Source organism: Zingiber officinale, chromosome 10A (genome assembly GCF_018446385.1).
Source record: "Zingiber officinale cultivar Zhangliang chromosome 10A, Zo_v1.1, whole genome shotgun sequence".
In the NCBI taxonomy this organism is placed as follows: domain Eukaryota; kingdom Viridiplantae; phylum Streptophyta; class Magnoliopsida; order Zingiberales; family Zingiberaceae; genus Zingiber; species Zingiber officinale.
The window spans coordinates 57063935-57208113 of NC_056004.1; the positions used below are offsets into that span (position 1 = coordinate 57063935).

A 144179-nucleotide genomic window follows, 5' to 3' on the forward strand; every position below is an offset into this window, starting at 1 on the left:
TGCAAAAAATTAAAACTAAAAGTTAACAAAAAAAAAAGTCTCCAAACGCTCGGGAAGGGTCCAGGCGTCCAGACCAAGTCTAGGTGTGCAGAGATCTAGGAGCCCAGATTGACCCGAACCTAAGGAGGAACCCAACTGAGGTGGCGGACACTGATTAGTCAACACACGTCAGAGCCCAAGCGCCCAGACAGGATCTAAGCACCAAGAGAAGGATAAACTTTGGCGTATAAAATTTTTATAAAGGTCATGGCATATCAACTTGATGGGGGCACCCGGGATCGGTACAAACACCCGAACAAAACTATAAAGGAGAGTTTAACCAGCATCTCAAAAATAACAACTCGAACGATTTACTTTTACGCACTACTCCAAAGACGACTCAATAATAAAATTAATAAACAAGTCAATCTAGATATTAATCAAAATAATTAAAACATTAATAATATCATTCATATAAATTTAATTTGAATAATTCAAACCTAATTAATTTAATTATTTTAAAATTAATTAATAATTCATCCCACTAAAATAAAATTAATTTAATTAATAATAAAAATAATTATTCAGATAAATCAAATTTTAACAATTCAAATTAAATTAAATTAAATAATTTAGAATTAAATAATTTAGATAATTCTAAAAATCACTTGATAAATTCTAATATAAAAAATTTAAATACTAAAAAGTCAAAATTAAATACTAAAAATTTGAAATTATATTTTAAAAATTCAAAAAATAAAACTTCAAATTATAATAAATTTTCATCTTAAAAACTCAAATCATAAAAATTCAAACAATAATTTTAAAAATTCAAACATTAATTATTCAAATGTTAACAGGACATTTAAATTTTAAAAATTCATAGTTAAACTTTAAAAATCCGAAGAAATTTTTTTTCAAATCTCAAAAATACAAATTCAAATTTAATTGCCAAAATTCCAACTTTAAATCATATAATTTATAAAACTAATCATAATAAAATACTCTTTAATTAAATTTGAAATTTTCAAAATTAAATACCAAAATAAAAAAAACTAAAATTTTTAACAAAATGAAATCTAAGTTTAAAAAAATCTAAAATTAAATTTTAAAACTAATTATCATCAAATTCCCTTTAACTATGGAATAAAGACAAACTCAAATTCAAAAAAAAACAAAATCATAAAAACAAATTAATATTTTGAAAAGTAAAATAACAAATATTAAAAACAAAGACTTAGATTACAAGTCTAAGTCAAACACAAATCAATCAATTAAGATAAATCAAGATCCCGATTGACAAAAAGATCGATGAACTAGAAGAGAATCTGATCGACCAGAATTGTGCAGAAAACAATATGGCCAGAAAATCACACTATGAAAGATTACAATATGGCCAGAAAAAAATCCTTAATGTTCTTAATAACGGCCAACAAGATTAACACTAACCCCCTTACTGACAATATAATATCCTCAACAAAAGCTTGCAACACAATTTCAATTCACAGCAACAAATTGATTTGAGAAACACCTTGATAACCATTTACATTGTAACACTGCTTATAATTAGTTACAAACAGTCCCGTATCGTTAATTACACACGAGAAAAAGAAAATAAACTTGTGGCCCTGCTATGATCATGTCCAATTAATTTACATGCCACATTCAGCGAGGAAACTAAATATGTAAATTATAACTTAATTTTTTGCCAGTCATGAAACTACATTTTGTTGGTACTAAAAATGTAAAACCAAAGTTCTCTTTCAATGAAGATCTGTTTTAATTCTAGTATTCTCCACAGCCAATTGGTGGATCAGCAGTAAAGTATATATGTTCCAGCATTCTGGAAGCCAAGTAACTGGCAAATAATGACTCAGCCTTCTGTGATTGGTGAATGCTGAATGAATTCCTACAAAGTGTTGTTTATCCAAAGAGATTAACAGAAGTCATTCTCCAGCATAAATACAAGGTCCGCTCAGTTCAGCAAATGCCAGAATTTTCCAAATTGGCAGTGGGAAAAAGATATTACGAAGTAGTAGACATTGTTCAAAATCAAGCTACTGAAAAGAAAAAGAAGAAAATCTACAAGTTAAGCTCATATAGCACCTGCATAATTCTCTTACCTTTAAATGCATACAGGGTGAAAAAAAATTGTTGAGAAATTAATCAGTCAACTTGGTTAACATGTTTGTCTAGTGACGCTTTCTTTGGTACAAGGAATAACCAACAATAGCAGACATCAGAATAGTCCAAAACACCTGTAGAAATCCAGAGCTTTGAGGCCAATTGGCCCATACATCTAGAAGAAATGTAGTCGACATAAATGGAACTTACCATGTTGATCGTATTCCATCTTTCCAGCTTCCTGATCCTACAATTTAAGTCTTCGAATATGGCATCTCTTGGCAAAATTTCTTTTGTTGATACGTCATAGTTTAGATTTCCTGCCTGCACCATGTGACTAATATGCATGACAAGAAAATAACAAAGCTTGGAATACATGAAAATGGAACCTCCATTCAAGCCTTTCATCTTTCAGTATCTATGTCCTTTGACACATGCAAATATATAACTTTGCAAGGGCAATGCCATTTCTAACAATCATATATGGACAAGGAGAATTATCAACAGGGAGCAAGAGTCTCAAGGTTTACGGTGGCTCATTACGGCTGCAACGTCATTGGTGCCCATAGTCAAAGCACTCATCATAGGTGCATGCTGTATGAAGTATGTGATGCCTCCCATGATGAAAGATCTCCTTTAGGACATTGTACTTTTGTTAATGGAGATCTAGTGTAATGTATCAGAATTTTATTAAACCTAATAGAAGATTTGAGAGTTATTTGTTGGTAATTATAAGTATTTGAATCTGAAACAAGTTTTAATGCTGACTTTTAGGTCTTGGGATTCAATTTGGAGTTAGGCTGGATGATGATGAATTTTGATTTGGGTGTGCTTTTGGGATCAATTTGTTTTAGCTGAACCAGAATTGAACTAGTTTGCCCGCTTAGCTTGAGTGGGTTTAAGTGGATAACTCTATAGACATAATCATTGTCATTTCCCCAATGTGCACTCAAGTGCCTCCTACTCTCAATCCCTCTCTTGCTCATTTGTGTGCTTGCAATTCTCATCAACGCTGCTGGTTGTACTACCATCATTGTTAACCTCTGCCACTACAGTCCATCATCTGATGTTGCAGTGCACACCTCCGTCGCTAACATCCTACATTGCATCAATGCTTGTGACCATTAGCAACTGTCATCACTGCACCTTCACCTTCCACCTACAGAAGTGCTGCCAGTGATTGATGCTTGCCACTTCTTTGTTCAGTCAAATTCATCTGCAGCCATCATTTTCATCGCCCAAAAACCATCACAGCAGTGGCAGATGAACCCCCTTCCCCTCTTTTTCCCCCTTCCTCCTGTATGTGTAGCAACGCTTCTCGGCTTCCTTGTGTGAGAAATATCATAAGTTTCTATAGCTTGCTGCAATCTTTAAGCTCTGTGCATGCTCATATTGTAGAGACATGGATCTTTGTTGTTGGAAATGAGTCATTCATTTCCAATGATTTGATTGCAGCAAATCACAGGTGAACATGGACCTTCCATGGCTGTAGGAAGGAGCACTTTTTCCACCCATAGCAACATATTTATCTTTTGATTGATGAATCACAGGTATGTTCCTTTCCTCTTTCCTTTGAATCGAGTGGAATCATAAGAGGTCACTGAGGAGTTAAGTGGGTTTTGGTTCATAAGATGTACTTGGGTCGTGGTGGTGGATTAAACTAGTAAACCATCATGGTGTCTTTATTTAGCCGAGTTATAGGGTTTCTTGACAAAGGAGGCTGGTTAGAGGGATGATGGTGTAATGAGGGTATGATGTTTGCTTGTGAGGTTGTGGGATTTGATAATCGGGTGGTTGTATCTCGGGTGTGAAGATGTCAAATCAATTGGGTTGAAAACAACTTAAGTACGGATGTAGTGAGTTTACTGAGCCAATTCTTATTGGGAACTTCTATAATATCTTATTGATTCTCTACTTTTTTCAGATTTTTTATTCATACAATATGATTCTTTACTAAAGTAAAAGGACATGATTACAGTGCAGTTAGATTGCAGCATATATGCTAATAGAGTAGTTAACTTCAGATTAGGAAGAATATAGGTTATTTTGGAAAGATGATCATAACTTACTTGTGTCTGAATAAATTCCACCAAGTCCTGCAGTCTAGCAGCTTGATGATTGTGAATTCCATCAGATTCATTTCCAAAATCGGGCAAGCTTTCGAGAATAATTTGGAGGTAACTCTGACAAATAAGATATTTGATTTTGAGACTCAACCACAGCCAATATTTGACAAAGCTAGAAAGAGAGAAGTCAACATAAAAATCTACATGAACCTTTGTTGTGTATGAACCATGCAGACTGAGAATGGAAGCTGCAGTTGAAACTACTTCTTTATTTGTTCCTTTAATTTGAAGAAAGGGACAGGAAGCAGCTTGTAGATGGTCCACCTCAATAAGTATCTAATGGAGATGAAAAGAAAACAGAAACAAGCAATGCGAAAGTGTAAAAACTTCAAAGGCTCTCATTAACCACCATCAAAGTGCAGAAATACAATATATAGGAAAACTTTGAATATGATTGACAAAACACCAACTAAGAACTAAGTGCAAGGTTTACAATTTCAAACTATTGGAATTTCAATTTTTTATCAGAATGATACATTTCAGTACCATATCGTGTAGTACCGGTATCGTTTTATTTAATCATTAATAATTATATAATTAATTTTACTTAGTAAAAGTTATATCTCTTAATAAACTTTTTTATTAAAATTAGAATAATTAACTACATTGTTAATATATGTTTTCTTTTGCCTATATATAAAAATGCTTGAGACCAATTAAGTTTTAATTTATTTTTTTAATTCTAGTCACTTGAAAAAGATATATTTCTTCATTTTATAATGATTATGCTTATAATGTAAATCATTTGAACAATCAATGAGTATAAATTAGAATACATTCTGCTTTAAGTTTTGTAATTGTATCAATTTCAAATTCAAAGCTTTCAATGTTAAGGATACAATTTTACTTTTGAAAGCATTGAAATAATTCAAAACTATCCTTTGGTTTGAATAACAATTTCAAATTTTGGGAGGTAAAATATTATATTTTATGCTTAAATTAGATTTTGAATTTTGTAATTAAATTTATTACTTATATAAATAAGAAATTTCTAAAAATATAAAATATAAAATTTGAGAAATTCAACTCAATTAAATTTGAAAATTTTAGTTTTAATTTTTTTAATAAAACTAAATTCAAATTTAAAAATATTTTATATTTTCGTATTGAATTTTGTAGATTTAAAAAAATATGTTAAATGCACACATATTATAATTATCATGTATTCCAATAAAATAAACTAAAAAAGTGAAATAAATAAATTATTTTTAATTTAATTAAACAAAATTTTATATAAGCAAAGTGTCATGTCAACTCTAATTGTTTCTTGAGTTGGAATCAAAGCTAGGAGAACATACAAATGAGTACAACATTGATCACACTAAATTCTAGTTTTCTTATTGTGTGCTCACATAATATAAACATGAAAAAAATATTTGCCAATTGTTAAGAAAAAAAAAGACACTCCAATGCACGGAGCTCAAGCCAATGAGGGATCCTGACGAAGGGTCGGAACAATATCAAATTTTATATTATTAAATTTATAAATTTTAAATTAGTTTTAGAAAAAAAGATACTAAAGGTAAATTTAACTAATGTTTTGAATTTTAAAGGACAAATGAAAGTCAAATTAGGGTTAGTTAGAGTCTATTAAATAGACATGTGATTATCATCAAGTGAGTTCAAACAAAACTCAATTTGAATTTATTTTGGCTAGTCAAAACCTAAATCAAATTTATACATGGAATGAGTGGGTTCAATTGTACCTGGCCTCAACTAAGACTTTCACTTTGCCTAAGATCACTTAGAATTTTCCTGCACACTCAGTTAGACTTGTTAGATCAACAATAATACTTGACTTAGAACTCTTTGCTATTATCAAAACGCAGGTTCGATCATCTAGTGTTCCCTGCACCAATAATGTGTACTGTATCATCTATTCTATGAAGGTGTGTGTGCATCTCTCCATACAGGTGCACCTATGCCTTTTAGCCCCCAGTTGCACCTAGTGCCTCGACAAAAATGTTTCAAAACATATGGGTTGGTATGTACAAATTTGACTAATACCTGGTGGCATTGAAAAGACATTCTTGCCAATTATAACTGAGTAATAAATTATATGTGAAGAGATAGAAGCCAAACCAAGTCTGGCAAAGTGACAGATGAAGCAACAAACCATTTTTTTCTTAACTGCAAGGTATTTTTATTGGACAAGATATTTATTCTGATTAGGGACCTTATATTTATTCTGATTAGCGGCCTTCAGACATGGTGACAACAAAAAATAAAAACAAACATCTGATGCATTAAATATTCTTGATGATTACACATCATAAAGTTAAAGTGCAATAGGAAGATGAGTCGCTGACCTTTCCATCTTGATAGATGACTGCAGAAGCTTCAATATATGCAACAGCTTGATAACTGTCACAAAATGTACGAGGATTTAGAGAAAAGTAAATAAACCGTGAATGATATAACAAACCCATTAAAAATTTGAAAAAAAAATGAAAATTAAATAATCTTTAGGAAAAAAATACATCATAAACTAAAGCATCCATAAATTCATACAATAAAAAAAAAAACATAAAAGAAACAAAGAGGAGCATTTCCATTAAAAATAAAATAAAATAAAATAAAAACAAAAAATGTGAGAATATTGGATAAGCATGTGGGCAAAACATTACAATGATCAAAAACTAGTTCCTGGAAATATTTGGTTGTCGTACAACAGAAAAAAATTAAGCCAAAATATAGAAAGAAGAAAGCCAAAAACTCATTTTTGCCGTGACTAATGATGTATTCAAAAAATTTGAGTTACTTGATTTAGAGTTTTTATTTTCGAAAACCTCCTAAAAGTTAATGCTTCCTTTTTCATAGTGAAAAATAATATTCTCTTTGTACCATAGTAGCAAGAAAATAACACCTTAGAATGCTAACCATGTTGCAAATAAGAATCAGTTGAATTATAAATTTTGAATTCGCAATTGGTTTTGATAATTATTCTATTCTAGGTTTCAAAAGTTTTCTATTTTTTAATAGGTATAGGTTTATTTAGTAGATTTTGATTTTGGTAGGAGAATCTTTTACTTTGTTAAGAGTTTTATGATATATTTGTATTACTGATATTTCTTTCCTGCTTTAGTTTGTATTGGGCTTATAATGTGTTTTATGTAATAATCAGCTTTCAAAAAATATTTAATTAATCTATGTGATATTCTTTTTCTCTATATGATATAGAGATGGTTAACCTTTCATTTCAACAGTTTCACCCCAATGTTTGACTGATTTTTCCATTCAATTTGGTGTTGCATTAATTTATAAAAGACAAATTTCAAATTTTGTGCCCGTCTACATATTGAGCTTTTCTTTATTTTCTTTTATGTATCAAATTGAGAGTTTTATCGTGCAGATAAAAATATTTGTCAATATTAGGGATGGAATTGCATTAAGTAATGCATTTAACCCTGGAGATATGGTGAATTATCATATTGTATTAATGAATTCAAATTTCTTCAGAAATTCTATTTGGGATTAATATCCTTCATCTTCATTTTGTATTTAGAACTATTATGAGAAAATTGGATTATTATGTATGTTTATTTAACTTGCTACCTTACTTCAACACTAATTCAATTTTTCAATTTAAATGAAATTTAATTTGAGTCTCCATTTTTTGAATGTCAATTTTGTTACAAATTATGCTCTTACAGATTCATCCTCTTCATTACAACTTCCATGTCCTGTGTCAATGACAAAAACATAAACATCAATCTTCATTGTGACAAAGTGAGATAATTTTTTATTCATTGGAAAAGGCAACCTTCAAGAAAACAAAAATAAAGTGAAAACATAGAAGGGACAAAGTGCATGAGTTTCTTACTGATTGGAAGGGGCATATAAAGAACAAGAAGATGAATACTCTATGGTAATTGAAAAAAAAAACTCACATGATGCTCTTGTTCTTTAGTACCCATATTTTTAGAAAAATGACCAAATTAAAGATGCTCACAACTTGTTAGCTAAGTGGAGGAGAATGACGGAAATAAAAAATCAATTCGATTTTATAATTGATTTTGCTATTTTTTTTATTCTAGGTACCAAAATTTTAGTACATTTTTGTTTGACATAAGTTTATTAGTTTGATTTGGTTATGGTAAGAGTTTATTGGGATTATTATCTTTCCCAATTATTGACATTTCTTTTCTAGTTTAGGTGATATTACATTTAAAATTTATATAATAATCAGCTTTTGATTAATAAAATCTCATTAATTATCTTTGAGTAGGTTATTTTTATCTGTGTAAAATAGTTGTCTTTGCTTTATCAATTCATCTCAATCTTTTGCATGATTAGAAGGTTCAATTTGTTATTGCATCAAATGATCTCTTAAAAATTCTTTTACATAGAATGAGCACATAAGAATCACTAATGTTGGTCCTATGCAAGGTTTAAAATCTCGACCCGTGCGGAGGTTTCGGTCTCAGACCGGAACGATACAGTTTCGATATCGTATCGTGCCGATAAGGTTTCGATATTTTTTATTTATATATAGTAATTATTAGATAAATATATTTATTGTGTATAATTTAAACATAAGTTATATATTGATTTCATATAAGTTCTCCATTATTAAACAACTTAATATTGTTAGAAAAAATAATTAAATATATTTTTTTTTTAAAAAATTGATCTATTAATAACTCAAATTAAAATTGATACATCATAATATCATAATATGTTGCTTAAAAGGAGTGACATGAATCAAATTGAAGGGTTCTTGTAATATTTTGCTTAGATAATCTTTATAGTTTTTCAATGTACAGATTAAATAATTATAATTATATAAATTAACACAAAATACTATTTTATATATAATAATCATATAAATTAAATATTTATTTATTTAATTAATAATTTAAATAATATATATTTAAAATAGTAAAAAAAATATAAAATAATTAAAATATATAAGAATATAAATTTGATTTATTAGAATATTTTTAAATATTTAGAATTTTTTAGAATTTTTAAATAAAATTTAAAACACTAAAAATAATTTCAGAATATTATTTAATAAAATTTATTAATTTTTTAAAAATTTTAAATATAGTTTTTATATTTTATTAGGATAATTTAATTAGAGTTTATGAAAGCCTCTTTAAGATATCACTGTTAAGTGAGAATTGTTTAATTTATTTATGGTTAATTTTGTATAGTAACCCCGGGCGCACGCGTTGCGCCCGCAACGCACTCGCGACTGCATCGGAGGCGTCCGGCGACACCTCTAGGGGCACCAGAGGTGTCCGACGATGCTTCCGGCGCCGGAAGCGTCCCGTGACACTTGCGGCGCCGCCAAACGTCGCGTCCCGACGCCTCCGGAGCCCTCGACCTTTTTGGGGCGTCTGGCGGCACCTCCGACGGCACCGGAGGCGTCCGACGACGCTACCCATGTTGTCTCGTTCGTGCGCGATTCTTCCTGGCGCACGTGATGACGCGACTAAACCTCCGCTAGCCTGGTGCCAGTTTCGGTGCGCGGGAGGAACGATAAGTTTCACCCGTTCCGCCCGCATGGAATAAAATTTTGAATGCTGGTCATATGACTAGATGAAAAAAGTTGAAAACTATGTTGATAATTAATGCTCAAAGTGTCTAAACCCTATGAAGATGGATCTTCACTATATAGTTAAATGAAAGGATAAGAATGTAAATAGTTGATAAAATAAAGTTATATACAGTGTTATAACCCTAATAAAATTTAATAATAGTAAATTATTAGAATAAATTGAGGGTGATTAAGAGAAATAGTTAAATTCTAATATTATATTATTCAATTTATTTTAGGTGAATTGATGGAGATTAGAGTTAATTATAAATTAGGTTTATGTTTGGCGAGATGATTTGATTTTGTTAGAGACAAACCAATTTAGCGTTGATGGCAACTAGGGTTCAATTAGAGTCCAAATTTGCCTTTAACAAGTTCATCCAGTGGGCATTGCAATAAGAGTGAGTTCAAATTGGGCTCGATTTGGATTTATCGCTAATTTAGGGTTGAACCAAAAAAACATTAGGAATCAACAATCAACTGGTTCAATCCAGTTATGGTTTATTCAAGTTATGCTTAATTTGTAGAGTTTTGGGTTACTTAAAATTATTTAAATCTTTTTTCTTCTCTTTACCACATAATTCCTCATTTTTTATTCTTCTTTCCTCCTTTCACGATGTTGCCCCAATCACGACCTTGAGTTAACCGATTAGAGTAGTAGTCGACATCTTCTCCTCCCCCTAGTAATCCAAGGCCTCTCTCCCTTTCCTCTATGACAAGGGGTGATGGTCGTGATCCCATTTGGCAGCACAAGTAACCACTAGTGGTGGCACTCCCCTTTGTCAATGGGTCACTTCCACATGCTCTTCTTCATCTCCCTCAGTAACAACTCTTCTTTGTGCTATGGATATCATATATCATCCTCTAGAAGATCCCACCAATTAGCTGCAATTAATTTGTGGCTTTTCCATCGAGTGATTTAGTAGGTGACCAATTTAATTCCCAATGTCCCAACATCCCTCTAGTAAAAGTTGCATTATGAATTTGTCTTGTTTCGGATGTTTTCATTAAGAGGTTTTAAGTTGATTCTATTGTTTGTTTAATTCTTGTATCTTTTTCTCTTTAAATCATACCATAATACCTATTTAAAAGTTGTTGATTGGATTTACTTAGTTTGGAGTCAAGCAATGTTCATGGAGGTTGGAATTTCTTGAATGAGCTACACCAATGTAGAGGCAATTAGTTAATGTTCCTACTCTTCTAATCTTGTTAGATTTTCTTGCATGTTGCTAAATGGACTGATCAGGTTTTGATAGGTTGAATTCAAGCTATTAACTCGAGATGCTAGTTGATCTATTTAATAGGATGTTAATGAATTGTTTACCATTTATGCTAGTATTGGTTACCTTGGGTTGTTAGGATAATTAAGTTATTAAGTGATGTTTTACTATCATGAGCATGTCCTTTATTCTTGGCATACGCGTATGGCATATGATCTTATCATTAGTAAAAAATAATAACAATAAAAAAATAAACTTAGATGGTTATAAATAAATAATTAGCAAAAAATTTATATAACTGTGTGTCTATATATATACTAACTAACAAGAAGTTAATTAATAATTTTTCTTGTTAATAGGAAAAATTGATAACAGAAAAAATAGATAGTAGGTTAATGATGTGAGAATATATATAACAAAAAACTAATTCATTAAATAGTTTAAAAGAGATGTTCAACTATTAATTAAATTGAATTATTTATTAATAATTAATAAGAAAATAACTACTTAAATATCACTAATTAATGAATTATATATAGTAAGAAAGATGTTAATTAATAGTAGGATTACTTATACGATTAAACTGGCATACATTAAAAGCTAACTTAGCTTAGTACTCAAAATAACAATTACTTGAGAACACAGTTAGTAATGTGAATTGAGATGAAATAATTGTTGTATAAAGACTGGCAGTGAACAATAATGAACATAAATTGTGAAAATAAATACTAAAAAACTAACTTTCTGTAGGAGCACCAAACCTCCCACTAAAACGTAGTAGCATAAGTTGCCCACAGTTAATGTTTATTTTGTGTGACAACGGTGCATCATTGTTTATCACCAATGAGGGCCTTGGCTTAGTGTTAGATGGTGCTATTTCTACTCTGAGAATTTCACTCAAGTGATTCACTTCTTATTGCATTTATTTGGTGATAAATAAGAGGTGATAATTAAAAGTAAATTTATTTGCGTTAAGACAATAAAATCACAATTAAGTTGATTTACTTGTGAAAATAAATGGTGATATCAAGTGGATTTGGTAGTTAATGGTAATAATTAAGTAGATTTACTTAAATGGAGACAAGGGTGAAATTACTTGTAATATAAAAATGGTGTCAATTAAAAGTGAATATATAAAAAAAAACATGTATGAGGGGCAGAAAGATTTGGAGTTAACCATGATGTTTGAAATTTCATACTATGCCGGGCGAAACAGTTGAAATATATCATTTTGATGAATCACTAAAACTCGATATCACTACACCAATCTCGAGTTGTGTCATAGTTTCAATCTTTCATCGGTAAGATACTATTCCAATGCTCTGATGCATGATGCGGGTGTCATATTGAAGGTTGAAGGAGGAAGAAGATGAAGCAAAGGATGTAAACATTATCTGTACTAAGTGGTATCAAGTTTCAGTAATTTATCGGAATAATATATTTTGATCGTTTTGCCTAACATGATACAAGATTCAAAACCATTTGATACAGTGAATATGAAATGCTTTCACGAATGCAACGAAGATCAATCAAATACTGAGCTGGGTTAAAGTCAAGGGCGTCAATAGGACCATCTCTATTTGACTAAGCCAACCCACCAATCTTCTCGACCGAGCCAAGCCAAGCCGATCCGCTGGTCTTCCAAGCTGAGTCGATTCGCTAGTCTTCCAAGCTGAGCCAACCCTCCAGTCTTCCTGGCTGAGCCAACCCGCCAGTCTTCCTAACCGAGCTGAGCTGACCCATTTGAACTGAGCAGACTCACTAATCTTCCTGACCAAGCCAAGCCGACTCGCCAGTCTGGGGTTAGTCCTATACCAACCCTAGGGGCTCAACTCGCCAATCAAATATCCAGCTCATGTCCAACCAGCTCTAACGCCTGGACGCTCTGACTCGATGCCTCTCCCAGACCCAAATATCCATAACAACACGTGGGCCAACACGTGGAGTAGATTGTGTGACATAGCGTGATCCCCACAAGATCTCCATAGTGCAAGATATGGATGATATGACCCCTTGATACAACAATGGAACACTCTCCTTACCAAGACATGACATCTTATCAGAAACACACCATCTCCTCTGATAGCCACGGATGTGACACATTACGCCTTCGTGCTATAAAAATCTCTACCCCCACGAGCTAAGGTAAGCTAGATACTCATTACTACATACACTCATATTTTATTACTTTACTGCACTGTTTATCTTCTTCATTCCTATCGCAGGAGACTGACTTAAGCGTCAGAGTGGAAGGTCGGGGCAACCTGGACTCGCTCTAATGCTCCATCTACCTTTTTTCTGTCTTCTAGCAGCCTTACAGAGACTTTTCCCCGATCGAATATCCAGCTCATGTCGGACCGGCTCTACGGCTCAAATGCTCTGGCTCACCTCCACTCCAACCGATGCCTCCTAGGCCCAAATATCCATAACAACAATTTGTCTTATCAGAAACGCACCATCTCCTCTGATAGCCACGGATGTGACACATTACTCCTTCGTTCTATAAAAATCTCTGCCCCCACGAGCCAAGGTAAGCTAGATACTCATTACTACATACACTAATATTTGATTACTTTACTGCATCATTTATCTTCTTCATTCCTATCGCAGGAGACTGACTTATGCGTCATAGTGGAAGGTCGGGGCAACCTGGACTCGCTCTAATGGTCCATCTACCTTTTTTCTGTCTTCTAGCAACCTTACAGAGACTTTCTACCACCTTCGGCTCCCTATTCTTGGATTTTTTAGAAGTTTAACAATTCAGTCAACCTAGAAGACAGCTAACTCCCCTCTTCCTCCTAGTCATGGCAACTTGGTCCACACACCAACAACACATCACCGGTGGTCCACAGCTCACCGCTTCCAGACAGGATCAAATTTTGGGCCATTCGTGGAGAATACTATGCCTGATCTGGAATATGAAGATGGACGATGTCAAAAAACTCATTGTCATCACAATGACTCTAGACAATTTCGATAAACACAGCGCATAGTAAAGGAGCTTAGTTTCTTATTTATATTCTCTCCCCAACTCTACGGATTTTTGAGAGTCAAAAGATTGAGTTATTCACTTTGTCGGTAGTCACGACAAGCAAATCATTCGGTAATCAGACTCGTTTCCCTTTTGACTAGACATGAATGGGAGGCTTGTGATACGGTGCGTATGAAAAATTGCCACGGATGCAACGAAAGTCAATCAGATGCTGAGTGAGATCAAGGGAGGTCAACGATACTATCTTTATCCAGCTAAGTCAACCCACTAGTCTTCCTGGCCAAGCCGAGTAAACCCGCTAGTCTTCCGAGCCGACCCGCCAGCCTTCGTATCCGAGCCGACCCGCCAGTCTTCCCGATAAAGCCGACCCGCCAATCTTCCTAGCCGAGCCGACCCGAGACGACCCGCCAGTCTTCCTACATAACCAACTTGCTAGTCTGCAATTTGTCTTATACCAACCTAAGGGCTCAGCTCCCCGATCGAATATCCAGCTCATGTCGGACCGGCTCTACGGCTCAGATGCTCTGGCTCACCTCCACTCCAACTGATGCCTCCTAGGCCCAAATATCCATAACAGCACGTGGACCCCCGCCCCGTAGGTTGTCAGAATACCTGAGTTGTTAGAACACGTGGATGTCCAAACGCATGTGATATGTGACATATCGTGATCCCCATAAGATGTCCACGGTGCAAGATATGGGTGATATGACCTCTTGATACAACAATGGAACACCCTCCTTACCAAGACATGACATCTTGTCAGAAGTCCACCATTCCTTTGACATCCACGGATGTGACACATCACTCCTTTGTGCTATAAAAAGCACTGCCCCTGTAGGCCAAGGCAAGCTGGATACTCATTACTATACACACATATTTTATGACTTTACTACATTGTTTATCTTCTTCGTTCCTATCACCAAAGACTGACTTGAGCAACGAAGTCGAAAGCCTGGGAAACTCGGACTCCCTCTAACGCTCTGTCTACCTTTTCTTGTCTTCAAGCAGCCTTGCAAGCACTATTAACGGAATACTTTGTGCTTGGTTATTTATTGGAGGTCCAGCGATTCAGCCAACCCAAAAGACAGCTCACCCCCTCTTCCTCCTGGTCATGACGACTTGGTCCAGACACCAACAACACGTCACCAATAGTCCACAGCTCACCGCTTCTAGACGGGGTCACCATTCTCGACCCAGACTCCTTCCTACAGTTCATCTTCTTCCTTCTTATCCATTATCGACACCATGCATTGAAACATCGGCTGGAATGATATATTTCAATCGTTTCACCCAGCATGGTACAATAATTAAAATCATTTTATCTCTTTCCTTTTTCAACATCAATCCATTACTAGCACTATGTATCGAAACATCGATACATTACAAAAACAATATCTTTCTAGTCAAAGTTCGAAACTTCAATAAGAGTCGAGATTTTGAACCTTGGAGTTAACCTTATATTGAATAAAAATTTTAACCTGGAACTCTAATATTAAAATGTGAGTTATAACTCATTTGGATATAATAATAGTTGTAATCATTACAAGTGACTATAACTAAGTATGCGTATAGGTAATATTCTAATGTGTTACGTATAGGTAATATTCTAATGTGTTAATTGGATATGTAAGTAGAGTGAAATTAGTTTAATACAACAACTACCACCCAACCTTATCCTATTAAGTGAGGTCGGCTATATAGATTCTTCTACGTCACTAGGCTCTATCCCCTACTATATCATCATTTATATTTTAATAAATTTTATTTTATTTTATTGTTGTTAATCAAGTTTTTCTTTTGACTTTTCTCTTCCTCATTTGATATGAAAATTTGTTATAGTTTCACATCGTCTAACTAAAATATTTACATATCTATACTATCTTGTGCCTTCTAGAGTTTTCCTTCAATAGGTGCAACCCCGACTTTCCTTCTAATATTTTTCATTTCTTATCTTCTCCATCTTGTATATCCGCACATCTACCTTAACATCATCACTGTAACTTTCATCTTTTGCTCATGTGCTTGCGTTATAGCCCAACATTCAATTCCATAGAACATAGCAGGTTTCACCATTATTTAATAAAATTTTCTTTTAAGTTTTTAGAGGTACTTCACGATCAAAAAAACACCTAGCACTTCATTTCAAATCATCCCACTTATATTCTATATAAGACATCTTTCTCAATCCCTCCATCCTTTAAAAAAAAACTCTAAATACTTACAAACGAGGCCAAAGAGACGCCCCACCGTTGCTCCTCGTCATCACCTGCGCCAACACCAAGCCTCGAAGCAAGGCACCTCTTAAACCCTTTTCTTTCTACACCTTGAATATGAAATATAGTAGGTTTTCTTTCTATACCTTTAAATTTGTAAATGCATTAGGTTTTCGACTTTTCTTTCTCTGTCTTTGAACATGTATATGCAGCAGGTTTTCGAGAGGTACTGGAGGGGGGTACGTAGCATATTTCTGGAAGGATGTTCGAGGTCGTGTGTAAAGCCTTCGAGGTCGTGTGCAGCAGATTTCGAGGGGTGCTTAAGGGAGGTATGTAGCAAATTTCTAGAAGGTTGTTCGAGGTCATGTGCAGCAGATTTCGAGGGGTGCTTGAGGGAGGTATGTAGCAAATTTCTAGAAGGTTGTTCGAGGTCGTGTGCAGCAGATTTCGAGAGGTGCTCGAGGGAGGTATATAGCAGATTTCTAGAAAGTTGTTTGAGGTTGTGTGTAGCAGATTTTGACGGGTGCTTGAGGGTGGTATGTAGCAGATTTTTGGATGGTTGTTTGAGATCATGGGCAGCATATTTCGAGGGATGTTCGAGGGTAGTATGTAGCATATTTTCGGATGATTGTTGGGAAGAGTGAACAACATGTTTTGACGAATAGTTGGCCACCATTTTATCCGAGGAAGATAGGAGTCGTGGCATTGCCATGAGTAATCGCAACATAATAAAATAAACGAGTACTATAAATGATTGTTTAGCTTTATGTAGTTTAATGATATGCATGTTTATTGAGCTTTATGTAAATTAATGAAATGCATGTTTATTGGACTTCTTTGTAGATTAATGATATGCATGTTTATTGGGCTTTATGTAGATTAATGTTATATATGTTTATTAGACTTTTTGTAGATTAATGATGTGCATATTTATTGAGCGTTGCGAAGTTTAATGATATGCATGTTTATTAGACTTTACGTAGTCTAATAGGATATGCTAGAATTATGATGCATGATTACCTTAATGGAAAGGATATATATATATATATAAAATAATGAGGAGGATTAAAGGAGATTCTACGAGGGTTAAGGCCCCAGAAAGACCCCGTTTACGGGACAAGGCCCCAGGGGATCCCAACATCAAATTTTCATATTTGGCCACGGCCCAATGACGAGAGTTGCTGATGCCCCGCCACCTGGTACCATGGTTAAACAAAGGATAAAGGATGACTAATGCATCTCCACCTAAGAATGATATACGATAAATGCTAAAGGAAAAGGCTCCATAATGTAATGATTGAAGGATACTCAAAATAATGTTGTGTGATACTCATAGTTTAATGTTTTATGGAAAAATGCCTATATGCATGCTTACTTGTATGTTTGACAATAAATTCCAAGTAAAGGTAGATTTAATGATGCATGCGACTGGTTAAGGAATTTTGCTGCTACGATTTGGAGGTGCTCAGTTAAACTGACTAGGTTTGGTTTGTAGCAGGTGAAGAAACAGACGACGTTAGAGGCTTGGACCCTTGACCAAACTGGGCTGGACAGTACACTCCCGAGGGCCTTCCGATTCCGCATAAAGAATAAATAAACAACATTTATGATTTAGAGAGAATAAAGTATTACTCAATTTAGATCCCCAGGATGTTTGACTAGTTTATTAATTACAAATAGTTTCTTATTTATTGGAATGTTATATGGTGCATGGAATGTAAACAAAAAAAAACTTAAGGTCGTTTCAGTTGGTATCAAAACCAGGATCTTGTAAGGGATGTGTACTGCCAGTTCGGGGAAGTTCAAGAGCTGAGCTCCAAGTCTGTGAGTTATTACCGCTTTGAAGTGTATATGTTTAATTTAAATGCTTATATGTTATAAAAGTTAGGCGGTTAAATGTTTCGAATGAGTGTAAGATGGTTACGAGTGGGATCAGATGATATGTGCAGGTATTCCTCCAAGACGGGTCTATCAAAGGCGTAGGGAAGAGGGCCATGATGGAGGAGAACGTGAGGAGGAGAGACATGCCGTGCCTGATCCCCCATCTCCGCTACCAGATGCTGCTACCCGTATACTGGAAGGAATGGCTCGACTCCAGGAGCAGCATACTAGTAATACCCATAGGGGACAACAGGAGGACGTATATGTGCAGTTCAGGAGGATTGACCCTAAGGATTTTGCTGGCACTACTAACCCCTTTGTTGATGAGGGGTGAATCCGATCCTTGGAGGTGATATTCTGATACATGGATATGGTTGACATTGTAGAGTTCGATGTGTCATATATGATGATGCTTCTCTATGGTGGGAGGGAGCTGAAAAGGGAGTTAATCAGAATACCCTGACCTTGGAGGAGTTCAAGGAGATCTTCTACAAAAAGTATTTTACCGTTGATGTGAGATCAAGGTTGAAGAGGAAGCTTATGAGTCTCCGACAGGGAGACTTGTTTGTTGTTGAGTTTGTCAAGAAGTTGGATAGAGGATGTCATTTTGTGCTCCTAATTGCAAATGATATTACTGAAAAATTAAGGCACTTTATGGATGGTCTCAGGCCTACCATCCGCCGAGACGTTCTATTGGCCGATCCGACTGAATACCAGGACACTGTCACTAGAGCCTTCAGAGCCAAGTAGTCCTTGAAAGATATCGAGTGGGAAGTGCAGAGGAAGAGGCCTCCTCCACAACAGCAACAACAACAGAATAAGAAGTCATATACCGGACCACAGAAAGGACAGGACAATCGAAGCCTCAAGGGAAAAAGAAGCAACAACCACATGGAGCAACTGCCCCAAAGACAAAGGAAAAGTCATTGTGCAAGGAGTGCAATCGCTAGCACTATGGCCAGTGTCTGTGGGGTACCTACAAGTACTTCAAATGTGGAGGAGACGGGCACAAAGCTAAAGAATGCCCAAAGTTGCGAGAACCGGTGATCGGACGAGCATTTGTGATGCATGCCAAGGAAGTAGAGCCAGACACTACGCTTGTCAGAGGTAATCCAACTAATTTAATATATTTATTACCTATCGCATAAAATGTTAAGCATGGGCGATTTAGGATTGCATGTCTCGAATTTTTACATGATCTGAGATGGGACCTCCAATAATCGGAATATAGACAAGAAATATAGAGCTCCAAACATAATAAGGGCGGAAATTTGATCGATTCAAAACATTAAGGCGCTTAACGGGCAATTTTCGGAAATTATTATGCTTAAATGGGTATAATGGTATTGTTGTCACAGGTAGGATATCCATCGCGGGTGTAGCTACCTATGCTTTGCTGGATTCGGGAGCTACACATTTATATCTGAGGCTCTCGTAAAGCGACTAGGAATCTTACCAGAAGATAGGGGGATTGAATTTAGAGTCACCGGACCTTCTGGCGAGCAGATGTTATCTGCCAAGATGGCGAAGGACATGGAGCTTAGACTGCAGGAGCATGTGGTTCAGGCAGATCTCATTGTGTTGCCAATGCCTAAGTTTGACACTCTTCTGGGAATGGATTGGTTATCGTTGAATGGGCGGAGGTTAGTGTCCGTCCGACCACCCCGCGGGGAGCCGTTTATTTTTTAGGCAGCCAGGAACAGACAGAGGCTGCACCTCATTTCTTGCATCAGTGAAAGGAAGCTCGTGATGAGGGGATGCCAAGGAGTTCTAGCCAATATTATTTCGATACTTGATGCAGTCGGCCAGAAGATGGAGGATGTCGAAGTTGTCCGAGAATTTCCTAACCTATTTCCTGAGGATGTCTCTAGCATTTCTCCGGAAAGCGAGGTGAAATTTTCCATTGAGCTGATACCGGGTACCGTGTCAATCTCTAAGGCACCGTATCGACTCGCTCAGACAGAAATAAAAGAACTGAAGGATCAGATTCAAGAGCTACTGAATAAAGGATTCATTCGCCCAAGCTTTTCTCCAAGGGGCGCACCGGTGTTATTTGTGAAAAAAAAGGACGGAAGTACGAGGCTCTGTATCGATTATCGGGAATTAAATAGAGTGACAGTGAAAAACAAGTATCCTTTGCTAAGAATCGAAGATTTAATTGATCAGTTGAAAGGGGCGTCAATATTCTCGAAGATAGATCTCCAATCAGGATACCACCAGCTGAGGGTAAAGGAAACGGACGTGCACAAGATGGCTTTCAGGACATGATATGAATATTATGAGTTTATGGTGATGTCATTCGGAGTGACAAATGCCCCAGCGATCTTCATGGATCTCATGAATCGCGTATTTCAACCGTATCTCGATCAGTTTATTATTGTATTCATAGATAACATTTTGATCTATTCGAGGAGCAGGGAGGAGCATAGTCAACACTTGAGGATTGCTTTGCAGGTATTGCAAGACCGAAAGTTGTTTGCAAAGTTCAGCAAGTGCGAATTCTAGTTAGAGAAAGTAGCATTCCTGGGCCACGTTATTTCGAAGGATGGGGTAGAAGTAGATCCTACTAAAGTCGAGGCAGTCAGAGGATGGCCAGCCTAAATATGCAACCGAGATACGCAGTTTCTTGGGTTTGGCGGACTACTATCGGAAATTCATCAAGGGCTTTTCTTCCATTGCAATGCCCTTAACGGCCCTGACGAAGAAGAATGCTAAGTTTATATGGGGAGCTAATTGTCAAGACACCTTTGAGCGGTTGAAGCAAGCGCTACTACAGTGCCAGTTTTAGCTATGTCATCAAGACAGGGAGTGTGTTGTATACAGATGCTTCGAAGCTAGGCTTGGGCGCGGTTCTTATGCAGCACGATCGAGTCATTGCATATGCGTCCCGGCAATTAAAAGTGCATCAAAAGAATTATCCGACCCATGACCTTGAACTGACAGCGGTTGTGTTTGCTCTTAAGATATAGACACTATTTGTATGGGGAGAAGTGCAAAATCTTTACTACCACAAAAGCCTAAAGTACTTCTTCACCCAGAAAGAGCTAAACATGAGACAGAGAAGATGGCTAGAGCTTATGAAGGACTACGACTGTGATATTAGCTACCACCCCGGGAAGGCTAATGTGGTTGCTGATGCCTTGAGCAGTCATCACACAACTATCAGTACGGAAACCTCTTCAGACAGAAATTCAAGGATTTAACCTCGAGATATATGCTAGTGGCCACCACTCTAACCGTACAGCCTACCTTGAGGGACAAAATTCAGATAGGACAAGTTATTGATGGGCAGCTACAGAATTGGATACAGAAGGATGAATCTAAGGGTATGAGTTTATATTCAGTCGAAGATGGTATTGTCAAATACCGGGGTCGACTCTGGTTCCTGGTGTTGACTCACTTAGAGTTGAGATTTTAACAGAAGCTCATAATAATCAATATTCTATATATCCAGGGGGTACAAAGATGTATAAGGACCTGCAGTTACTTTATTGGTGGCCAAGTATTAAACGTAACATCGCGCGTTTCATATCAGAATACCTAACTTGTCAACAAGTCAAACTAGAACATCAGAGGCCAACAGGGATACTTAAGTCACTTCCAATTCCTGAGGGGAAATGGGAAAACATCACAATGGATTTTGTAGTGGGCCTACCGAAGGCCGTGAAAGGCTTTAATGTCATTTGGGTGATAGTCGATTAACTCACTAAGTCGGCACATTTCCTACCAATGAAGACAACCTTCTCCATGACTCAGTATGCAGAGTTGTATATCCGAGAAATAGTCAAATAGCATGGGATTCCCGTTTCTATAACATCGGACAGAGATCCGAGGTTCACCTCGCCTTTTTGGAAAAGTTTGCATTTGGCCATAGAGACTAAACTATTATTTAGTACAACATTTCATCCCCAAACATATGGTCGAGAGGGTGATACAAATTTAGAAGACTTACTACGAGCGTGTGTGATCGATTTCCAAGGAAGCTGGGAATCAAAGCTACCGCTTGTGGAGTTCACTTATAACAACAGTTATAAGTCATCTATAGGCATGGCTCCTTACAAGGCACTTTATGGAAGGAAATGCAGATCCCCCATCCATTGGGATGAAGTAGGAGAGAGGGCAGAGGTGAGTCCAGAAATCGTGAGGCATGCGGCGGACCTAGTAGCCATAATTAGGGAGAGAATGAAGACCCCTTAAAGTCGACAAAAGAGCTATGCTGACAAAAGGAGAAGGGATCTGGAATTTGCAGTTGGTGATCACGTTTTTGTGAAAATAGCACCGATGAAGAATGTTATGAGATTTGGCAAGAAAGGTAAGCTTAACCCGAGATTCATTGGACCCTTCGAGATCCTAGACAGGATGGGAACATTGGCATATCAAGTGGCCTTGCCACCTAATCTTGCAGGGGTGCATAATTTGTTCCATGTCTCAATGTTGCGCAAGTACATGTTGAATCCCTCCCACGTGCTGAATTTCGAACCACTACAACTTACCCCAGATCTATCCTATGAGGAGAGACTCATACAGATACTGGACCGGCAAAAAAGGAAGCTACGAAACCGGACGGTCGAGATGGTCAAGGTCAAGTGGTTGAACCACGCTGATGAGGAGGCTACTTGGGAGACAAAAGCTGACATGAGAGACCGCTACCCGGAGTTAATTGGTAACTTTAAAAATTCGAGGATGAAATCCATTTAAGGGGAAGAGGATTTGTAAGGCCCGACTTAAAAAAAAAAAAAAATCAAGGGGAGCATGATAATAGGCTCTTTATTTTACTTAAAGGGGGGAGGGCTAAATTGCTAATAACCAACTAATGGACATATGGGCTCGGCCCAATTGGTGAGGAATGGACCTAACCCTAGGATTTAGTTCTTATAAGAGGGGCGGTGAAAAGGAAAAAAAAAAGAGAGAGAAAGGAGCGCTCTCGGCTGAAGAAAAGAAAGGGGGAAGGAGAGGTCTCGGCGAAAGACAAGAAAGGGGGAGAGAGAGCTCTTGGCTTCGACCTTGGAAGGAAGAACGAGGAGTTAACTCATTGCAATTCCATCCAATAAAATGGAAGAATTATAAATTTCCAAAATAATAGATAGAAATACCGCAAATAGGGCCATAGCGATCCCCATTAGTGGTGTAGTCCCCCAGCCCGGAGCTACTTTACCATATTCCGAATTCAGTGGTTTCAATAAATTCCCTACGGTAGTTCGTCTTGGCCCAGATCTAGAACTATCCTCAACAGTTTGTGTAGCCATAAATCCTATTTATTTAATCATTGGTTGAGATCTGTTGACTTTGTATACCATTTCGTTGTAGTTGTAAATAAACGATCTTATTATAGATCCATTGTGTTGTGATCTTGAAATTGTCTAAAAATGGAAATAGCAACCCTAATCGCCATCTTTATATCTGGTTTACTTGTAAGCTTTACTGGGTACGCCTTATATACCGCTTTTGGGCAACCCTCTCAACAACTAAGAGATCCAAAGAGACGCCCCACCGTTGCTCCTCGTCGTCAGCTGCGCCAACACTAAGCCTCCGAGCAAGGCCCTCTTAAACCCTTTTCTTTCTACACCCTGAATCTATAAATGTAGTAGGTTTTCTTTCTATACCTTTAAATTTGTAAACGCGCCAGGTTTTCAACTTTTCTTTCTATGTCTTTGAACATGTATATGCAGTAGGTTTTCGAGGGGTGCTGGAGGAGGGTACGTAGTAGATTTCTAGAAAGCTGTTCGAAGTCGTGTGCAGCACATTTCGAGGGGTGCTTGAGGGGGTACGTAGCAGATTTCTGGAAGGCTGTTCGAGGTCGTGTGCAGCAGATTTCGAGGGGTGCTTGAGGGAGGTACCTAGCAGATTTCTAGAAAGTTGTTTGAGGTCGTGTGTAGCAGATTTCAATGGGTGCTTGAGGGTGGTACATAGCAGATTTCTGGATGGTTGTTTGAGATTGTGGGCAACATATTTCGAGGGGTGTTCGAGAGTAGTATGTAGCAGATTTTCGGATGGTTGTTGGGAAGAGTGAACAATAGGTTTGACGAATAGTTGGCCACCTTTTTGTCCGAGGAAGATAGGAGTCGTGGCATTGCCATGAGTAATCGCAACACAATAAAATAAACGAGTACTGTAAATGATTATTTAACTTCATGTAGTCTACTGATATGCATGTTTATTGAGCTTTATGTAAATTAATGATATGCATGTTTATTGGACTTCTTTGTAGATTAATGATATGCATGTCTATTGGGCTTTATGTAGATTAATATTATACATGTTTATTAGACTTTTTGTAGATTAATGATGTGCATGTTTATTGAGCGTTGTAAAGTTTAATGATATGTATGTTTATTAGACTTTACGTAGTCTAATAGGATATGCTAGAGTTATGATGCATGCTTACCTTAATGGAAAGGATATATATATATATATATGAGGAGGATTAAAGAAAATTCTACGAGGGTCAAGATCCCAGAGGGACCCCGTTTACGGGACAAGGCCCCAGAGGAACCCCAACATCAGATTTCCATATTTGGCCACGGCCCAGTGACGAGAGTTGTTGATGCCCCACCACCTGGTACCATGGTTATACAGATTGATCAATCGAACAAAGGATAAAGGATGACTAATGCATCTCCACCTAAGAATGATATACGATAAATGCTATAGGAAAATGCTCCATAATATAATGATTGAAAAATATTCAAAATAATGTTGTCTGATACTCATAGTTTAATGTTTTATGGAAAAATGCCTATATGCTTATTTACTTGTATGTTTGACAATAAATTCCATGTAAAGGTAGATTTAATGATGCATGCGACTAGTTAAGGAATTTTGCTGCTACGGTTTGGAAGTGCTCAGTTAAACTCACTAGGTTTGATTTGTGGCAGGTGAAGAAACGGACAACGTTGGAGGCTTGGACCCTTGACCAGTTATAGTACACTCCCAAGGACCTTCTGATTCCGCATAAAGAATAAATGAACAACATTTATGATTCGGAGAGAATAAAGTAGTACTCAATTTAGATCCCCAAGATGTTTGACTGGTTTATTAATTATAAACAGTTTTCTTATTTATTGGAATGTTATATGGTACATAGAATGCATACAAAAAAAAAAACTTAGGGTCATTTCAAGATAACATAACTATCTATTACTATGTTCAAGTAATTTGTTTTTTTTTTCTATATCACTAATTTTTATAATGTTTTTAAAATCTTCCTCTTAAATATTATTTGGAGAATAAATCATTATTTATTCTAGATTATTGTTATTTAAGATAAAAAGAATTGAAAATCATTATTGAAAGTAGAAACATTTATATACAAATTAATTGACAATTAGTAAACTTTTATATATATATATATATATATATATATATATATATATATATATATATATAGAGAGAGAGAGAGAGAGAGAGAGAGAGAGAGTAACTAATATATACATATAATACTCGCCTTCAAATTGGAGCATAGATATTAATCATGCCCAACTTGTTATAAAGATAATTAATCCGTATCCCATTTAAAACTTTTGTGTAAATGTGCCCTAGTTGTTCTCTAGTCTTCACATATCTTGTAGAAATCAAGTTTTGTTAAATTTTCTTACGAAAAAAATGACAATCAATTACAATATACTTAGTTCGCTAATGAAACATAGGATTCGATGCAATAATTATAAGTCCTTAACTAATATTCACATTATCTCACATACAGATTATGTCATAGCACTGGATCGTGATACAACGTTTTATTTCTTACTCTTCAATAAGACTAAATTTCCTTAAAAAAAGATATAATAAACTAGATCTTCTATCTATTTTAAAACTTGTAAAATCTGCATCTAAAAAACATTCAATATGAGTGTGTTCATGATTTGCGTATACGATATCCCATTCGGATGCTTGCTTTAAGTAACACAAAATTTGCTCTAGCGCTATCCAATGAGGAATGGTTGGAGATGACATAAATTGATTGGGAACACTAGTCAAATATACAATATCTGGACGAGTCACAATAAGATAATTCAACTTCCCAACAAACGTTCGATATATCTCAAGATGTTTAAATAGTTTCTCATCTCTAGAGGTACATGTTCTGAGTCATTGGAGCACTATAAGGCTTTACCCCCAATTTTACTATCTCAGTTAATAGGTCGAGGACATATTTTCTCTGAGAGGAAAAATATAACATTTTTACTCTTTATAACTTCACCTAAGAAATACTTTAGCACCCCAAGTCTTTTATGTGAAACTAAGTATGAATGAAAATTTTAATAGATGAGATGCTCGTAGTATAACTTTAAGTGGTAATAATATCATCCACATACATAAAATGATACTAGCTCTTGACTGCTTGTAGAACATAAAATGGTCAAACTTTCTTTTCATCATACCAAATTTTTCAACAACCTAACTAAATTTTCCAAACCAAGCACGAGGACTCTATTTCACACCATACAGAGATTTTCGAAGATGACAAACTCACCCCGACTCCCTCCTGAGCAACAAAACCAAGAGATTGCTCCATATACACCTCTTGAATATCACCATAAAGAAAAGCATTCTTGATATCAAGTCGATGTAAATGTCAATGATGAGTAGCGGCCATTCAAATAAACAATCAAACATATGTCAACTTTGCAATAGGAGAAAAAACAGAATAATCCATACCATAGGTCTGAGCATAGCCTTTAGCGACAAGACAGGCTTTTAATTTACAACTGACTCATTCCGATTGACTTTAACAACGAATACCCATTTACATCTAATAGCTCGTTTCCTTGAAGGTAGATCGACCAAGTCACAAGTGTCATTGTCATCTAAAGTATTCATCTTCTCTATCATTGCATCTTTCTAACCAAGATGAGATAGCCTCACAGACAGTTTTAGGAATAGAGATAGAGTCAAGTGAAGCAATAAAAGAACAAGAGAAAGACGGCACGCCGATATAAGAAACAAAAGAAGAAATAGGATAAGTATACTGTGTTTACTTGTGCATAGCGCAATAAGAAGATCATCGCTCGAGACCGATTTTGGTGACGAAGTAGTAGGTGCAGGACATGAATCAAGAGATTGCCACCTAGAGTAGACTTGAATAATAGAAGGCTTGATAGGAGCTGGTTTTGAGACGAGTGCGAAGGATGTGATAGAATACACTAATAAATCATCATCCTCCTTTTGACGAGTCGGAATAGGTGAGGACGGGAAATAAAGTGTCATTTATGAAGATAAGATCAATTGAGACAAAATATTTGTTAATATTGGGACAATAAAGCTATAACCTTTTTAAAGACGAGAATAACCAAGGAAGATATACTTCAAAAACTTGAGATCTAATTTAGTGATATGTATACGAACATCCTGAACAAAACAAATGCTATCAAATATCCTAGGGTTAACAGGAAACGACTTATTGGGGAAAAAGATTTTGTAAGGGATCTCACCATAAAGAACAAAGGATAGCATGCAGTTAATAAGAAAGCATGCGGTAGAAATTGCATCAACCCAAAATGGTTTGGAAACATTCATTTGAAATAAAAAGGTCATGCAGTTTTAAGATGTATGTTTTTACGTTCAATCACACCATTTTAGGATGGAGTAACAACACAAGAGGTTTCATGAAACATGTCATTCTGACCCATATAAGATTGGAATAAACTGGACGTATATTCCTTGGCATTATCGCTTCGCAAAGTATGGATGGACACATTGAACTGAGTTTTAATCTAAGCACAAAAGAGACAAAATAGGGAAAATAACTCAGAACAATTTTTATTAAATTTAACCAAGTTACAGAAAAATAATCATCTATAAAAATAACAAAATACCTAAAACCAAGTTTAGACAAAATAGGACAATGACCCCAAATATCACAATAAACTATTTCAAAAGGAATAGTAGTACATTTATTTACTCTAGGACTGGAACTACGACTGTGATGTTTTGCAAACAATCTAATAAAGACCTTACTATATTATGGATAGTTTTTTTGAGCACGGGGAGAAATGGATGCCCCGACCTACAATAAACCTCGAAAAGAGAAGTGACACTCGAGCAAACAAAAGAATTTGGGAGCAGTGTGTCAAGAATGTAAAGACCTTCAGACTCATGTCCTTTACTAATAATCTTCTTCGTCAAAAGATCCTGAAATAAGCAATGATTAGAAAAAAAATAAGATGCAATAGTTAAAATTACGAGTTAGTTAACGGGTGCAGATCAAATAAAAGGATCAATTAAACAAAGGGGTAAGATTGATAGTGTCAGACACACAAACACAAGATGAAGACCCATCAGCTAAAGTAACAGTAGTAGGAGTGTTAACTTTGAACTGAAAAAGTAGAAAAGAGACTAGAATTGCCTGTTATACGATTTGTGGCACTAGAATCAATCACCCGTTTAATGAATGAGGAAAGAAGACGTGTTTTGTTTACCTAAATCAACAATAGCAGTGATAGAGGGAGATGAAGACTTAGTGATTCTTAATATTTTGAGAACTTGACAAATTCATATGTAGAGATAAGAACCAATTTATCAAAGGCATCATTAGTAGATGCAATATGGGCCAAGTGTTTTTAGTTATTTTTATAATAAAATTTTCTATACTCAAACTTCGTATGACCAAGCTTACAATAATAGTTGCACATGAATTTGATGTTGAGTTTCAAAATCCTATAAGCCACCTCTTTTGTTTCCACCATGATTAGTTGATCTTCTAGGCACATAATTAGGATTGTGCCTCACCAAAGCACCACTAACCGAAACAGTGCAGTACTTTATGTACGGAGAACATGACTGAATACATCTTATAAAGAGGAGATCTCAGAACCAAAGAGAACTTGTGACTTAGCAGACTCAAAATCAAGAGATAGGCCATCGAGGAAGCTCATGACAATCATCTTCTCTCGTTAACATTGTTGAACCTTCACATCAGGGCTAAAGGGCAGCAACATATTAAGCTCATTTATCTTCTTGAATGCCATATAATAATTGAGTAGAGGCTAATCTTATTTTTCCACACGATAAAATGCTTTACAAATCCATACATGCGGGAGAGATTTCTTTTTCTATAGTATAGAAATTCCAAGTAATTCATTAGTTCTGTAACAAATTTGATTAATCAAACAATTGCCTCACTATCAATAAATTCCAAATCTGAAGGAACAAACGAGCATCCTCTTTAAGCCATGTCTGCTTCGAATCATCATGAGGATTGTTATCAGTCAAATGATGATCTTTGTCAATACTTCATATATAAAGATGAACAATCTTACTCCAATCCAAATAATTCGAACCATTTAGCTTATAGTCCATGATTTTAGACATCACATCCGTCATAATAGAAGGCTTATTTTTAGCAAAGGAAGTCAAAAAACAAAGGAATCTAAAGAAAGATCCAAATCAACAAGTATAAACAACCCCACACATGCTTGGGTGTTACTCACGTTGAGGAAAGCAGGGTGATAGGTTCAGGATGCTCTAAGGATCGTTGTGGCCAAGATTGGGAGACACTGACGATGCTTCTAATGATGTGTATCGGCATTGGCTGCGGCGATCACCCGGAATAGGGCTAACACGATGGATGCTCGGTGATAGGAATCTGAGACAACGGCGTCGTGGAAGGAGAGTTGGTGCCTGGTGCAGCGGTGGGTCAAGAAAGGAGCAGCTCCGTGCGTTGTGCACCAGGGAAGGGGAGGCGCAACGACCGCCTGTGCGGCAACGAGCAGTAGTCGATTTCATCATGCGTTGACAGAGGAGGGAAGAAAAGAGTGTGGGCGAGGCGGTCATGGCAAGCCATTAGAGGTGTGTGTAGCGTGCGCGTGGGCAACGGTGAGGTAATCACGTGCCATGGAGATGAAAGTACGTGAAAGGTAGAAGAGGTGAAGATGGAATCCTAATTTCGAATCCCTAATTTCGAAGTTGCTCCGGTACTATGTTCTTTAAGATAAAAAGAATTGATAATCTTTATTGAAAAGTGAGGTATATTTATATTCAAACAAGGAATCTATCTTAGGAAATTATAATTAGTCTAATTGATTATTAGCTAATTGAGAAATATATTAACTAATATATACAGATCATGTGATAACTAATATATAGATAATAATTATAAAAGTAGATTGAAAATTAATTGAAGAAATATTGAAAGCAAGGTTTAAATTTTGAGTCGTGTCGGAGTTTTATGCTTTATATACTGGGAGGGCAGATTTGAAAACTAAGGAAAGTTTTTCGCTAGCAAAGTTTTCTTATCTTTATTCTACCACGAGGATGGATTATATGAATTTTTAATTATTTACTTAGGATAAAATAGTGAACACGCGGATTAAAAAATTCATCCGCTAATAGAGTTTTGACATTTTTTTATCCATTCAAACTGGACGGAAGCGAATTGCTTCCTCTCTTTTGTCGCATCTTCTCTTTCAACCACTACAGATCGTGGCATCTTCGTCTCAGCCAAAAATAGTAGCCTCGACCTAGCAACCCTAACGAACGACATCCCTAAATCGCCACAGTTGGGGTTGGAAACCTTGATCGCTACTTCGTAACTTACGCTCGTCTTGGGAACGACGTAAAGTACATCGGCTCCCCTGATCGGTCGCTTGCGCAGAGCAGCACGACGCACTGCCGACATGGTCGGCTGTTCGCACGGTTGGCTGTTCGCATAGTCAGCTGTTAGATGGCCAGAACGACCACCTGTTCGCATGGCCAACTACTCAAACAGGGAGTCGTGGTCGACTACTTGTGTAGGAGCAACAACGCTGTTTTGATTTTTTATTTGTTTGTTTCTTTGGTTCTCCCTTTCTTTTCTATCTTCCTTTCCGGCAGGATTCCTTATTCATCCCTTGTTTTTATTTTCCTTTCTTTTCCTTCGCTTTGATGGATTTATTTCCGCTGAGATTCCTTTCCTTTCTCAATTTGCACCTCAAGTAAACAAAGCATTGGTTCTAGACCGAAACAATTTCAATATCTTTTAAATTTTCAAATATAAAGGTATATTAATTAAAAAATAAATTTATTAATACTTGATGCAAAAGGTAACACCGTCACCTCGATAACCCTATAAGGTGGTCCCCCACTATCTGGAAGGGAGGTAAATCATATGGATATTATATATGTTCACTATTGATATTATATTTTAAGGTGTCGAGTTCATATTCCAATATTTTTCCATAAAACAATGCCTACTAAATTTTTATAGGAGTTATATAAAGTTATAAATTTAAAAATTATTTTTAAAAATAAGTAATTTTCAAAATTTAAAATTAAATTTATAATTATAAAATTATTTGAAAAGTTCAAAGATAATTATAAAATTATTTGGACATCTTTTTTTTTTTTAATGTATTTGTAAATTTTTAATTTTAAAAAATATATTTGAAATGTTTAAGAATTATATTTTAGAAAATTTTAAGATTATCATTCACATTTAATCTTCAACATATATTAAAAAATTAATTATCTATAAAATATTTTATTATTTTTAAAAATTATTTTAAATTTTATAAATAATTCTTAATATTTTATAACTATTATTAATAATATATTATGTTTATAACTATTAAATATAATTAACACTTATATAATAATTATAATTTTATTTATAATAAAAAATACCTATTTAAAAATAAAAAATAATCTCAAAATGAAATTGTGGCAATAGCACCTAGTCTCGTGACCCCACGGTCGCGGTGGAGTCACTTTGCTAATATGATGTCGGTTAGTAGATGGAACGATAAATTCCATCTATGCTGATCAATGCGATACTAAATTTAAATTCGTGATTGGAATCATTTGACAAATCCTTCTCTTTTTCTTGATCAAATATGGGAAAATAACTTTGATTTATAAATGTGTCAACTTGTTATAGAAAGAATATAATTATTTAGTAGAAATTCTTTCATGATTAGTCAATGTATTGGATAGTAAAATATAAAACCTCTAGGTACCATGAGTTGCAACTAAAAAAAAAATAGCCCGGTGCACGAAGCTCCCGTCATGCGGGATCCCAGGGAAGGATCCATTGTATGCAGCCTTACTCTGCTTTTTGCAAGAGACTGTTTCCAGGATTCGAACTCGTGACCTTTTGGTCACATGACAATAACTTTACTGTTGCGCCAAAGGCTTCCCTTCTACCATGAGTTGCAATTAATTGGAATATATATTCATTGCAAATTATTCTAAATTCTATTTTTATGCTTTTATTAGCTATTGTTTGTATATGTCGGTGTATGATAGAAATGTAGCTAAAATTATTTATTTGCAAATTCCTCTTCAATATGCACCAGAATCTTTCATGTTTACCATCTAAATAAAAAAAAAAAACGCATCTTTGGCCCGTTGCATGAAGCTCCTCCAAAAACGGGTCCGAGAAAGGGTCTATTGTACCCAACATTATATGCATTGCAAGAGATTGTTTCCGTCATGGTATAAAATTTTGACCTAAACCGGAAAGATACGATTTTAGTATCGTATCGTACCGTGTTGATACAGTTTAGGTATTTTTTTTATTTATATATAGTAATTATTAGATAAATATGTTTATTGTGTATAATTTAAAAATAAGTTCTATATTGATTTTATATAAGTTGTTTGAACAACTTAATATGGTTAGAAAAAATAATTAAATATAATTTTCTTTTAACATATATTAATTACTCAAATTAAAATTAATACATTATAATTAAATAAATTAATTATTTATTCATTTAATTAATTATTAGTTTAAATCTTATATATTTAAAATAGTAAAAAAAATCAATTAAACAGTAAAAAAATATTAAATAATAATAATAAATTATGAGAATATAAATATAATTTATTATAATTTTTTTTAAAAACTTTTAGAATTATTAAATAAATTTAAAACAGTAAAAAAGAATTTTTTATAATATCAATAAATAATTTTTTTTATTTTAAATATTTTTTTTTATATTTTATAAAGATAATTTAATTAGGGTTTATAAAAGCCTATTTAAAATATCACACTCTAGTTGGGAACTGTCTAATTAATTAAGTCTTTTTTTTTCTTTTTGCAATAGTGATCCTGCACGAGCGATGCTCGCACCACACTTCCGGTGACGGCAGAGGCGTCGCGGGTCGCTTCTAGCAGGCGCCGAAAGTGTCGTGGGACGCTTCTAGCGACGCCGGAAACGTTGCGTGATCGATGTGTCCTGTGACACTTCCAGCGGCACGGAGGTGTCGATCACGGGTGGATGACGAAGGAGAAATTTGTCTGCCTGCTATGCCGATTTTGCTTCCTCACAGAAACGGTAAATTCTAGCGATGTCGGGTGGCACGGCTTAGCACTTCAAACCGTAGTTTCCATAACTCGAGCCCTTGACCACCACCACCAGGTCATATAGTAATAATTTTACTGTTACACTAAAGGTCCCTCTTAAAAAAATAATGCAAATATAAAAATTACCTCAAACTCTAAAACGTTAATTAAAAAGGTACATATGGAATTTTAAACATACAAGAATACAGTCAAGATTGAACTAGAAATACATAGAAATGACTTCTTTTCTCAAACTCAGATAGGATTTAAAGGATACTTAATATGAGTGGTTTATGATTCTAATTAAATAGACATTTAACAAAGAACAGAAAAATGAAATGAGAAGAAAAATACTCTTAGGAATCTGACTATTGAGCAACTCACCCAAGTTTTAGAAGGCCAGCAACAGTGCTCACACTGATATCAAAATCTACTTTCGGTTGTATGATAAAATTCCCCTCTCTTATAGGCTTTAGATTCAAAGAAAAATAATGGTAAGGTTATTCAGAAACAGGAAAAACATAAAACTGAATATCATTGATCCAGACCTCTCGTATTAACAACGCAAATCTTCCTTCACACAATCTGACACGAATACAATCTCCTTCTGCGAGCTGCCCATTTGAATGCACTCCAGGAAGCCTTAAATAAACATCAATGAAGTTCTGAACGGAGCTGCAAACTTTTCCAGGGTCAAGCACTTTAAGTAGGTCTGGGTTTGATACCTAATGATTGTTAAGGGCAAAAAAATTAATTACAATTTACTACATCAGACTATAGGATAAAAAAAATAATAGAAATAATAGCTCACCTGCTTGTTACTTTTAAGTACAAATAAGGAACTCTCAGGAGAAAGTACAGGATCAAAATCATTGCGAATTTTAAGCTGCATGAGAATATGGCTCATGAAGCAGACAACTAGAAGTGTAGAAACAGAGGAATCAGTTCAAGTTGAAAAAGTCTGGTTGTACCAACATGTGCATGAACAAGATGTGGTTCAATGTGTTGCTGAAACATAGGGAAAACAGTTGTCATTATCTCATTCTGAAATATAGAACAACCAACACGATTCTTGTCTCTTTGAACTCTCGCAATAAGGTGTGAATGAACACCACCAACCTTGTAAAGGAAAAAAAAAAACATACAACACAACTGAGTTACACGTATATAAACAATGATAGGACATAACATAGAGCATGTGTAAGGTCATAATTCTCACAACAGCAATCCAAAAGTCAAGTGACTTCCTAATATTTGGATGTAGTGCATATATGCCCTCAAAAATCACCTGTGCAGTAAAAGACACACAAAAGAAAGTGAGCAATTAGGATAAGCAACTTTGTAAGAATTTAAGAAAAATTAGGAGATTGCATGGTTTCATATGCTTAAGCACAGAATGGTGCGCCATGAACCACATGGTGAATAAAGAAGAAAGCAAAGAGAAATTGTTTAAAAGGAGACAATTTGAGGCCATTATGCAGGCATTCAAATCATCATAACATAATGTGTTTGAAAGATTTAGTCTTTTTTTCCTTGGTGTCTAATCTACACTGTTGGTTTTCAAGCTAATTGAAGGATGGCCAGTGACTTTCATTGATCTTATGCATTAGGGATTGGATGAACTCCTAGTTTTAAAGACCATTCTATGCCAATCAGCATGGGCAAAACATTTTATTCAGCCACCAACCAGAATGGGGAGCTGGGCTGAGACATTAACCCACAGCATCTTCAATTATCTCTCTACTTCTCTAGAGCAAGCATACTGAAATACGTCTTTGTCAACATATCTCCTCAACACGGAACATCGCCCTGACTTCTTCTCATCCAAAACATCTCAAAGTGACACAAGTTATCTCACTACAGGAGACACGAGGACTATTATGTTCTTCTTCTTCCACATTGAGGACTCAAGTTTCCTCGTCCAGGAAGCGTGCTGCACATAAAACGGCCTACTACAATGCACAAGAAGGGTCTTCTTTGTCTTTCCATATTCCCCACCCCCCAAACCCCACACACACACGCACACAATTAGGGCTCGGGCTCGACATAGGACCCTTGGTCCATTCTTCTTCATTTTTTTCCCACCGAAATACTATTAAGGCTTGGAACAGGCATCAGCATGACCAACACTTTATGTTTCAGCAAAAGAACTATAGATACCATGATCAGAATGAGATTGTAGGCCTTGATTTATTCTTCCATAACCCGTAAAATAGTTGGACCAGAAAGGGGAAACAATTCATTATTGGAGTCACACTAACTAATACCTCAAGTTGTCAATAAATCATAGAATATTTAAGCATTTTAGACACTACAAACAAGATTCTAGTGAACTTACCAATTAATGTCTTCTCCCTCAAATTGAGTTGTTTCATTGTTACTTGTGTCCTATTTGCACCATAAAAATCTTTGCAACTTCTCTAGTTTTGCTAGATGTATGATTTTATGAGTGGTTTCCTACCAGAAGTGTGATGGATTGCTTGGGCCAGATGATTGAAAACCCGAGTTTGTCAATCAGCTCTGAGAAGTAAAAGAGGCACTATGGCGAATCTGTTGAAAGAGAAAACCTAAGGTTAGAGTGAATCTTTAAGATGCAGAAAATATCAAGATTAATTTTAAATTGGATCAATGCTTAAAGTATACCATGGACCTTTACCTCAGACACTTATGCAACCCTCTGAATATGTTTGAGGGTTAGTCAATGATGTGCTTATTAGGGATTTTGATATGTTTTGATGCATATCTTGACCTACTTTATATGCATATATTTCATGATTTCATCTGTTTATATTTCATTTCAATACATTTCTATTATGGGATACTGCAAACGTATATTTTTGGTGTTAGGGCACAAAATGGAACGAGGCTGAAGATTGAAGATCAAGATGAAAAACTTCCGAAGCTAAACATGGGCGCCCGTGCCCAACAGCACAGGTTGTGTTCCTTTCTAGTGCTTCTACACCGGTGCTCATGCCCAGCGACTCGGGTCATGCTCTAGTTCCAGCATCGAACATGGGCTCTCGAGCCCAGTAGCACGGGCCGTGTTTGCCCGTGTTCTGAAGCAGCCGCACCCGACATGGACGCCCGTCCCGTTGGGCACGGCCCTGTCAGGCTTCCGCTCCAATGCCTATTTAAGCCAACCCCTCTATTTGGAAAAGGGATCTTGATTTGTAGTCGTCCAAGGACCCCTTGGGAAGCTTCAGGAGGCGTTCTTGAGTGGATCCAATGCCATTTACATTTCAAGGATGGATCGAGAGCAGCGAGTAGGAAGATTCTTCGATCAAGCCTAAGCATTTTCTCTCATTTCATTTTCTGAACTTGTAGTCGGATTTCTGTGATTTGATCATGATCTGTGATTGTAACCTCGTGTTTATGGGGTAAACTCCGGATTCTAGGATTAGGGAGTAGCTTAATGTGATGCAAACGCTAGTTCTAATGAACTAAGCAAGTTTGATCGTTCTTATTGTGAATTGTGGTTCGGATCTACTATATTAATACAATCTCGATGCCAAAAGTATGAGATTCGTATCCCACGAGGGTTCGGGGATAAACCGAAAGGAGAACCCGACCCTCCGACTCATATAAAACTGAGACACGAGTGATTTTGATGTGCTTATTTTATATAGGGATTTTTTTATGTTTTGACACATCTCTTGACCTACTTTGCATGTATATATTTCATAATTTCATCTGTTTATATTTCATTTCAGTACATTTTTATTTTGGGATACTGCTCTTTTGTATTTCTTATGTTAGGATGCGAAATGCAGCGAGAATGAAGATTGAAGATCAAGGTGGAAAGCTTCCAGAGCTAAACACGAGTGCCCATGCCCAGCGATACAATTCGTGTTCCTTTCAGGTGCTTCTACATAGGTGCCCGTGCCCAATGCAAGGGCCATATTCCATTCGGCCACTAGATCCAGGCCCAGTGGCACGGGTCATGCTCAAGTTCTATCACCGAACGTGAGTGCCTGTGCCTTTAGTGCCCATGCCCAAAGGCACGGGCCGTGTTCGCATATGTTCTACAACAGCCGCCCCCCGACACAGGCGCCCATGCCGTCGGGCACGGCCCATATTGGGCTTCCGCTGGCTCCAATGCCTATTTAAGTTAACCTCTCCATTTTGAAAGGGGATCTTGATTTAGGGTCGTCCAAGGACCCCTAGGAAGCTTTAGGAGGTGATCTTGGGTGGATCTAACGTCATCTCCGCTTCAAGGATGGATCGAGAGGAGCGAGGAAGATTCTTTGATCAAACCTAAGCATTTTCTCTCATTTCTCTGATTCTCTGAACTTGTAATTGGATTTTTATGATTTGATAATGATATGTGATTATAACCTGCATTTATGGGGTAAACTCTGGATTCTACAATTAGGGAGTAGCTATATGATGTAAATGCTATTTCTAATGATCTAAGCAAGTTTGATTGTTCTTATTATGTGATATGTGAATTGTGGTCCGGATCTACTATGTTAACACGATTTTGATGCCAAAAGTACAAGATTCATATCTCACGAGGGTTTAGGGATGAACCGAAAGGAGAATCCAACCCTCCGACTCGTAGAAAATCAAGACGCGGAGAGTCAGCTACGAAAGTAGATCGGTATGCTGCGAAGAGCCCTGACTGTCATTGAGTTTAATGGATCAATCTTAATTGATTGCACATAGTAAGAGAATGGTCATTTAGGGGTCATGGGATCTCATGACAGGGTCCTTAGGTTACGATCTTTAATTTCGTCTACTCTAAAAATAAGCGATAATTGAGATCGGTATACCGGTGTAGTTCCAAAAGTTTACGCTAGATATATAGTATAGTCTACCTACACAAGTCAACATTGAGGATAGGATTTCAAACATAGATCAGTTGTTTACTTGCATAGAAGTGAAATGAAAGGCCTATAATTGCTCTCCCACCCTTTTCTACCTTGCTATTGTTTCTTTATTGCATTTCTACTATCTGCGTGGGTTTACTCTAACTGGATCTCTATTGCCTTTATTGCCTTCCGAGCTAGCTATCTTTCTCTCTCTTTTCTCTTTTCTCTTTAGTCACTCTACATCGCTGATTTGGTCTGGATAATTAAGTTTGATTAGTAAGCTAGTATTTAATCGCAAATCCCAATAGATTCAATCTTTATTACTTAACGACACCCATGCACTTATGGTTTGCTCATATCAGTCAGCCACCATCACCTCTTTTAAGTCCCTTAAATTTCACTTCAACTACCCTCTTTTGACTTTGGAAAAATAAAAAAATATGTTTTCATTTCTAGATCAAGTCAAATAAGCACTTGATAGATATTGAACCACAAACTACCAAGTGAATGCATGCAAATCTAGCACTAATTTTAACACTTGCTCATGTAGGATTGGGTTGTTTGCCACATCTCCAAATCTTATAACATTTCAAAAATCATCATAGTCTATTAAAATTTGGACCTATTTTGAATTTTCTTAAACCCCCTTTTATAACGGATGCATCTGTACCTATGATGTTTCTTGTTTGATATATTCTTTGTCATCATCATCTTCTTGGATCTCTAGCTCATTCACTAACATATCATATTTGTGCCACTAGTCCACTACTGAATCCTCATCAAGTTGTGAGAAAAAACGTATACCTCGGAACTACTTGAGCTTCTTGGCATCTACATGGGAAGATGCCTTTGTAGATGCAACTATTGTAATCATTTGAAGGGATTAGAAAAAATATTCTAGATTCGCAACTTTTTTTCTCAATTGCACTATCAATCCTCCAAAATGTACCTACCCACAGTTGAGGAATTATGTATGAAAACAATACAAATAATCTTCTTAAAGAGAATTTAGCTGGAAATATAAACGAACTTATGTACACCTATATTACTTGGGTTTATATCACAGAAAACACCTATATGTGATTGCAAAAGCTATGAAAATTGCATGGAACATATGAACTTATGTACACCAGGTGTATGGTCCGTAGCTAAAAAAATATTACAAATAGCATTTTAAAATGTTAGGATCGTTTTTATAACCACTCCCATTATTTTATTAGCATATTACAAATGTTAAGTGTATAAGTATCATATACTTGTAGCTATGATTGTTGTTGGTATTATTGGTATATAACCATGATTGTCCTTGCTAGTCATAGTTGTTCAAGTATCACTGGCATGTAGCCATGGTTGTTCTTTGTATCCTTGGTTTGTAGCTTAGTATTATTGGCTTGTAGCCCAGATTGTTCTTGTTATCATGGGCTTGTAGCCCAATTTGTTCTTGTTATCATTGGTTTAGCCATGGTTTTACTTTGTATTATTGTCTCTGTACTGTTTCTTTACTTGTCTTGTTCTATATTCTCTCAATGGAGGTAGCATGGACTTTTTATTGTTGAAATGAACGATGAGGTAGAGAGAATAACTCAACTCATCTTCTACCTTGTTAGTTTTTGCTTCTTATTGCCTTCATTCACAGAGAGGTCCTTAAGCACTTATTGGTAGATCTTTCTTCCTTCATTGTTGCCACAAGTTGTAGGTCAAAGTTGGAAGCATGATATTCAATCTTCTTGGCATCAGCCTAGCAGCCTCCTGATATAAGAACGCAACACTTTTTTCATCCTAGAGGCTTGCCTTGATCCATAATTTTCTTCCTTATCTAGGGATACGAATTTCATGATCATATAGGGATAAAATGACACTGTGCTCCTCATTTTGTTACTTGACATGAGTTATAGAAGATTATTATCCTATGATTATATAGATACAAATTTTAGGGATTTTCTCTTTCCTGTTTGTTAGCAATCAACTACTTCAATACTTGCATTGCAATCAACTTTAGCATGCAGGTGTTGGGTTCATCATTGAGCTAAACCTAATCCATTATGTTTAAGTTATTGTGGCTTGAGTTCAATTGTGGTCCATCAAAATTAGAGTTTGACCAACTCAATCTAGGCTATATTAGGAAATGATTCAAGTTGGCCAAGTTGAGTAAGGTTGATCAACTTGATGTAGGCAACACCAAATATGTTAAATTAGGATTAATAAATCATTTTTAAAGTTGCCAAATTTTAACGTCACCACTGTCAAGCATGCCAACATGCAATTTTGAAGGCAACTAAAAAGAATGGGATTGAAAGGAGAAAGAGAAGAACAAGAAGAGAGTAGACTTCTCTTACCTAGAGGAAACTCTAAATGAAGGCAAACACATGCTTGGGGTCAGAAAGGCCTTACAAAAGGAAGAAGTTATAACTTGACTATTGGTGAGGGTTGCAAAATAAAGAAAAAGATTCAAAGGGTTCAAGGTGGCCTTATGAAAAAAAGAAGCTTTTGTAGAAGGATGAAATAGTATCGTGGGTACTGCATATGTGACCTGATGGGACACTAAATTTCAATAGGGTTGACGGACATGAATCTATTTTAAACCATGTGTGGAGCCACGTTATTGTTTTAAAGAGCCTTAACATAAGTTGTTTATGTGGATGCTTAGGTTTATATAATGAAGGATCTTATGGCATTTGATTATGATACCTAGCTTATAGAAATCAGGTCATGTCAAAGTTAATCATGATTTAGCAAAATTGATAAGCAACAAGTAAAATCTTTGTATTGTTCATGCCACCATGTAACTTTTCTTTAATATAATTTTTTATTGGTTAAATATGCATTTTATTGGGATTCCTTAGGATGATTAGTTAATGGTAAAATGAGATAAAGGTTTATTAAATTGAGGTTTTAGGTTGATTAGTTTGATTTATTTAGTATATGTAAGTTTTAATTTTAAATTTTGACATATTTTATAAGAAGGGTTAAAATTTGGAGTGGTGTTGAAGTTTCAATCTACGACTAGAGTGATACGGTTTCGATGTCATATTGTGCTGCGCTGATACAATTTATTTTTTGAATATAAATATACAACAACAATAACAACAACCAAGCATTTTCCCACTAGGTGGGGTCGGCTGTATAAATCCTTTTACGCCATTGAACTCTATCTCTTATTATATCATCATCTATATTTAAATAAATTTTATCTTATTTTATTGTTGCTAACCAAGTCTTTTTTGATCTTCCTCTTCCTCGTTTGATATGCATGTTTATCATAGTTTCACATCGCCTAACTGGAGCATTTATTGGTCGTCTAAGTACATGTCCGTACCATCTTAAACGTGTCTCTCAGAGTTTTTCCTCAATAGATGCAACTCCGACTTTCTCTCTAACGCTCTCATTTCTTATTTTGTCCATCTTCGTATGTCCACACATCCACCTTAACATCCTCATCTCTACAACTCTCATCTTCTACTAATGTGCTCAAGTTTAAGAGGTACTTTACGGTCACAAAAAACACTCGACACTCCCCTCTATTTCACACATCCTACTTGTATTCTATGTAAGACATCTCTCTCAATCCCTCCATCATTTTGCAAAAATGATCCTAAATATTTAAATCTCTCGGTTTCGGGCAACTCGTTCTCTCCTATCTTAACAATTGTTTCATTACTTCTAATATTGCTAAACTTAAATTCCATATATATTCTATCTTTAATCTACTAAGCTTAAAACTTTTCCTTTCTAGTGTTTCCCTCCAAGATTCTAATTTAGCATTTACTCCTTCACGTGTCTCATCTATCAAAATAATATCATCTGCAAACAACATGCATCACGGTACTGTGTCTTGAATGTACGCAGTGAGTTCGTCCATAGTTAGTGTAAAAAGATAAGGGCATAGAGATGATCCTTGATGTAACCCTATCTTTATTGGAAATGCTTCAGTTACTCCGCCTGAAGTCTTTACTCTGGTCATTACATCCTCATACATATCCTTACTTAGTTCAATATATGTTACGCTAACACCTCTCTTTTCCAAAATTCTCCATATAATTTCTCTTGGGACTCTATTATAAGCTTTTTCAAAGTCAATGAATACCATGTGTAAATCTTGTTTTTGCTCCCAATATTTTTCAATTAATTTTCTAAGAAGATGTATAGCTTCTATTGTCGACCTTCCAGCTTTTAACCCAAATGGATTTTCTGTCACTGTGGTTTCTTTCCTTAATCTTTTTTCTATTACTTTTTCCCAAAGTTTCATCGTATGACTCATTAGTTTAATACCCCTATAGTTTGCACAATTTTATACGTCTCCCTTGTTCTTATATAAGGGAAATAGAGTACTTATCATCCATTGATCAAGCATTTTTTTCGTTTTCAATATCATGTTAAATAATTTGTAAGTCATTTAATACCTTGTTTCCCTAAGCACTTCCATACCTCTATCGGAATATCATCTGGCCCAACGGCTTTTCCATTGTGCATCTCATTTAAAGTTTGTTTTACTTCTGAAGTTTGAATTCTACGATAAAAATTAAAATGTCTATGCTCATTTGACCTAATTAAATTACCTAAGTAAGTTGGTCACCTAAACCTTCATTAAAAAGTTGATGACAATACCACTTCCACCGCTCTTTTATTTCTCCATCGTTTACTAATACCCTATTACATTCATCTTTAATACATTTTATTTGGCTAAGATCTCTTGTTTTTCTTTCTCTCACTTTAGCTATTCTATAAATGTCTCTTTCCCCTTCTTTTGTATCCAATTTTTGATATAACCGTTTAAAAGTTTCATTTTTTGCTTCACTCACTACTTTTTTAGCTTCTTTCTTGGCTATTGAATATTTTTTTAAGTTTTCCTCGTTCTTACAAATATATAATTCCTTATAAGCTATACGTTTTTTCTTCACTTTCTCTTGTACTTTCTCATTCCACCGCCAAGATTCTTACTTAGTGGTGCATGTTCCTTTGACTCACCGAGTACACTCTTAGCTACTATTTTCAACTTTGATATCATTTTATCCCATGTTGTATTAGAGTTACCATTATTTTTGTACTTCTACCTTCTCCTTAAATATATGTTGTTTCCCATCCTTTAACTTCCACCACTTAATTCTAGGAATTGTATATATTTTCTTTCTATTGATACTATGTTTGAGACGTATATCCAACACTACTACCCTATGTTAGGTAGTTAAGCTTTCTCCAGGGATGACTTTGCAATCTTTACAAATCTTTCTATCCTTCTTCCTAACCATAAGAAAGTCAATTTGCGATTTATTATTCCCACTTTTGAATGTGACTAAGTGTCTTCTCTTTTCTTAAAAAACGTATTAGCTAATATAAGGTCATATGCTATCGCAAAATCTAATATAGTTTTCCCTTCCTCATTCCTCGTTCTAAACCCATAACTACCATGTACTCTCTCATATTTCTCATTTTTCACTCCGATATGCCCATTTATATCACCTCCTATTAAAATCATTTCATTTGGTGGAATATTTTATAATATTTCATCTAAGTCCTCCCAAAACCTTGATTTGGTAGCCTCATCTAATCCTACTTGTGGTGCATATACGCTAATTATGTTCATAGTTTATTTCGCCATAATTATCTTAAGGGCTATAATTCTATCCCCTTTTCTAATTACTCCTACAACTTCATTCTTTAACAAACTATCTACAATAATACCCACTCCATTTCTTGCTTTACTCTTTCCAGTGTACTCTTTCCATTTGTCTCTTGTAAACACAAAATACTAATTTTTCTTCTAATCATCATATCTACTACCTCCATTGATTTACAGAGTTCCTATGTTCGATGTTCCAAATCTTAGATTATTAGTTTTCCTATCATATTTGTTCTTATCCAACCTATGGTGTGAGAACTTTTGCCTATTTAACACTACACCCAAGTTCTCATGGAGATGTAGCGGTCCTTGCTGAGACATTACAGTCGGACCCTGTAACGCGAACTCTTGCATATTTAGCACTACACCCGAGTTCTGGAGACGTAGCGGTCCTTGTTGAGACGTTATAATCGGACCCTGCAACGCGTTCCTTCCGGAAAACAATCTAGCATTAGCACAATAGTTTAATGGATTCATTCATTGAATATTTTCCATAGTTTGACGTTAGCTGGCAACCTAACGCAACCCTCCTCCTTTATCCGGGCTTAAGACCGGCCATGACCGATCGTCATGGGCGGAGTTTTTGAATATAAATATATTAATTAAAGATAATTTTATTAATATTTGATCAGTATGGATACTTATTATTGAGTTATAATTGAGATATTTAATATTATCTTGTAAAATATTTGATGTTTATGTAATAAAAGTCTATTTAAGATTAGTTGAAGTCAATCAAGAAAGATCAAGTAGGTTTAAATTGAATTTAATTTGATCATTTTAAAATTAAACTATATATATAGAGAGAGAGAATAGTTGATAAAGTTAAAAATTATATTATATTTATTTTTCTTTATCTTTTTAACAATTTGTTCACTTAATCTCAAACAATTTTTTTTTTTTTGTTTACCTATGGATAGATAAAGACGAAAAAAATAACCATCCTTTAAGATGAATTTCTTTCAACTATTTACCAAAGGGCAAACTTAAGGTTGTAAAATTCTCAAAAGACACACCTAAGTTTCAAATTTCCCAAAAGACACATTTGTTTCCCATTTTATCCCTCCCACCAACCATTGCGGTGTTGCATTCAAGAACATCACTGTGTGCTGAATTTTAAAGATAAACATCATTGTGAAATGTAGCACCAAAGTGATACTGATTTTTAAAAGCTAGTACAACAGTGGTGCTAATTTTTTAAACCCAACAACGCATTGTTGTTCTTTGAATGCGACATGACAGTGTTTGGTGGAAGGGGTAAAATATGAAGCAAGTGTGCCCTTTGAAAAATATGAAAGTTAGGTGTGTCTTTTTGGAATTCCGCAACTTTAAGTGCTCTCTTTGATCGATTGTCATTTTTTTTCTTTGTATATCCCTTGGATAGATGAAGGGAAAAAAAATTACGATCATTAAATATGGTAAAAAAGGTTTTTTTCCTCTCTATTCACACTCATGGAGGGTGGAGGAAAAAAATAACAAAGGACAAAGGGGGGATAGATAGAGGGGTAAAAAAAAAAAAGGATAGCCCAATGCACGAAGCTCCCGCCATGCGGGGTCCCGGGGAAGGATCCATTGTACGCAACCTTATCCTGCGTTTTGTAAGAGGCTATTTTCAGGATTCGAACCCATGACCTTTTAGTCACATGGCAACAACTTTACCGTTGCGCCAAGGCTCCCCTTCATAGAGGGGTAAAAATTAATAAAATTAACGCTATTTTTTTCCTCACTTAAACGGACAAAAGGAAAAAAAATAATGAAGGAGAAAACAATTAATGGAAAAAAAAATTAAGAGAGAAAGGATCAAGGAGAGGAATTTAAATTAAGGGAAAGGATTTAAATTAATAATAAAAAATAAAATGATAATGAAGAGGGCACTGTGATGTTGCCTTTGTGACCTCGAGGTGGGCGTCATAGTGTCATGGCTACCTCTACTACCATGTCGTGCACGGATGGAACAAAAAACTATGCCAATGCCGACTACCACGAGGGACTATTGTATATCATATTGTAAGCTTATAGTCAATATAATTAATATTGTTAAAAGAAATATAGACAACATAGCAACTATGACTATATATGGATTATATTGTGCTCAAATATAAAACTACTTGATATATTTTTTAAACAAATGAAAAAAAATATTGTACATAGTGTTAGAGGAATCATGCCTAAGTTTTTTTCTGATTCTAAGATGTTAAGTGTGCTAATGAAGAAGCTTGACAAGCAATGCTCATTCAATGGGTGTAGCGGTGGCAAATTAAAGAAGTCCAAGAGGTTGTGGAAAATTGAGAAGTTTAACACATGTTCACAAAATTCTAAGAAGTCTTGGCAGATGGAGAAGTTCATGAGAGTTAATGTTGTTAGTAGAAGAGGTCATAGCAAAAAGAGTAGTTCAATAAGTGTTAGTAGAAGACCAGTACATGGAGAAGACCAACATGTGTTACAAATTTTAAAGAGTGCACATGTCTTGGATGAAGATTTGGAGGCCAAGCTTTAAAAAGATGAAATGAAAGCATCATGGCAAGAAAGAAGACACGTGAGTCTCGAGAGATCACGAGAGACTATGATCTTGAGTTTGTTTTATATGCAAAGGTCTACCAAGTGTGTACTCCATCGAGGAACAAATGTTCTAGGTTGTATTTGATGATCGTATGTTAAGATACTGAACAAATTTAGTGGATCGAAGATATTCTGATGGTGAACAGATGGGGTTCTATTTTAATTTTAGTAGACTAAAGTGGCTTAAGTAGATTTAGTCAACTAAAGTGGCTTAATTTGATTAAGCAATCAACTGTCAAAAATAAGTTGTTTTTTTTTTAAATTAAGTTGACTGAAAAAGGTCTTGAGTCAACTTGTAAATGACTCATTCGTTGGATAAGTTTACTGTCAAACCTAACTAAGTCATTTGTAAATGTTATCCATTAGCAAAAAGATCTATAACGATATCTATTAATGTTGACTAAATAAAATTGAGTCAATTGTCATATATTTAAGTGAAAGGGAGCCTTGGCGCAACGGTAAAGTTGTTGGCATGTGACCAAAAGGTCACGGGTTCGAATCCTAGAAACAGCCTCTTGCAAAAAAGTAGGGTAAAACTGCGTATAATGGATCCTTCCCCAGGACCCCGCATGGCGGGAGCTTCGCGCACCGGGCTACCTTTTTTTTTTGTCATATATTTAAGTAGATTGAATAGGTGTTAAAACAACTAGATGGGTAGATATTAGCAGATAAGTTTTCCTGTGTTTGACATTTCAATCAAATTAAGGGAAATTAAGTCAGCTGGATTCAAACAAAATAGTTGTGTGAACTTTATCCAAGCTAAGTTTAAAGGCTATATATAGAGGAAACAAGGGCACTTTAAAAACAACACTACTACATCTCAATATAAGACTATATTCACTTATTTTCATAGTCCCTTAGTGTGCAATCCCATGGTGTATTTTTTTTTCTTCAAGCTCGTACAATTGCAATGTTTCTTTTTATTCTAGTTTCTTTCATGTTTTTATTGCTTTTATCTTTTGTAAAATGACACTTTTGAATAAGATTTTTCTACCTCTTGAAGGAAAATTATTTCATTGGAATTTTCAAAAAGTAACTTATCTAACTAATCAGTAGGTTTTTTAATGAAAAGGTAAATATATATACAGTGAACAGAATATACAATGTCGACCAAGGATAGCTACTCATATCTCATGAAGTATCAGGTCTAAGGTCTAAGTAGATGTCCAAGGACCTGTATACATGTAGTTATATCTTCATGAAAACCACCTCTACATCAAACTTACATGGGTGAAATCTGTCAACCTAGCGGGCCCCCATGACTACCCCACAACATTAGAAGGGAGTAAATCTAGCCATCATATAGAAGGATAATTCCTCGGTCTTTGCCAGATTCGATCCTTGCTCAATTCTACAAACCTATCATGTGATAACCAACTTGGCTATGAAAACCACCTCTACATCAAACTTACACTCTCGAACATATTGTGGTTCCTTACCATCCATATATAGTGGATCATATACGACATGGTAAGGTGTCCAACCTATTCGACATGGTCCCTCCATATGCCTATGTTGTCATATACAAGGCAAGATAGCTTATAAAACCAAAGGTCATAACTACCATATTACTGTCTAGTATACCTTGCTAGTTTATGGGAAACCACCAAAATTGGGTGGTGTGCATAGTACTTTGTTAGACAGGTTAATCTTGACTATATTAGGAAGTGTGACTGAGATTTCAAACCTGAATTAGATTCATAAGGAATATATATTGGTTGAGTGGCAAAATTATGTTGTTGGCTGCATTTACCTAATTAAGTAACAATCGATTCACAATAAGTTATGTGCACATTTTCCTCTATGCTCAAAATTATAATGCGTCTTACTTCAAAAAAAATCACCAACTAATGCATGAATGCAATTTTTCCTATAAAGATATTTAATAAAGAAACCTCATTTAATTGTCACACTATATGAAACAAATTGGGATCATTTCAACATACCATTGCTTCACTATTGAGCCAAGTATGAAGGTCATACAAAATTCATTTTGTTTTCTGTCGATTTTATGAAATCAGCTCTGTATTACACATTACAAAGTATTGAGAGACCACCCAATCATTATTTGCGGTGAAGCTCATGATAGCTAGTCTAGGTAGGTGCAATAGTCATAAAAAAAAAAATCCACCAGAATATGTTTTAAAATCTCATATTATACCACCTGAAATACAAAATATGCGATGTAATAAAGGATAGTACCAAACAATAGGGTCCACGTCTCTCAAAATGATCTCTTTTATTTGTCAGGACATGACCAGTGCATACTACCTAGTGCATTAGTAGTCCAGTACTAGCAAACTGGTACTGGCTTAACATTCTTTCATAATTTCAGCAAATATTAGAGCAACTTATGTTTCCACACATTCCTACGATCTTCATAGAATGTAAGAAAATTGGGCACAAGCAAATTGAAGGGGAATATTAACTGAAATGACATAAAAAGGAATAATCTGCAAAAACAGAACTAGCCTTAAAACATCCGGTATTCATGGGAGATATTTCCAATGCCCAGCAAAAAGACATAAGAAAATGATTTCTCAAGAAAGAGAGAGAAAAATTGGTATACATTTAACAACCTTAAGCAACTTAACACGCAATGCAAGAGAAACTTATAATTGAGCCTGCAATAAACTGAAAATAGGAATTATAATAAACAGGTAACAAGTCACAGGCAAATATATCATATCCTCATTTCAACCAATCATATAAACTTAAGGTACAAGAAATTATGTAGATGGATTTACTTGACCAGTAATAATTCACGCATTCAACAAGAGCGGAATTTAAGACCTACAGGTGCAATCTTCTTTAAAACAATTTGTGAAGGATTAATTTTAACAAAAAAAACGTATGACAATGAGAAAGAAATTACCACGCCAGAATCCTCTGAAACCAGAAGCTCTTTGAATCCATTCCGTCTAGATTTTTCAAAATCAAAGCATGGAACTTTGGCTTTATGGTGTTCCCTTATGTCACTAATATTCTTCCATGCATTATGACAGAAAAATCAATAGTGAAACTAATAATCATGAAAAAATGAACCTCAATATCCATAGGAAATGGTCTCAAAAAGATTTAAAAAAACAGTAAAATGACACTATGGGTATGATTAATGGTAGATGATAACTTGTGTAATTGAAACAGTTGTACAGGAGATTGGATGTCAACCACAGAACAGTACATAAGAGGCATAATGGCAGTAAACAAATTATCTAGAAGTCGTGCAAAAAGTTTTGGAAACTATTATGAGAAGAAACATTCCAATTATGAGGGATATTTCCATTAAATGCTGTAAACAAATTATCTAAAAGAAGTGCAAAAGGATTTGAAAAATATAATGAGAAGAAACATTCCAATTATGAAGGCTATTTGCATGAATGAAACATGGTTATTTTCTTTACTTTGGGCATGTGAATACTTTGGTTGATTAATAAGTAATGAGGATGATATCTTTAGTTAGTAGTGCTGGAGTCATGATTGTAATAGAGACAATCTTTACTAGTGTAGGTGTCATGCTTGTATTTCCTTTCTTATTTTCTTTGGATCTTAAGATTCTTGGCCTCCAACTTGGCTTAAGCCCAAAAGTAAATTTGACTACTAATAGTCACTATAAGGGACTTATATCACAATTTTAGAAATGAAGGGTATTCAAAAAAATTCCAGCTTATGGTGTGATTGTCAATCTTGTTAAGTGATTACTTAGAAACTAGGTGTTATTGCTTAGATCCAAGATTCTCTTCCTTCAACTCCTTCATTAGAGTTAGGATCATCTACTGTTGATCTTTGGTTAAATAATTGAGCTTTTCATAAAGTTCTTGCTGTAAAAGATTCTGCACCAGTTGGTACAAGGACACCATCATATCAGTGAGAATAGGGAGATTTTTAACAGGAATGTCAACAATTCTGTGAGAGATGAGTACTTGTTGAAGCTTATTGAAGAGATGGAAAGAATCAAAACTTGCTATAACAAATCGTGAGAGAACATCATCTGGTGTTTTAGTAATCAATGAAGTTATTGTAGAAGGTCTAAAAGGAGACCAATACAACAATCCACCACAAAAACATAAGAATAAACATACCTCCATAAGCTCCTCAAGCTCTTCATTTTGATTTAGCAAGAGTTCTCCAAAGAAGATACATTTCTCCTAAAAATATTTTGCATTCTAGTTGATGTTCTAGAATTTCATGGAAAACTTGATCCAACTACATTTTTTGATTGAATATCTGCAATACACACTGAATGCAAGGCTAGTTCGAATTGGTAAGATGAAGCTTCTACAGTACGTTCAAAAACATGGTTAAATGATTTGGTGTGTCATCTATTAGCATATGGAAAGAGAAATCGTGAGGCTAACGCTGCGGCCGATCATCTAGCCAATCAAGCTTTTGGTTTCTATATGGATAGATTTTTGGCTCCTCAAGATGTAGATAATCTTCTCTTTGGTATTTGTAAAGTTGATAGATTGGGTTTGCCATATATGAGGGTGGTTTGTAAAAATGTTTGAGTGATTTGTAAGTCTGGTGAGGTCATTTTGTAAATTGTCATGGCTGGATATGTTGACGTTTTGAAGGAGGCTGTTCACAGATTTGGAAGTAAAGCATGTCTGTTTCTGGTGGGTTCTTCTGATTTGATGCTGGTGTGTGATTATGAAGGGGTCTTCTTGCTGTGTTGAATCTGTGTTGAGGAAAGCTGCAGAGATGTAGTTCATTTGTGCTTGTGGGTTTGGCCGGTAATGATGAGGTTTTAAAACATACATATGGCAAGTATTTGTTGCATGATGCTGGTGTAGGAAAGAGGATTTACACTGCTTATGTTCACTGAAACCTATATGCAGTTTCTTATTGACATCCTGCGGCTGTTGAATTTATGGAGCTGTGTTTGGTTATGCATGAATTCTTTTGTGATGATATTTTTGTGACTCTGGTGTGGTGAGGTAGGCTGCAGAGAATACTCTTTTGGCATATTAATTCTGCACAGGGTGTTGGGATTCATTCATATTGTGGAATTCTGTTGTGCTGCTGAGGTTTTGTGCAAGTTTTTTTGGTGAAATTTTGTTTAGAAGCTGATGATGGGTTCAATTGTGTTTCCTTTCTTATGTGCTCTGGATTTGGTGAGCTTGGAGCCTTACTCTGGAGAATTTAAGAAGTGGCTGATTTCTTGTTAAAGAATTTGTAAGTAAAGTCTCTGTCTTGAGATATTGGAATAAGTATGGAGAAGAGTTGTCTTACTTTGAATATTCATGTAAATCTTTGGAGTCTTTGTAAATTGTAGTATGAGGTTAGGTTTGGTCCCCCTCATAGTATGGTTCTTTTTTCATATATGAAATTTCCTTTAAAAAAAAAGTAAATATTTGGGACAAATATGTGTCACCTATCAGCATATTCAAAGAGATAAAAGGAATATGTCACCAAAGTATCAAGATTGAATATATGAACAACTTGCCGATCCAGACAAGGAAGCATGACAGTAGAAGAATATGGACAAAAATTTACCAAAGAACTGTAACAAAGTGTTGAGACTACATAGATTGTTAAAGATATGTAACATTGGCATGACACCATCCTAGTTGTTGATGGGTTCTCTAAAGTGACATTTTATTCCTTGCAAAACGACAAATGAAGTTTGTCCCAAAAATATTATTCAATGATGTGTTGAGACAAATGAAGTTTGCCCCAAACATATTATTCAATGATGTGTTGAGACCAAGGTTTAAAATCCCAGACAAGTCAGTGTTTTGTTCCTAGCTAGCCTAAGACATGTCTCCTATGTCAACTGTCAATGTCAAGGTTGTACAAAGTCAAACACCTAAAAAGGAAACAAAGGAGAGGAAAAAGGCACATAAAACGCAATTGAACACCAAAAGGAAGACCTAGAGGTTGTCTCAATTCGGGATAACGTTGAGGAAGGTTATAGAGTGGTTGTAGATAGCTACAAAGTGATCATGGATGGTTGCAAAGATATCGTGAATGTCTTGGGCAACAACAAAGTCAAGGGCTATAAAGTAGTCACATAGGTGGCTGCGGATATTGTGAAGTGGTCAATTATAATTTCGTTAGGTTATTTAAAGATTTTAAATTATTTTAAATATATATCTAAAATTTTCCTTTTTCAAATAGTTATTCAAAATATTTAATATATATTATTTTTAAAATATTTTAATTTTTAACATAATAAACCAATTGATATTTATTATAATTATATTAAGTAAGATACTTATAACAATTTAATTAATACTTTAGTATTTCATTTAAATGGATAGTTTAATTAGCTATTATACATTCATATAATATTACAAGATTAAATATAGTTTTTCTTTTTTCATTTCTGGGTCCAAATGCATAAATTTGGACCCTATCCCTATCATATTCATCATTTCTTACTCAACATACTCATTTAAATTCTCTTATTACAATTATCTAATTAATCATAATATTTTTTACTACCTTATCTAGGTCTTTCCAAAACTTATAATTTGTATCTTCCCCTAATCTTACTTGAGATACATATATATAAATTACATTAATAGTTTATTTTACTACTACTATATTGAGAGCTATAATCATATCTCCTTTTCCTAACTATATCTGCCAATTCATCCCTTCTATGACAATAGATACTTCATTTCTAATTTTACTATTTCTTATGTACCATAACTTAAAACCTGAGTTCTCTATTATATTTGTCGACTTCTTATCCATTTTGTCTCTTATAGATACAAAAAATTAATTCTTCTTCAAATCATAGTATCAATTACGTCCATTGCTTTGTCAATAAGCATTCCTATGTTCCATGTTCTAAATCTAAGACAATCGGTGTTCCTATAATATTTGTTCTTATTCAACTTGGAATTTGCCATGCGAAACTCTAGGGAATTTTGATACTACAACCAGCGCGAGGGCGAACATGTTACAGCGACAAATCATGACGACAAGGTCACGTGACTTCTCCCTCACAGCTAAAGATATGATTCGAAGCTTTTGCCTCATAGAGAGACTTCTTCGAGGTATGCCTTTTCCTCTGTCACCTATTCACCTCATCCTTGCTTCCTCTACCTTTCCACCTCAGCCTCCTCTTCCTCCACCACTAACTCTCTTCCTGGGCTCCCACCATCACAATATTTGTCTTCCCCTCCTTTGCTGACAGACCGTTCAACAGCCCTTGGCTCCAATTCTACCAGTCCAACTTCTTTTTTCACCTCAATCACTAGAAAATTCCATTCTTGAACTCATCTTGCTTCTCAGCCTTCTATTTCTTTTTCTTCCACCACCAAGGCACCCAATGCTACATACTATAGCAATAGTGCTTTGTGCTGCTGCTGCATTGTTGTTTATTGTAGAAAACGTTGTGTGAAAAGGATGAGACCTTGAAGTGTCAAATCAAGCCAGGGTGCCTCTCTTAGTTGCTGCTGCTGTAAGTAGTCAGCAGAGAAGAGGAAGAGGGAGGGAGAGAAAAATCGAGGTTTCAATTTACAGTAATAGTTCAATGAACAGATCCATGCAATATGAAACTTAGGCCAAATCCATGCGAGCTGTCATTTTCCTTATGTTGTTGCCCACTATTGTCTGCTTGCTGGCTGTTGCTCTTCAAAGCTTCCTATGCCTCCTTTTGTCCCTTCGTGTTTAATGGTAAAATTGCTACAATCAACACTCAATTCACCCCACCCCCAGCACTTAACAGCTACCCTTATTTGAATGGTGTTCAATCCAGATCTTCATGATGGGTCCTCTAGGTTTGTTATGCATGGGTGAGGATACAGGTGACAATGAATCAGAAAAGGTCTTGTTACTTTCAGTTTTAGCTCATCAGAAACTTTAAATGCTTTGGATTCAATACGGTTGTAGTTGTTTTGAAATTTTTTTCAATCTTATATTGCAATTTCCTTGGATGAATCTATTGTTATATTTTTTTCTTCATTTCTCGCGCAATTGTTCATCTTATTTCTTGCTATTTTCACTAAAAGTCCAAACTTTTTATGAATATCCGCCCATGACGACCGGTCATGGCTAGTCCCAAGCCCGGATAAAGGAGGAGGGTTGCGTTAGGTTGCCAGCCAGCGTCAAACTATGGCAAATATTCAATGAATGAATCCATTAAACTATTGTGCTAATGCTAGGTCGTTCCCCGGAAGGAACGCATTGCAGGGTCTGACTGTAACGTCTCGGCAAGGACCACTACATCTCCAGAACTCGGGTGTACTGATAAATATGCAAGAGTTCGCGTTACAGGGTCCGACTGTAACGTCTTAGCAAGGACCGCTACATCTCCATGAGAACTTGGGTGTAGTGTTAAATAGGGAAGAGTTCTCACACCATAGGTTTGATAAGAACAAATATGATAGGAAAACTAATAATATAAGATTTGAAACATCAAACATAGGAACTCTCACTGGTAAATCAATGGAGGTAACAGATATGATGATTAGAAGAAAAATTAGTATTTTGTGTGTACAAGAGACAAAAAGGACAGGCGAGAAGGCAAAGATGATAGAGAACTCGGGTTTTAAGTTATGGTATACTGAAAAGAGTAAAGTAAGAAATGGAGTGGATATTATTGTAAATAGTTTGTTAAAAGATGAAGTTGTAGAAGTAGTTAGAAAAGGGGATAGAATTATAGCCCTTAAGATAATTGTGGTGAAAGAAACTATGAACATAATTAGCGTATATGCACCACAAGTAGGATTAGATGAAGCTACCAAATCAAGATTTTGGGAGGACTTAGATGAAATATTATAAAATATTCCACCAAATGAAATGATTTTAATAGGAGGTGATCTAAATGGGCATGTCGGAGTGAAAAATGAGGAATATGAGAGAGTACATGGGAGTTATGGTTTTGGAACGAGGAATGAGGAAGGGAAAACTATATTAGATTTTGCGATAGCATATGACCTTATATTAGCTAATACGTAGAAAAGAGAAGACACTTAGCCACATTCAAAAGTGAGAATAATAAATCGCAAATTGACTTTTTTATGGTTAGGAAGAAGGATAGAAAGATTTGTAAAGATTGCAAAGTCATCCCTGGAGAAAGCTTAACTACCCAACATAGGGTAGTAGTGTTGGATATACGCCTCAAACATAGTATCAATAGAAAAAAAATATATACAATTCCTAGAATTAAGTGGTGGAAGTTAAAGGATGGGAAGCAACATATCTTTAAGGAGAAGGTAGAAGTACAAGCATTAGGTGAAATATACGATGACTCTAATACAACATGGGATAAGATGATATCAAAGTTGAAAATAGTAGCTAAGAGTGTACTCGGTGAGTCAAAGGGGCATGCACCACTAAGTAAAGAATCTTGGTAGTGGAATGAGAAAGTACAAGAGAAAGTGAAAAAAAAACGAATAGCTTATAAGGAATTATATATTTGTAAGAACGAGGAAAACTTAAAAAAATATACAATAGCCAAGAAAGAAGCTAAAAAAGTAATGAGTGAAGAAAAAAATGAAACTTTTAAACGGTTATATCAAAAATTGGATACAAAAGAAGGGGAAAGAAACATTTATAGAATAGCTAAAGTGAGAGAAAGAAAAACAAGAGATCTTAGCCAAATAAAATGTATTAAAGATGAATGTAATAAGGTATTAGTAAACGATGGAGAAATAAAAGAGCGGTGGAAGAGGTATTTTCATCAACTTTTTAATGAAGGTTTATGTGGCCAACTTAACTTAGGTAATTAGCATACAAATTTTAATTTTTATCGTAGAATTCAAACTTCAAAAGTAAAACAAACTTTAAATGAGATGCACAATGGAAAAGTCGTTGGGCCAGATGATATTCCGATAGAGGTATGGAAGTGCTTAGGGAAACAAGGTATTAAATGACTTACAAAATTATTTAACATGATATTGAAAACGAAAAAAATGCTTAATCAATGGAGGATAAGTACTCTATTTCCCTTATATAAGAACAAGGGAGACGTATAAAATTGTGCAAACTATAGGGGTATTAAACTAATGAGTCATACTATGAAACTTTGGGAAAAAAGTAATAGAAAAAAGATTAAGGAAAGAGACCACAGTGACAAAATCAATTTGGATTCATGGCTGGAAGGTCGACAATAGAAGCTATACATCTTCTTAGACAATTAATTGAAAAATATCAGGAGCAAAAACAAGATTTACACATGGTATTCATTGACTTAGAAAAAGCTTATAATATGGAGAAATTTAGAAAAGAGAGGTGTTAGCGTAACTTATATTGAACTAATTAAGGATATATATGAGGATGTAACGACCAGAGTAAAGACTTCAGGCGGAGTAACTGAAGCGTTTCCAATAAAGATAGGATTATATCAAGGATCAGCTCTAAGTCCCTATCTTTTTACACTAATTATGGAGGAACTCACTGCGCACATTCAAGACACAGTACAGTGGTTTATGTTGTTTGCAGATGATATTATTTTAGTAGATGAGACACGTGAAGGAGTAAATGCTAAGCTAGAATCTTGGAGGGAAACACTAGAAGGGAAAGGTTTTAGGCTTAGTAGATTAAAGACAGAATATATGGAATTTAAATTTAGCAATATTAGAAGTAATGAAATAATTGTTAAGATAGGAGAGGACGAGTTGCCCGGAACCGAGAGATTTAAATATTTAGGATCATTTTTACAAAATGATGGAGGGATTGAGAGAGATGTCTTACATAGAATACAAGCAGGATGGGTGAAATGGAGGTGAGCGTCGAGTGTTTTATGTGACCGTAAAGTACCTCTTAAACTTAAAGGTAAGTTCTATAAAACCGCAGTTAGATCAGCTATGTTATATGGAGCTAAATGTTGGGCTATGACTCGAGCACATGAGCTGAAGATGAGAGTTGCAGAAATGAGGATGTTAAGGTGGATGTGTGGACATACGAAGATGGACAAAATAAGAAATGAGAGCATTAGAGAGAAAGTCGAAGTTGCATCTATTGAGAAAAAACTCCGAGAGACACGTTTAAAATGGTACGGACATGTACGTAGACGACCAATAAATGCTCCAGTTAGGCGATGTGAAACTATGATAAACATGCATATCAAATAAGGAAGAGGAAGACCAAAAAAGACTTGGTTAGCAACAATAAAACAAAATAAAATTTATTTAAATATAGATGATGATACAATAGGAGATAGAGCTCAATGACGTAAAAGGATTCATACAGCCGACCCCACCTAGTGGGAAAAGGCTTGGTTGTTGTTGTTGTCGTCCAAATTTTTTATGATTTTGGATTACGAGATCAAGGAAAATTTATCCAAAGCCCTATTAGTTCAACAACAAAATAAGTCCTCCTTGTGCCACATATCAACATTCACTTAGGTCAGTAGAATGCACATACAATATGTAAGGGCAAATATAAATACAATGAGATATTAAATATTAAAAATTAAAAACCAAAAAAGATATTTTAATTGTACTCACAGAAGTAAAATACAAGAATGATTACATATTGAGTTGACCTCTACCTCTAGCGAGATACAAAATGCAAAAAGTATATCTAGTTTTCTAATATATGTCACCTCAGCAAGAAACTTCAAAACATCTTGCAATGTTATTAAACATCTTTAAAAATAGAATAAGGTATCAGAATGACATGTATATTGAATTCCTCACATGTTGACTAGGTCTCAGTGAGTTAAAGATCAAAACACAAAACAATTTCTACAGATTATGGGGTTACCATAATCTCTTATCCAAATGTATATTAAATCCAATAGCATAAACGAAAAGTATACAGCTTATGTCCGTGAAACTGGCAACTGCATAATAGAGGAGTGGATACGTGACCATATATAGGGTTATGAAAGTTCACAAGGTAGAAGTTGTAATTATATTTCCTCAAACCAAGGAACAATAACATGTCAAACTAATGCATAGCGTTAAAGCCCCTTTTAAAGAACAATTGAAGTTTGATAAGAAACTTAAATGGTTAAGAGGTAATGTAAGGCCAACCATATATATATATATCAAAGTTTGGTTTCGAACCAGAAAATAAAAAATAAAAAGACACTGTTGATTTAAGAGAAGGTAGAGTAAACTGCAGCTAAAAACGTTATTCATGAAAATTCAAAAAGGCTATATAGTAAAAAAAGCACACTATCACTACATCAGGCTAAGATGTTTTGCCAATAATGATTCTGTTAATGCTTCTTGACCAAATTAATAGAAAAGTAGAATCACAACATATACTAGATCATACCTTTGACAATAAAGATAAATCCAAGGAGTTGAACTCATCATACTTAAAATCCTTTGCTTGTTCAGATTTGTAATAGCTTTCCAAGGAGATAACTTCACAGCCAACAATATTAGCCATTTTCTGAGCCAAACTAGTTTTGCCAGATCCACTAGGACCACCTATAAAATAAAATAATCATTATAGCTGACAAAAGTATTCATTTTTTAGTCAAACTAATTTTTCCAGATGTAGTAGGATCACCTATAAAATAAAATTAAAAAAAAAACTAATCCTTATTTGGGCATTAAGCATTAAATGAACCAGAAGATTGGAAAAAAAAAAATTTTAAATACACAATCTGCTACGGCAGCATTTGGTACCAAATGGCAAAAAAGAAAAGATTAATATTTAAAAGAAGAGCCTCAAAAAATCTCAATTACTTGTTTACATCATAACTTTATAAGCATCACTGGTAATCACTATGTTCAGATCGACATAACGAAAGAAAACACAACTAAATACATGAAAAAATGTGAAGTTTATTAGTCAGTGCCATGAAACCAAGCAGGGTTTCAAGTGTCGAGCCGTGCCGCCCGAAACCCCCGCAATTTACCGTTCCAGTGAGGAAGCGAAATCGGCACAAGTCCGCCTTCATCATCCGCCCACGATCGACGCCTCCGCTGGCGGCGGAAGCGTCGCACAACGCCTTCGTAGGTCCCAAAAGTATCACACAACGCCTCCACCGAAGCCGGAAGTGTTGCACGATGCCTTCACCGCCAGTGGAAGTGTCGCACGAGCAATGCTCATGAGCAACACTCGCAAGACTTGCGACTCGTGGGATCATTGTTGCAAAAAGAAAAAAAAGACTTAATTAATTAAACAATTCTCAACTAGAGTATAATATTTTGAATAGACTTTTATAAACCCTAATTAAATTATCCCTATAAAATATATAAAAATATATTTAAAATTTAAAAAAACAAAATTATTAATTGATATTATAAAAAATTTACTGTTTTAAATTTATTTTAAAACTCTAAAAAAATTTTAAAAAATGTAATAAATTATATTTATATTGTCATAATTTTTTATTATTATTTAATTATTTTTTTACTGTTTAATTGATATTTTGATTTTTTTTTTATTATTTTAAATAATAAGATTTAAATTAATAATTAATTAAATGAATAAACAATTAATTTATATAATTATGATGTATCAATTTTAACTCGAGTAATTAATACACCTTTAAAGAAAACTATATTTAATTATTTTTTCCAAGCATATTAAGTTGTTCAAACAACTTATATAAAATATATATACAACTTATTTTTAAATTATACACAATAAACATATTTATCTAATAATTACTATATATAAATAAAAAATACTGAAACTGTATCGACATGGCACGATACAATACTGAAACCATATCGTTCCAGTCTGGAACTGAAACCTCAGCACGGGTCAAAATTTTAAATCATGAAAGCAAGTACATTTATATAAAGAATGAACATAGATTCATTATGACCAAATCAAACAATCCGCATAAATTTAATAAACAATACCCTTCATAACTATATAGATAACAGATACCCTTGCCAATAGTTACACTAATCTATGGCTAGAGAGTAATTTAGTCACGTATAAGTAATAATTGGTAAAGGTGAAGTGTGTCCCTTCCATTTCTTTCTTGACTAATTAAGAAAAAAATATTATTTTAATAGAACAATATGATCATTGTAAAAACAAGCACAATTTGTCAAATAGAACCATGTAAAGCTGCTAAAAAAAATTTGGCAGTGTTTAGGTAATCTAAACTGATAGGACAACAACCTATCAAAGATTAGGTTGAAATGAGACATAGAGTTAAAGAAAAATATGTTCCAAAAAATTTTACTAATGAAATATATCACAAATACATTAAAAGCAATCATATATACTAGCAGAAGATTATCGGTCTAAATTTTGAAGCCTACACAAGCATTGTGATATTAAGATAGAAGCCAAGTTTACCCTTGTTCAATTCAGTAAGGGAGTTAAGCCAAAAATCCAAAGATGAGACAATGTATTTGTCCACTTTAATAGTGGAAGCCAATTACAAAGTCATAGAGATTAAATTTAGGTCAAAAATTCAAAGATAAGACAATTTATTTGTCTTCTTTAATAGTGGAAACCAATAATAAAGTATAAATACAAGTTGGGTGTAAGAAAATTGTACAAAATAAATACTACCCTAAATTTAAAATATGCTAAACTAAAGACATAGACTCAAGTTGAAAGGGAATTAGATTATTGAAAAGTAGCACCTACGTCTCACATTTCATAAATTTAAGTTACATTACTTAATTCACATAGCTTAAACAAAAATGTGTATTGTTATAATTTGGTTCCTTTCAAAACATGTCCACAAATAATAGCACAAAGCATCTAGAGAGCATGAGGTTGGAGATGGAGCTGAAAGGAAGTCAAAGTTGGGAGTGATGTTAAATACTGATTTTTATAAAGAAAAATAATAATAATAATAATAATAATAATAATAAGAAGAAGAAGAAGAAGAAGAAGAAGAAGAAGAAGAAGAAGAAGTTGAAATGGTAAAATATTGAATTTAAAGTTTTTTTGCTAAACTTTTGAACTAGAAAACTAAATCAAACCAAAATGACAAAAATAAAATTTGGGTGTCAAGTTGAAGACACATCAAGTTCAAATTGAACCCACCGGATAGCCACGGTGTTTAGGATTATGTGAGTTCGAATAGAGATGCATTTAGGTTTGATTTAAATAATTTATGGTCATACCAAATTTTAAATGGGCTAAAGTGGTTCAATTGGGTTCAAATGAAATGAAAATTTTTTGAGTTATATATTCTCTCTCCTCTCTTTTTCTCTCTCACATTTTCCCCCACCTGAGTGGTACCACCTGTCCCTCGTCCAAGCACCAACCTCCCATCTCTTTCTCCTCCTTTCTCTTCCTTATTTCTTCCCTTCCTCTTCTTCTAGCACCACCCCAGCACCTGCAGAGTGTGCAGCAGCTGCTCCTCCCTCTTCCTTTTCCTTTTTTCCATCAGCAAGCATCCCTTCCTCCTCCTTTTTCCTCTTCCAACCTGAGATAGCATTGTCTTCGCTGCCCTCTTCCAGCCACCGGCAGCCTTCTTCCTCTTCCTCCAGCCAACAACAGCAACCCCCAATGGAAGCAGCCTCTTCCTCTTCCTTCAGCCAACAGCAGCAGCACTTCTTCCTTTTCTTCCAACCAACAGCAGCGAATACAGTTCTCACCATTGTTGCTCATCGCAACAAGTGTTGTGTGTTGTTTCTTCTGTTCCTCGCACAAAGTTCTGTTGTTCAATGCAGCATTGGCCAATTAAGGTGTTTGTGCCATCATGCCCTAGCATGTGTTCAAGGGTTTTAATATTTAGATAATGTTTAAGTTAGGCGATGTTGGTTGTCTCAAATGAATGTCAAGTGCAGAGGTGCAAAAAAAAATTGATGTAAGTTGCAGGTGCAATAAAGGAAGTCAAAGTTTTTGGCAAGAAAAATTCAAATGAACAATTGGCACGAAGGAAGCCATAGTAGGATGAGGTCAACCGGATATTAGGCAATAAAGGGAGTCTTAGTTGGTCAAGGACCCGACACTAGGCAAAGAAATTTCTGTAAAATTCTCGTGCTTCATTTCTTCATTATGTAAGAGAGCAAGTGTAAGAAACGTCTTTCTTTTTAAATTTAATTGAATATATTTTATATATATTGTTGTTGTTTTGCAACCTTGTGTTGTATAGATGTTTGAGTGGGTATTCACCCCCTCCCCTCTACCCTCTCCTGATCCTACATACAGGTTCAATTGGCTCGAGCAATCCAAGTCAACGAAACATCTACCTTATTTCTTTGATTGAGAGAAAAGGTAAATGTTTTATAAATCCCATTTTGGGTTAACGTATCTAGAAGTAAAAAAAAAAAAAAAAAATTTATCATTTAATAGTAATAGGTATTATGTAGAGATTAGGAATATATCGAGGTAGTAAGATTAAGATTTGATCAAATGACTCTGAATTTTAATAAATTTTATATTTTGTTGTTATTATCATTAGTGGATAGTTATTTTTGAAGTTTGAGTTATTTTCATATTGTATTTTTAGATACGAGTTCAAGGGAGCCCGTTAATTTGCTTGTATATGAAAAAAATAGATAAAATGAATTATGTACTTGTATAATTATTTTTAAAAGAGTGAAATGGATTTTTAAATAATTAAATCATTAAAGGATAAATAATTGATATTCTTTCATATTCACATGTGGGTTGACAAACGAAAAACATTAAATGTATGCTCTAAATTTCTCATTGATACTTGTCATTAGATGTAGAAGGGGAGCCTTGGCGGAACGGTAAAGTTGTTGTCATGACCAAAAGATCAGGGGTTCGAATCCTGAAAACAACCTCTTGCAAAAAGCAGGGTAAAACTGCATACAATGAATCCTTCCCCGGGACCCCGCATGGCGGAAGCTTCGTGCACGAGGCTGCATTTTATACTTGTCATTAGATGTGCTAATGACAGCTTAGACCTGTTATACTTATTGATGAACTAGATGTAGATAGTTGTAATTTTTTATATTGTATAGCTATTGTCTGTGGTCCCTATACAATATAGATTTAAATAAGCACCATTATACTAATAGTTGATTAAAGTTGGTTATTTAGACTACTTAATAAGGTGTGAAATGAGAGAAGAATATTTGTGCTTTAAGTGAAACATTGTAAAATTTCAATGAAGAAAAAATAAAAAATTGAAAATTCTAAGTCTAGCCTTATACCATATTACATTGCCGCCCATAGGAGAATGTAGTAGCGAGGGGTTGCTCGCGATCGGAATTTATTTATTTTAAATATTTTCAATTACAATTGATTATTAAAAAATTATTTGATTATCAGGTGATGCCACGAGGTGGAGCTACTCATGACCATGATCGTCGTCATGGCTATGATCGTACACGTAAAGCGTGCATCTGCCATTCCAAATGTTGATCAGGGCTTGGACGATGTACCTATCTCCTTGGAGATACTATTGGGACCTTAATCTGATCTCGAAGGTAAAGTTGTTGGGCCTGAGAGGGATCCTTTGGGAGCACCTGCAGCTGACCTTCCTACCCTTACTAGGAACATAATTGTGAATAAGGTTTGCATTATTCCACTATTTACTAAATTACCAAACGACTGTTTTACCTTCTTCTATTGAGGCACCAACCCTTAGGAAGGAATGTAGATGGTTTGAGAAGATTGAATGCAGTCTTTAGTATATGTCCATATTAGATACAAAGCTGGAGTAAGTCACCTATCATTTTCAGGGATAGGCGGTTACATGGTGGAAGATGTAAGCATTTGAGAGACAATATTTTCCTACATTATGCTCCACACCAATTGATGAGATAAAAGCAAGGTGACAAAAGTGTAAGAGTATAATGCAGAATTTCACTGACTTATTGAGTTTTGCGGGATTATGATTATATGCTTCAATTTTCATACAGACTTGCACCATACATTTAAATTAGGATATTTAGATTCTCTTTTAGTACCTATTATGAAGTACTTGATCGAACTATATTTATTGAAATAATTTAGTAGGTATTATTATAAATAGTTTGTTAAAGGGTGAAGTAACAAGAAGATAGGATTACAATTTCAAGATAATGATGGTGAAAAAAACTATTAATATAATTAATATATATGCTAACTTTTTAAAAGACCTAGACAAGAGGTAATATAAAAAATTTCGCCAAACAAAATCATTTTAAAAGAGATCTAAATGGGTATCTAAATGGTCAACACGGGCGGAATTTACTATTCTGCCCATTGATCGACACCAAACCTGCATCGCCATGGCAAGGTCATCACGACCTCACCTCGCAAGGTCTCGGATAGGGGTACAAATGAACCGAGCCGCTCGCGAGCTACTCGTGAGCAGCTTGGTCAAAGCTCGACTCGAGCTCGGAGTTGACCTAGCTCGAGTCGGCTCGTTTAATATTCGAGCCAAGTTCGAGCCCATTTAATACTGGCTCATCGAGCTTGTTCGAGCCAGGCTAATTCAGTATTTTAATATTTAAAATAATTTATACTTTAAAATTAAATAATAAGTTAAGGAGGAGTTTGTGGTTAGCGTATTTCATTAGGTAAGTAGAGGTGGAAGGTTCGAATCCCAGCCTACGCAGCTTGTTTTTTTGTTAAATTCACTCTTTCGAGCCGAGCTCGAGCTCATAATTAAATGGCCGAACCGAGCTCGAGCTCAGATTCAAAAACTCACTTAAGCTCGAGCTCGAGCCGAGCCTCTTTAGTTTTCTCGAGCTCGAGCTCGAGCTCGAGCCAACCCAAGCTCGAGCTCGGCTTATTTACACCCCTAGTCTCAGAGAGTGGCAACCTAAATCGACTTTAGTTAATAAGAATCAAATATTTCACGTGACAATGTCAAAACTTAAACTCATCATTTAATATTTCAAATATAACTTAATAATAAACATCTATAACGATCAACAATAATAACAACAACCAACAAGAACATCTATAATGATCAAATATTAATAAAATTATTTTTAATTAATATATTTTATATTTAAAAAAGTATCAAAATAGTATGTACCAAAATTATATCGTTTCGGTCATAAAATCGAAACTCAGACACAGCTCAAAATTTTAAACCTTATGGGGTTATAGTTTTGAAACAAAAATTAAGGAAGAAAAAAACTTTAGTTTTTGCAATAACATATGAACTTATACGGGCTAATATGATTTTTAAGAAAAGAAAAAAACACATGTCGCAAATTAACTTTCTTATAGTTAGGAAAAAGAATAGAAAGATTTTATAAAGAATGGAAGGTCATCCCAAAGAAAACATGACTATCAAACATATGTTAATTGGGTTGGATATGCACCTTAAACATAATATCAATAGAAGAAAAATATAGAAACTCCTAGAATTAAATGATGAAAATTAAAGGACAGGAATAAAAACATATTTAAGGAGACAGTAAAAGTATAACAACAACAACCAAGCCTTTTCCCACTAGGTGGGGTCGGCTATATGAATCCTTTTACGCGAGCCCTATCTCCTATTATATCATCATCTATATTTAAATAAATTTTATCTTGTTTTATTGTTGCTAACCAAGTCTTTTTTGGTCTTCCTCTTCTCGTTTGATATGCATGTTTATCATAGTTTCACATCGCCTAACTGGAGCATTTATTGGTTGTCTAAGTACATTTTCGTACGGTAAAAGTATAAGTATTAGAAAAAATATATAGTGACTAAAATGGAAGCCAAGAGCGTTCTCAGTAAGTCAAAAGGACGTGCACTACCAGGTAAAGAATTTTGGCGGTAGAACAAAAAAATAAGGAGAAAGTGAAAGAAAAATGAATAGCCTAAAAGTATATTTGTAAGAACGAAAAACCCTTAAAAAACATGCAGTATCTAAGAAAGAGGTCAAGACAAAGGTGAGTGAAACAAGAATTAAAATTTTGAACACTTATATAGACGATTAGAGCCAAAAGAAGGAGAAAGAAGCATCTATAGAATAGCTAAAGTGAGAGAGAGGAAGATGAGAGATCTTATCTAAATAAGATATATTAAAGATGAATGCAATAGGTACTAGGTAAGGAAATAAAAGAGCGATGGAAGAGGTATTTTAATCAACTGTTTAATAGATATTTAGGTGATTAAATTAATTTAGGTAATTTAAGTAGGTCAAACGAGTATAGAAATTTATATTTTTATCGTAAAATTCAAATTTCAGAAATAGAATAAGTTTTAAATGGGATGCAAAATGAAAAAGTAATTGTAATAGATGACTTACATAGTTATTTAATCTGACCATGAAAATAAAAAAATATATTTAATCAGTAAAAGATAAGTGTTCTAGTCCCCCTTATATAAAAACAAAGGAGAAATACAAAATTGTGTGAATTATAGGAGTACTAAGCAATCAGTCATACTATGAAACTTTGAAAAAATAAATAAAAAAAAAACTAAGAAAGGAGACTACAATGACCCAAAATCAATTTGGATTCATGCTTAAAACTAGGCATGACAATTTCCCCCGAACCCGATGGAGGATCCGATATCCGACCTGAATGGAGGAGGGTATTGAGAGATTACGTCGATACCCAATTACTCGAATACCCAATTAAATAATATATATATATATATTAAGGAAAATTTTCTTTTCTGAAAACTGCTAACTATTTTTTATTAGTGTTTAATTTGTTTTTATTGAATATGATCAAATTAGGAGTAGACTCTATAGATGTTTAATCTATTTTTTTAATTATATATATTTTTTAATATGATCTAAATTTTAATATGTTTTTGTTAAATGATAGTAGTTGAATGGAAAGAAGAAAATTATTAGTATAAAACATATCCGATCCAGTATGAGTATAGGGACGGGCATCCAATCCCCGATGAATATGAGAATAAAGGATATGAAATCCGACCTAAATCCGATCCATTGTCATCTCTATTTAGAATATCAACAATAAAAGTTTTACATCTTCTCATGCAACTAATTGAAAAGTATCAGAAATAGAAGCAAAACCTCCACGTGGTATTCGTAAGAAAAAACTTATAACGGAGTCAGACAAAAATTATGTAGAGAATTCTAGAAAAGAAAGATGAAAATGTATCGTATAAGATTAATCGAAGCATTTCTTATAAAGATAGGAATACATCAAGTATAGCTTTAAATCCCTATTTTTTTACACTAATTATGGATTAACTCATTAGGCACATCTAAGACACATTACTATAGTGTATGTTGTTTGTAAATAATATCGTTTTAGCAAATGAAACATATGAAAGAGTAAATGCTAAATTTGAATGTTAGTTGGAAATACTAAAAGTAAAAGGTTTTAGACTTAGTTGATTAAAAACTGAATATATGGAATTTATGTTTCATAATACGGCATAATAAGGAAAATATTAAGATAAGAGATGTCAAGTTGTTTGAAATTTAGTGTTTTAAATATTTAAAATCATTTTTACAAAAGGATGGAGGGATTGAAAGAGATATTTTATATGGAATACAAACAAAATGGTTAAAATGGAAAAGAGAGTCAGGTGTTTTTTATGATCGTAAAATACCTCCAAAACTTAAAGAAAATTTCTACAAAACTACGGTTAGGCCTGGTATATTATGTGGAGTTAAATGTTAGACTATAATTCAAGCACACAGACAGAAGATAAGAATCACATAAATGAGGATGTTATGGTGAATGTGCGGACATATGAGAATGGATAGGATAAGAAATGAAAACATTAGAAAGAAAGTTGGGTTGCACCTTCTAAAGGAATAATTTAAAAACACGTTTAAGATGGTACGAACATGTACTTAGATGACTAATAAATATTTGAGTTAGGCAATGTGAAACATGGTTAATACATACATTAAACGAGAATGAAGAATACCAAAGAAAATTTGATTAGCAATGATAAAATAAGATAAGATTTATTTATATATAAATGATGTAGTAGGAGATAAAATCCAATAGCATAAAAGGATTTATATAGCCGACCCCACCTAATGGAATAAAGTTATTTATCGTTGTTATTGTACTCAATAGCAAGTCTCCTGAGAGAGGGAAGCTAATAAACAAACCTCACAATCTAGACAACATAATCAAGGTTGTTGATCCATTGGTTAGGGAGCCCAAAGTTAGACATTGGCTTCAATGAATACGACTAGAGAGTCATCACGACACAAAAGGTGGCCAAAATATTACAAGGATCTTCGCACCACCTTTACTTTAGCAAAGCGAGACATCTAACACCATAGCGTCAACGAGCATTCTAAAATGTTTTTGACATAGTGCGTAGAACTACAAAGTGTGGAAGTGTCCACTAGATCAAAATATATGTTTTTGTTGCAAACTGCCAAGACATACGAGTAGTTTTACACCTAGAGGACACAACATCAAGCAATAGGATCTCAGTCCCAACAGGGTGAATCTACAACAAGAACTCAACAGTCTCAGCAATAGAGGGGTCCATAGAGATCTCAACTATCCTAGCAATAGAATCCCCAGCCCATCACATCTTTACCATTTATAGACCCAAGGATCATGGATTAAAATTTTGAGTTATTTCACCCGATACAGGAGAAACATCTCTATTGGGCGTGGGCAACGGGAGAAGATGTTGTGGTAAGGGGAAAACGACCTTAATGGTTTTAATCAAAACTTAGGTTAATGTTTCTAATACTCCCAACTTAAATAGGATAACCAACCAAGCTTCCTAAAACCCTAACTAGATTATCCCATTAAAATAATTAAAATTTTATATTATTATAATTTTTTTATTAAGTCATGAATTTAATAATTTGAGTTAATAATTTTAATCAAATACTAGGTATGACTGAGATAATTTAAATAGGCTTAATTAAAGTCTAATAAAATTATCGAATTAATTTAATATATATATATATATAATTTTATTTCAAAACATTTAGATTAAAAAAAAAATTTAGCTAATACCAAAACTATATCGACACAACTCAAGATTTTAAACTATGCCAAGGATTCATCAGTACCATTCGAGACCTCCACTATAGTAGTATCTACCACCTCTATCCCTAGTATTAATTGCTACCTTCAGTTCAGTATTATCAACCACCTCCACCATAATAATATTTATCTACCGCCTCTAACCTATCTGTCCTCGACATAGCTATACTGACCGCAGCAAGTTCAGGGTTAATTGCATTCAACATAGGGGTCGACAATAAGGTCCAAAGTCGAGACGTGTATGCCACAACTCGTGAAGAGGCACAAGAAGTGATAGATTCAGTTATTCATGGTACCATTTCAATTTAAAATATTTATGCTATTAATATATTAATAGTTACTAATAGTTCATATCCCTTTATTTATCATGAGTTTGTATATAAGATTGGGAAGTTTAAAATTTCAACCTGCACCGAGGTTTCAGTCTCAGACCGGAACGATACGGTTTCGGTATCATATCGTGCCGTGCCGATACAGTTTCGGTATTTTTTATTTATCTATAGTAATTATAAGATAAATATGTTTATTGTATATATAAAAATAAGTTGTATATTGATTTATTATAAGTTCTCAACTATTGAATAATTTAATATTATTAGAAAAAATAATTAAAAAATTATTTAAATAGAATTGATATATTAATAATTCAAATTAAAATGGAAATATTTATAATATTAATAATAATAATAATAAGTATATAAATTAATACAGGATATTACTTTATTTTAATAATAATTATATAAATTAACTATTTATTCATTTAATTAATTATTAATTAAATAATATATATTTTAAATAGTAAAAAATATCAAGTAAAACTTTTTAAAAAAAATATCAGAATATAAATATAATTTATTACAATTTTTTAGAATTTTTTAGAAAATTTAAATGAAATTTAAAATAATAAAAAATATATTAGAATATAAATAAGAATTATTATATATTTTTTAAAATTTTTAAATGAAATTTAAAATATTATTTTTTCAGAATATTAATTAATAAAATTTATTTAATTTTTTTTAATTTTAAATATATTTTTTATATATTTTATTAGGATAATATAATTAGGATTTATAAAAGGCTCCTAGAAATATCACACATCCTCCGCACATCCTCCTTGGGAATTCTTTAAATTAATTAAATAAAATAAATAATTATTAAAAACAGAAGAAAAAAAAACAAAGAAAAAAAACTCGCGGCAGTATGTGAGATCGCGCCGCGATCATCTCGGCATGATCCCGCGAGGGGCGTCCGGCGACACCGGAAGCGTCGCCGGACGCCTCCGGCAGCGCAAAACCCATCGTGTGCGACGCCTTCGGTGCCAAAGGCGTCGCGGGATGCCGCCGGAGGCGTCCCACGTCTCCTCCGGCGCCGTCGAGACGAGGACGCCTCCCGTGCCGATTTCGGCCGCCTGGCGGAACGGTAAAAACCGTTCGTGCCGGGTGGCACGAAACGGTATTTCAAACGTTGCACGAAACGACATTTCATACCATGGCCCTAACGTTTCTCAATAGGGTGCTCAAACAACTTCAAGTGTCTTATAGATTAGGAATATTGAGGTAGCAAGAAGTAGATTTAATCAAATGGCATTAAATTTTAATAAATTTTATTTTCTCATGTTATTATCATTATTGAAGATTTACCTTGAGTACTAAGTTATTCTCATATTATATTTTGTATTTGTAAATACGAATTCGAGTGTAGAATGTTGATTTATAGACACTTAAAGCTTTTAGTTGTACATAAAGATGGATAAATATCAAGGTTTAAAATCTTGACCCATGCTAAAGTTTCGATCCCAGACTGAAACGATATGATTTCAGTATCATATAGTGTCGTACTAATACGCTTTCGGTATTTTTTTATTTATATATAGTAATTATTAGATAAATATGTTTATTGTGTATAATTTTAAAATAAGTTGTATATTAATTTTATATAAGTTCTCAGTTATTAAACAACTTAACATGGTTAAAAAAATTAAATATAATTTTCTTTAAAGAAAATTAATATATTAATAACTCAAATTAAAATTAATATATGATAATTATATAAATTAATTTTTTATTCATTTAATTAATTATTAGTTTAAATAATATATATTTAAAATAGTAAAAAATATCAAAATATCAATTAAACAATAAAAAAAAATAAAAAAATAAAAATATATTATCAGAATATAAATATGATTTATTAGAATTTTTTAAAAAAATAGAATTTTTAAATAAAATTTAAAATAGCAAAAAAAGAATTTTTATAATATCAATTAATAAAAGTTTTGAATTTTTTTAATTTTAAATATATTTTTTATATATTTTATAGGGATAATTTAATTATGGCTTATGAAATCTTATTCAAAATATCACACCTCAGTTGAGAATTGTTTAAATTAATTAATTATTTTTTCTTTCGGTAATAGTATGCAACATCGCACTAGTCCAGCGAAGCGACGCTGAAAGTGTCTTGCGACGCTTCCGACATCGCCAGAGGCCTTGTGCGATGCTTCCATATATATTTTTTTTATATATGGCGGCACGGCTCGGCACTTCAAATAGGGGTAAATATATTCTTTAGCTTCCATATATTTTTTATGCATAAATAAATAAATAAAATATATTATATGTGAATATTTTATAATAGTTAACTATTTTAAAACTAATTAGATCATTCGGGATAAAGAATTGATATTCTTTCCTATTCACATTTGTGTTACATATGGAATTTATGATGGGAAGGTTGTTTTAAAAATTAAAATGGATCTCTAAATTACTCTTCAATTGGAACATGTGAATTAAAAGGAAATATGCAACCTATGAATTAAAAGACATGGAAATTCACTTAAGAGAGGAGGAAGGTTAAGATGAAATTTAAAGCAAATTTACTTCCTTGCTAGTCAGGCCAATGTGGCAATGGTGATGTAACTAGAAGTGGGAGGATATGAATAAAACTTGCTTGAAGGACTATTTGTAACTAGGAATCACCAAGGAGAACGAGCCTCACAAATCCTTCGAACCACTAAAGGTACTTCTTGCTTTGGAATCATTAATTTTGGTTTCAAAAATGTGTAGCATATAATAGGTTGGGAATAAGTTTTTAAAAGGTTGATTGAAAGGAACATAAATGCATACAAATAATGGCATGGTGATGAAAAGAAAAAGTTGTTTAAAAGCTTGATTGGAAGGAACATAGATGCATACAAATAATGCCATGGTAATGAAAAGAAAAAACTAGTGTAGAATATGTAAAGGTACTAAACCCTTAAAGTACACCTTTAGGGTTAGTTCTAGGAACAAAGTAAGATTAATGGTCATCATAGGGGTAATGATGCAAACCCAAAAAAGTCAAAGTTGTGTTGTAGATAAAGTCCCATGGAAATAAAACAGAAGGTTAAATCAATGTGTAGTGGCATCAAGTAGGTTTTTATCCAAGATTGCACAGAAATATGCTATTTTCATTTTCACTCTGAAGTCTAGGCTGTTTGAGTGGAGAGTTGAGCGCTATAACGATCTAAAGAGGTTATCGACAGCCTTGCACAATAACTCAGAAGTTTGGAAGACCAATTGATAGTGTACTCCTCAGTGACAAAATGCATTAAATGTTGTTTTGCTAAATGAAGAAGAGTTTGAGAGGTCACTATTAATTAATTCACCTGAGATTCTAACCATTACCATGTTTGTGATTCTTAGTTTGTTTGAGACCGCTAGGTTTGAAATTATCAGGCGGTCAAAGTACACAGTTCAGTTTTGATTAAAATACAATAAAGGCACTTTAAATTTCTCTTCAATTCTTATTCCTCACACATACGTAGAAATAAAATAATTCAAGATCTAAAGACTCATTTAAAGCATTATAGGCAGTCTTAACTTGGAAAAATTAAAGAAGAATTATGAGTGCGATGAATAACAAACTCATTAGAAATATTTATATGGTAAAATTTAGGTTTAGTTTGAATTTAAACCGTTGGAAATTTATATTTTCAGTTGTAGCTGCGAGTAACCTTGGGCCATATTTTTAGGAACACTTCTCCTTTGCGACAAATGCTTTCGCCAACTTAATGTGGCTAGAAGAATGTTGTAAGTACAACCTTGTTAGTCTTAAACATCAGCTTAACGATGCACTTGACTATCAATAATTGAGATATTAGATATTTAGGTCTTTTAAATATCAGAAACATGCAAGACATCCTCAAGCATTAACTCTTTTTCCGAGCTCATCTTAAGCACTATTCTATGCAAGCTTACAATCTTAGACATTGATGAGTGACCCATAAAGAGCTTATGTACAAAGATCAAGGTGTCCAAAGAGAATATCTCTTTGTTTACACTAGTGCTGAGTGGCTCCATTGTCATCCCACCACTCTTTCGGGATATCCATTATATTGGCTCTGAATACCACTACAAAGAACATAAGATTAGACATTTGATGGATAAGTCTATCTTCCTTTGTTAGTTCACCCAATTTTGGGAACTTTATGTATGGCTGTTCAGTCTCTCTTTTGAATCGGCAAACTTAACCTTGCCTAATCTACCATTATCAAGTGTCACCATTCTCTATGTAGTGCCATGCCACCATTCTTGTTGATGCTTGGTTCAACCCTGACTTCCAATTAGAACTTTTTATTAGCTTTCTTTTTTATTACCAAATTATCCTCATTTATTCCTAGTTGGACAAATTAACAGTCGCCAGACATCATTATCATATCATCTTAAAATTATTATTGACAATGTAGTTTTCCTTTGGGCGGTGAGATCATCGATTTATCAGCGAATTAACATAGAGGAATTATTAGCAAATCAAATAGGTCATGACTCCATTTTTAAATGATCAAGGTAACCCTTTATAAATCATCTCTAAGTAGATCGACGATGCGGCAACATTATCAAGTGCAGTTGGTAGGTTGAGAGAAGAGTTAAACACTCTACTCAAAGACAATATTGCCCCACATAAATGCCTTACGAAGATTGGTAATCCTTTTCTAAGATGCAACACCCTATGTTGAAATAAGAGCACTTGAAATTCTGAGACCCGATGAAGTTTCAACTCTTTGGAAAAAAAAGACAGCTTAGTGCACGAAGCTCCGTTAATATGGGGTCCGGGGAAGGGTCTATTTGTTTCCGAGATTTGAATCCATGACCTCCAGATCACACAGCAAGAATTTTACCGTTGCGCAAGACTCCCCTTCAAGTTTCAACTCTTTGGAACTCTTTAGAAAATTAGATTACAAGCTCAAGAGTCTTAAAAGAATATTCTTAATTTTGAGTGAGTTGGAATGGGAGAAGAAGGTCCCTTTTATAGGAGTGTGAGTGCTTGAAGAGGTTATGTGGAAAGGGCATTTCTTAATACATGAAGCCTGAATGAATGTTTCTTAACTCAAGAAATTATAGAATGATATCTTATAGTGGTAGTATGTGTGACTCATATGACTACCATATCCTATGCTACATGGACCTACATGGGTCTCCATAGATTTATGCCACTCTTGCACTCACAAATACTCGAGTTGTACATTAATTACAAATTCATTTAAAATTTTAATTTATGACAATCTACTCGGTATATAAATCATCATTCCCAACCATGGTTTAAAGTGTCGTGCCGAAACGGTCGAAACGGGCGAAACGTCTTGTTCCGCTCGGCGATAGCACCGGCACGACCCCGGCACCAGACCCACAACAAGTGCGACATGTTGCGCTACCCCGTAGTCATAGCAGAAGGGTCGCCCGACCCTGCAACAGTAGCGGAGAGGTCGCATAACCCTTCCGTTGCCACCGTAGAGGCATCATGCAACCCTGCGCTCACTGCAGAGGGGTCGCATGATCAACGTGGTCGCGCCGAAGGAGTCATACAATCCCCGCGGCCATGGCTGGTCGCACAACCCTACGACAACACCGAAGTCGTGCGAGCTCGTAAGTGGTGTCGAATTTCAGATTATTTTCAATTGAACTAGGTTAATTTTTTTAATCAACTCCTAGTTATGGTGGAGATAATCTAAAGACACTTTATTAAACCCTAATAAAATTATCTAATTAATTTTATATTTCATTTATTTTAATTTTAAAATTATAATAAAATTTTTATTTATTTATCTATTTTCATATCTTTTCCTTTTTTAAAAGATTATTTTTTATCTTGTTTATTTTTTAAATATTTATGTTAAATATTTTAGTTTTAAACTAATATATTTTATATTTAAAAAATACCGAAACTATATCGGCACAACATGATATGGTACTGAAACCGTATCCTTCCGATCTAGGACCGAAACCTCGGCACGGGTCGAAATTTTAAACCTTGTTCCCAACTAAACATCCATTATCAATTTAATATATCTTACTCAATTTTATTGATTACGAAAACCAATTTCTAATAAGCACCAATATACAAATTTATAGGATCTCATAAAAGTCAAAATGTAACCATGTAATTTTCTATCTGTACCACTGAAAATATGGTGCAATGCAACAAGATCCAAATTGAACAAGATAACATACGTTATCTTAAATGAGCAAAAGAAAAAAGTAACACAAATAGATTATTATTCTTCAATTAAAAGTCCAGAAATCAAGTAGAAGACAGAGCAAATATTACCGATTCCTACAATAACTGGGAATCCATTGTTCTCCAATAAAGCCTGAAAGAGAAAAGGAGATAAACAGAAGAAGAAATGCATGAGTTCGTAAGTATGAGGTGCATTCTTATTTTATATTAATACCTGAATTGCTTGAACAGAAAGAAGCAATCCCCTATCCAAATCATATGAATCATGCATTGGAGCAAGTCGTTGGTTACCCCTGAAAGCAGAAGAATCTGCACGTCCTAAGAGAAGCCCATAATTATACAGTACTATACCCACTTAAAAAAATTAAAATCTAAAGCAGATATGTGTTGATGATGAGAAATTGAATTTAGAAAAGACCTGATATGAAATGCCATCTTGGTAGCACAGGCTCCATGTCTGATTTGGTTGGGGATCTTGTCCATGGCTGTGTTACATCCTCAATCCTGGGAAGGACACTAGAAGGCAAACGAATTGGTCTTGGTACAGCAAGGCCTCTATTTTGATTTCCAACTAAAAGATTAGTAGATGCAGGTGGCGGCGAATTGAGTCGTGGAACACCTAATAATCAGTAATTATTAGGGCAGAAACTAGAAAGAAATTTGCAAATGTAAAAAATCTGACAAAAGGTGCATGTACCTTTGGTTTCAAGAATCATTTCCAGATAGGATTTCGTTATCCATGGTCCATTGATTCCTAGGCAGGAAGCTTCTGATCCAATGATCTGAAAAGAAGAAAAAACTGTTTTGTTGGTTCAAACTCCTTGAACAGGAAATAGAAAATTGTAAATTAATAAAAATGGTAATTATGATAAAGATATTTCAACTCCACCTAACGTTCAAAATCATGAATCATCGTAGGGTTTCAAATTTTAAGTGGAATGATACTGTTTTGGTACCATATTAGTGTTTCGACATATGGTATCAATAGAGAACTGAATGGAGAAAGAGATGAAAAAGAAGAATAAAAAGAGAACACATCTATATGCCTAACTCTCATATAAAATGATACAATTTTAATATTATATTGAATGAACAAAAGCTGAAAACATATCATATTATTTCAATTCATTTTGACACCTTTTATAACATGTCAAGAAGTGTCGAATGTTAGTATGACATGATTGACAAAGCACATTTATGTGTCATGTAGTTTCAAATTTAAGTAATTCATCGGAGCAATAAATTTCAACTGTATCATGCACAGGAAAAGGAGAAGAGTTACATTAGGTTTCAATCCAATGTAAAACATAAGCAAGTGTTATGTATGAATTCATCAAATTATTACACTAATGCTAGGTTGTTCCGAAGAAGGAACACATTGCAAGGTCTGAATGGAACACCTCGATAAGGACAATTACATCTGCATGAGAATTGGATGTAGTGTTAAATATGCAAGAGTTCTCGTAAATAAAGATAAACATTATAGGAATATCAATTATCTTAGATTTGAAACATATAATATAGGAACGCTCGTTAATAAGGTAATGGAGGCAGAAACAAAATGAGTACGAAAGAAAGCAAAGATGATAGAAAACTCAAGTTTTAAGTTATAGTGTACATAAAAAAGTAAAACAAAAATTGAAATAGCTATTGTTGTAATTAGTTTGCTAAAAGACGAAGTAGTAGAAGAAATTAAGAAGACAGGAATATAGCTCTTAAGACAGTGGTAACAAAAGAAACTATTGATGTAATTAGCACATATGCATCTTAAGTAAGCATTAAATAAAGACACCAAATATAGATTTTTGGAAAGATCTAAATGTAGTGAAAAAAAAAAAAAAGTAGCTCGGTGCACGAAACTTCCACCATGCGTGGTCCCGAGGAAGGATCCATTGTACGCAGTCTTACCCTGCTTTTTGCAAGAGGTTGTTTCCAGGATTCGAACCCGTGATCTTTTGGTCACATGGCAACAACTTTACCGTTGTGCCAAGGCTCCCCTTCTATCTGAATGTAGTATAAAAAAAAATAGATAAATGAGATGATTTTAATAAGAGGAGATTTAAATGGGCATATAAAATAAGAAATAAGGAATATGATAAGGAGCATGGAGGCTATGGTTTTGAAATAAGAAAGGAAGGAAAAGATATATTAAATTTCGCAATAGTATATGAACTTATAATATGTTTTTTTAAGAAGAAAGAAAAACACCGCATTACATTCAAAAGTATAAATAATAAGTTGCAAATTAATTTTCTTATGGTTAGAACAAGAGAAAAATTTATAAAGATTGCTGGGTTATCCTTAAAACTTAACCATCTAACATGGGTTGTGTTGCTACATATGTGCCTTAAACATAATATCAATAGAAGAAAAATATGCATGACTTTAGAGATTAAATGGTAGAAATTAAAGGATAGGAAACAAAATATCATTAAGAAGAGGATAGAGCACAAATATTATGAGAAATCCATAACGACTTGAATACAACATGAGATTAAATGACATCGAATTTAAAAATGATAGCCTAGAGCCTATTCAATGAGTTAAGAGGACGGTATTATCAAATAAAGAATCTTAGTAGTAGAATAAGAAAATACAAGAGGAAGTGACGAACAACCTATAAGTTACTAAATAGTTGTAAAAATGAAGAAACGGTAAAAAATATACAATAGACAAGCAAGAGACCAAGCAAGCGGTAAGTGAGACTAAGAATGAAATTTTTGAACGTTTATATTGATAGTTTGATGTAAAAGAAGGGAAGTGGGACATTTATAGAATAGTCAAAGCAAAAAGGAGGAAAATAAGGAAGCTTACACAAATATAATGCATTAAAGATAGATAAATCCAATATGATACTAGTTGATCTGCCCACGAGTGTCGACGGATGAATCACAGGTGAATTGGCTCAGTTGCCAAGTTAATCACCGAATGGCAATAAGGATGATGACATGGTTAGGAGTCTGAACGAAGAAAAATAAAAAGAAGAGGATTAGAGCGACAGTTAGGGGTTCCTCGACATAACCACTCCGACGCTCAAGTTAGAGGATGAAAAAGATGAATCTTAGAGCTTCAATATACGTAGTGATGTGTATATGTATGCGTACCTTGGAGATTGAAAAGGACTATTTTTTATAGAGGGAAAGTATATCTTTTCCTTCCATTCCAATCTTCGTGTGGTCACTATTTAATTTCTTAAATAATATGAGATTTATTCGTGCTACTGCCTTTTTTCTAAAATAAATGAGATTGATAAAATGTTTCCTTCTGTTTTGATTCTCATGTTATTATTTAATTTTTAAATAATGTAAGATTTATTCATGTCGCTATCTTTCTCCTAAAATAACCAAGATTATGCGATGGCTATTCTTTCCCTGAAATGGCCCCTTATCTATGGCTGATGGACCTGGAGGCCTAAATAACTATAAAGTCGACAGGTTCGAGTGGCTATGGAACTGGGAGGCCCGAGTAGCTATGAAGCGGGAGGCTCGAGTAGCTATGGAGTCGGAAGGCCTGAGTACCCAAGCACCGATCTTACCTTGGAACCATATCAGTAGATTCACTAACCTCCTATCCACGTAGCATCCAATTGATTATTCCCCGAATCACAAGTCTTCTTTCAAGTCTAGTCGAAAGAGGTAAAAGTTCGACTAACTGGACAATTCTGTAATCAAGATGATTCCTACTAACTTTTCTCCCTAAGCCATGTGGCAGATTCATTGCATATTTTCAAAAAGATTATGCATTAAATGTTGACATGCCTAGGTCATCATGTTCTTAATGTAGTCATTCCTTTTAAACACGCTGCCTACATCATCCATCTCGATTCATGAGCCCAGAATGCACCACTAAGCCTCTAAGGTTGCATCATATTAATATGATAGGACTAGTGGCAGAGAAGACTGCGTGTCTTTTTAATAGGTATCGATCACCCTTGAGTTTTTCCTTCTCGCCTGCTAGATCCTATGGTGGAAGGTTCATCCCGCCTTTTGATGCAGAGATCTCCCTCTTGAATGAATAAGGCTATATTAGGTCGAATAAGAATGTTGTTGATTCTCTCACCGCCGCTTCTTCATCTCCTTCGTCTTCCTCATATGCGAATTTTCTTCTTCACTATTAAGTGATTTCAGTCCGTTTTTATGATCCTTCTTCACTGCTTCCTTAGTAGTGTCTGTTATGGCCTGTGAATCTTCTTCTATTCCTTGGTATAGATCTACTACCTCGAGTTTTACTGATGATTCATTAGGGACGATGGCTTATGAAATCCTCAAGGCTTTCGAACAGCAATAATCGATCTGACCGTCCTCAAGCTTTGTAACCTTTTTTCGAAATCACATGATGAGCAAACTTCGTCTGAATGATATCTTTTAGAATGGAGGACCTCAAGGCGCTTTCAAATTTGAAACCATTTCCCCTTGGAAAGCCTTGATGAGGGGTTTCACCAGAAGACTCTACATAGGGTTTTCTAACGACGAGCTTACCAATTGGTAGAGAAGAAGTAGTTTACGACGTTCCAGTCGGCCAAGGCACCTTTTGATGCACTGGCGTCACTTCAACATATTGGGGTAGTGGTTCGATTAAAGGATTGCCTCTTGGGGGATGCGAGGGTTGCCCCTTTAACACTACTTGCACTGTCGCCCTCCTTTTTGTGTTTCATGTCCTCCTCCTAGCAAGCAAATTAAATAGAAGAGTCATGGGAAGAGAATCTTCCTATCTCAACTGAGAAGAGAACCTTCCTATCTCATCCATGGGAAAAGAATCTTCCTGTCCTAACTAGTAATAACAATTAGTTTTTTTTCATTCTCTCCCTCTCTTTTTTAATATTTAAGGTAATCATCTTCAATTTGTAATTAGAAGACGGAATCCAAGGATAAGTCATGGTAAGAGAACCTTTATTTCTTACTCATTCTAAACATATAGACCAAGAGACGTCTCCCTTTATATCATCAAAATTGTATTGAATCAGGTAGCATAGCGACATTTACCTATCCCGACACAACAATAACAATTGACGACCAAAACTGCCTTTTTGTCGTATTGACTACTATTGTTTGGACTTAAAACTAAACTTTCTTGAATACTTAGATTCAAGAGAGTTCCATTCCACCAACTTATTAGTTGAACATTTCATTTCACCAATTGGTTGGTATACAAATAGAGATTAGTCTTATCCAACTTCAATCAAGAAAGAGGCACTTTGTTTTCCTTCTCCAACACCCTAGAGAGAAAGAGTTGTCTCGTCATCTTCCCACTACCTCATCGTCCTACCTTCTTCCAACTACCTTATCAAGACATGAAGCTACCTTGACTTTTCCATATGCCTAATTAATACATGGAGTTTCCTACCTCATCTTCTTCCAACCGCATCATCAAGACAAGAGGCGGAAATCAATCAGCCTACCACATTTGCACCTTCCAATCACATATCTCTGGCACTCCTTCCTCCCTCTCATCATCTTCTTCCACACTCCTTCCTCCCCATGGTAAGCCTCCTTCCCCCTCTTCCTCCATTGGATGTGATAAACCACCTCTCATACTTCATCCTATTAATACGTTGGCAACAAGGTATAAACACGATCTCCTATTTTAAAAGTTGATAACTCAGTAGAGGACGAGACCTTGAATGTTGATCTACATCACAAAGATAATCTCAGTTAGCCTCATTGACTATCCCTAAGGGTGACCGGCCCGGTCCCATGGAAGTTTCCCACCGACCACAAGGGTAAATCAGGAAGAGCACACAGCAACTAGCTCAGAAGCCCAACATCCTTTAATTGCGCCCTCATTTGGAGGAAAAATTTCTACAAATATGTCATAGTTGGAGATCGAACCACGGGTGCCTGGGTGACAACCTGGATGTCCTACCACGGCACCATAGCCGAGGACCTGATCTACATCACGTATTGACAGCAGTGTGCTATTGCTGTCATATTGACACCACGTGTCAATGCATCAGCAACAAGGCATAGGTACAATCTCCTACCCTTTAGAAATTGATACCTTGGTAGGGAACAAGACCTTGAACCTTGATCTAAGGGACCTTGATCTACCTAGGTCAAGGTGCTTCCTAGTGCATTTCAATAGTCACCATTCATGCTATGTTTTCTGTTTCAACTACTCAAGATAACTTTAGATAATGAATACAGGAATCTTCACCATAAATTAACTTAATTTTCAGATATATGCTTAGCACCAAAAGTATATGCTGAGAAATAATGAAAATTGTGTCTCGCCCTCATGTCCACCACAACCATGTTCCTCCTTTACTTTCTGAACTTGATTCAGATTAACCACCACAAGGGAGTGCAACAGAACCAAAACTCCTCGTTCAGAGCAATTAATAAGTAAAAGAAAATTTTCTTTGAAAAATGGATTACATATCACAGAAAGTTTAAAACAATAAACAAATATAAGAAAATTCTAACAGTTCCTTAAAAACTAGTAATCCATGTACTTTATGGCAATCAATTGATACTTACTTTTCTGCTTGTACCCTTCAACACCATGAAACTCTCGTTGAGTGTGTCAATACTCTCTATGGCAATCAAAATCTGACCATTATAGAAGGATGTACATGCACGCTTGTAGCTGACTACCACATTGTAGCCCAAAGCAAGCAAACCACCTAGGGTTGTCCGCCCAACCTGATAAAATCAGCAGAAAATAATATCGAGAAAATGTTTCACTTTAAAAAAATAATAGAATCATCTCAACTGAATACGAGAGGTCATTGAATACTTGGTAATGTTAAAGAAGCTGAAATACTACTTATCCAACTTATCAGGCCCAATGTTAATATATGGACAAAAACATTTAACTGAATCATTCAAAATAGTTAATAACATTAAGCCCCACATTTTCACATAATACAAACATTAGTATTTTCAAGAAGCAAGTAAATATGATATTCTTGACCTTAAAGAATACCAAATTCAATATTGATAAAGAAAAGTTTTACGAGTTTCCTCTACACAGTAGTAGCCATAAACTAATCATTATTAAACAGCCATTGCAATCAGTATAAGAAGCAGATCCTTGATTTTCCCAGAAATCATCAAAAATAGTTCAAAATTTGCTTAATTCATCAAAAGTTATTACAAAAAAAGATATTCATTGATGTTGCATCCTTATTCATAAAATTTTATCAACTGCAGTAGGCTAGAAAACCAATACTATTAGTAAAGGAACATTTGCACAAATTACTAAGAAAAGATATCTTAGAGAACAAATGGCTGCTGTTTTATCCCACCCTCCTTTAAAAAACACTGTTTTTAGAACATTTTCCATTTGGTTTATATGGCATTTGAAACTGCACATAATTGTTCTTCGTCATCAACATCCCAAATTTGCATCACAGAAATGTTGAAGGAAATCTAGAAAAAAAAAACAGCAACACAGATTTGCTTCAGAAATTTAGTAATGTAAATTTTCAAAAAATAAAAATTTGGTACACAAGGATGAATTTGCATGCTACAGTACTAATGTGGTAGTTGAACGAACCTCTTGCAAATCAATTAATGGCTCAACAGCAATAATGATGGTGTGCTAATAGTGGTATGGTGCCAAGGCAAACATCAATTTACATAGAGCTAGATTTGTCAAAAATTGTATGTTAATTCTCCATAGAGATTTAAATAGACCATAAAAGACAAGCTTCACCATTCAAATTTGAAACATTAAACCACACTTGTCGAGCTCAAAAACATGTCTCGAGTGATCCTACTATGCCTCGGACCACCTAAGGTTAAACTTTTTTTACTGGGTTGATCCTTTATGCTCGACCAACCATTCATATTCGGTCGATCTTATTTATATTTGGTCTGGCCCTGCCCGTCGATCTTATATGCTCCACAGATCCACTGTGCTCGGGCGGTCTATAGGCTCAGTCAATCATGTCTCGTCGACCGAAGTTATTTAGTCGGGCATATATAAGTCTTCTCGCCCGGTCTACCCTTCCTCGGTCGTCCTTTGCCAGCCTAACTTATATGTTTGGTCGGTCTATTATGTTCGACCGATCTCTGACTGCCATACGTGTAGTGACCCCCCTTTGCCGAGTCTAACCTTTTCCAGGCGGTCCCTCCTCTCGCCATTTTCAGCCTTCCTCATCATCATTCTCCTTCTTTCCTTCTCTTAAAAATGGGGTCCTCTTATCATAACCCATATCAATCACAATCCTCAACTAAATTTCCAAGTCAACCTGAGACAATTCCTAATGACATTGTAATGTTATTGCTCTGAGAAGTGGCAGGAATATGGAGGAGCTTAAGAAGAGTGAGGAGAATGAAAATGGTGCAAGGAGTGAAAAGGTTGAAGTCACTCAAAAGCCACTTAATGAAAGAGAAGACAAGATGAAATACAGGTGAGGACTTATGATCCACCAATATCGTTCCCTATTGGCCCAAGCTAAGTTAGATGAGCAGTTCGGTAAATTCCTTGAGGTGATCAAGAAGTTTTATGTAAATATACCCTTCACCGAAGCTTTGCAACAAATGCCTACCTATTTGTCACACGAGAGGAAGGTTGAGGAATACGAAACTATGGCTTTGACAGAAGAGTGAGTGGATTGATCCTAAAACTATGATATGAATATATAATAATAAAGTAATATTATAAAAGATAGTTATTGAAGTGTGGCAAATGATATTCGTATAGGTTTCCATTAAGAATCAACTCTAGATAGTGTGAGTTAATGATATTCATATAGGTCTCCATCAAGAATCAACTACAAATATCCCTACCTTTCATATTAGTACTAGATAAAATAACTAATTATGTTGAAGATAAAATATGATATACTATTGGTGAGAATGTAACAGATTAAATTTAAAACTTGAATTACCAATAACACTTTAAAATCTACAGGTTTTTAATTAATTGGAACACTAAAAATATAGAATGCAATTCGACAAGAAAAGAATTAATTGAATAGTTAAGATTGATAGGTATAAAAGAAGACTTTTATATAGCTCACTCAATTATTCAATAAGGGGATACTAGTGAAAATGTAATTAATAGGGTTAAAAATGAATGGTCAAAATCAAGAGGAGTTTCTGGAATATTAACTAATAGTTATGTCCCTTATAACAAGCTTAAAGGAAAATTTTATAACAGTATGGTTTAAATCATCATTCTTTATAAATTGAAGTGTTGGATTTTTAGAAAACCATGAACAGAAAAGTTAATATAGGTGTAACTCCAATTGATGATAAATTGAGAAAACACAGGTTCGGATGTATGTTCATGTTAAAGAATAACCAATAGATCATATAGTCAAAAAAAGATGAATTTCTAAGACTAGAAAATATAAGTGGGTAGAAGGAGTCCAAAGGATACATTATTTGATATCATAAAGAGTAATTTAATCCATTTGAATATTATCAGTGATATTTCCTTAGAGCTCAATGGAGGAATTAATAGTTTGAAACAAGGTTCAAAATCTCGAGTCGTGCCGAAGTTTCGATCTTTGACTAGAACGATACTATTTTGGTATCGTGTCGATGTTTCAATGCATGGTATGGTTAATGGATTGGAGATGAAAAATGAAGGAAATGAAGCATAGGAAGGAGTTTGTATCTAGCATCATTTTAAATCTTGTATCATGCCAAGCAAAATAGTCGAGATATATCATTTTGGTAAATTATCGAAATTCAATACCGCTTAGGATAGACAATGTCTTTCATCTCCTTCCTCCTTCAACCTTTTATCTAACCGACACCATACATCGAAGCGTCGGCACCTTACTAGAACAATATTTTCCAGTCAAAGGAAAACTATGACACGGCTCAAGATTTTTTAAGCTTTGTGCTGAGTGGTATCGAGTTTCAGTGATTTACCAAAACAATACTTTTCGACCGTTTCGCCAAACCATGGTTTGAATAGATAGTTAACTCCAAACTTGAAATAGTTAAGCACATGGTTGGTTATCATGGTTATGGTTGTCATTGAAATATAAACATGGCTAATTTTATGTGAAATGATCAATTTAAAGAAGAAAAAAAAACATAACAATTAATAAGCACCAAGTATTCCAATTGAGTGTCATTAGTCAAATGAACAAAAGGGGCAAAGTAAACAATAATGACAATGTTGTTAACGTATAAATATAAATTGATTTATTTCCTAATTGTTCCATCTTTTTAGGATAAGTGGTTAGTTAATCAACTTTAACATGGCACCAAAGCAAGAAATCATGGGTTTGAATCTCACTTGCGTCGAAAAAATATCTAAATAAATGTATTGGAAGGTAGGACAATCAAGTTAAGTATCACACACATGGAGAGGTAATGTCCTCCACATATGTAGCGGAAGCGTTAACATATTATAAATTAATACCTTTCATACCAGCTCAATCTTTGTGGGATAAATGATTGGTCAATCAACTTTAACAAATACTATCAATGCAGTGGGCACTAATAGCAACATATTCATCAGTACATACCTCAAACTCAGCTTTTGGCCGAATGATGAAATATTTATCCACAATTCTTTGATCACCTAATGACAAATAGTATTTAATACCACATTGTCGAACTTTTATCCAATCATTTATCTTTGCTTCTTCAGAAGTAAATGGTGGCCGAAGATACATCTCAATAAAACTGACAGGAGAATATGTTAATTAGATAAAAAAAACTATTAATTCATAAATCACAAAGATTCAGCATTAGTACTTGCACAAAAAGAAGTAGAAATATTGAATAAGATTTTAAATCTTGTTGCAACCACTCACTTCTCTGTTTCTCCTTCATCTCCATTTATAGAGTATGATACACTTCCATTAGGTGACTGTAAAAATGCCAAAAATATAATCAAGAAAGAACACTTGATACGCAAGAGAAATGAGATACAATCAAATAGCATATAGACAATCAATCACTGCAGAAAAGGAAAATATGAGAGAATGCATGACATTTTTACAGACAAGTCAACATTATGTTTCAAATATTTTCAATAGAATAAAAGATGGCATCCCTCACACAAGGAAAGAGAAAGGCTTTATTTAAAACAAACTAATCTTCCTTTACTTTTTTCAGAGTAAAAATTTTAGTGGACTCCAACAAATATAAACCAGGGTTCAAGAGGAAGATATTATAATTTTCCTGTAATTTCTGAACCTTGTGGTCGAGAAAATGACACTATCTGATGCAAGTAATGCATCTAATGATTGTTACAATTCTGGATTACATCCCAGGGTGATAGTCCCCAGGTTAGGTGAACTCATTGGAGATAAAGAAATTCACAATCTTTATACAAGCCAATAAAGTAGTTGTTCCTGTTTCCACTCACAATAAATCTCCTTCCTGACCCTTCATGAACACTAGATGATTTAAGCCACAGGACATACCAATACTACAGAAACAGAATACATGAGGGTCGTCAAAAAAATACTCATATTGAACTTGATGTAGAAAATCAAATCAGCATGAAAATTTTTGGGTTTTTTACTATTTTATTCAGGTTTCAGATTCAAATTATTTCAAAATTCAAGTTTGAATCAGATTTTTGTGTTTTATGAAAAATGTGAACCCGGCCGATTGGATATTATATATACACACACACAGTGCACATACAATATACTATACATAAAAGTATGTATTAGATTCTCTTTGATGCATGCACTAAAATAAAACCAAAATGAAAACATGCTAAACAAACCCAAAATCCAACCTTATAGAAAACATACTCTAATCCAAAAAAAAACAGTTTGGACATTATTTTCCAAATTTTCAGGTTTGAATTTTTGGTAACCAAATCCATTCAGACTGGGACAATGGTTTTTCACAAAGATACCTCACTTGTTTTACTCCTAAGACTACCACTAAGATCTCACATAACTCCACCTTTTAGACAACCAAATGTGACATAACATTGGTATATGGGAGGCTAGCCATCACAGGAAGAAGACAACTATGGGAGGAGTTGCAAAGACTCAGTGACCTCATTGATGTGCCATGGGTTTTAATGGGTGACTTCAACTCAATGCTCTCAAATGATGACAAACAAGGAGGGATCCCTCTCACTAGCTATGACACATCTGATTTTCTTGCTTTTGTGACTAAAGTTGGTCTGGAGGACACGGCATCAGTGGGCGGCACCAATACAAAGACTAATGGCCGCCTTTGTGGTAAACTTGACAGAGCACTAATCAACAAGAAATGGCTGGAATCTCACATTCACAACTATGTTGAATTCCTGGTGCCCAGTTGCATTTCAGACCATTCCACCTATGTTGTATCCATATCTAGGGAAGCCCCAACTATCAAAAAACCATTTATGTTTTATAACATGAGGACAGGGCAAGGTATTTTAAAGGGGTAGACAAAACACTAAGTTCTTTCATAATTTAGTCAAGAGGAACAAAGGAACGAAATAGTGGCTATTCAAAAGAACACTGGTGAAATCATTGCATTCTGGAATGAAGTTACTGCTGAGTTTGTGGAGCATTTTCAGAAGTTTCTTGGAGCAGCTAGGTCTAGAACTGATTGTATCAGAGACATCTTAACCCAAGGGCCAACAGTTACTAAACAGCAGCAAGGTCAGCTCATTAGGGTAGTCACCCCAGAAGAAATTAAGGATGCACTATTCAGCACGGTGACAACAAAGCTCCAGGTCCAGATGGCTATGGTGCAAGATTTTTCAAGCAAGCTTGGAGCGTTATCCATCATGATTTTGAGGCAGCCATCATCATGGAATTCTTCCGGCATGGGAAACTCTTGAAGTAATGGAACCACACTTTAACATCACATTTTCCCAAATCCCCATATGCATTGAAGGTGGAAGATTATAGACTGATATCTAGTTGCACAGTCTTCTATAAGGTCACTTCCAAAATACTTGCAGGGAGGATTGGCACATTGGCACAAGACCTTCTTCATCTAGCCCAAGAAGTCTTTGTCAAAGAAAGGTCTATTGTGGACAACATTCACCTTGCCCATGAGCTATTCACTAGGTACACAAGGAAAAGAATCTCCTTGTGTTGCATCCTCAAGATTAACCTTGCAACGGCATTTGACTATGTTAACTGGGGCTTTTTGGAGGATGTTTTAGCAGGGTTGAGTTTCCCATATTAGTCTGTTTCTTGGGTTATGGAATGTGTTACCATAACTTCCTTTTCACTGACTATGAATGGGGGAATGTGTGGCTACTTCCGAGGAGCTAAAGGGCTATGATAGGGGGACCCCCTCTCACCTTATATTTTTGGTATATGCATAGAAGCCTTCTCCAGACAACTGCAGAAAGCCACCACAATCCCAACATTCCACTACCATCCCCAATGTGGCAACTTTGCACCTCACTTACATGGCTTATGCATATGGCCTTCTCCTTTTTGCTAGAGGTGATGAACCATCAATTCAGATCTTAGCCATATGCCTAGATCCGTTTGGCTCCAAGGCAGGTCTCCTAGCCGATAAGACGAAGTCCAAGATATACATGGCTGGGATTCAGGACCAAACTAGGCGTAGTCTCATGCAGATCACAGGACTCTAGGAGAGCACATTACCATTCAGGTACCTAGGCATTCCCCTAGTATCGGAGAAGCTCTTGCTAGATTCCCGCATCAACAAAATCAATAGATGGCCACGTAGCACCTTATCCTGTATGGGGAAGTTGCTCAGTCCTACAAGGAGTGGAATGCTTCTAGTTATCCATCTTGCATCTTCCTCATGGTATTATTGATCCAATACACAACATATGTTGGGCCTTCATGTGAACTATCAAGCACCCTCTCATCTGTTGGGCAAATTTATCAGCCAGAGGATGAAGGTGGTTGTGGACTCAAGAATCTCAAGGCTTGGAGCAAAGCCCTATTGTTTAAGGTACTATGTCACATCCAAGATAAGCAAGACTCCCTATGGATTAAATGGATTCACACCTACAACCATATGGACATAGCAGATGCTTCACCTAGAGTCACCACTCGTCAAAAGACTACTACAAATCAGGGATGAGATATTGGAAGCATTCGAATCACTAGAGGCTGCAGCACAACTGATGGCAGGTTGGTTTGGGCAACAAGGCAAAGGTGTGGCACAAACCTATGAAACTTCATACAACCAGAGGCCAAGAAGGTTTGGGCCAGCACAGTGTATGTTCAGCCCAACCATGCCTTCGCTACATGACTATTGGCTCATGGCAAGTTACCCGCCAGGGTCAGGCTACCTTATGTTGAGGAGAAGAATTGCACCTTTCATGGGATTGAGGCAGAGACTCAAGAGCATCTCTTTTTTGAGTGTTCTAGTACTACCGTTTTAGAGGAAGATTCAGCATTGGCTTCATATGAACAGGAGGTATCCACCTACAAGAGGATATTTCGTGTGTTCAAGCTACACTACCGTGGGGCTAGACTTTTGACTAAAGTAGGACACTTAGCCATGACAAGCATGATCCATCATGTATGGATGGCTAGGAACCGATACTTATTTGAGGGTAAGAGGATGGAAGTAGAGAGTATATACAAGAAAATACAAGTGTATACAAAGTGCATGACGTGAGGGGTCATCTAGGACCACAATGTACGTCCTTTTTAGCAATTAACGCAGTTTACTTATCTAAAAAATGTAGCAACATTATCACCACCACCCGTGACCACCCCCGCCACATGCATGGCACGCACACACATGCACACACCATCACTCTTGCCTACAAGAGCATAGCTAGTGAACCTACATTGAAGCAGGTTGGTCATCTAAGACCTACATTTTTCAAGTCCACATAGCAAGAAGGTATGCTCCAAATACTCAACTCACCACATTTAGTATATATTTAACTAATTTTGATGAGACATTGAGTTGATCTAGAAGGTTCAATTGAAAGCATAATAGGACTCAATTAGAAACAAGAGTCAAAAGACTAATTGAAATATAAGGAAAATTCATCATTTAAAAGTTTAGGCTTGATTGGACGAAGATGTCAAAGTCTGGGATAATGTTCTAGAGATTGAAGTGGGTTTTGGCCAAGTACCTCCCTTAAAGAATTTCCTACTAGAATTGGCTAGCTCAAACATTTCAATCAGGATTTCCTATAAGTTGCACATGACAACCACTTATTGGTTCTCTACTAAATCAGTTGGTGCAGTTTTAGAAATATTAATCTTAGCTAAGATTCAACAACCAAATCTCTTATCACCATTTGCTGGTGAATCTGGATACATGTAAAAAATTTAGAAAAACAAAGGATACAATAGAAATAAAATCGCGTTCACCCAACAATTTATGAACAATGGATATAGATGTAAGAGTGCTATGACAGAGGAATAACAACATGGGGGTAGTAATGGGTATGGAGGAAATGGTTTCCAGGCATGATAATATGATCCTCTGAATTTGTCATTTAGCAATAATAGAGATGGGGCAACAAAGTCTGACCTCACTTTTGCATTTCAGCTTATAATAAGGTTCTCTAAAAGAAGATACAAAGCTGTTATTGATTCTTATCTGCAGAAGATCAGACGATTAGCAGAAATTCCTACAAGAGCAGGAAAATCAAAGAAACAGGTTTAGCATAAAAACCTGTGCATGATGAAGATCCGGCTCAATATGTTTCCGAAACAGAGGGAAAATACTGTCAATCAAGTAGTCCAGAGAACATGAATCTCCAATATCATGTCTTACTTTAGATAGAAGGCTAAAATGGACTCCACCAACCTAAGGTATTAAAGAGTTTATGCAACAGGACTAGGCAAATTGTAAGAGGAAAAACACTAGGAGGAAAGCACTTACCACGGCAACCCTGATATCAAGAAGTGAGCGTAGTGTAGAGTGCAGTGCATAAGCACCATCAACAATTACCTGCGATCGCAACAGATAGCAGGAGACTAAATTTTAGCACTAAACAAAACAAAGAAACCCAATTGGTACAAGCATCAGACTTACCACACCCGAAGAAGAAACCTTCAATTGCCGCAAACCAATTCGCCTTTTTTCTTGAAAATCGAACAAAGGCATCTTAGTATCCTTAGACTTCATCAGATCCTGGACTCCAACATCCAACATTATTTTCAAATCCAAATCACACCCTCGTTCTAACAGCAGAAAGATGAAACCAAAGCGGAGGAGGATAAAAGAAGAAAAACCTGTAGGTTGCCGACAAGAGTGTCAAAATCTATCGAGTCCAAGTCGTTCCCATCATCATTTCCGTTGCGGTAATTCTCCATGGAGATGACAAGGCAGCCAAGAACTGACTCCACCTTTTCTGCCAAGCTACGAGCATCCACAAGATCAAACTCATCGAAAAAAAGGTTCAACTTTTCCAACCGTACGATACTAATTTGACAGAAACCAGACCAGATCACCTGGTTTTCCCCGATCCGCTGGGGCCACCGATCCCGACGGTGACAATGTGCCCATCCTTCTTATCCCTCAGTTCCTGAATTGCCTTGACAAGAAGATAATAGCCATGATCGAAGGACTGCAAATCCTCCATGATTAGTAATTGAAATTATTGGGGGCGACGAGGAGAAGTGAGGTTTAAAGAAGAGAGATGGCTTACCACGTGGAGAGGGAGGGACTGGAGAATGGAGGAGGAGGAGGAGGGAGCTGGGGAAGGAGGAGAGGCGGAGGAAGAGGAGGAGATATAATCCCTGCCGCCGCCTTCTAAGACCCGTTGAATGATCTCGTCTTCCATCGGCGTCGCCAACCGGCGATGAGGAGGTTTCGTGCACCGAGCTACTTCCTGAGTTCCTGCACCTTAAAAATAAAAAATAAAATAAAATAAAAATAAAAACAGCCATGCTAACTAGCTAAGTGAGGGCCTTAATGGGCCGGATCCAATTGTTGGAACTCCCAAGCCATTGCAATTAGAAGGGGACTAACGCCCAACAAACCCATGCATGCTCTTTTCGTCCATCAATCGGCGTCGGCGTGTAAATTTTTATTTTATTTCTTTAAACTCTGACGGGCGATAAGATGAATTGCGAATGCATTTTAAATAATCAGATTTAATTTTTACACATATATATAAATTAAAATATAAATCATACTTCTTAAATTTATCTATTAAATAAAATATAAACTAATATCGTCTATTTTAAAATTAATTAGATTATAAAATCTAAATACTTAATAAAAAAATAAAAAATGGAAGATAAGGGATAAATTGTGTCATATTAGATCCGACCTTGTATATCACATGAGCTATGGAGATAGATCGGAATGGCCTATGCTAGCCCTATATAAATCCAAGTCAAATCAGGCCAAGGCGCCCGCCCAACCATATTTAAAACTAAGGGCAAATTCAATGGTTCAAAACCTTAGAAACGATCAAACTATCATATATTTTGAATATAAATAATTAATTTGAGAGTATTTTGATTAATTTTTATTTACAGTTATCAAATTGACTTTAAATTTTTTATAAATTTTCCTCTTCAATTTCACCCTTTTTTCCTTGTCGAAACAATTTTTTTATTCTCTTATTATCCCACTCTCGGCTCATTCCTACATCTCTCATTCTATGAACTCACATTCCCTTCATAACTGTTGTAACATTGATGTTCCTCTTATTGTAGACCTAATCATGATTCGGAATTGACGATTCGACGGTTCCAGGCAGGTCGACCCTTAACTTTAACCGCCCAAGACGATTACGGTTCACGGTTCACGGTTCAGAACCGCCGGTTCACGGTTCGATTCATGATTCGTCACAGTTCGCCACAGTTCAAGATTAATATGTTAAAAAAAATAAAAATTAAAAATTAAACATGACATTAAAAATTAGAAATTAAAATTTATTGAAAAAAGGACTTGCACTTATTTAAGTTACCTACGTATCCCTTTAGGAGAATCAAAGTCCACGTAGTTCTTTTACATTTTTATCCTTTTACATTTTCATTCACTTTCATTTCCTGTTCTTGTCGTATTTGTTCCTTCAGTATCAAAATCTTCAACTTCGTCATCTGAAAGTTGCATTCCTTGGATTCTTTTCTCCGCTCTGGTCCAATCGTCCACTAACGCTTGGGCTTCCAATGAGTCGGGAGACAAAGTTGATCGTCGTTCATCTAATATGTTGCCGCCGGCACTGAACGTCTGCTCCACAGCAACAGTTGACACTGGACAAGCTAAAATTTCTTTTGCGATCACGGAGAGAACGGAAAAGCTTTGAGTCTTCTGTGACCACCACTTTAAGATATCGAAGTTTTCGCTATCTGCTTCATTAAAATCAAAAGAAGTCGTAAAATAATTTCAAGTTCCTGTGTGGAACTTGAGGATCCTCGTGGCAGTTCAGATCCTCTGTACCTGTTTCTCTCTGTCCCCATGTCCCATTGCCGATCGGACGGCTCAGATGACATCTCAAGGCATCATGACATCTTTAAGATGTGTGCAGCATTTTTGTGATGTGCAAAGCATCCTTGAGATGTCATCTGAGCCGTCCGATCGGCAATGGGACATGGGGACAGAGAGAAACGGGGACAGAGGATCTGAACTATCCTCGTGGACGTTTTGTCCGTTCTTTTAATAAGAGTTGTGCTTTTGTAAGTTTTAAATTACTACTAGTAGTTTGTTATATTTCATAAATATTAATTTGTGTTCCATATTTTGCATAATATTGATTATAAATATTATATAAATAAATTCTAATATTATATATAATATTAACTGGAGCGTCATAATATAAAGTTAACTTATAAAACTTCTAATTTAAATCTAGAATCTAAAGCAAATGCAATTAAATAAATTTCAGGAATTAAATAAAAATATTTTTCCCATTTAGTTTTCATAGTTAAGATGCAAGGAGATAAAGATTCATTATTAATATGTTCATTTAAAACTAATATTATATTAGAAAAATTTTGTAAAACTAATTGAGCAGTGGGATAATAAACACCGGAAAGTTGTTCGGTTGCATCATTAAATACTTTTAAAATTTCACAAATACTACTACAAATATTCCATTGTTGTAAAAATAAATATATATTAGTATTAGTGTTTTGTGCAAAAAATGAACATAATAATTCTTTATATTGAAATGAATCTTGTAATAATTGGTATGTTGAATTCAACGTGTTGGTACATCACGTGGAAATTTTTTAGGTCTCATTCTATTAATTTTACAAAACCTACTTCATTGTTTCATTATAGATAGATGAGACCATAAATAAGAAATTGCAATTCTAATTGGTTTAATATAAATTTCTAAAATTTTTAAACCATCTTGAACACATAAATTTAAAACATGACATACACAACGAATATGAAAAAATAAACCTCCAATAATAGGTTGACAAACAAATTTTAGATCATCTATACAAGCGGTATTGGAACTAGCATTATCTAATGATATTGAAAATATTTGCTAAGTTAAACCATATTCTTCTAAAATTAAACATAATAATTGTGTGATATTATGAGCATTATGTGATTCATCAAAAACTCTATAAGCTAATAATCTTTTTTGGAGGTTCCAAGAGTTATCAATCCAATGGCAAGTCACACCCATATACGAATGTGTTTGCCAATGATCACTCCAAATATCGTAACATAAAGAAACTTTATTATCTAATTTATTAAATTCATCAATTAAATTTTTTTCCTTGTTTTACTAATTTTTTAATTATACTAGTAAGTGTAGTCCTAGGAACACATTTAGCACATGGATTAAGAGATTCTTTACAAAAAATCTTCAAATGTGCATTTAGACCCAAAACTAAAAGAAAAATATTCTACGAAAACAAATTTAGCTAATAATTCTCTTAATTTATATCCGAATATAAAAAAAAAATCGGAATCGGTACTACCGCTAGTTGAAGAAAATCTTAATAATTGTGTTTGAGAATGGTCGAGTCCATATTCCGTCGGGTGCTTCGTTTCTACATGTCGGTTCAACGACCCATAGCCGCCGCCGGCTTGGAATTTGTAGGAAGCATTGCAGTGCTTACATTTTGCACGCATTTCTCTCGACGGAAGAGTGACCTTCTCAAAATGTTTAGTGAAAATAGAAGACATTAAAGGAGGAAGTTCCTGAACCTTAGAAGTAATTGCATCGGTACTTCCTTGTGTTTCGGGTGTCGGATTCGGAAGATGCTCGATCTCATCATTGGTGGATTGAATGTTAGGGTCCTCCTCCCGCGGATTCATTATTTGCTTTTCCTTCCGAGATCGAGATGATGCACCTCCGCGGCCTCCTTCCGTTGTAATTGAAAATTGGAAACGAAAGCGTGTAGAGATTAGAGAATACGAAAATGAGATTAAGAGTAGAGAAGATTTGTGTGAAAAATGATGAAATGAGCTCTCTATTTATAGAGTTTTGATAGTAACGGACACTAAATCATAGTCATTGATCAAAAAACGGTCAAATGATCCTAACCGTTGAAAAAAAATACTCAAAAAACCCTCCCAACGGCTACGAACCGTCGGTTAACCAGCGGTTCCAAAGGCTATGAACCGCCGGTTAACCGGCGGTTCAAGCCATTTAAAAAAAATAAAAAATTTACGGCTGAACTGCCGGTTCAACCCCCCGGTTAATCGGTGGTTCGCCGATTTTACAGCCAATGAATAGGAACCGGCCCGGCAACTTGCCGGGCCGGTTCTGATTTGACCCGGTTACGGGCCCGGGCTGGGTTGGGGCCAGACCCGACCCGGGGTCGGGTCTATCTTATTGTAATCCTTGAAATGTCTCATTTCATCCTTCTTTGACCTTTAATAAATCATAAACCATTTAGCTAACCAATCTTTTGTGTGTCTTATAAAGTTCTTATACAACTTAACAACATATCAAAAATATAAGTTTAACTTAAATGCTTTGTCAAACCCGTTAAAATGATATAATTGAACACAACCACTTAAAGCATGATTCCACTAACAATGATATGTAATTTCTAGTTTAACTAGATCTTAATGTAAAGTCAAGATCAAAATATGCATCTAAATAAACTAATTGAAATTTTGGAGGATAAATCAAAAAATGTTTCCCTTATGGCAAATTGCATAACTTAGAGAAAGAAAATAAGGGGCTAAGGGAACACAGAGATACCCTTACAATTGCCCTAAAGAAGTTTACAATTGGCTTAAATTCATGGAACATGATTATAGGGAGCTTAAGAGTGAATAGTAAGATTGGGCTAAGATAAAGAAGTCTAAAAATAAAAAAGTAAATCACGGTCTAATTATTAGAGGGAATCCAAGACAAAGAAGATATGTAGGAAATGGATTTCAAAGGTATACTTGATAAATCTAGTTGGGCATAACTTATTTTGAGTTCTCAAATCCATCATTACACCTTAGAGTATTATAGGAGAGTGAATCATAAAGACTTCATTCAACTCTAGGGGTAGGAAAATTTAATAAATTTTCGGTATACCACACATATACTATATTGAAATATCCACGTTCGGGCACCCGGACTCCCTTCGGGCGCTTGGACTAGTGGGTCGGTCAGTCATCACGTTTTAGCTCAACATGTCGATGAGTTTTTTGTCATCCGGGTGCCTGGAGCAACTCCGGGCACCCGAACTGCCAGGGTACCTGGCCAGGCACCCGCCCGGGGCTCTCCCTCGATGGAAGCTTTCCTAGGTGCTCGGAGCAACTATGGGCACCCGAACCAACTCAGGATGCATGGACCAACTTTTTCCCAACCCCTTCTTCCTACAAAATAAAGTTAGTTCAAGCAACAATATATGAAGCATAATAAGTTTTAATAGTCTTCGGGTTGTCCGGTCTTGACTTTGAGTTTTGTTGAAACTCTAGGTCGAACCAATATCTATTGTTCTCTCTTCGGGGAATGCATTCTCACATACTCCTCTCAAGAGAAATTATCTTTTACCAAACTTGTTCTCCAGACTGTCTGGACTTTTGTTCAGTGTCCAAGACATCAGGACTTCATGTTGGATGTCTGATCTCTGACCCATCCAGTCTTCCACTGGTGTTTGCGACCATAGGATTTTCACCTAGCGTCCTTGATCCTAGGATTTCTATCAACATCCTTGACCCGCCAAAACTTTGCCCAATCCCCTAGACTAGGACTTTCCACCTTCCTAACCTCAACTAAGACTTTCCTTTGCCTAAGATCACTGAGGACTTTTCTGCATACTTAGTTCAACTTGTTAGGCAACAAGAAGCCTTAACTTTGAACTCTTTACTATAATCAAAACTTAGGTTTGATCATCTGGTGCTTCCTGTACCAATAATCTCCCCCTTTTTTATTATGACAATATAATTCAAAGTTAAGTAAAACATAACAAAAATTAATATAACATAAGGAATTTATATTGGTGCAGAAAACATCAGACGATCGAAACAAAGTTTTGATTATGACAAAAAGTTCAAAGTTAAGATTTATTATTGTCTAACAAGGTTGACTAAGTTTACAGGAAAGTCCTAAGTGATATTAAGTAAAAAAAAGTCCTAGTTGATATTAGATGGGTGAAAAGTCTTAGTTGTAGTTAGGCAAGTGGAAAGTCCTAATTGTAGTTAGGCAACAAAGTCCTGATCTGGGAGACTGGGTGAAGTCTTGGCATGTCAAGGATTTTCGGTGAAATCCTAGAGTCGAGGACACTAGGTGAAACTCCTGGGAGTTGTGGACACTAGGTGGAAGACTAGACGATTCGTGGATCTGAAGTTCAACATGAAGTCTTAAAGTCTTGGACACTGAGTAAAAGTACAGATAGTCTGGAGGACCAGTCTTGTAAAAAGTAATTTCTCCTAAGAGGAGTAAGTGAGGATGCGTTCCCCGTTGAGGGAACAGTTGGGGTCGGGTCTGTTAGTACCCTGTGGTAGTTTTGATGTGATCAACCAAGTCAGGTTAGATTCTGTTGATGTTTAACTCTGTGTCTAAGTGTGCAGGAGATTAAGAGTACAGGAAGTCGAGCGGAAGACGCGGCTACCGAGAAGGACGACACTAGAGAGAGTCAACAAGCTCGGTGCATCTGAGGGACGAGGAGCTGTGGAAGAGTACATCGAAGGACGAGAAGGACGCACACGGCGGTCCGAGGGACGAGAAGCCAGAGCGGAAGTCTGCTCAAGGAGAAGGATGGAAAAAGGGTTCGGGTGAGCCCTATTCCCGCAATCACCCAAGCAATTGGAGCAGCGAAAGAGCGAAATGAGGATGGAAACACTGCTAAAGGCGCCTTCAAAGGGAATTGAAGGTGCCTCCGCACCTCACTGTAGAAGGCACCTTCCATGGCTGGAAGCTGCCTTCGATGAATAGTATGAAGGTGCCTTCCAGCCTTATAGAAGGCGCCTTCGACCAGGCAGAAGTGAACATTGGCAAGGATAAAACTTTATCCTCACTTGCCTCGCTGGAGACGCCTTCTAGCCCTATGGAAAGCGCCTTCCAACCACGGAAACTTTTTCCCGGGACTATAAAATGACCCTTGAACCTAGGAAATAAAAAATAACACCTTTGATTGATCTATCTTGAGTAATGAGCTGTAATTAAGTGCGTCAAATGCTGTAAGAGGCTTCTCCGCCAGAAGAAGAGTTTATTGAGCTTTTTTTTTTTATCTTCCTTGGATTAACAACCTCCCCGGTTATAACCAAGTAATTCGTTGTGCCTCTTCCTTTTAGTTTATTTACTTTGTTTATGCAAGTGTTCGATTTAAATACACTATAAAGTTCGAGGAAGGTTTGTCTCATTTTTGCAGGGTTATTCAACCTCTAGCCGGCTGCTACCGGGACTGACAAGTGGTTCAGAGTGAGGTTCGCTTCAGGTGAGGATCTAGCCAACGAAGCACACGAGATGGCTAGATCAAGTATCCACCCACCAAAGTTCAAGGGAGAATTCGCCAACTGGAAGAAAAAGATGAAGGTATTTTTCAAAACTAATTTCAATTTGCTTTTAATAATGGAATTTGGTTTTGTAGCACCCGAAGGTAAAGAAAAATACCACTGGATCAAAAAGGAGCAAGCCGATTTCGTGACAAATGGCAAAGTAGAGTTCCATCTGCTAAGTGTCTTACCGCCATAAAAAGTCAACCGGATCGAAACCTACGAGTCTGCAAAGGAGCTCTGGGAAAAAAATTTGAAACTACATGAAGGAACCTTGGAGGCGAAACTCGTGAGATAGGATCTACTCTAAAACCAGATCAGCAACATCAAGCTGGAAGATGGCAAAACTGTTACACACCTTCACTCAAGGATCAAGGAGCTCATCACTGGACTCACGAATCTCGGAGAAAAAGTAAGTAACCGAGATTCGCTAAGGTACGCTCTTAATGCATTTCCTAGAAATATTGAATGGACATCATTAGTAGATACTTATTATATATCTAAGGATCTATATTCAACTACTTTAGATGAATTATTTTTAACTTTTGAAGTCCATGAAACGAGGTGTGCAGGTCCAAAGAAGGAGCATAACATTGCCTTAAAGGCAAAGGCGGACGAGCAAGATTCAGAATCTTCTCTCGACGATAATGAAACAACACTAATGGTACATAAATTTAAAAAGTTATTTAAAACTAAAAGGTTTAATCAAGTGTAGGGTAGAAAAAGAAGGATAAGATGTTACCACTGTAATAAATAAGGGCAGGTGAAAGATAACCGCCCTAAATTAAAAGACAAGGACAAGAGCAAGAATAAGAAGCCGACCCAAGCGAACAAGTACAAGAATATGAAGGCGACGTGAGATGAAATGTCATCCGAATCAGAAATTGAAGCATTCTCTAGACTTGTGCTAGTAGCAAGTCACTAAGAAGATGGAGATGAAGCAAGCTCATCTAAAATGAGTATCGAGAGCATCAATGAAGGGGGAACGACATCGGAAGAAAGCAGTACTTCAGGGGAAGCTTCGGATCACGGGATCGACAAGGTAAGTCAGGTACGATCTCTTCCTCCTGATAAATTATTTCAATTTATTAAATTATTAACAAAAAATTATTATAAATTAGAAAAAGAAGTTAAGGAATTAAAATCAATACTAGCTAAATCATGTTGATTAGAAGACTTTAATAAAATTAAAATTGAGAATGAAAAATTGTAAAAAGAGATAGAAACTTTGAAAAATCACATATGCTCAAATATTCAACATATTAGAAAATATAATCGATTGAATTGGTACCTTAAATACCATAAGGGTCAAATTAAAAAAAATTCAAAGAATTACGTACCTAAGAAATTTTTAATTAACCCAATAGGAAAGAACCTATATTGGGTTATAAAATCATATTTGGACTGAATATTTTTTTGGCTTTCTGAGTAAATTAAATATTAAATTTCTTTAAGAGGATTTGTCTAGAAAGTGATTATTGTTTCAATATCCAAGAAGGCCTAGTGCCTCGCTACAGTTTAGAAGCCAATTATTGAAATAAATATTTAATTGACTAACTGTTGAGCATTTAAAAGTTATAAAAATATCTTAATGTTTGTTAAAAATTAATTAAATATTTTTTAAACTAATTCTTATTTTTTAAAATAGTTAGAAATTTTTTCTAATTTTATTATTTTTACTCTTAGACTTTTAAATGAACCTTATTTTTAATGTGATCAAAAGGGAGAGTAGGGAAGAACAGAACAAGTCTAGATGGTGCGCTTGCAAATTTTTTCTTTCTTGCAAAAAGGTTAAAATATTTTTTACTTGAAAAACTTTTGCAATTTTTTTTCTTACAAAAATGTAAAAAAAAAATTTACTTGGAAAACTTCTTTTTTATAAAATTTTTTTTACTTAAATTTTTTTTATTTAGAAAAAATTTGCTTACTTTTGTTGACACTACTCAGAATTCTGTTCTGTTTCCCTTGTACAAAAATTTGTACATGCACAGAACTTTTCCTAGCAACCCATGTGCTTTTCAGGAGTTAAACTTAGACTGCAAACGAAACTTAATATTATTAATCCAAGTTAAACTCATGTATTCATCAAAAGTTAAACCATATTACAGAAGTTGATTAAATATCTATTTCAAGGATTGGCTTCCAGGTCGTTGGTGAGGAACTCGGACTTCTTGGGTATGGGATCATCCACCACTTCTTATCATGAGTGCGTTAATCTCCCTGTATTTAAGATATCAAATGTCCATTAATTAAATGAGTTACTGACAACTCACTTAATTAACATCTAGCTAGCTCCAAGAGTAGTACCACTCAACTTCATTGTCATATCGGAATTAAGTCCACCTGCAGGGTTTACAAGACTTTCGACCACCAAGGGATCAAAGCTAGGAACACCACCTCTTGTTCTTCTTTCTTCCTTACAACTCGCCGGCCATAAGATGGTTGAAGCCTCTTGATGCCGCCGACCTTAGGTGAGAAGGCAAGGAGAGAATAAGAATATGAGGGGGTCGGCCACAAGGAGAATAAGAGGAATAGAAATTATATAGATGATTATTTCCTCTAAGGCACCATCTATCCTCTTTTATAATCCTTGGTAATGACTAAAAAGGAAAGATTTTAACTACAATTAAAATCTCTCTTTTAAATTTCCTATTGTGGATATCTACAAAAGGAAAGTTTTAAAATTAAAAATCTCTCTTTTAAACATTATAGATGTCTACAAAAAGGAAATATTTTTTAAAATTAAAACTTCTCTTTTAAATCATGGTTACAAAAAAGGAAAGTTTTAACAAAAATAAAATCTCTCTTTTAAAGCATTGTAGATGGCTACAAAAGGAAAGATTTTTTAAATTTAAAACTCTCTTTTAAAACCATGTAGATAGCTTCAAAAAAGGAAAATTTTAAAATTTAAAATCTCTCTTTTAAAACATTGTAGATGGCTATAAAAAGAAAGATTTAAAAAATTAAAAACCCACTTTTAAACCCATCTTGGGCGGCCCCTTGCTTGGGCACCAAGCAAGGGGTGGTCGGCCCCTTGCTTGGGCACCAAGCAAGGATGTGGCCGACCATAAGGATGACTTGGGTGGATGCGAGACTTTATACATAGAGGCTACAATAGGGACCTAGAGGAGAAATTGGTTTTGGCCTCCTGATGAGCTTGAGCTTCTTGTGTCCGACCCGAACACCCGACTCAAGTTCATCAATAATAACTCATACCACTAAAGAGTTATTATTGAACTACTGCACCAATCCCATATTACATTACGGGCTCCTTCTTATCATGAGTGTGTTATTCTCCCTATGTTTAAGATATCGAATGTCCATTAATTAAATGAGTTATCGATAACTCACTTAATTAACATCTAGGTCCAAGAGTAGTACCACTCAACTTCATTGTCATGTCGAAATTAAGTCCATTTGCAGGATTTATATGATAATTCTTATGAGCTCCTCAAGGGGACATCATCATCCTAATAAATAAGACACAATTTCCTTCTATAATCAGCAATACATTATATAAATAATATTATTTCTCAACTTATCGGGGCTATTGATTTAACGAATAAATCTCACCCTTTGATAAATTAAAGAAATAAATACTAAGTACATATGCTTGTTATTATATCGAGATTAAGAGTATGCACATCCATAATAATAGAGGTTCTGTTCTTTTATGCAATCAGTATAAAAGGAACATCCTCAAATGATCCTGCTCTATACACACATAGTGTACTAGTATCATTTTATAGTCAAGATAAATTAGTACCAAATTATATTACGACCATCCCAATGGTTTGTCCCAATCCATCTTGGCTGTGAGCTTCTATTTATAATTTATAAGGAACTGATAACATGATCTTCTGTGTGACACCACACACAATGTTATCTACAATATAAATTAAATGGACAACTGCATTTAACTAAATGCAGACATTTGACCAATGTGATTCTCATTTCAAAATAAATGTTTATACAAAAGCTAGCTTTTAGTATACATTCTAACAATCTCCCACTTATACTAAAAGACTATGCTGCCATACATCTTGTTAGAGTGTATACTAAAAGCCTAGCTTTTTGTAAATATTATTTTTGAAATAAAGAATCACATTGGTCAAATATCTATATTTATGCTAAGTGTAGTTGTTCAATTAATTTATATTATAGATAACATGATGTGTGATGTCACACACAGAAGATCATATTATCAGTTCTTTATAAATTATAAACAATTGCTCACGACTAAGATGGATAGGAACAAACCATTGGAATATTCATAGTATATTTTGATATTAGTTTATCTTGACTATAAAATTAACTAGTACACTCATAGTGTATTGAGCTAGACCATTTAAGGTAAGTTCTTTTTATACTGACTGAATAAAAGAACAAAACCTTTGTTATTATGGAAGTGTGTGTTCTTAATCATGATATAATAACAAGCATATATACTTAATATTCATTTCTTTAATTTATCAAAGGGTGCGATTTAGTTCGATAAATCAATAGACCCGATTAGTTGAGAGATGGTATTATTTATATATTGTGTTGTTGATTATAGAATGAAACTGTGTCCTAGTAATCTAGGTTGATAATATCCCCAAGAGGAGCTCATGAGGATTGTCATGTAAACTCTGCAGGTGGACTTAGTCCAACATGATGATAATGTTGAGTGGTACTACTCTTGAACTTAAATATTAATTAAGTGAGTTGTTAGTAACTCATTTAATTAGTGGACATTCGATATCTTAAATACATGGAGATTAACACACTCATGATAAGAAGGAGCCCATTTAGTAATATGGGATTGGTGTGGTAGTTCAATAATAACTCTTTAGTGGAATGAGTTATTATTGATGAACTCGAGTTGGGTGCTCGGGGCGAACACGGGAAGGTCAAGTTCATCGGGAGACCAAAACCAATTCCTCCTCTCGATCCCTATCATAGCATCTTATTTATAAAGTCTTATACCCACCTAAACCCACCTTCTTACCCACCTTAAAGTGGCCGGCCAAGCCTAGCTTGGAGCCCAAGCTAGGGTCGGCCAAACCAAGGTGAGTTGGTTTCAAAAGGTGGTCGACCCTAGCTTGAACCCAAGCTTAGGTGGCCGGCCAAATTAAAATAAAAGGATTTTATTTTTAAAATCTTTCCTTATGTGGAAGCCATGATTTAAAAGAGAGTTTAAAAATTAAATCTTTCCTTTTATAGTTTCTATAAAGGATTAAGAGAAAGGTTTGATATCTTTCCTTATTTGTAATTAAAAGGAAGATTTTAATTTTGAAGAAAACTTTCCTTTTTGGAAATCATCAACATGTTTTAATAGAGAGATTTTAATTTATAAAAGTTTCCTTTTATAACCAACCATGAAGGGAATTTTTAAAAGAGAAATTTTATTTTAAAAATTTCTGGAAACAAATTAGGAAGTTTTAATTTTGTTTTAAAACTTTCCTTATTTGGAGGGATGATAGGGGCCGACCACAAGAGGGGTTAAGAGGAAAATTTAATTAAATTTTCCTTATTAGCCATTGGCAAGGAAATTAAGGAACTTTTAATTATGTTTAAACTTTCCTTATTTGCCAAGACCAAGGAATATAAAAGAGAGGGTAGAGGTGCCTCACCTCACAACATATTATCTAGTATTCCTCTCTTTTCTTCCTTGGTGGTGGCCGACCCTCTCATCTTTCTCCTTCTCCTATTCTTCTTCCTTGGTGGTTGGTGGCATAGCATCCCTTGGAGCTTGGTGGTGGTCGGATCTTGCTAGAGGAAGAAGGAGAGATAAGAGGCTTTGTTTCTTAGCATCCCTTGGAGCTTGCTTGGTGGCCGAAGTTCTTCATCTCAAGGAGTTTGTTGATTGGCCGAAACTTTCTTGGAGAAGAAGGAAGCTTGGGTGGATTATCATCTCGATAGATCGTCGCCCACACGACGTCCAAGATAAGAAGAGGAATATGATAGAAGATCGTGAGATCTATAAGCTACAAAAGGTATAACTAGTTATTAGTTTCTGCATCAAAACTAGTTCATCCTTTTTGTTTAGATCTTGAAATACCAAAAACAAGAGGCTAGTGATTCTAGGTTTTTTGGATTTGTGATTCGATTTGTGTTTCTTTTGTTTTTCGATCTTGTGATTCGATTGTTCCTTTTGGTTAAACCTAGGGTTACTATAAGGAGATTAAATATTGAATTCCTTTGAAAGGCTTTGTCGAGGCAGTGGTGGATGATCTCATACCCAAGAAGGTCAAGTGCCTCGCCATATTTGACCTGGGAGCCAATCTCTGAAATAAATATTTAATCGAATTTGTAACATGGGTGGATTTTGATCAATAATGTTAAGTATCTTTTGCGATCCAAGTCTAAACATCTAAGAACAGATAAGTTAAATTTGGAATCAATAATGTTAAGTTATATTTGCGATTCCGTATTTAATTTCTAAAGAACACAATAGGTTGTTAGGAAAGGTTCAGGACTTGTATAAAATTTTTGTACAGGGGAACTGGTACGATATTCTGAGTAGCAACCAACACATCTGATCCCTATCCCCTCAACATGCCCATAAAAAGCTCTCGTAGGAAGGGCCTTAGTGAAAGGATTTGCCAGATTATCTTCTGATGTTATTTTGGTGACAACAACTTCTCCTCACTTTACGATGTCTCGTATCAGGTGGTACTTGTGCTCAATGTGTTTACTTGCCTTAAGGACTCATGGTTCCTTCGAGTTTGCTACTACACCACTATTATTACAATAAACTGTGATAATTTTGGGCAAACCAGGAATCACATCTAAGTCTATTAAGAAGTTTCGGAGCCATACAACTTTTTTGGCTGCCTCAGAGGCTGTCACATACTCAGCTTCCATGGTGGAGTCCGAAACGTATTTCTGCTTAACACTCCTCCATGCTATGGCTCCACTTCTCAAAGTAAACACATATCCTAAGGTCAACAAACTATTGTCCCTATCTGATTGGAAGTTTGAATCCGTGTAACTCACAGGGAGAAAAATCACCTACCTAGTAAACTAGCATATAATCTCTAGTCCTTTTCAGGTACTTCAATAAATGCTTTACGACAGTCAAATATCCTTGTCCTGGGTTACTTTGATATCTGCTAACCATGCCCATGACAAAACAGATATCCAGTCTCGTACATAGCATCGCATACATTAGGCTTCCTACAGCCGAAGCATAAGGAACTGCCTTCATGTGCTCTATTTCCTTTGATGTTTTATGAGACATCTCTTTAAATAAAGGTACTCCATGCCAAAAAGGTAGAAAACCTTTCTTGAAGTTTTGCATGCTAAAACGAGCTAGAATAGTATCGATGTATGAAGCTTGGGATAAACACAACATTCTTTTCTTGCGATCCCTTATTACTTTGATCCCAAGAATATGTCCACATTCTCCCAAATCCTTCATATTAAACTGCTTGGTCAACCATACTTTTATGTTTGACAACACTTTGACATTGTTGCCAATGAGCAAAATATCATCTACATATAGTACAAGAAATACCACCACGTTTCCGTCACTCTTTTTGTATACACAAGACTCATCCGGATACTGAATTAATCTATAAGACTGGATCACTTCATTAAACTGGATGTTCCAAGATCTCGAAGCTTGCTTTAGTCCATAGATAGGCCGATTGAGCTTACATACAAGATGCTCTTTACCTTTCACAATGAATCCCTCTGGTTGCTTCGTATGGATATTTTCTTCAAGACTTCCATTAAGGAAAGCTGTTTTGACATCCATTTGCCAAATCTCATAATCCATATGAGCGGCAATAGATAAAAGAATCCGGATAGACTTAAGCATGGCTATCGGCGAAAAAGTTTCCTCATAATCGATTCTCTCTTTCTGAGTATGCCCTTTTGCAACAAGCCTTGCTTTGAAGGTTTCCACCTTCCCATCTGTCCCTCTTTTTCTTTTGTAGACTCATTTACATCTAATGACTTTTACATCATTTAGTGGTTCCACAAGCTCCCAGACCTGATTAGAGTACATAGATTCTATTTCAGAGTTCATTGCACTTTGCCAAGATGCTGCATCTTTATCTTGGAGTGCTTCATCATATGTCCAGGGATCAAGTTCATGTTCACCAGGGATCAAGTCCGAAGATTCTCCCAAAAACATGAATTTATCAGGTTGCCTAACAACCCTCCCAATACGACGAGACACTACTTGTAATTGTATATTATTTGTGACACGTGTTATAGTTTCTTGTGGTATCTCATTTTGTACCGTTGGTACTAAAGTAGACGTGTCTTCTCTTATTTCCTTAAGAACAATTTTACTCATGGGCTTGTGGTTCATTATATAATGCTCTTCTAAAAATCAGGCATTGGAGCTAACAATGACCTTCTAATCTTTAGGACTATAAAATAAACCACCTTTCGTTCCCACAAACAAGCGAACTTCTGTACGTGATTCTAACTTATCAGCGTCTCCCTACACCACATGTGTTGGACTACCCCAAATCCAAATATATTTCAAACTAGGCTTAGGTCCATTTCACAATTCTGTGGAAGTAGAGGTTACTGACTTAGAAGTTACCAAGTTCAGAATGTACATGTCACGCCCCCAGAGGAGTCTCTGCCCGAAGAAATTTCGACAGCATCTCCCCTGTACGGGTGACAATCTGAAGCAATAGATACAATCACACACAACATATAAACATAATCAACATAATAACATATTCAACAGCCCACACGGCTGGATACAAGCACAACCACGCAGTATAATAAGCCTACACGGCTGAAAGTAAATATGCACAGCGGAAAAACACAAAACAATACGAACATAAGACCAACAACGTCACAACAAAAATACCTGCAATCATCAGACTTGTCTCCAAAATTCACATCGACTTATTGAACAGCACAATACACAAAATCAACATACCACCCAAACAATAACAAAACCAAACCAAAAACTATCCTCGAGTGTGACGTGGGACTAGCAGCCGGGACTCTCCAAGCATCCATGACTCATCTACTGTTACCTGGCGAAAGAAAAACCATTTTGTGGGGTGGTGAGTATTGGAACTCAGCGGGTATAGGAAAGATAGTGCATGAACATAAAATACAACTAGAAAGTGAGCCAAGAGTATGCAGTCTAATAAAAGAAATAGAAGATACGACAATAGAACCAAAATAAATGCTCATACCTGAAACCATATCCTAGGCTAGGTATAGTAGGTCAGAACTGGTACTAATCTGCTACAGTACTGCTGATAACTACAAAGGTAATAAGCAAGGTATATACAAATTTTCAATGACTAAACATCTACAATGAGAATATATCTCAACATAAATAAGCATATCAGCATATGTGAACAACAGCAGTAAGTAAACAATAACAACATATATAAACAGCAGCAGCCAAAGCAAATATAATAACAGCGTATGTACGGATGGTCACTCCCACCCACCTCTCTGCACCATGACCCATGTATGGTCGAGAGGCGGGGTCAGTGACATACTGTACACCACTCCAGCTACCACTCTCACGAGTGGCCGAGGGGACAGTTACATAGTAGCTAACTAGCTACATCTGCGACGGGGGTCCCTGCTGCTCATAACTCCAGCTACCACTACCCATGAGTGGCCGAGTGCGGCACGATAGGACAAGTGACATCAACTCCATCTACCACTTTCTCGAGTGGCCGAGGATGCAGCCCTGCTCAACGACTCTCTCGACCGTAAGGGAGAATTGGTCGTTGACATGCATGCCATGACATGATGCACAAAATGCAACAATCATCATACAAATATAAGCAAAAGATTTAGGTATGCTACATGAAGCCAACATGCTCAATATAGTACATAAATAAACAACAGTCAAAGCATACAAACATGGTATCTAGTATCTGCTACTGATCATGGACAACAACAAAAGACTATATAGATATGGAAACGAATTTTTCAAAGATCGCGTGGAAGTATCAAGCGCAGGAAAATAAGAGTGGAGTCAAGGTAAAAATAATTTCTTATCCAAACTAGTTCATGCACCAAGGTCAAAGTACTAAAAGAAACAAAGCAAGAAGTACCCGCCTTTATACGTAGATTGTGTCAAGTAGTCTCACGTCGAGACGCTCGTCCCGAACCCAAGTCCTGTGATCACAATATGTATTTAGATAATTACATATATAGCAAATAACTAAATAAAATCCCCACCTATTTATGAAAATCCTAATCAAAATAATTAACCTAATTTATTAATCCAATTAGGTCTAACCCAATCCACCATTTATTCACTTCAATTCCACTCATGAGTTAATCAATTTAATCATGGTCATCTTCTAAGATCAATACACACCTAATTCATCCACAACAATTCAATGATCCCAATGTTGACCATGCAACTAAATAAATCAATCACTCACAAAATCGAATTAGGATAAAACCCAACTATTGTACCATTAAATTCAATTGAGTTTATACAAGGATTACTCCCAAACTTACCCTAATTTGTTTGCTCCTGAATTAGCCACCTGTCAGAAACCCCTTATTGTTTGAACGTCATGACCAAAATTACAATGAAGCTGCTGCCCCTTCATTTCCAACATTCCAATTCACCCATCCAATCTAATATCGAAATAGAACAATCACCCTAATATTCAAGCACTATTTAGATCTTACCTTAAACTGATCTTTTGCTACTTGGAGAAGGAAATCTAGATAAAATCAATCGGCAGTGGCACATGGTTGAGACTGTGACAGATGAACAGCAACAACGCTAGGGCACCAGCTTGGAGAAAGTAGGATCAGCGGCTGTGGTATGTGAGATCTCGCGAGAGGGAGATCGGTTGGTGCCCGCATGAGGGAAAGAAGAAAATCGCCGGCTACTATGGTGCTTGCGCGCGAGGAAGGGAGGAGACCGGCGGCTGGGGCTTGTCTCTGGTGCTGGCGTGAGGAGGAGAGGCCGACGATGGCTTGGGGAGAAGAGACTCGGCGAAGGAGGGGAGGTGGCATTGTAAGCTGATGGCTCGGGGGAAGAAGAGATTGGGTGGAGGCTCGGCAGAGAACCTCTCCTTGGCCGAAGGTGACTCTGAGGGAGGAAGAAGCTCGGTCGGTGGGGAGAAGAGGAGAGGTGTTGGCGGTGGCGTGCGGCTCGGAAGGGGAGAGAAGGGCAGAGGCTGCGGCGTGAACTCGGGAGAGATGAGGAAATCGGCGTGAATGGAAAGAAAAGAAACCTAGGTTATATCTTTATACCTATACTTTAATTAACTAACTTTAGGTTAATTTAACCAATCAACTCCTAACTTAAATGGGATATCTAAATGAATTTTACTAAGTTTATAAATTTACCCCCTTAATTTCATCATACGAGCTCTAATTAATTCCCAGAAAATTCCTAAAAATTCATGAAAAATCTAATAAAATTATTTGTCAAATAACTTTTAATTATTATTTTGTTCGGTATTTTACAGTACACTGCCATTTCCAGAGCATATCCCCAAAATAAATTTGGTAATTCTGAATAACTCATCATTGATCTAACCATTTCCATAAGAGTTCTATTCCTTCGTTCCGCCACACCATTCTGTTGGGATGTACCAGGTGCAGACAGTTGGGATTGAATCCTGGCCTCTGATAAGTAACTTCTAAACTCTCCTAAGAGGTACTCGCCACCACGATCAGACCGTAGTGTCTTGATACTTTTATCATGACGTTTCTCCACATCAGCCTTGTACTCTTTGAACTTATCAAGGCACTCAGACTTGCAACACATCAAGTAAATGTACTTGTATCTCGAATAGTCATCTATAAAAGAGACAAAATATTTGAAACCACCTCTTGCCTGGATAGTCATAGGTCCACACAAATCAGAATGAACCAATTCTAACACATCTTTGGCTCTATACCCCTTGGCCTTAAAAGGCCTCTTGGTCATTTTTCCTTCCAAGCAAGATTTGCAGGTTGGAAAATTTTTCACCACTAATGAACCCAAAGGTTCATCGACTATTAGCCTTTGAATCCTACTCAAATTAATATGACCAAGCCTTAGATGCCAAAGATATGTTTGGTTTATTTCCGAATGTTGGTTTCTCTTATTAGAATTAGAAGATGTGTTATTAATTTTCATTTGTTGTATCGTGGAAGTTATTGGATTTAGAGTATACAAATTGCCAACCAACGTACCAGAGTAGATAACTATTCAATTTTTCTTAACAACTACTTTGTCATCAAAAGAAATAAAATATCCATCCATAAATATTTTAGAAACTGAAATCAAGTTCTTTCTAAAACATGGTACGTAAAGATAATTTCTCAAAATCAATGTTTTATTTCTATCAAAAGATAAATAAACATCTTCTACTGCAACATCCACCACTTTTGTAGCATTGCCCATGTAGAAGGTAATATCTCCTTCATGTAGTCATCGAGTTTCTTGGAACCTCTGTAATGAATTACATACATGATCAGTGGCTCCCGTATCTACACACTAGGTATCGGTAGATAACACCACTAAATATGTTTCAGCCACTAAAGAATAAGATATACCTTTATTGTTCTCCTTTCTGCGAGGACAGTCTACTTTCCAATGTCCTGACTGCTTGCATGTGAAGCACTTTTCCTTCGACTTCTTCACACCTGCATGTGGCCCAGTCCCTAGAGATCGATTCACTTTTTGCTGAACCAACTTGTTTCTTTTTCTTTTTTCTTCCTTTCGACTTAGAAGCAGAAATATTTTCAGCAATGTGAATTTGAGAACTTTGACGAAATAATCCTTCTGTTGCTTGAAGTTCTGTCAGAATTTTCGCCAACGAATAAACCCTTTTGTTCATGTTGTAGTTCAGGCGGAATTGCTCAAAACTTTTAGGCAGCGTTTAGAGAATGATATCGACCTGGGTTTCCCCATCGATTTCTGCTCCAAGGACTTCTATCTCATTCAAAAGAGCCATCATTTTGAGGATATGATCCCTTACGGGTGTTGTAACGACCCAATTTTCCCTATTTCGAGTTCTAAAAGTCCTTATAAAAATCTAGAAATACTTTAGAAAAATTCTAGAGATTTTTAGAAATTTTTAGAGTATTTTTATGTAATTTTTGGAGGTCGTTTAGTATGTTTACAAAAAAGAAAGGAATTTTGACAAAAACCGTTAAAGGCGAGGTTCGAACCTACGACCTCGGGTCGGACTGACCCAACCAAGTCCGGCCCAACCAGCTGAGCTACACGGACTTTGTCAATCCAATATGGAGAAAATTGATATTAAAGCATAGTTGTGATTAAAGCCGAATATAAGAAAGGAAATTAGGTTTTCATTTCCGAAAAACCAAAACAATTTCTCTCAAAAAAAATCCCTCTCCTTCTCCCTCGCGACGTCGCCTCCTCTTCCTCGGGCGAAAACCGCAGGCACACCTAAGCGATTCCGGCGGCCGGCCAAAGCTTCCCGAGGGGCTCTCTTCAACTCCTTAAGGTCGCCTTGTCAGGGGAAGCACGCGAGCACAAGAAGAAGCCGAGTATTTCAAGCCTCCGAGCCCTAGATCTTCTTCCTCTCCTTCGGTTGTAAGTCCAAGCAAATCCCGGTGAGTTGCTTCTCACCTGCAGTAGGAGTTGTTCCGAGCTTCGATTTGTTTTCATGGCTTTCGGATTTTCGTTCCTTTGAATTTCGAAGCATGTTGTAAGGTTTTTGGTTTTGATGTTCCACCGTGAACCCTAAAGAAAGAAGAGAAGGATTAGTTCAGTTTAAGCCTGAAGAACAGTTACAAATATGGTCCTAGATTTCCCGTAGTAATGTTCTCTTATTAGTTGCATCTTGGTTTTTCCTTGCTGTGCTACAAGGCATGTAGAATAGTTGCAATTTAAGTTCCTTTTGTTTAGTTGTCGTGTGCCTCAAAGAAGGGAAATAGGCCAATGTTCCTTTTGTTTTGAATTCCAGTAGATTGCAGAATAGTATACCTTGTTAACAGAACGTGAAAAACAGCTATGTTCATAAGTTCTTAGTAGCAAATCTTTGTAGTATCGAACATGAAGAAGGATTATCGATTTTGGTTCTTTTTAGTATAAGATAATTCCATGTTGTTAGGTCAATGAAACAATGATTTTGATGTTATGTTTATATTTTTCTTGATTCTGGATGAGATAGCTTTGATAGTATCAGAATGGGTGGTGCTGCTAAATTGGCATGAACAGAACATCCTTTGAAATTTGCTGTGTAATAGGATTTGTGCAGTTCTCTGTTCATTTCTTTAAATATGCAGTTCTAAACCCCTTTGTTGCCAAGTAAACAAAAATGAACTGATTTAATTCGGAAAGTTTCAGTTGGATTCTTAGTAGTTAATCCATGCATGAAGTTTTGATTTCTAGTAGCAATTTTCTTGATCCATCTTTTACTTCCCTATGCATGAGTTAGATTTTTATTTGTTAGTTCCTTTGAAGCTAGTTTAAGTTCCGTGAAGCATGATATTCTGTTAATTCCATACAGCAACGATTCCTTATTTTCTAGATTCTATTGCATGCCTAGTAGTTGAATTGGTTTTACAATCACAGCATGCTTAAGTTGTTCTAGTTTCTTATTTGCTATTGGAATAACATGAGCAGTCCTATTTTTATAGCATGCAGATTTTAGATAAGCTTAGTATGCAGATTTTGATAAGCTTAATATGCAGATTTCTATTAAGCTTTGCATGCAGATTTATGTTAAGCTTTGTATACAGATTTTCAGTACGTAGGGTGTGTTCTAGTGCACACCAAGTGCTTGATAAAATGCTTAGCTCAATATAATGCTACAGTAGGCATTTTAATAGCTCAGTTAATGCAGTAGAAGCATTTAAAATAACTTATTTAGTCTTGCTTCAGCTTATATGGGACTACGGTCCAATGGGTGGGCTCCCACAGTCGCCTCTAGGTTCAGATAACCTAGTTCTAGGTTCAGATAACCTAGTTCTAGGTTCAGATAACCTAGTTAAAGCAAGGTAAGAAAATTAGCTATGAAATTAGTATTTTATTTTCAGCAGTGGCACTGTACTGGATTAGATATCCATTGGGTTGGGCTCCCACAGTCGTCCCTAGGTTTAGATAACCTAGTAAACCCTACTAGACTCGGAACTTGCAATCCCGGGTTTAGTTAGGGATCTTGTATGCAAATCGATTCGCCCATCGACAAGATGATTATTATTTTAATCTATTATGTAAATAGTTTTCAAAACTTCACAAATTAGTTATGTGAATACAAGTTAGACTCAGTTTAACATTAATTAGTTTAGCTTAGGTATCAATTCAGTTTCTTATTGATACACATGATAGTTCTATGATTAGCTTTACATGTTAGCTTTTCAGTTAGTTTCTTCGCTATTTATGAGCATGATTAGTTGTACATGTTTAGTATTTCAGTTAGCATGATTCCTTTGCTATTTATGAGCATGAGTAGCTATACATGTTAGCTTTTCAGTTAGTTGATTTCTTTGCTATTTATGAGCATGAGTAGCTTTACATGTTAGCATTCAGTTGTAGCATGTTTTATTTATATACATGCATATCGAATTTTTGTGAGTAGGATAGCGCTCACTAAGATTTTAGCTTATAGATACTATTTTCCTCCTACTGCAGATAAAGGAAAAGCTAAAGTATAAGGAAGAAGGCGACAAGGAGATGCTGTGACGGTGTGTGATGTGTGGACTATGGAGATCCTTTGGACTTAGCTAAAGAACTCACTTAGTTTAAGAATTTGTTTAGTTTAATTTCTTATTAAGTTGATAAGAAAATTTTGTAGTAAGAAGTTATGTTTCCGCTTTTCATTACCTGCATGTTTTGATTTATTAAACTGCGTGGTTGTGAAAATATATGTTCCAGCCGCCTGTGGCTGAGTATACTCTGTATGTATTTACGGATATGGTCACCGGTACAGGGGAGACTCTGCCGAAATTTTTCGGTAGGGTTTCCATGTGATTTTTTATCATACCGATTAAGTAGACTTAGTAGTCAAGTAACGGTCATCCTTAGAGTGTAGTAGTAGTAAGAAGGGTGGTCGTTACAGTTGGTATCAGAGCAGTTCCCATTCTCCAGCATCACACACATCAGCATCAGCCTTGCCGTCTTCCAAGTAAGAATACCTCTACTCTATTTACGTTTCTTGCTTTCATGTTTAGGAATAATTATAGCATGCTTATGTGTGATAGCCTCTAACATGTTTATAGTAGCTAGTTAAACGTGATTAGATTAGTTATGTTATGTTCTCTATGTCTTTAGAAATGGCACGAGGACGCCCAGCTAGAAGGGCACTAGCTACTGAGCCCCAGCAAGAGGCAGGCAGTTCAGTGCCTCCTCCAGACCTTACAGCATTAGTGGATCAGTTACAGAGCTAATCAGCAGAGTACCCCCACAGTCACCCCGGAACCGAATCTGACGACTCCAGAAGTCTTAGAGGTTCCACCAGCCCAGCCTACAGCGCCAACGCCAGCACCAGTACCAGCACCAGCAGTCCCAGCAGCTGAGCCAAGAAAGGAAGCCTATCTGATCCAGTGGCAGCGAGTCAAGCCAGAGAACTTCTCAGGCACTAGTGAACCATGGGATGCACAAGCCTGGTTCAAAACACTGGAGAGCACGATGGAGCTTCTGGACTGGCCAGAACACGAGAAGGTGAAGTGTGCCTCCTTCTGCCTGACAGGAGACGCACGCATGTGGTGGGAAAGAATCAGAGCGAAGCGCCCAGTGAACCAGATGACATGGGCTGACTTCGAGAAAGAATTCTTCGAGGAGTTCTTTCACATGCGAGTCACAAACCGCCACTACGACGAGTTCACGGAAACAGCATAAAAGGTAATAAATTTTAACATGCACTCACACACAACACATATAAACAGCATAAAAGGTAATAAATATGAAAAATAATTTTCCAAATATTATGGACTCATCCATAGCTGTCCTCCGTGTGCCACCAACCCTACCACCGCCAATGGGTCATGTCGTCACGTCTATCTTGCTTCCTTTTCCACTACGCCTCTGGTCCTCAAATAGATCCACGCCTCGCAAGGATATGATCCGCGATAAAAATAAAATTTTACATTTATCGATCCTATATTCCACAAGGTAAAGTACACGTAATCTAGATCGAACAGAATGTAAAATCCTAAAACTAATACAGTTTCTGCTATATTTAATAATTACAATCATGTACACACATAAAATGCCCTCGACATGCCCGAGGGTCAAAATCACACACAAACACAATAGTGCCATAATAGTTGGAACTAGGATGTCTGTAACCACAGAGTTAATCTATTTACACATCCTACTATTATCCTACCTAAATTTATGTATAAAAAGTACATAATTTAACTAAAAACCAAACAAACAGAGGCAGAAAACTAGCTCTGATACCAAATTATTGGCGCTACTCAGAATTCCGTTCTGTTTCCCCTGTATAAAAATTTGTACAAGCATAGAACTTTTCCTAGCAACTCATGTGCATTTTAGGAGTTAAACTTGGATTGCAAATGAAACTTAACATTATTAATCCAAGTTCAACCCATGTGTCCATTAGAAGTTAAACCATATTACAGAAGTTGATTAAATATCTATTTCAACGATTGGCTTACAGGTCGTTGGCGAGGCACTCGACCTTCTTGGGTATGGGATCATCCACCACTTCCTAGTCAAAGCCTTTCAAAGAAATTGAATATTTAAACTCCTTACAATAAACCCTAGGTTAAACTATAGAGATATCAATCAAAGCACAAGATCGCTAGCCTCTTGTGTTGGTACTTCAGGATCCATACAAAGGAAAAATAAACTAGTACACTGCGGAAATAATTAACTAGTTATACCTTTCTTTGTATCTTAAAGACCTCTTGATCTTCTGCTGTATTCCTCTCCTCTTCTTGGACGTCGTGTGGGCGATAATCTACCAAGACACAAAAACTACCCAAGTCCTTCTTTCTTCCAAGACTTTCGGCCACCAAGGGATCAAAGCTAGGAACACCACCTCTTGTTCTTCTTTCTTCCTTGCAACTCACCGGCCATAAGATGGTTGAAGCCTCTTGATTTCGCCGGCCTTAGGTGAGAAGGCAAGGGGAGAATAAGAATATGAGGGGGTCGACCATAAGGAGAATAGAGAGGAATAGAAATTGTGTAGATGATTATTTCCTCTAAGGCACCATCTATCCTCTTTTATAATCCTTGGTAATGGCTAAAAAGGAAAGATTTTAACAACAATTAAAATCTCTCTTTTAAATTTCTTATTATGGATATCTACAAAAGGAAAGTTTTAAAATTAAAAACATCTCTTTTAAACATTGTAGATGTCTACAAAAAGGAAATATTTTTTAAAATTAAAACCTCTCTTTTAAATCATGGTTACAAAATGGAAAGTTTTAACAAAAATAAAATCTCTTTTTTAAACCATTGTAGATGGCTACAAAAGGAAAGATTTTTTAAATTTAAAACTCTCTTTTAAAACCATGTAGATAACTTCGAAAAAGAAAGTTTTTAAAATTTAAAATCTCTCTTTTAAAACATTGTAGATGACTATAAAAAGAAAGATTTAAAAAATTAAAAACCCACTTTTAAACTCATCTTGGGCGACCCCTTGCTTGGGCACCAAGCAAGGATGTGGCCGACCATAAGGATGACTTGGGTGGATGCGAGACTTTATACATATAGGCTACAACAGGGACCTAGAGGAGGAATTTGTTTTGGCCTCCTGATGAGCTTGAGCTTCTTGTGTTCGACCCGAACACCCAACTCAAGTTCATCAATAATAACTCATACCACTAAAGAGTTATTATTGAACTACCGCACTAATCCCATATTACATTATGGGCTCCTTCTTATCATGAGTGCGTTAATCTCCCTATGTTTAAGATATCGAATGTCCATTAATTAAATAAGTTATCGACAACTCACTTAATTAACATCTAAGTCCAAGAGTAGTACCACTCAACTTCATTGTCATGTCGGAATTAATTCCATCTGCAGGGTTTACATGACAATCCCTATGAGCTCCTCAAGGGGACATCATCATCCTAATAAATAGGACACAATTTCATTTATAATCAGCAACACATCATATAAATAATATTATTTCCCAACTTATCGGGCCTATTAATTTAACGAATAAATCTCACTCTTTGATAAATTAAAGAAAGAAATACTAAGTACATGTGCTTGTCATTATATCGGGATTAAGAGTATGCACATCCATAATAATAGAGGTTCTATTCTTTTATGCAGTCAATATAAAAGGAACAACCTCAAATGGTCCTGCTCTATACACACATAGTGTACTAGTGTCATTTTATAGTCAAGATAAATTAGTACCAAATTATACTACGACCATTCCAATGGTTTGTCCCAATCCATCTTGGTTGTGAGCTTCTATTTATAATTTATAAGGAACTGATAACATGATCTTCTGTGTGACACCACATACCATATTATCTATAATATAAATTAAATGGACAACTGCATTTAACTAAATACAGACATTTGACTAATGCGATTCTCATTTCAAAATAAATGTTTATACAAAAAGCTAGACTTTTAGTATACATTCTAACAATCTCCCACTTATACTAAAAGACTATGCTTCCAAATATGCTGCCATACATCTGATCCCCATCCCCTCAACATGCCCATCAAAAGCTCTCGCCGGAAGGGCGTTAGTGAAAAAATCTATAAGATTATCTTCTGATGTAATCTTGGCGACAACAACTTCTCCTCGCTTTACGTGTCTCGTATCAGGTGGTACTTGCGCTCAATGTGTTTACTTGCCTTATGGGCTCGTGGTTCCTTCGAGTTTGCTACTACACCACTATTATCACAATAAATTATGATGATTTTGGGTAAACCAGGAATCACATCTAAGTCCATCAAGAAGTTTCTGAGCCATACAACTTCTTTGGCTGCCTCAGAGGTTGCCACATCTCAGCTTCCATGGTGGAGTCCGAAACGCATTTCTACTTAACACTCCTCCATACTATGGCTCCACCTCCCAAAGTAAACACAAACCTTGAGGTCGACTTACTATTGTCCCTATCTGATTGGAAGTTTGAATCCGTGTAACCCACAGGGAGCAAATCATCTGCCTAGTAAACTAGCATATAATCTCTAGTCCTTTTCAGGTACTTCAATAAATGCTTTATGACAATCAAATGTCCTTGTCCTGGGTTACTTTGATATCTGCTAACCATGCCCATGACAAAACAGATATCCAGTCTCGTACATAGCATCGCATACATTAGACTTCCTACAGCCGAAGCATAAGGAACTGCCTTCATGTGCTCTATTTCCTTTGATGTTTTATGAGACATCTCTTTAGATAAAGGTACTCCATGCCGAAAAGGTAGAAAACCTTTCTTGGAGTTTTGCATGCTAAAATAAGCTAGAATAGTATCGATGTATGAAGCTTGGGATAAGCACAACATTCTTTTCTTGTGATCCCTTATTACTTTGATCCCGAGAATATGCCCACATTCTCCCAAATCCTTCATATCAAACTGCTTGGACAACCATACCGTTACGTCTGACAACACTTTGACCTTGTTGCCAATGAGCAAAATGTCATCTATATATAGTACAAGAAATACTACCACGTTTCTGTCACTCTTCTTGTATACACAAGACTCATCCAGATACTGAATAAATATATAAGACTGGATCACTTCATTAAAATGGATGTTTTAAGATCTCGAAGCTTGCTTTAGTCCATAGATAAACCGATTGAGCTTACATACAAGATGCTCTTTGCCCTTCGCAATGAATCCCTCTGGTTGCTTCATATGGATATTTTCTTCAAGACTTCCATTAAGGAAAGCTGTCTTGACATCCATTTGTCAAATCTCATAATCCATATGAGCGATAATAGATAAAAGAATCTGGATAAACTTAAGCATGGCTACCGGCAAAAAGGTTTCCTCATAATTGATTCCCTCTTTCTGAGTATATCCTTTTGCAATAAGTCTTGCTTTGAAGGTTTCCACCTTCCCATCTGCCCCTCTTTTTTTTTTGTAGACCCATTTACATCCAATGACTTTTATACCATTTGGTAGTTCTACAAGCTCCCATACCTGATTAGAGTACATAGATTCTATTTCAGAGTTTATTGCACTTTGCCAAGATGCTGCATCTTTATCTTGGAGTGCTTCATCATATGCCAAGGGATTAGGTTCATGTTCACCAGGGATCAAGTCTGAAGATTCTCCCAAAAACATGAATCTATCAGGTTGCCTAACAACCCTCCCAGTACGACGAGGCACTACTTGTAATTGTGTATCATTTGTCACACGTGTTGAAGTTTCTTATGGTATCTCATCTTGTACCGTTGGTACTAAAGTAGACGTGTCTTCTCTTATTTCTCAAGAACAATTTTACTCATGGGCTTATGGTTCATTACATAGTGCTCTTCTAAAAATCAGGCATTGGTGCTAATAATGACCTTCTGATCTTTACGACTATAAAATAAACCACCTTTCGTTCCCACAAACAAGCGAACTTTTGTACGTGATTCTAACTTATCAGTGTCTCCCTTCAGCACATGTGCTGGACTACCCCAAATCCGAATATTTTTCAGACTTGGCTTATGCCCTTTCCACAATTATGTGGGAGTAGAGGTTACTAACTTAGAAGGTACCAAGTTCAGAATGTACACTACCATTTCCAGAGCATATCCCCAAAACAAATTTGGTAATTCTGAATAACTCATCATTGATCTAACCATTTCCATAAGAGTCATATTCCTTCGTTCTGCCGCATCATTCTGTTGGGATGAACCCGGTGTAGACAGTTGAGATTGAATCCCGACCTATGATAAGTAACTCCTAAACTCTCCTAAGAGGGGCCCGTTGACCTAGCTGGACTTTGTGTCAGATATCCAATCAGCCTATCGACCTAGCTGGACTTTGTGTCAGATATCTAGTCAGCCTATCGTCCTATTTAGACTTCGTGCTAGCTATCTAGTCGGTCTGTTGACCTAGCTGGACTTCGTGCCAGATATCCGGTCAGTCCGTCGACCTATCTGGACTTCTCCTGTACACTTAGTTAACTCATTAGATCACAATAAACCTAACTTAACTTACTTTATCATTCATCAAAATCTGAGTTTGACTGTTAGTGTAACCTGCACCAACAATCTCCCCCTTTTTGATACAATGAAAACCTGGGTTAAGTTTAGGAAAAAAATAATATGAAAAAATGATATGGTTTTTAAGTTAGTCTTGTTTTAATGTTATGTTTTGGTATTTTTCTAACTTAATTCACCTAACCCTCCTCCTTTGACATTTATCAAACAAGAGAAATAGATAATTCATGGAAAAATTTGCTAAGTATAGTAGCAAAAAAAAATTGATAATAGAAAATTTTCAGGATTACTTGGGGAGTTAACTTTGAAAATAAGTTAATTAACTTTAAGAAAAATCTTTAAAGACATCTTATAAAGTGATTTTCAAGAGTAAAAACTTTATGTAAAGATTTCCAAAAATAAGGTAATTTTGAAATTATTTTCAAAATCTACTAATTTTTTAAAAAATAAGATTTTCAAAAGATAAAAAAATTTGATAATTCTAAAGTTTGCAAAAATAACTTTAAAGATTAGAAAATTTGAAATTGTTTTTAAAATCTACTAATTTTTTATAAGGTTTTTAAAAGAGAAGTTTTTGCAAAAATAACTTTAAGGTTAGAAAGTTCAAAATTATTTTTAAAAAAAATATTTTGACAAATAGGTAGGAAAAAATTTGAAAACTTTTTTCAAGAAATGGAATTTTTAAAAAAGATACAAGGTATGTATAAAATGGTAAAACTGAAGTAAGATTTTCAAACTTTTTTTTGAAAACTATGCCAAGTTGTTTTCAAATTATCTTTTAAAGCAATATTTCAAAACTTAAATAGTTGTCAAATTGGTTTTTAAAAGTTATCTTTTTAAAACACTTTAGAAATTTGTAAGGCTAAAAGTTTACATCTTTAAAAACTTTTAAAAAAATATTTAAAGTTATTAATCCTCCCCCTGAATCTGACATTATTTCAAAATAATCAACTAAAAAGTGTCCTTAACTGTCTGACCATTTGTTACTTACTAACTATCAAAAGATAGTAGTTTTCACTTGATTAGTCAAGTTAAGATAATTTATCCAGTTAGTATTTGTTTAAGCTGAAAAACTTAACTTGATTACTATTAGTTTAGTTTTTAACGCCCAGACTTGTATTGATGCACTGATATCTACATCTTAAGTTTAGGCAATCTGTCTATGCATCTCACCCCTTTCTAAGTTTAGCAATACACAAACAAGGTAACCCTAGTGTGTTGGTGAGATGCTCAAGTGCTAGATCTATAGAAGTATGTTTTCTAAGGGTTTGATCTACACTAAAGCTAAAAGTAATTTTAAAAATTCTAAAAATAAAGGAAGTTTTGAGAAAAATAAATAAATAATTTACCTTAGAATTTTAAAGAATATTTTTAAAAATAATTTTGAAAGTAATATTCCTAGTCTATTAATCATAATATGACAAGTCAATATCTGAAGTGAAACATAAATAAGTCAATATACAAGGACAACGGTCAAGGCCAAATACACGTAGATAACATCAACCTAATCTACTGTGATGATGATGAGGATGGTCCAGAACCTAAAGAGCGTAACATCTTTATCAGCTTAGTGTGACGATTTTGGTCATCCTCTCGAGAGCTGGATATGTCCTGTTGAAGATCAGAGACATCCTGTTGCATGTCTTGTCCAAGATCGAAAATCTCCTGTTGCATGTCCCGTCGAAAATCAGAGACCTCCTACCGAAGACTAGTCACAACTATCTCAAGGCCAGTAACTCGGTCGCCTAGAGTGCGAGGGGTGGGATGCAGTGCTCGAGCTGGAGGCAGTGCTGGAGTAGGGGGATAGCCAAAAAGTGCATCCATGAACTCATCCATCCCTGCCTCCTCCCCCTCAGCATCTGGCTGTGGCTCGACGTCCGGGTCAGGCTGGTGCTGGATCCCCCTCAGCTAGGACAAGACACCCTCATCATCTGTATGAATGCCACCTAAAGAAAAGTTCCTAGATCCTACCATGTCAAACTCAGTCAGGGCTCTGACATCACCTCCGGTGACATCAATATTTAAAGAGGCAATGTATGCTGTCAAGATGTGGCAGTAGGGCATATAAACCCGTCTGTTGGTGATGAGTCCAGCTAAGCAAATAATGACATGAAAAATATATAAACTAATATCTATATCTAATCTATGACAGAAGGCATATAGTAGAAATGAGTGAAAGGGACGCATCATCGCGATGTCGCGAGTGGTCAACGGTAAAATGCAAGAGATTAAGACCCTATAAAGGACATAGTCCTGAACTCTAAGGGAGACCGACCTAATAGGATAACTGTGGGTACTCTCTCGCCCCCCAAAAAATATGAGTAGATCGTGTCAAGTGTAATGTGCGAGTAAGGATCACCAAATGGTGGATCCTTAGAGGGATAGCACTGAAAAGTGTGTGCAGATGGACGTAAACCTAAAACGGTCCGAATGATAGTAGGGGATAGCGTGATATCAGTACCAGCTACCCTAGTGGTGTCTGTAAGTGATAGATCAATTAAGTGCGATAGGGGGGGGGGTGAATATCGCGTATTTAAAACTTTTCTTTTTCTTTGAAATTAGAGTCGTGCATAGTGGAAAGTAAGTAGACACGTTTGTTTACTTCGTTCGGAGTCTAGGTCGACTCCTACTCGAAGGCCCGCGATCCTTGACCGCACTGATGGGCAATCTACTATAACCCTTCTTTCCGAAATCCTTGGAAAGATGCAGAACGCACAAATGAGCAAGATAGTAACATCCTACTATCTTACTAATGAAATAATACAATGCAAGCTTAAGAAATGATATACCGACAAGAAAGTAGAAATAGTAGCTTGGTCGGTACTTCTGGATAGAGTAACTTGTAGAGAACTTATAGCACATGTAGCTTGCGTAGAGAGAGCCTTTTGAATGATCAGTAAGTGTGTCTCCAGCCTCATATCTTGAACCCCTTTTTATAAGTATCTTTGAGGTTCGATCGATTGATCCCTCTGTTCGGTCGACCAAACCAGCTCCCTTCCTTCCTAGCTGAAGTCTGACGCTGGATCAATCTCTGGCAGTAATTGCTCATTAAGGGTTCGGTCGACCGATCCTATTTTTTGGTCGACCGAACAGGCTCCTTCCCTGTTCGTCAAGATTTGTCGTGATCTGCATTTACTGTGTATTAATGATGATTGGTTCGGTCGACCGATCATACAGTTCGGTCGACCGATCAGCTCCTTTTTCCTTTTGCTTTTGAACGGTGCTGATGAACTAGGCTGTGCTGAGTCATCGTGGTTCGGTCGACCGATCTTACTGTTCGGTCGACCGATCAAACTTTGATTGGGCACTAATCTATTTTGGTCTGAAATAAACACTGGCTTGATTTCTTCTTGTTCGGTCGACCGATCCTCCGGTTCAGTCGACCGATCCAGCCGGACCTACAACACAGTGTTAGACAGAAAAGAATCCTGCAAAGCATATGTTAGCGCAGTAATAATATTATAGTTGCAAGAGTAATATAAAAGATGGTAGAACTATCTTGATCTCAACTTGGAAACCTTCTCGGTTTCTTTAGTTGGATCAGCGACCTAAGGTTGTTCCCTTCGGGAACTCGACCTCACTGTCTCTCCTCCAGTTGTTTACTTCAACCTACCTGCCAAACATGGTCCTCCAGACATGTTTGGACTTTGCCTGCTTAGTGTCTGATCACCTGATCCACTAAGCCATTTCCTGCAATACTATATTAGCCAACAACAATAATAGTAATACAGAATATAATGGTAAACTTAATCCTAGATTTACCTAGATCCGCTCGTCCAGTTGACCACGCGTATTTGTCTAATATTAAAATCTTGGAGGTCGATTGCACCAACAGTAAGGTCATCTACTCTAAGTAGGTTGTTCTACAGTTCAGCACATAAAACTATGTTAACTGAACTAGTATAGTAAACCAGACGCTGCAAGTTGTAGTAGTCAATGGCCTCTACAGCAAAAATGCATGAATGCATTAAAACTTGTCTATCTAAATACCTAATCCATATAGGCATGTAGACAGTAATAGCAAACATAATCCTAATTTCCTCAGTAGGAAACCTAAGGTCAGTACTAGTAGTAGAAGGCCCAGCACCCGGGTTAGAATGTTTCCTAATTTATTAAAGAAAACTGGACTAAGCATAAAATACTAAAATAAAACAAATTAAAAACTTAGGAAGGGAAAGAAAATTTACTGAGGCATTGTTAATGAAAATAATAGAATTGATGACCTCAGTTGTTTTGTAGCGGCGTAATAATCGGAGGAGGAAGAAAAAATTTAAAGTTTTATTCCTTTTGCGTTAAAGCCCAGTGAAAGCCTTTGTAAAATAAAAAGGTGGAGATGCAAGTCTTTCTGCCGCCCCTTTTATAGGGCCGTCCGGGCGCCTAGACAAGGTCCGGGTGCCTGGAGCAGGGTGGCGGGGCGGGGCACCCGGAGCATGTTCCAGGCACCCGGAGTCGAATACCAGGGGCACCCGACCCTGGTTTCTGACTTTTGACCTTTTTTTTAAGTTAATTTAATTTAAAAGTTAAAATTTAAGTTAATTTGAATTTTAAGTTGATTTAATTTAATTTTAATGTTAAGTTAATTTGAATGTTAAGTTAATTTTAAATTAATTTTAATTTTAAGTTGATTTCATTTAATTTTAATGTTAAGTTAATTTGAATGTTAAGTTAGTTTTAAATTAATTTTAATTTTAAGTTGATTTCATTTAATTTTAATGTTAAGTTAATTTGAATGTTAAGTTAATTTTAAGTTAATTTGCATTTTAAGTTAATTTAAATGTTAAGTTAGTTTGAATATTAAGTTAATTTTAAGTTAATTTGAGTTTAAGTTTTAATTTTTAATTTAAATTTAATCTTAATTTAATTTTAATTGAAATTTAATCTTTATTTAATTTTAATTGAAATTTAATTTTAATTTGATTTAATTTTAATTTTAATGTTAATGTTAATGTTAATTTAATTTATTTTTATTTTTAATTTAATTCAAATTTAATTTAATTTAAATTTAATTTTAATTTTATTTTTAATTTAATTATAATTATAATTATAATTTAATTCAATTATAATTATAATTATAATTTAATTTATTTTTTTTATTTTAAGTTTAAATTTATATTGAATTAAATTTAATTTCGTTTTAATTTTAAATTTTATTTTATTTTTTAAATTTTAATTTAATTTAACTTTAATTTAAATTTAAATTTAAATTTAATTTAACTTTAATTTAATTTTCATTTTAATTTTAATTTAATTTGATCTTAAGTCGTTAGTTATCTCTCCCGATCTATGTTTTCAATCATGGAATCCTATAATTTTTGTGAGATGAGTTAGGTTCAATTTCAGGGTTTCGTTTAACTTTGTGTTAGATTCAGGTATAGCTTTGGGCTTGACAAATAGACATTGTTTGGATAAACTTCTGGCTATGATGAGTCACCTGGACATTATTAGACTAACCATACCTTCGAAGTTTTCCAAATAGTCCCCTATCCACTGAACTCAGTACAAAACCTTGGTCTAATTAGTTAGGATTCGTAAGGGGTAGCTTCAGTTAGTTTCACTAGGCCAAATGCACCAGGTCGAAGCCATATCTTCCTAGACATGCATAGATAAAACTTTCCTAACCTATTATCATCCAAAGCTTCACCAATACCGTAGTCAAGTTAAACTTTTGTCCCTTTTTTAATCTAATCCTTAATTACCCTGTCGGGTAGGCTATTTTTGGAGGTGTCAACTAGTTTGGAGCCTTCCCCTGAATTATTGATCTGAATTTCTTAAGTTTTGGTTTTGGGTTTATATTGGTTACTTTTGTAATTATAATAGACTTGATGATAGTTTGGGTTTGAGGTGGTTTTGTAGTTCTTTCTATAATTTGTCTATGGTTTAGGTGATTTAGTTTTATATTTTTGATTTAGGTTATTTGATTTTATATAATATATTTTATTTTTGGGTATATAGTATTGGTTAATTTCTACTTGCATGGTTAGGCACGCTTTTGGAACCCAAACTTTAGTTTGTGTTTTATTTTGAGTTACTAGTGATATGAATGATTTATTTGTTGAACTGGACTTGTATCCAAGCCCAGATTTGTTATATACAGCTTTTTGATTTTTAAGGATTAGATCTAAGTTTTTGGATCTAGTTGTAAAATTTTCTAACAACCCTTAAAGTTTGTTAATTTAAATTTTTAATGTTGAGTTTTCCTTATCAAGTTTTACAACTTGATTTGGATTAGAATTTTCAATTTGTTCCTTGAGGTGTTGATTTTCCTCAAGGAGTATCTTGTTTTGATTTTCTTGTTCAGTTAATTTTTTGTTTAAGCATGCAATGACTTTAAAAAACTTTTTTCTTAAATTACACTATACCTCATCGGAACCTTCGGGAACGAGTATGGACTAGCGGCTTGATTCGGGTTCGGACCCATCTTCCGATTCGCCTTCCGATTCTGATTCACATGACATTAGTGCGAGGTAGCTTCAGTGCTTCTAATCTTTGACATCTGATTCATCTGAAGATGATTCGTCCCACGTTGTCTTAAGTGCTTTCTTCTTGGTTGTCTTGGATTTGTCATTCTTTAGCTTTGGGCACTCGTTCTTGTAGTGACTCTTCTTGTTGCATCCAAAGCAGGTCACATTTTTGTTGTTAGGGTCGGTGGTGGAGTTGATCTTCTGCAGGTCATTTCTGTTGAAGTTCTTCTTTCTCCTAGTGAACATTTTTCTTACCAAATTCACCAGGTATTCTTCATTTTCTGAGTCTTGGTCAGACTCACCTTCAGGTTCAGGTTTAGTTCTTGATTTTTCTTTTTTAAGAACCTACAAAAAGGGCAATACCTTTCTCAGCTTATTTTGTGTTAGTCTGCTCATGAAGTTCGAGTTCACAAAATAATTCGTCAAGTTTTAATTTAGAAAGATTCTTCCAAATCTTGTAAGCATCCACGATGGATGATGTGTTTAGGGCATACCTTATCAAGTCGTGGTTCTCCATTTGGTGGCCAATGGTGTGGAGCCCATTGAGGATGTCCTTTATCCTCACATGTAGTTGACTCGCGGATTCTCCTTCTTATATTTTTATATTAAATAATTTATTCAAGTAGAGGTCTCTTTTGGTTACCTTCGCGTCGCTAGTTCCCTCGTGCAATTCGATAAACTTATCCCACAGTTCTTTCGCATTTTTGTGTGGGCCCACGCGGTTCAGCTCTTCCTTTATTAGCCTGCATTGTAGTGTGTTGAGAACTTTGAAGTCGGTCTGGGCTTTCTTCTTCATTTCCGGATTCCAATGTTCTAGGTCCATTGGATTTTCGGAGTTGTCGATGGGAGCCTTGTAGCCTCTGGTGACGGTGAACCTCTAGTCGAAGTCAGTTTTCAGATAGACCTCCGTTCGCTTCTTCCAGTACGGGAAGTCGTCGCCGCTGAAGAGGGGAGGATGGACAGTACTGTATCCCTCGTTTTGGGCCATTTCTCTTGCACACAATAAAGATAAACAGAGATGGTCCCAAGACTTTTGGTTTTGGATTAGTAGTGTGAGATAAAAATAAAAATATTAAAATTGAATTGATGTTGCACCAATTCAGATTTATTTGCTATGAGAAAATGTTTCCAAAGAGGTAATGGTACCAATTTGGATTATGTAGAAAAACTTGAAATCGAAAAATGAGAAAACAAAAATTTTCACCCCCTTCGCCTGATTGGTGGTTGCACCAAATCAGAGTGGTACCTGCTTTAATACCACTTGTTGGATCGTGAAGAATGTTAGAGGGGGGGAATAGCGATCATCGAAAATAGAGACAGAATTAAAGTGTGCAGCGGAAGAGAAAATTGAAAACAATGCTAACAAATCAATTTTTACTTGGTTCGGAGCCTTTGTCGACTCCTACTCCAAGACCTGCATTCGTTGAGTGCTTTCATTGGGCAATCCACTAACAATTCGCAAATCTTTACAAGAGGAATACAACAGATTTATAATTTAAGTGCAGAAATAAACAAGTATACCAACAACTTCTTAGAGATCTGGAAAGTTGTGCTTTCATTTGTTGGTGTCAGGTCACTCTGTCGTCGGAGTTGTGTTGCTCGATCATCGGAGCAGTGCCACTCGGCCGTTGGAGTCATGTCATGGAGGCGCAGGAACTTTTTTGGAGCACTGCGCAAGAAGGCAATCGTAGAAGAAGCTTGTGTCCTGTGCTCCTGGTGGAAGGCTGCTTATATAGGCAATTCCGGGCACCTGGATCCCTTCTGGGTGCCTGGATCGTGACGTCAGCTCATCCAATCAACGTGCTCCAAATTAACATTGAGATAGATTTTGGCATTTCGGGTGCCCGGACCGTTCGGGCACCCGGACCTGACTTTTCCAGCAACTCATTTTCCTGTAAGAAAAAGTTAGTTAGAGATAATAAAAATTATATTATCCTGCAAAACAAAGTTAGCACAATATAACAAATAGAGTAGTAATTAGATTCCGTCTTCTTGAGATCAAAATCTAGTCAAAATCTCAACTTAGATTTCAAAAATGGATCTAAGTTCGATCAATGCTTACTGTTCCCTCAAACGGGAAACACGTCCTCACCAAGTCACTCCCCTCTAGTGACTTACCTTAACTTGCCACTTTGCCAGACATTCGGTTGGCCTGTCGACCTATCTGGACTTCGTGCCAGCTATCTGATCAGCCTGTTGACCTAGTTGAACTTCGTGCCAGATATTCGGTTAGCCCGTTGACCTATCTGGACTTCATACCAGCTATCTGGTCGGCTTGTTGACCTAGCTGGACTTCGTGCCAGATATCTGATCAGCCTGTCAACCTATCTGGACTTCTCATGTACACTTAGTTAACTCGTTAAATCACAATAAACCTAACTTAACTTACTTTGTCATTCATCAAAACTTGAGTTCGACCGTTAGTGCAACCTGCACCAACAATTTTGATGTGATGAATTAAATCAAGTTAGGTCCTGTTGATGTTTAACCCTGTGTCTAAGTGTGCAGGAGTTTAGGAGCACAGGAAGTCAAGCGGAAGACGCAGCTAGTTAGAAGGATGACACGAGAGAGCCGACATGCTCGGTGCGTATGAGGGACAAGGAGCTACGGAAGAATACACTGGCGGACAAGAAGGACGTGCGTGGTGGTCTGAGGAACGAGAAGCTAGAGCAGAAGCCTGCTCAAGGAGAAGGGAAGGCGCCTTCCATGGCTGGAAGGCATGTAACACCCCACCCTCCTCACTACTAGTCTGTGAGGGCGGAGCGCTACTGGACTACTAACTTATCTTAACTAACATTGCACATATGTGAATATCAATACATAAAATTCTCTAAACATGCAATTAATGACAGCGGAAACATGAATAACTTATTTCTACATTGTACTCCAGCATGTATACACAACTAAAACTATACATCAATCTAAACATACTGAAATATATGTATTAATCAGAACATGCATGCAATAATACTACAACTCAAATCATGGAACTATTGTACATAGCAATTAAAAGGAAGAATTCTAAATACTTAAAGTCACTCTGATAATAAAAAGGAAAAGTTCTAACATAAAATATTCAATAATCTGAATACAAAACAATCTTAATAAATTCTTATGCTAAATCCCAAGGCTTCTATAGTCCAAGCATCACACATCCATCCGCACCTCCTTGTCGCCTTCCTTTGCTATAGCTTTTCCTTTCCTTTATCTGCAGTAAGAGGAAAATGCATCTATAAGCAAAATTGCTTAGTAAACGCTATCTAACTCACAAAACTCGAATATGCATGAGAATATACTGAAATCTAAAAAATTGAATGCTCAAAAGAAGATACTACTCATGCTCATCTAATAGCAAAAGAAACTTATTGAAATGCTAAACATGTAAGCAAATCTAAACAACATGTCAGCATACAAGAAAACTAAACTTGCTAAATTTTAAACTTATGTGAAGCTTATTTCTTTTGTTTAAAAACTTATACTTTAATACTTCAAAATAATAATCAATCTCTTCTTGGGCCCAGACGTAGTACCATTGCGCGCTCCCTAATAGAAACTGAGGTAGCGAGCCACCAGTCCTACGAGGGTAAAGACCTCGGTCTTACCAGGGCCAAGACCTCGGAATTGGTCACCTGGATTTGTTTAACGACAACCTCGGAAGTCGGGTACTAGCCTTTCAAAGTAAAATATCTTAATTACTTTTTCTTTAAATGCCTTGGCATTTTAACAAGCACCTTGTGTGCCAAAATCCCTAAAGTCTTGACTTTGGGATATACTTAAGGCCTTGGCCTTTTTCTTTCTTTCCTTTATCTTTCTTATAAAACTCAAAATACTGATAGGGAACTCAAAATCTAGAACTGAAATGCTTAATGAAAAATCTGCATTGCAATGCATATTAAAAATATGCAATGCATATTAAAAATATGCAATGCATATTAAAAATATGCAATGCATATTAAAAATCTGCACTAATGCTTAACAGGAATCTGCACTAATGCTTAACAGAAATCTGCACTAATGCTTAACAAAATCTGCACTAAAGCTTAACAGAAATCTGCACTAAATCTTAACAGAAATCTGCACTAATGCTAAAGCACGAGTTACTTAAAGAAACTGCACTAAAATTCTGCACTACAAGAGATCTATACTGCACTAAAATTCTGCACTACAAGGAGATCTAAACTGCACTAAAATTCTGCACTACAAGGAGATCTAAACTACATTAAAACTTCCAAATTGATTTCAATTATTTCAGTTTCCCCACTCATCTAGTATCAATAACTGCTTTCTAAACTTTTTGTTTCATCATCAACATGATCCATTTATAATTAGAAGAATATTTATTCCAATTTATTAGTATGAATAAATACTAAAATCTCTTATTCCAATTGTTGGAAGAAAATTGTTAACTTCTCTTGAATACCTTAGTTATCCAAATCGTACATATATTTTGAACCGTTCAAAAAGTAATAGCGATAACTTCAATACTTACACTCCTAAAAGCTTCTGTAACCTTAATGTTATGAATAACTCTTTCCTCAATGCTACATTTTTGAAAGTGTTAATTAAATAATCTGAAAGTAAAGTTTCCATCCTTAATTTACGTCATCAACATTTGATCATCATCTTTTCTGAATCTAATATTCCCTTAAATTTATGCATTTTCTTCCCATAAATTAATCAATATGATATCTGTCTCAATTCATAGTTTCAAGGTTATTACAGAAATTACTATATGCTTAAAAACTTGTTATACTTACAACCTTTTTGACCGGTTGAACAAATTTATTCAGTTCTAATTCTCTGTTATTTAAAAACTTTGAATATCTTTAAAACACGTCCTCAGAACACAGCTTATGAACCATCACAACCAGAACTCAGAACTTGCTTACCCATTTCTATCCGGAAACCAAACCAATCGAAAACCAATCGAAGGAAACTACTCTTACTGTAGGTGAGAGAACTTACCTTGCTTCTTGGACTCACAATCCGAACAAAAGACCTCTAGGGTTTCGGAGATGTGCAATTTCCGGCCCCTTCTTCGTGCCCACAGCTTCTCCTCGACGAGAGGATCTCAACCGTGTAAAGAACCCACGGATTTAGCCCCTCGCCGGCCGCCGAAGATGATGCCCTAAACTCGGCTTCGTATTCGCCCGAACAGAGGCGCCGCGCGCGAGAGAGAAGAGGAGAGGAGAAAGGTTAGGTCACGTAAGAAATCAAGCCCTAAGTTCCTCTCTTTATAACTCCAATATTCTGTTAACTATTACTTCTTAAATAAATTTCGCTCCTTCCTTAAAGAGCACGACCCTGTTGGGTTCTTGGTCATCACGCTTCACTTAAGACTTGGACCGGGTCGGAGGTCGCGGGTTCGAACCTTGGTCGAAGCTCTTTATTTTTTTAAACATCTTTCTTTTGGTAAAAATACCAAACGAACTTCAAAAATTATATAAAAATACTCTAAAAATTTCTAAAAATCTCTAGAATATTTTTAAAGCATTTCTAAATATTTTTAAGTACTATTAGGACTCGTAATGAGGAAATTTAGGTTGTTACAAGGCGCCTTTGATGAACAATACAAAGGCACATTCTAGCCTTATAGAAGGTGCCTTCGACCAGGCAGAAGTAAACGTTGACAAGGATAAAACTTTTGTTGGCGCTGGGAATTCCATTCTGTTTAAATTTCCCGTACAAGAATTTGTACAGGCATAGAACCTTTCCTAACAATCCGCACATTCGATCAGACATGTCTTTGATCAATCAAGCAAGTTCTTGAATTATCAAAGCATACCTTGATCGAAGTACAAGATCGTTGGCCTCTTATGTTGGTATTCAAAATCGATATCCAAAATCAACACGAAGAAAACAAAACCAATTACGTAGCAGAATTAAAGAACTATTTGTAACTTTCTTCGTAGCTAAAGACCTCTCACTACTAGAAAACTAGGCTTTTGAGACAAAAATTTTAAGACAGTGACAAAATTCGTCTCAAATGCCAAGTAATTAAGACAGTAATAATAGACGTCTCAAAACTTTACATGGAGACATTAATTTTAAGACAGTATTTAAGATTTTGTCTCAAATTCAACTAAATAAGACACCTAATAAAAACGGTTAAAAAAATAATTATATAGGACATTCAAATAAGACGGTAAAAAAGTATTTGTCTCCAATTATCTTGAATATGGTTCGTCGGAATGGTTACGATAATCATTACAGACTCTACCGTTCTAGTTCCGATATCTTTTCACGGAACGGTCACGACATAGATCGAATATATATATATATATATATATATATATATATATATATATATATATATAACATAAAAAAATACATCTACAAGTTTATATATATATATATATATATATATATATATTATTAATAATATAGAAAAATACATCTACAAATTTAACTTAATAAATTTTTTAAATTTATAATTTATGTTTATATTATTGATAATTTAAAATTTATGAAAAAAATATATTAAATATTTAATAATATACTATTTTTTGATGGGCCTACGATATATACTAAAATAAATAATAAGTTTATTATATATCTAGTTAATATAATTAAAGGTGTTAAATTTTTTATTTTAACATTAAATTTACATTTGTTATTATCTGGGTTTAAAGGGGTTAGGTTAATAAGTTTATTATCTATGTTATGTTAATATAATTAAAGGTTTTAAGTTTTTTATTTTAACATTAATTTTATATTTGTTATTATCTGGATTTAGATGGGTTAGGTTAATACGTTACCTTAATATAATTAAAGGTTTTAAGTTTTTTTATTTTAACATTAATTTTATATTTGTTATTATCTGGATTTAGATGGGTTAGGTTTATTTACTTTTTCTTTCGTGCGACAAAATAGAAGTCGGCAAGCAAAGAGGGCGACAAGGGCGACGGAGGCAACGACGATCTCGACGGCAAATCTCAGGTACTTCTTTAGTTTTTCTCTTCTCTCCGTACAACCTATTGAGATTTCCTCTCTTACTCCATCCGCCGGCGTCGCGCGGTTGCTGCTGCTCGTGCGACCAACTCGCAACCCTGCTCCTGCCCTGCCGCTATGTCGCACGATGCTTTGGCCGCGGCTCCTGCTGTGCACATGGCCATGGGAGCTGCTTTTCCAAGATCACAGCACGGCCATTGCCGCGGCCAAAGCATTGCACGATATGAGTTGGTAGTAGACTCATGGGCGGAGCTTAGCCAAGCCCAGTGTGGGCAACTGGCCACACTGGTCCCATAAAAAATAACAACCTAGTAAGATACTGACCTTTATTAACAGTGCATCCCACATAGAATAGGAGATATGGAATAGAAGAATGAGTTGGAGACTGATCTTATGGTTGTAGTATTTTGCTAGCTATTATTTTTATGATGAAGACAAGTTTTGAAATAAAAAATCTTTGTAATAACTTTCTTTTGCCAACTACTATTATTTTTATTTAATCAAGTCATTCAAATTATTTCAATACAAATTACAATTTTATTTTTTTTCAAACTGTTGCTAATTCGAGATAGATTGTTTGATGTCAATTTAGTTAACTGGTCTGATAATAAGTAATAACATCGGATGTTTTCTTATATGTGCTTTTTTAATCTGTTTCTTTCCTCTTTTCTACTTGTAACTATTTTACAATTGTATCTATTTAGCTTTTATATAAGTTGTATCAGAAAAATGTAGGAAAGTTGGCACAATTTATAAGCGTTGATATCGTGAAGTGTTGATTAGAAGAAATACTATGAAGCTATTAGCTATACCTCATGTTTTCAAGTCGTCGACAAGAAGAACTACAATGTGCATTTTTTTTAATATACTTCTAATGATTTCTAGAATTTACAAGAAGTATATTCATCTTTAACTATTCTGCAAATGAATTTTTGTTTACAAGAAAAATAAAAGCTAAATTGATATTATTATTTGTTGATTTTATTTGATTTGGTTCAGCCACTGTTTGAGCAGACAAGAACAGTCTGTTTTTCTTTTGGATGCTTGCATATGTAGCAACAGAAACGGCAAAAATGACAACATAGACTACATATGCGATCTTACATATTGAAGCCAACTTCAGCTAGTGATTGCATAAGCTTTATGTGGTGTAGTTGCCTATCGTAAACACTTAGGCTCTTTTCAAAATCATGAAGAAAAGTTTGAACTATCTATCAACAAATTATATTGATTTTAAAAAAATACTCTTGGCCAAATAATTATTCTTCAGATCAAAATATTAACACAGAAGATAGAAGAGAACTACATCTAACTAAAATTTACGCTAGAGAAATACAAAAGGCAAATAGAATCTCAAAAGAGCATTACTAATAATTGATATTATTATTATGTCTTATTATCCACTTGAATTTTTATTTGTTGTACTCATTTTTGTCTCTTGCACTCTAGATTTAAAATTGTGAACACAAGTCAAGCCTTTCCTAACTCTGATTCCTGGATCTGTCCCTGAGTAAATCAATTTACATGGTATATCTCTTATTGCTTTTGATTTGATTTATTAGTTTGACTGGATGTGAGGGAGAGAAAAGAAATTTAGTTCCCTATCCTATTGTAATTAAGATGTTCGATAAAATGTCAATATGATTAATTTTGAGAACTCGGCAATTTTAAGATTACTACTAACTATATACCAAACAAAGCAAGCATATTTTTAAGAGATAATGAGAACCATTAAGTGAATCTACCTGATACGGACCCCAAATGTTAGCATGCAATAGTTGAAGGTAAATAGTAGTTTTAGTATTTCTCTTAGGATTGGAAAGCTTGTGTTGTTTTACTATAGGAAAAACTTCACAGACACAAGAAGTTGGAAAAGAAATAGATCTAGTGATGATTTTTTGCATTACAATTGAAGGTGGGTGATCAATCCTTTGATGTCATGATGCACTTTTAATTTTTTACAATTTCATTTGTAGGCATTGAATACTGGCAGTTCTGAAGTTAGAACTTTATCACATTGGAGAGAACTTCTAGAAAAGGTACTGTTCTTTTATTAGTTAAATTTAATTGTACTTGTAAGTGCTATTTATGTAGTAAATATTTAGTTGTGATCTAAGAAGTAACTTTTATTCGGTCATATAATGATTCAATTGTCATAAATGTATAAATTTGACAATTTTTTTTTTATAAATGATTTTTTTTATCAGTAAATTGTTCCTCGATGAACATCGGCGATATGGAAAAAAGTTGGATTGATTCAAAGAATAGGAATTCAGAAGAATATAGAAGAAAAGTTGATGAATTTTTAGAGTTAGCTTACAAAGACAAGATTGAAGATAGCAGAATTTATTGTCCATATTGTGATTGCAAGAATCGTTATTTTGTCTCTAAGTTAGATGCTAGGATGCATATTATTGTTAGAGGCTTTTATAACAAATATAGAGTTTGGGTTTACCATGGGGAAACTTACAGTTCTCAACAAACAACCTTGTCTTCTGGAGGTACAAGTGATATGAATACAGATGATAATATGTTTAAAATGGTTCAAGATGTTTTTGGTGCCAACAATAGCCATGATTTTGGATTAGAAGATGATTTAGTTGGGATGGATGAAAAAATCAGGCGATATATGAAATTATTGCAAGAAGCTGAGTGTGAATTGTATGAAGGTTGTAAAACCAGGCAATATGAGAATTATACGTGCATTATTGTTTTGTTATGATTTATGTTACTTTGTTCCTATTTTTCTTTTTCTTTCAGTTTATATGCTTTATTATAAATTCAAATATTATTCCTGTGGAGCCTGAGCTAGATCTTCCCTTTCAGATTGATCTTGTAAGTTTAATGACTGATCTGAGAGTTCTCCGATGCCTGTTGCTTTGATTACTTTTGTTTTGGTTGGGGTTAGTTGAATTGGCTACAAGTTTCTTCTTAATGATCAGAAAGACGTAGCACCAAGGGATGTGCAAATAACTGAACCAAACTTTGGTGTACCTTGGTTTGACTCAAAATTTCAAGTTTTCCCTGGATTTTTTTATCCTAAGAAGCCCAAATCTTAAACCAAACCATTATCAAGAATTTAATGTAATGTAATAAGTCAAAGCCCTTAATTCTGGAATTGATTTCTCCTTCATGCTTAAAATCTAAACCCTTCTTCAAAAGTCTCGATCCACCTTATGCATGTGTCTGAAATGTAAACTTGAGTAATTTAATCGTTTTAAAGCTTTCTCAATAGTTTCTGAGTTGGATCTTCAGTAATTTGAAATTTTCATGTTGGGTCAGATTTTAATCAAGACCCATGTAGACCCTCGCCCATCCCTAAAAACCATCATTTCTTATTACGAGATGAATAGGTTTGTTTAACTTGGGGTTGTTTATGTTGTATATATATATAGTTGCAAGAAAGAGGATTATGTGTTAGATGATGAGATTTCTTATTGAAATGTTTTGTTTATTGATTTTTTTTTAACAGTATATATTATACATCATCTTTACCTCTAATAAGAGTTTTTTTTTTATGTTCAGGATTTTGGTGAAGAAGGATTATAGAAGTTATCTCTAGATCACGAGAAGTTGCTCTTTAGACTTTCTTTTATGTAACTTTCATGGGAGCAGTTTTTTTTTTGGATGAATGTTGAATGTACTGATTATAGAATTTTATATTGTGGATATCATTTTTAATTTATAAAAAGAGAATTTTTTCTTTTGTTTTGAAATGACAATTTATTAGATTTAATCTAGATTAATTAATTTGTATAATAAATGTTCTTTAAAGATTATTAATTTTTATCATAATTGTTGCATTTAACAAGCTAAAATATTAGGGACAGTAATTTACTGTCTTCACTTCTATTTGAGACAGCACATTACCATCTCAATTTAGTGTCTTTAGTTTTTTTCACAGGATAAGATACAACATTTGAGACAAAACAATAACTGTCTTAAATACTTTTGAGATAATTAAATAACTGTCTCATCACCGTCTTAAATAGCATTTGAGACAGTACAACTGTCTCAATATTTTTTTGAGACGCTTGTATTAGGGACGACTACATTACTGTCTCATCACCGTCTCAAAAACATTTTGAGACAGTAAATTTATAATTTAAGACATATTTTGTTGTGTCTCAAAAGCCTAGTTTTCTAGTAGTGTCTTGATCTTCTGCAGTATTCCTCTCCTCTTCTTGGATGTCGTGTGGGCGATGATCTACCAAGACATAACACCCGAATCTCTTCTTTCTTTCCAAGCTGCCTACCACCAAAGAATGCAAAGCAAAAGAGGCGCCTCCTTCTTCTTCTTTTCCTTCAAACCGCAGGCCACCTAGGTGCTTCTTCTCTTCTTTTTCTTCTCCTCCAAGCCCTAGCCACAAAGGGAAGATGGGGTGCCGGCCCTAGAGGGAAGAAAGGGATGAGGCGCCGTCCCTAGAGGAAAGAAAGGGAGGGGGTTTGGGGCGCCGACCCTAGAGGAAAGAAAAAGAGAGGGTTTGGGTTGTGGAGAAAAACTTATCACTTATTGTTTTGTGGCATAACCTCCTCTCCTTTTATAATCCTTGGCACCAGATAAAAAAGGAGAAAAATTAATAGATTTTTAAGAATTTTGTTGAGAAAAAAATCTCCCTTTTTTTTTTCTTTTATTGTGGCCGACCCCTTGCTTGGGCACCAAGCAAGGCTTGGCCGGCCCTATGCTTGGGCAACAAGCAAGGCTTGGCTAACCCCTTGCTTGGGCACCAAGCAAGGATGTGGTCGGCCCCTTTCTTGGGTAGGAAGATAAACCAAAACGGGTGAATGTGAGGCTTTATAGAGGCTACAATAGGGGCCGAGAGGAGGAATTGGTTTTGTCCTCCTGATGGACTTGAGCTTCCTGTGTTTGACCCGAACACCCAACTCAAGTTCATCAATAATAATCCATACCACTAAAGGGTCATTATTGAACTACCTCACCAATCCCATATTACAATATGGGCTCATACTTATCATGAGTGCGTTAATCTCCCTGTGTTTAAGATATCATATATCCGTTAATTAAATGAGTTACTTACAACTCAGTTAATTAACATATGACTCCAAGAGTAGTACCACTCAACTTTATTATCATGTCGGATTAAGTCCACCTGCAGGGTTTACATGATAATCCTTATGAGCTCCTCATGGGGACATCATCAACTAAATAAATAGGACACAATTTTCTTTTATAATTAACAACACATCATATAAATGGTACCATCTCCCAACTTATCGGATCTATTGATTTAACGAATAAATCTCACCCATTGATAAGTTAAAGAAATAAATACTAAGTATACGTGTTTGTTATTATATCTGAATTATAAGTACACACATTCATAATAATAGAGGTTATGTTATTTTATACAGTCAGTATAAATCAAACAACCTCAAATGGTCTTACTCAATACACACATAGTGTAGTAGTGTAATTATATAGTCAAGACAAACTAATACCAAATTATACTATAATCGTTCCAATGATATGTCCCTATCCATTTTGGTTGTGAGCTACTATTTATAATTTATAAGGAACCGATAACATGATCTTCTGTGTGGCACCCACACCACGTTATCTACAATATAAATTATATGGACAACTACATATATATAAAATGCAAACGTTTGACCAAAGTGATTCTCATTTCAAAATATCTTAAAAATAGATGTTCATACAAAAGCTAAGCTTATAGTATACATCCCAATAATCTCCCATTTATACTAAAAGACTATGCTGCCATATATACTGTCATACATCTGATTCCCATCTCCTCAACATGCCCATCAAAAGCTTTCGCCGGAAGGGCCTTAGTGAAAGGATCTGCCAGGTTATCTGCTGATGCAATCTTGGCGACAACAACATCTTCTCGTTTTATGATGTCTCATATCAAGTGGTACTTGCGCTCAATGTATTTACTTGTCTTATGAGCTCATGGTTCCTTCGAGTTTGCTACTGCACCACTATTATCACAATAAATTGTGATAATTTTGGGCAAACTAGGAATCACATCTAAGTCCATCAAGAAATTTTTGAGCCATACAGCTTCTTTGGCTGCCTCAGAGGCTGCCACATACTCAGCTTCCATGGTGGAGTCTGAAATGCATTTCTGCTTAACACTCCTCCACGCTATGGCTCCACCTCCCAAAGTAAACACATACCCCGAGGTTGACTTACTATTATCCTTATCTGATTGGAAGTCCGCATCCGTGTAACCCACAGGGAGTAAATCATCTGCCTGGTAAACCAGCATATAATCTCTAGTCCTTCTCAGATACTTTAATATATGCTTTATGACAGTCCAATGTCCCGGTCCTGGGTTACTTTGATATCTGCTAACCATATCCACGGCAAAACAGATATCCGGTCTCATACATAGCATCGCATACATTAGGCTTCCTATAGCTGAAGCATAAGGAACTGTCTTAATCTCCTCTATCTCCTTTGATGTCTTAGGACACATATCTTTAGATAAAGGTACTCCATGCCAAAAAGGTAGAAAATCTTTCTTGGAGTTTTGCATGCTAAAACGAGATAGGACAGTATCGATGTATGATGCTTGGGATAAGTATACCATCCTTTTCTTGCGATCCCTTATTACTTTGATCCCAAGAATATGTCCACATTCTCCCAAGTTTTTCATATCAAACTGCTTGGACATCCATACTCTTATGTCTGACAAAACTTTGACATTGTTGCCAATGAGCAAAATGTCATCTACGTATAGTAGAAGAAATACCACCACGTTTCCGTCACTTTCCTTGTATACACAAGACTCATCCGGACACTGAATGAATCCATAAGAATGGATCACTTTATCAAACCGGATGTTCTAAGATCTCGAAGCTTGCTTCAATCCATAAATGGACCGATTGAGCTTACATACAAGATGCACTTTTCCCTTCACAATGAATCCCTCTAGTTGCTTCATATAGATATTTTCTTCAAGACTTCCATTAAGAAAAGCTGTCTTGACATCCATTTGCCAAACTTTAATAATCCATATGAGCAGCAATGGATAAAAGAATCCGGATAGACTTAAGCATGACTACCGGCGAAAAAGTTTCCTCATAATCGATTCCCTCTTTCTGAGTATACCCCTTCGCAACAAGCATTGCTTTAAAGGTTTCCACTTTCCCGTCCGTTCCTCTTTTCCTTTTATAGACCCATTTACATCCAATGACTTTTACACCATTTAGTGGTTCTACAAGCTCACAGACCTGATTAGAATGCATAGATTATATTTCAGAGTTCATTGCATTTTGCCAAGATACTGCATCTTTATCTTGGAGTGCTTCATCATATGTCCAGGGATTAGTTTCATGTTCACCAGGGATCAAGTCCGAAGACTCTCCCAAAACCATGAATCTACCAGGTTACCTAACAACCCTCCCACTACGACGAGGCACTACCTGTAATTGTGCATCATTTGTGACACGTGTTGTAGTTACTTGTGGTATCTCATCTTATACCATTGGTACTAAAGTAGAAGCATCCTCTCTTATTTCCTCAAGAATAATTTTACTCATGGGCTTGTGGTTCATCACATAGTCCTCTTCTAAAAATCATGCATTGGTGCTAATAATGACCTTCTGATCTTTATGACTATAAAACAAACCACCTTTCGTTCCTCTTAGATATCCAACAAACAAGCGAACTTCTGTACTGATTCCAACTTATCAGTGTCTCCCTTCAGCACATGTGCTGGACTATCCCAAATCCAAATGTATTTCAAACTAGGCTTACGCTCATTCCACAATTCTGTGGGAGTAGAGGGTACTGACTTATAAGGTACCAAGTTCAGAATGTACGTTGCCATTTCTATAGCATATTCCTAAAATGAATTTGGTAATTCTGAATAACTCATCATTGATCTAACCATTTCCTTTTGTTGCATCGTGGGATTTATTGGATTATGAGTATACAAATTGCCAACCAACGCACCAAAACATATAACCACCCTATTTTTCTTGACAACCACTTTGTCATCAAAAGAAACAGAATATCCATCCATGAATAATTTAGAAACTGAAATCAAGTTCTTTCTAAAACATGGTACGTAAAGATAATTTCTCAAAATTAAAGTTTTATTCCTATCAAAAGTTAAATAAACATCTCCCACTACAACAGCCGCCACTCTTATAGCATTGCCTATGTAGACGGTGATTTCCCCTTCATGTAGTCGTCGGGTTTCCTAGAACCCCTGTAATGAATTGCAGACATGATCAGTGGCTCCCATATCTACACACCAGGTACTGGTAGATAACACTGCTAAACATGTTTCAACAACTAATGAATAAGATACACTCTTATTGTTCTCCTGCCTGGCATCCCGATTCTGGTATCCGAAGAGTTCCTTGAGATTGAACATCATGTCATAGGCAGTGGGTAGGGCTTGATATTGATGTTGCAGCACATTTGACATAGACGCCAAAATGTAACACCGTGCCATCTCATCTGCCTTGACCCATTTCCTATGTCTCTCTGTCTCCTCTTCACTAGAATCCTTATCAGGCACGCTAGGACAAACCTCAAGAAGTACAAACTTGTATTCTTCAGCAGTTAAGACAATGCCTAAGTTTCATTTCCAATTAATATAATTTGGATCAGTAAGTTTATTTTCTTTTAAAATAACAGCAAGAGGATTCAAAGCCATTTTAAAATCCTAAGAATCACAAAATATGATATTTGGTCAAAACTTTAGAATTTAAAATAATATTGATTCCTTGAACAATATAATTTAAATTCACCAACACCTCAAAACACCGTGAATTTCGTATGCCATGATAGTGTGGACGTATACTAATTTAAATATTTGTAAGAGGAGGTTTTTATCCATTAATTTTATTATCTTGTCAACCTAACTTTATGACAAATAAAATTAATAGTTAGTTTATCTTCGGTCACACAAATAATAGCAGTGACTCCGATGGGGAGGATACTATTAAATGCGCCTAAGTGTATACCATTACTTGATACTTAGTCCATTAATTAGAATTGTGCCCCTTCAGATGGAGAAGATCACACAAACCTAAATAATTTCCTATAATCATCCATAGAGGAAGTTTGATCTAGTGATTCATAAACAAACTCATCCGATGTGGAGGAAGACACTTAAAGCCAACGCGCAAGTTTGAATGCATCACTTACAAACTAGTAATGGAGACCGTGGAATTTATTTAAATAATTCCTCTCCCACTTAGTTATTTAAAATCGAGGGATTTTAACATGCACACACATTACACATGCACACAAGCATACATACACAGCACATAAGGCAATAACTATGAAAATAAATTTCCAACTATTATGCCCTTATCCATCGTTGTCCTCTGTACGCCACCAACCCTAGCCGCCGCCAACCCTAGCCAAGTGAGGAGGAGAAAACCTAGCCGCCGACCCTCGGGTTTATGTCATCACGTCTATCTTGCTTCCTTCTTCGCCGCGCCTCCGGTCCTCAAGGTAGCACCACGCATAGCAAGACGCAACAATAAAAAATAAAAAATTACATTTATCGATCCTATATTCCATA

At 35.4% G+C, this 144179-nt stretch overlaps 1 protein-coding gene across 5 annotated transcripts; it reads right to left on the bottom strand.

Annotated features, from left to right (window-relative positions):
* Window positions 1–1474: 1474 nt before the first annotated feature.
* LOC122027580 lies at window positions 1475–92216 on the bottom strand. Of its 5 annotated transcripts, XR_006124465.1 has the most exons (27): window positions 92011–92216; window positions 91814–91929; window positions 91595–91721; window positions 91395–91493; window positions 91242–91310; window positions 91032–91166; window positions 90888–90956; window positions 86252–86307; window positions 85961–86120; window positions 82002–82166; window positions 76223–76307; window positions 75944–76144; window positions 75740–75843; window positions 75616–75658; window positions 58513–58670; window positions 49205–49315; window positions 34562–34630; window positions 34318–34461; window positions 34154–34228; window positions 33891–34067; window positions 33727–33812; window positions 6539–6593; window positions 4380–4505; window positions 4173–4286; window positions 2314–2427; window positions 2103–2237; window positions 1475–1888 (listed from the first exon to the last, which is right to left on the bottom strand). XR_006124465.1 is itself a non-coding variant. In XM_042586566.1 (26 exons), the coding sequence occupies exons 1-26, from the start codon at window positions 92143–92145 to the stop codon at window positions 1853–1855; spliced, it is 2829 nt and encodes a 942-aa protein (XP_042442500.1). In that variant the 5' UTR covers window positions 92146–92216; the 3' UTR covers window positions 1475–1852. The 5 variants fall into 5 exon arrangements, 2 of the variants coding, with proteins under 2 accessions (XP_042442500.1, XP_042442499.1); XR_006124466.1 differs by lacking the exon at window positions 90888–90956; XR_006124464.1 differs by having other exon boundaries at window positions 2314–4286; window positions 75740–75834.
* Window positions 92217–144179: the final 51963 nt, after the last annotated feature.

Bases quoted from the DNA above. Each gene is read 5' to 3' on its own strand.
- LOC122027580 (XM_042586565.1), bottom strand. From the start codon at position 92,145: ATGGAAGACGAGATCATTCAACGGGTCTTAGAAGGCGGCGGCAGGGAT. The intron at 91,311-91,394 runs GTAAGTCTGATG...TTGCGATCGCAG, and splicing joins AGGTTTCTTCTTCGGGTGTG to GTAATTGTTGATGGTGCTTA. The intron at 76,308-82,001 runs GTAAGTATCAAT...TCTTCTTTTCAG, and splicing joins TGAAGGGTACAAGCAGAAAA to ATCATTGGATCAGAAGCTTC.